Genomic DNA, 144,179 nt, shown 5'->3' on the forward strand with positions numbered 1-144,179 from the left:
CTGTGCGGCGATTGGCTGGTGGGACCACGTGAAGCCGCATGCGTCCAAGAGTACGCATCGCGGCATCACGGATGCCAGAGTGAGCTGCACAACGCGGCTCACTCTGACGTCCACATCTAAGAGCACCAGGCGTTGCGTTAGGGGCACGTTATGCGATTATACCGTCCCCTAAAACGCAACGTCTTGGTGTGTAAGTACCCTAAACTATACACCTAACACTAACTGTACCTTCTTAACATAATTTGGGCTTCGGCTATGGCAGGCACCCAAATTACACATTGAGCGCCGCTATAGGTGCAATTAACAAGGCAGTCTATGGTGGTGCCCAAGTCACCAGGTGCCAGGGGGCACCCAAATTGCCTGCTTCATCCTCAAGCACATGCACAACAACTGTTATAAAGCACCAAAACCTTCTGTTGACAGCTGCAGTGTCAGAGGTGTTAGCAGGGGAGGGGAACAGTTTGTTTGTGATAACAAATCACATATAGAGATTACCCCTGGTGCAGGTGCCCAGATACAGTCCCAACCTCTGCACCTCTTATTGCAACACTACTGCTTGGAACTCTGCCAAACAAAAGCAGTAGCATGCACCATTTTTTAAGCTGAATTTCTAAACTGTATGCAAACCTGGAAAATGTACAGTTTATTGATCACTACTACTGCATACTAACACCAGACCAAAAGGTGGTGCATGGGAAGGGTAGTTTGCAAAACTGGGAGTAAGTAGATGAAGAAAGGCAGAGGTACAGTGATGGCTAACCTTGGCACTCCAGCTTTGACAAAACTACCAATCCCAAGAAAACAAAACTGAGCCAAACAGTGATACCATATAGTGCCATGGATGATTTGTATCAAACTTCACAATTTAGAGAAAAAGCCATCCATATAGCAATGATTAATACTTATAACAACTAGAGTCCATAGAATATGAACAATTGTATTAGGGACATATGCCTTCTAAAAGCAATTAAAACATAACAAGGGTTGTGGCAAAATGACACATACAATAATGGTCATAAAGCAATATCACAATATTAGTACAGTACATAAGATGGGTACAATGGTAATCATAGATATTGGAATATGTTCAGTGTGCTTGTAAACCTCACTAATTAATCTTCCTATCATAGCACACCTTAATCACAGTAGCTGAAAGACAGCAACTATTGACAGAAGGCCAGGAAGAAAGAGAATAGATACAATGCTTACCACCAAAGACACCCAAGTGTGATATGCAGGCCAGCACTCCTTGAATCGTCTCACATGTATCGCAGACCCCCCTCTGCTTCCTCGGAGATAAAGTATTCGGGTATAGGGAGTCCCTTATATAGTCCTAATACAGCGTGAAATAGCGCTGCATGCCGCCGCGTACACTTCCTGAAAGGGCGTGGCCACGCCCCATGATGTCATCGCGCTGTGCGTTCCACATGACGCACTCGCGCGGTGACATATTATACCATGATTCCCTAAGAAGTGGGTGGAAGTGTGTTTGCCCATACTACAAGCTGAAAGCATACATTAAATGTAAACATATATTTAAATTAAATATAAAAAAGGACGAACTGTTTGAAGGGAAATAAGAGAAAAGAGAAATATGAATAGAAAAAGAGGATGGAGGAATAAGTGCGCTATACACTGAAGATAACATCAAAGAATATCCTTATCTCCGGCGTAAAGGGAGGTATGTATCTAGAGGGGGGTCTGAAGCCAGGATCACTCACCTGACGATCTTCACTTTCTTGTAATAGATCTAAGAGATCCTCTAGTGCTTGTTGGTCATGTGTGTCAAATCCCAAGTCAATCAGTTCCTGATCCTGTAAAGGCTTGGTGCCATACATTTTCTTAAGCGTTAAACGTCTGCAAAACAAGAAAATTTTGTCTTATGTATTTGAAGACGTGGTCGATTGGATGGGAATCTACTACACTATACTAGAGATATATTTCTATATTTCTCTACATGCACATTGTCACTTTAAATATAATGTATTTTCTGTACTGTACATGGACACTTTAGGCACAATTGTATTTATGTATTTTTGATATTTTTGTTTGTTTTTTGCACATAATTATTGCTTATTGCCTATGATATGTCTCGGATTAGTATGTTGGCAATATCGGATTTATTTATTGTATATACCTTTAAATTTTACTGATGCAGAGGGGTGTTATGAAATTCGACATGTAATGATGTTATCTTCAGTGTATAGCGCACTTATTCCTCCATCCTCTTTTTCTATTCATATTTCTCTTTTCTCTTATTTCCCTTCAAACAGTTCGTCCTTTTTTATATTTAATTTAAATATATGTTTACATTTAACTTATGCTTTCAGCCCGTAGTATTGGCAAACACACTTCCGCCCACTTCTTAGGGAATCATGGTATAATATGTCGCCGCGCGAGTGCGTCATGTGGAACGCACAGCGCGATGACATCATGGGGCGTTGGAATCATGGTATAATATGTCACCGCGCGAGTGCGTCATGTGGAACGCACAGCGCGATGACATCATGGGGCGTGGCCACACCCTTTCAGGAAGTGTACGCGGCGGCATACAGCGCTATTTCACGCTGTATTAGGACTATATAAGGGACTCCCTAGACCCGAATACTTTATCTCCGAGGAAGCAGAGGGGGGTCTGCGATACATGTGAGACGATTCAAGGAGTGCTGGCCTGCATATCACACTTGGGTGTCTTTGGTGGTAAGCATTGTATCTATTCTCTTTCTTCCTGGCCTTCTGTCAATAGTTGCTGTCTTTCAGCTACTGTGATTAAGGTGTGCTATGATAGGAAGATTAATTAGTGAGGTTTACAAGCACACTGAACATATTCCAATATCTATGATTACCATTGTACCCATCTTATGTACTGTACTAATATTGTGATATTGCTTTATGACCATTATTGTACAGTATGAGTCATTTTGCCACAACCCTTGTTATGTTTTAATTGCTTTTAGAAGGGATATGTCCCTAATAAAATTGTTCATATTCTATGGACTCTAGTTGTTATAAAACTACCAATCCCATCATGCCTCTGCCTCCCCGAGTTAGTCTTAGAGCTGTCAGTGTATTGTAATGCCTCATGGGACTTGTAGTTCCACCGCAGCTGGAGTGCCAAGGTTAGCCATCACTGCAGAGGTAGATGGAGAGAGCTGTGTTCACACTGAAAGCAGTGCAGAGCTGTAATGCTTTGCAGTGACTCTTATTCGCTGCTGACCAAACTTTGAAATTACTAATATGGCTCCATTTACTGCTCCTACAGTGTGATGCAGAGCCATGTAAAAATGCACTTGCACACATTTTGAAGCTGTGTATTTAATTAGCCCCATTTATTTGTACTGAATGTGGCCGTGCTGCTCTGTAGTCCTCTCTGACCAGTACCTATGCCAAGAAATTGGACTAGAGTGGAGGAGGCACCTCCAAAAAATTGCTATAACAATCACTATCATACTAAGAAAATGAGAAGCTTGCCTCCAAATGAGGACAAACCCCTATATGCGAGATAAAAGATAATTTATTGTGGTAAAACACTACAAAAACATGTTTTCTGGATTATGGAAAGTGTCCAAAAATCATTACCTTATGAATAGCAGCTTGTAAATCTGCACCTGTAGCAGCATCTCCCTTAGACAGCCTGGCTTATATAATGTTTCTGCCATGTGGAAATGGCATCTGACGTCACTTCCAGTTTTGGGCAGAAATGCATCATGGTATTGGTGAAAATCCGCTAAAAGAGTGGAATCCGCTACTGGTGTGGAAATATGCAATAGTATTAGGGGAAATCCTCTAAAGGAGTGGAAATGACTATGTATTAGAAATTAAAAGCGGACAGTTTGACAAGAAAGTGATGGTTGTGACTATAAGTGGAAAGTGCCAATTTCCTACTGTATTTTGAAAGGAAAGTGGCTGTTTTCCACTAAAAAAGTGGAAACTGAGAGGGGGGGGGATATGGTGGAAATGCATAAGGAAATCCACAGCATAAAAAGTAGTTACGGTAGCTGCTAATAGGCAGTAAGCATATCAGATGTGGATGGGTAAGCATATCACATGTGGATGGGAGTGTAAAACTACCATATTAAGTGTGGGATTATGAGATAATGTAAAATTAGGGCCTGTGTTATGTGCACGGTCAAATGGGGATTGATAAAAAATTGAGAAAAAAAAGGAAGACCAAGTGTGAATGGAGCATTACTGTAAATCTGCACAGACGCTAATAGATTGTGACCTGATTTTTTGTACGTCAACTATCTCCAAATGTAATAAAAACAGATACTAATCAATTCCTATACTACACTACAAACTCAATCTCAGTATTTTTCAGCAGAAATCTATAGAGCATCAATCAACTCGCAAGAGTGTATGCTTAACGTTGTGCATACACGGCTCGATTTTGCTGCTCGATTCTCCCGCTTGATCGTTTAGCCACTCGATTCCGCAGTCAATTCTCTTATCTTCTTCTCCTTTTTCTTATCTTTTTCCATTCACTGCTATCTGGAATCGAGCGGCGAAATGATCGGGCGGGAGATCGGACATGTCGGAAATTATCTATTGAGCCAAATGGCTCAAAATCGAGCCGTGTATGCCCAGCATAACATCAGGTAGGTACCACCTCAGCGTCAGGCAGTCTTCCCCAGTGTCCCCTTTTATATCAGTCAGAGGACACCTGTCGAACACTGTACCCACTGCATATTGATACACTGTTAGAGTGTTATGCTGTTATCTTTTGCATCATGGGATCAGATAGGTACAAAAGTTTGGGCACCCTAAACTCCACCCTCCGCAGGACCTGCACATCCCAAGGCGAATGTGAGTTCACCCATTGCACGGGCAGCACGGTGGCGTAGTGGTTAGCTCTCTCGCCTTGCAGCGCTCGGTCCCTGGTTCGAATCCCAGCCAGGGCACTATCTGCAAAGAGTTTGTATGTTCTCTCCGTGTCTGCGTGGGTTTCCTCCGGGCACTCCGGTTTCCTCCCACATCCCAAAAACATATAGATAAGTTAATTGGCTCCCCCTAAAAATTGGCCCTAGACTACAATACATACACTACATAATATAGACATATGGCAATGGTAGGGATTAGATTGTGAGCTCCTTTGAGGGACAGTTAGTGACAAGATATATATATACACTGTACAGCGCTGCGTAATATGTCGGCGCTATATAAATACTAAATAATAATAATAATAATAATTGCACAGCAAGTGTGCTGGCCAGAGGCGGGACAAGGTCCTGCAGCACCCAAGGCTGAGACACCAAACTGCGCCCCTCTATCCCTCCCACCCCAGCCGTCACACACTGATTGCTATTAGACTAAGAGGGCCACAGGGCCCACAACCTCCCCAACACCTTAATATCTAGTTATCTGGCTTGCAGTCACTGCCATGTATCCCCTTTTCTTATTTCTTTCTGCTTCAAACATAATTAGGAATGACAGCTGAATGAATTGTGTGCCCCCTCCTACACTGCGCCCCGAGGCTGGAGCCTCTCCAGCCTATGCCTCGGCCCGGCCCTGGTGCTGGCTGCCGTAATTCCCTGGCCTTCCAGTTGTCACCTCTCGTCCTCTTGCCTTGCTCGCCATGCCTGCACTTGCCAACCTGGAGCTATGCTGACATCACTGACCACAAAGCATAGAGAGCTGGATGAGCCGGCTGGATGGAACTGCCCATCCAGCTCTCTATGCTTCCTCGGCTGTCACCTGCCCACCAAGGGAGCATAGAGAGGTGGATAGAAAGTCCCATCCAGCTATCAATGCAATGGGGTAGTGCTAGAGTGACCAGATTTTTGTGGGTCCAGCCTGGGACGGGGAGGGGAGAGTTGGGCGGGGCGAGGGGGGGGGGGGGGGGCGGTGCGCCGCGGCGAAAAGTGGGGAGGACTGAGGAGCGCGCAGCGATGAAGACTGGGGGGAGGGGGCTGCGGCCGCGGTGAAAATGGGTGTGGCCATGACATTGTATGGGCGGAGCTAACGTACTGATGTAATAGCGAGGCATAAGAAAGCAGTGTTTACTCCATGATGTGGACAAACGAGACTTTGCATCATGGGTGTGCAGAAACTGTGTGATGCTAATAGTATACCGTAACTACGAAGCAGCAAACATAGCCATCTATGACCATTAAATAATAAATGCAGTAACAGTTACCCCGGACACCAGAAAATAAACGCAATAGGCAACATGTCAGCACAAAATAACCGCAATGCGGGCAACATGTCAGTATAAAATAAATGCAATGCGGGCAAACATGTCAGTATAAAATAAATGCAATGCGGGCAAACATGTCAGTACAAAATAAACGCAATGCGGGCAAACATGTCAGTACAAAATAAACGCAATGCGGGCAACATGTTAGTACAAAATAAACGCAATGCGGGCAAACATGTCAGTACAAAATAAACGCAATGTGGGCAACATGTCAGTACAAAATAAACGCAATGCGGGCAACATGTCAGTACAAAAAAAACGCAATGCGGGCAAACATTTCACCAGAAAATAAACGCAATGCGGACAAACATTTCACCAGACAATAAACGCAATGCGGACAAACATGTCAGTACAAAATAAACGCAATGCGGGCAAACATGTCAGTACAAAATAAACACAATGCGGGCAACATGTCAGTACAAAATAAACGCAATGCGGGCAAACATTTCACCAGAAAATAAACGCAATGCGGGCAAACATTTCACCAGACAATAAACGCAATGCGGGCAAACATGTCAGTACAAAATAAACGCAATGCGGGCAAACATGTCAGTACAAAATAAACGCAATGCGGGCAACATGTCAGTACAAAATAAACGCAATGCGGGCAAACATTTCACCAGAAAATAAACGCAATGCGGGCAAACATTTCACCAGAAAATAAACGCAATGCGGGCAAACATTTCACCAGAAAATTAACGCAATGCGGGCAAACATTTCACCAGAAAAGAAACGCAATGCGGGCAAACATTTCACCAGAAAAGAAACGCAATGCGGGCAAACATTTCACCAGAAAATTAACGCAATGCGGGCAAACATTTCACCAGAAAAGAAACGCAATGCGGGCAAACATTTCACCAGAAAAGAAACGCAATGCGGGCAAACATTTCACCAGAAAAAAAACGCAATGCGGGCAAACATTTCACCAGAAAAGAAACGCAAAGCGGGCAAACATTCCATCAGAAAAGAAATGCAATGTGGGCAAACATTTCACCAGAAAAGAAACGCATGGCGGGCAAACATTTCACCAGAAAAGAAACGCAATGCGGGCAAAGTTCACCTGGAAAAGACACACAATGCGGGCAAACATTTCACCTGGAAAAGAAAGCATTTACTCACCTGGCAGAAGTCTCCGGCCTCTGGCGCGCTCCTCCCGGGACCACCTTCCCCCTGCATATCTCCCGCGCTGACAGGGCTACGGCAAGATGGCGCCCGGCCCTGTACTGGAGACACAAATAGTCTCCAGTACAGGGCTTCGGCAGCCATCTTGCCGTAGCCCTGCTCGCCTGCCGGTGTCGGAACACCGGAAGACAGGTAGGCTGGAGCGGGGCTGCGGGCAATGAACTGGCACGGCGTCTATAGACGCCGCTGCCACTTCATGAGTAGAGTGGCCAGAGTCCCGAGGCCGGGACGTCCTGCTGCTGAAAGCGGGATGTTTCCCGGGACCTCATGCTGCCTGGGACAGCGGACCCCGAATCCGGGACGCGTCCCGGGCAATCCGGGACGTCTGGTCACTCTAGGCAGTGCAGCCCCAGGATAGTGAGCTTCCACTCAGCACACTGGTGCCTCTAAGCTTGCCTAGTGCTAAATGCTCACATGCGCAGAAGGCACCGACTGACTTGACTGAACCTGTTAACGGGGATGATCCCAGCTGAACAGCAGACTTCAGGAGGATTGTGAGGGACTCAGACGTGCTGATGAGGCAGGAGGAAGCCCCGGGTAAGTATCTACTCTTACTATTTATTCAGCTCTGGCACTCTTTAACTACCTGCCGACTGCCTAACGCCGATGGGCGTGGCCGCGGCGGTAGCCCCAGGACCGCATAACGCCGATTGGCGTCAAGTCCTGGGGCTCTGTTTTGCAGGAGATCGTGCGCAGGCTGCGCGCGCATCTCCTGCTCGAGGGGCAGAGCTCCGCCTTCAGTCTCAGAGCAGCGATTGCCACTCGTGAGACTGTAAAGACAGCAGGGCTGTACTGGGGACAGCCGTGTGACACGGCTGTCCCCCTGGGGGACAAGAGAGTGATCGGCTCTCATAGGCTGAAGCCTATGACAGCCGATCGCCATGATTGGCCGGCTGGGGGGAGGGAGGGATTTGAAAAAATAAATAAATAAGGAAAATAATGACAAAATAAAGATGTATATATTTTTAAAAACAATAAACAACTTGGGGACGATCAGACCCCACCAACAGAGAGGTCTGTTGGTGGGGGAAAAAGGGGGGGTGGGAATCCAGGGCTGTGGAGTCGGAGTCGTGGAGTCGGGCAATTTTGGGTGCCTGGAGTCGGAGTCGGGAAAAAATGCACCGACTCCGACTCCTAATGAATTTGTAACTGTAATTAAAATAGAAGATATGATAAAATGTTCTATTTCTCAGATAATAGTCATTAAAAGTAATGTATATATACAGTATAAATACAGTAATAGCTGTGCTTAGTCCACAAAAATGAAATAAACCAATCAAAATTAGTTACTTGTGCTGCTTCAATAAAGCAGTCCCCGTATTTTTAAGATCAGATATACATATCTGATTGTGACTGTATATATGATGTGTACACAGGAATCTCTTATATATACTAAATAACATCTATGCTGTAAGTATAAAGCCTGATGTGTAGCCGTGTCACTAATAGAGATGGTCAATGAGGTGGAAATAATTCTGCATTGATGCTGATTTATGCAAATGTATGCACTCCCTTTGCTGATGAAAACAAATAATTTGATATGTTATTAAAATTTGGTTTGGTGACTACAAATTAAAGGGTAACTGAGACGGATGAAAAGTAAAGTTTTATACATACCTGGGTCTTCCTCCAGCCCCCTTCAGGCTAATCAGTCCCTCGCTGTCCTCCACCACCCGGATCTTCTGCTATGAGTCCTGGTAATTCAGCCAGTCAGCGCTGTCCAGCCGCATGCCGCTCCCACAGCCAGGAACATTCTGCACCTGCGCAATAGTGCTGCACAGGTGTAGTATGCTCCTGGCGGCGGAGTGTGTGCATGCGCACTACGCCTGACTGGCTCAAGTACCTGGACTCATAGCAGAAGATCCAGGTGGTGGAGGAGGACAACGAGGGACTGATTATCCTGAAGGCGGCTGGAGGAAGCCCCAGTTATATATAAAACTTTAATTTAATCTGTCTCAGGTTTACTTTGTTACACAGTAGTACTATACTCTACATATGCACTCCCCACAGAACTGCAGGGAATCCACTGAGAATGCTGTGCACATTGAACACAGAGGTGTTGTCTGTTTACAATCTCCTTCTTCCCCTGCAGAGTACCTGCACATCATTCTTACATGTACCCACACTTACATTGCCTAGGGCCTGATAGATGTTCTTTGTTCCGGTTTGTACCTTTTACAAGTACTCTTACCAAGGACTAGTTTTAGTCTAAAAGGAATAAATATAGTAGTCTACATATCCTTCTCACTTCAGTTGTCTTGTAAAATTCCTAAGCGTTGGCAGTTAAGAGACGAATTTCATGTTACATACTTTTAATCAACAAAATTGTAATATGCAAATTAGAGGAGTCGGAGTCGTGGAGTCGGTGGAATCCTAAACTGAGGAGTCGGAGTCGGTGGATTTTTGGACCGACTCCACAGCCCTGGGGGAATCACTTGTGTGCTGTGTTGCGCGGCCCTGCAGCTTGGCCTTAAAGCTGCAGTGGCCATTTTAGTAAAAATGTGCCTGGTCTTTGGGGGGGGTTTACCACTGTGGTCCTCAAGTGGTTAAATGCTTTTAAAAACAACAAAACCCATGAGAATCCCCCATGAGGTGATGAACTAGTGAAGAATCTGTTGGTTCTGTCAGAGTTTAAGTGCTTACTTTTTTCGCTGGATTGGTCCTTTAAAAAAATGAATAGTTTTAGAGTTGTATTACTGTACAGTAAAAATAGCTGTGTGAATCCTGCAAGGTCAGGATTTTTTCTGGTTGTTTGAGAGTTTTAAAAGACTCTATTTCCTATTTGTGTGAATTGAAGACATACTTGTAAAGATATGACAGTGCAATGTGTCTTCATCTACTTTCTAATTAAAAAAAAGATGAGATGTGTTCATGTAATTTCACCAAATGCAATTTATCCACATTCCACAGTACGGAGTTCCAGAGAACTCCGTTATTAGCACATAATAAATAAAATAGATATAAAGCAATTGCGCCACTAAAAATCCTTGACAGTGACAAAACGTCTACATCTGCTCCTCCTTCCACCAGTGCTGCCAGACCCATTCAGCCCCGCCCATGCAGCATATTGACCACACCCCCACTACCCACTATGGTAGGGCCAAGCTGTGGCAGCTGTTTGTAGCGCCTTGATCGGTTCCGCCCATCAGCTCTTACAGAAGGACCCCAGGCTGTCCATGTTTCCCAAAATTCTTGCACCGCGCTCATCTGCAGCGGACCCGAGGACGGGTAGCCCCATCACGCAGCCCAAAGACAAGTTTGAACTTAAATAATAGTATTTCGTTATTTATCAAATTACAATAGTAATACACCTATGCAGGCACCTCACCGGACATTTGCACTGTGCAGTGGCTTGCCCTATCACTGGCTTTCCCTGTACGCAGGCGCGCAGAATGCTCAGTCGCACATGCTCTGTTTACATTGTGAGGTGCGCAGGCGCGGTGGCCCATGACAGTTTAGTAACCGGGACATAGCCGGGATAGAAAATTGTGCGGGATTAATCTGCAGCTATTGGCCGAGTCCCGGGAAATGCCGCTCACCCGGGACTGCGGGCCACTATGCGGTAGGACTAGGGGGCAGGTGGCACTGTCATCGCCCGAAAAAAGTGACTGGCTCGCCTACTGTTTCATTTAGGCTCTTGCTTGCTGTGACATCGCGAGCTGAATTTGATGATCTGTGAGAAACACTGGTCGGTAGCATGCTCGCACTAGGGCATCCTCAGAGTATTTTGTGATTGAAGAACCCAGGGCTGGAGATCCCTGAGCTGTTCCGTCAGGGTGTGGGACTACTTCTCACAATATTGCTGTAAGCTCTGACACTACTTTAGCAACTCAGGCTTGTGCCAACACATTATGGATGAGGGGGAGTGTAAAGAAATGGAGTTTTTGGAAGACTTGTCAGTGGGCATGGACACTTTTATTCATCGCATTGACTCCACGGAGGTTATATACCAACCACGACGGAAGCGTGCAAAGTTGGTGGGGAAGTACCTTATGGGTGACTTGTTGGGAGAAGGCTCTTATGGCAAGGTGAAAGAAATGCTGGACTCGGATACTCTGTGTCGCCGTGCCGTGAAAATTCTCAAGAAGAAAAAGCTGCGTAGGATCCCCAATGGAGAGGCAAATGTTAAGAAGTGAGTGTTTATGAAAAGGGTTGGTTGCTACAACAGGTAACGTGATATAAGTAACAATCGAAGAAGTTGGGAGAGCTGCAAAAAGAACCCATATGTACATGATGGAAAGCATTGCAATATGACATATTTTTTTTCAGTTCACTGTACTGAACGTAGTCACACTTCACATTTTATTATAGAAGTTGCCAGTTAAGTTTTAAATAAAATGCCTTACCTAGTTGTGCTGTCTAGACCTGTTAAAGAGTGTAATGGAATGTGTATGAGGAAATACCTTTAGGCCTCCTACACATCGTTTAGTGCAGTTGGCCATGCGATTGGAATGCAACACGTACATTTATGCCCTGTGCTGCTGGATTCCTGAAAAATGCACGCAGCAGTGCGATAGCGTATCGCACTGCTGCGCAGCGCATATGATGGGAACGGCAGAAGTGCTGTCTATGCACTTCTGCCATTCTTGCGTGTTGCACACTATACGCGCTACCGAAATGTGCACGGTAGCGTGTATAGTAGGAACAAGGCCTTATATCCCTCACAGCTATTTTAAGAAACTTCTTTAGAGAAAATAAGACATTTTGGCCTCGATTCATAAAGCATTCCCGCGTGCGGGAATGCTGAAAACGGCACACTTTACCGACCACACAGCAGAATCTTTATTCATAAAGGCTTTTTCCGCATGAAAAGCCGACTTTCGCGAGCAGAGTGATAAATCACCGCCTTGCGCGGTGATTATCATAGCAAAAGTAACAAGTAGTCAATTCATAAAGATTAGAGGTAGCGGTATGCGGACGGGTATTACTGCTACCTCTGATGTGGCGAGAAGCGTGCGGAATACATTGCAGTGAATGGGACAGACCTCCCAAGCAGCTGCAGAGAGAACACCGCACGGAGGGATTCCGCCTGCTTCTCCTGTTTCCGCATGTCTCCCGACAGCCTAACGCCTGCCTACAGCGGAATATCTCCGCACGCCTGTCACAACTTGCAACATTTTTATGAATTACCACCCTGAAGGCGGAAATACCGACAGCGTGTTTCCCCGCTCGACGTTACCTTCCCGACAGCACTTTTATGAATCGAGGCCTATGTTTTCTTTTTTGGATGTTAGCATTTTAGGACAGCATATTATCAGAATCAGAATCTTTATTATCGCCAAGCACGACTGGGTCGTGCCCGGAATTGGTCTTGGCACGTACAGGGTACTGATACAGGATATAGGTACAGATAACAGGACAAGTCAAGCAGTCAGAAAGGAACAGAACATTATACCAGATGCAGAGAAAGACTTTGGGCTCTATTCTCAATGAGTTACCGCATGAGTTAAATTAGGTAGTGATAAACACCGACCAAAATATCTCCATTTTCAAATTCACAATTTTTTTTTACCTCATGCGGTAAAAGTGAGGTAAAAGTGTGGTAATTACCTCAAATTTATCTCCAATTTGAGATTCTCAATTGAAAAGTTGGTGTTAATTAAGGATGTTTTTATCACCTACAAATGGTAGGTGATAATTATCACTTCTCTGTTTTTGGCCTTCAGGATGGAGCCTTTTGAGCTTTTTTTTGCTCGAGTTTGTCAGTTTTACATAGAAGGCAGAAAAGACGAGTGTGTCTAATCTCAAGGCGCACTTTCAGACCTAGTACAGTCTTTTAGATGATTTAATAGATGCCGAGGAGGAAATTCATCTCTGCTCTAAAAGATAAGCAACAGCATAATTACCTTTAAAGAAAAACATTTCTTTGTTACAGCTGATACAAATCCAGCAAACAATTTCCAGTGTATGTACTTCCTGCTTTCATGGAAGCAGACATAGGGTTAACATCCTGTGTTTACACATTAGCTGCTCTGCTGAGGCAGCCAGCTGGCACAGCTGAGAGCTCAAATTATAGTTGTGATTATTCACAGATGAGGGGGAATTAGACAGGCTAAATTATATACATACAGGGTGCATTTCTATATGTTTTCCTTCTGTCCTGCGCAAGAGTTGAGGTCCCACTTTAAATGTGACTGGCTTTCCTGGGCCGTCTCTGTATAATGGGTGGCAAGCATATGGGCTGCCCTACAGTGGTCAAACAAGCTTTATTTCCGTACATATTACTGACAGTTTTATCACCTGTTTTATCACCTGTTTATCACCTGTTTTATCACCTGTTTTACCGCACTTTTATCAAACATTTATCACACTTGGTACATTTTTAGTGAATACTCACTTTTTTCACTATTTTTAGTGAATTATCACTGGAGGTAATTTTTCACCCAAAAAAGAGTTACCGCACATGGTTTTGTGAATAGAGCCCAATGTAGCATAAGTTATAACACAAAGAAACACTCAAAAGCGCCCAAAAAGAGTCAGCTTGAGCTAGGGCAGTCTATCCACGTGCAGAGTGCCTCAGTGCAGACATGGTGTTGTGGTGTGGGAATAGGCAGTTACGTGGAGAGAGTTCAGAAGGTTGACAGCCGAGGGAAAGAAACTGTTTTTATTGCCTTGAGGTCTTGGTGAAGATGGACCGGAACCGGAGCCTCCGGCTCGAGGGGAGCTGACTAAAGAAGCGGTGGCCTGGGTGTGAGGGATCGCCGGTGATCTTTAATGCTCTGGAGTATAGCCTGGAGTGGTAAAGGAGGTCCATGTATTTGCAGTTGGTATAATTTACAACTCTTGTTCTGTATGCTTACACAAAATTAGTAATAGGAAGACATTTCTTAATCAGTACACTTGCAAAGACTTGTTTCTTAGCTGCGTACTAAGTTAAACTTAATTGCTGCATCTTTTATATGTAATGGAGTTCCAAGACTACGTAGTTTCCTGCAGAGTCTGGCACTGTATCATTATGTAGACTAGTAATCATGTAGTGCTTATTCTCAGACCTGTCATTGATGGTACACTGTAACGGACGCATTGTAAAGCAGAAAGTTGCGTTGAAATGTTAAATCTGTGTGACGTTCACAGTGCATATGGTACGATCTAATGGAGTGCAGTATCCAATGCAGTTTGCATGCATAAACAGTGAAGCATACTTTTACTTGACTGGATGCGACACAATGTGCTTATAATGTGCAATGCAATTTTTGTTTGGATGCGTTCCAGTTTTTACAGGGAATACAGTGCAAATCTACGTTGAACTTAGCCTTTGACAAATATGAAAGTTAAGTTAAAGGATGTCGTGGTCTGTGTGGAAAACGGTATTCTTTATAACACTACATGATATGTATATGCAGGGGCCATGAAAGCCTATTTAAAGAATAAGTGCATTACAATGAAAAATGCCTTGTCCATTGCCATGCATCAACGCCTTACTAAGGATGAGTTAAATAAATTTGACCAGTATGAAAAAGAATATTCAACAGGAATTAGAAGTTTGCATTGAGTCAACATGATGACTATAAGGTCGGCACCCTTGCACCTGGGCCAGGACACTATCTGCATTGAGTTTGTATGGTCTAACCTAGGGATGGTGAATGAGATACTACTAAATCTGAGAATATGCCAATTCAATGCCAACTTTGTGCATTTTGGAAATGGGCCAGTCACATGCAGCATTGGCTTCATTTTACTGATCTGTTTTCAAACTGCATAACATTTGCATCTACTCAGAATCATGAGCATCAATAATCTGCTGATGGTTACATGGATTTACTCTGTTCACTTCCACATTTCAAGACCATACTAATTTATTAGTTGATTCCCCTAAAATTAACCGTATACCATGGGTGTAACAATAGATGCTGCAACCCATACTATCTTCTTCTTCCCATCTCAGCCCCCCCCCCCCCCCCCCCCCCAATGCTGCTCTACTTGCACAGTGGAGCCCCTTTCATTTATCACTTCAAGCAGCAGTCGGGTCCATACTACTCTAATGGCTGGGACACGCTAGGTGCCCTTTGGCAGTGCTTGTGCTTTGCCAGTGGATCTAATGGGGTGGTCCCACAAGCAGCATTGCAGCAGCTTGGTAGCACAGAAGCTACTAAGTACTGCCATCTGGGTTGGACCAATTAATGCAGGTCAGGAACTAGTTTGTCCAATCCAAAAGCTAGCAGGACATTTTTAGGGCCCAGCTCCTTTCACAACAATTAGGCTAAATAAACAATATGCCCAATTGCGCTACAATGCGAGCATAATGCAGTGTGCACACATAGGTACACAGTGGTACAATGCGGCCTGACAGACTTTTTGTAGCATGGCTTGCTGCACTGCAATGCACCACCCTTGCGACATTCACAGTGTGGCGGATGCATTGCAGAATAATTGCATGAGGCATTGTAACGCACTGCATGCAATGCGTTACTGTAAAATGTGAGCGCAACAGTGAAAATGAAGCATACTTTTGATAAGGGCTGTTGAGTTGGTACAAATATCATCAAACTCGGACTCCTCAGTTTATGAAAGCTCTGACTCCAGGGCTCATATGCAATTTACTTTTTCACCTGAGTTTTCTCCTAGGAGATAATTATTCAACTTCTTTTTAAAATAACTTTTCAGCATTTTGTAATCTAAAAAGTACCAAAAGTAAAGAAAAAGTATTATCACAATTATTTTCAGTATTTTCTTGTTTGGTGGCGTAAAAGGGATTTTATGACGAGGTGTGAAAATGTTAACTTGGAGATATCTCAGGTGAAAAGGTGAATTGCATATGGGCCCGGGTACCCAAAAGTTGCTCCGACTCCAAAGCCTTGCTTTTTATTGACTTTATGATCCACTTTATGGAGCGCAGTGTACGGTGCCACTATTCCATTGCGTTCCTGTTTCACAGGGTATGCAACGCAACTCCTACTGTGCACCTAGCTTTAGGGTCCTTCACACTAACACTGTGTTGTGTCACAATGGACAATACCAGTGCATCACAATGTAGATGCAATGATATTCTTATGGGGCTATCGCGTTGATTGCGATGCAGCAGGTTCCACAAGATAAGATTGCGTGCAGTGCGTTTACAGTGTCAATGAGGCATACATTCATTGTACTGTATGGTCACCACACCATAAATGTGCATTAGGCATGATTCACAAGCTTTTTCACCTGTTTCCCTCTGTTTTCACCTTATCTATGTTACTTTTTAAGCTCCCAAAGAGCAAAAATATAATTGAGGTAATAAAAGTAATATTGAAATGAAGTTAATCAGGATCTTACTTTGAGTGATTATTTTGCTTGTAAATGTGCTGGAAGATTATTTTTTATCAATTAGGTGATGCGTCATTTATGAGAAGTTTTGTGAAAAGAGCCCAATGTGACTTTTTGGATATGTTGAGATGCGATGTGAAGAACAATCGCATCACATTGTAATCTTTGTAGTGTGAAAAAAGCCTCAACATTACAATGTGCATATTATTTTCGAAAACATGAAGACTGCTATGGCAACATGCTTGTTAATACAAACATTATCCAGAAATGCACTTCAGGAGTTGTGAGCGTTGTGTACTTTATATTGTTACTAGTAATAAGCCCAGGTGTTAGGGCCGCACAGTCACGCTCCCGTGCGCACACATGCAAACTGCCCCCCCTGCACTCGTCCACCTGCTATCCCAAGTCTGCCCGTGTGCTGTGCATGTGCGTTAGGTGGACGCAGGGACACGTATTTTATTATATAGGATACATGCACATTGTAAGCCTTTCCTCTGTTTATAATAGAAAATCTCTATAAAGTCTAGAGTGACTTCTGTATACATTAAGGCTGAATTTGCACTGCATAACACATATGTAGTTTCAAAGCTTCACCAATGACTACTAAACGTGCACATATTCATGCTCATTATCCAGAAACTTACTGCGTGCAGCGAGTTAGAATAACCCGATCCGCGACGATGCAGAGATGTGAACAGGCCCATAGATTTGTTTGGGCAGTGAGTTTACATGCAGAATTATTCTCCAATGCAATGGCTATATGAATCAATACAACCTTAATAGTTTCTGGGGCAATGGCAGGCCTCACTGAGTGTTTATATGGAGCTGTAGGATTAGAGTAGAAAGTGCGGTTTACTTATTTGTAGGGCTTGTAGTGGCCAATAAGCACATTTGATTTTGTTTACAACTTTGATCAACCTCCCTGGCGGTACGCAGTTTCAGAGGCTGCGTCCGCGGGAGGATTTGTTTAAAATTAAAATTTGATTTAAATGCTTAAGCTAGCACTTAGCTCGCTAACTATGTCCCCCGGCGCCGCTCTGATTCCCCCCCGCCCCCCCCCCCCCCCGATCGCCGCCAGCAATATTTACCCGTCCGGAATCCCAGCGAGAGTCGCAGCTTCACCATTTAGCTTCAGTCGTCGCTATGGTGACGATCGGACATGATGTATGACGTCATGCGCAGTCCCGATCCTCCCTATAGCGGAGCCTGGAGCTGATTGGGAGGCTGAGCCATCGCGGGATCCTTGGGGGGTACATATAACGGCGGTGATCAGGGGAGAGCGGAGGGAACAACTCTTATTTGCCTTGTTTTGCTGCACTCGGTCAATACTCCTTGATTTTGCAAATATCTTCCTGAGTTTCTGTGAAACGAGAAGATGAGAATGCAAAATTTTGTACATGTGAAAGGATTGAGGACTTGTAAATATCAATGTAATACATGTTAAATGCCACAGAACTATGTAAAAGACTCATTAAAGTGATCCTATACAGCAGTGTTTCTCCACCTGGGGTCTGTGGACCCCTAAAGGTACATCAGCACCTGTCAGGGGGTCCCCTAATGGCTGCAGACAAAAATGATGGATTTCGACCCCCAGGAGAGAAGTGGCCGTGGCAAGGGGCGCCGTATCTTTCATAGCCTTGTTCCAGTGCAGACTCCTAGCCGTGATCACGTCCATGATTACCCGGCGGGTGCCTCTCATGACGTCAGTGGTGCCGCCGGAAGTAACCATTGCAGTAGGACACAGTGAGAGGAGAGTGTGGCTAGTAGGGTCCTTGCTGGAACGGGGCTATGCAAGTCTTGGCTGCACCTGTCCCTAGCTACCTATACTGGGGTACCACCTATAGATGGCTACCTATACTGGGGGCACCTATGCCTGGATACCGATACTGGGGGCACCTATGCCTGGCTAATCTATACTGGGGCACCACCTGTACCTGGCTATCATACTTGGGGGCACCTGTTCCTGGCTAACCTATACTGGGGCACCACCTGTACCTGGCTACCTATACTAGGACACCTATAGCTCGCTACGTATCCTGTTGGTACCTGTGCCTGGCTAACCTATACTGGGGAACTTACCTGTACCTGGCTACCTATACTGGGGCACCTATAGCTCGCTACCTATCATGCAGGCACCTGTACCTGGCTAATCTATACTGGGGCACCACCTGCACCTGGCTACCTCTACTTGGGGGTACCTGTACCTGGCTAACCTATACTGGGGCACCACCTATAGCTGGCTACCTATACTGGGGGCACCTATGCCTGGAGACCTATACTGCGGGCACCTGTACCTGTCTAGGACAGGGCAGGAGGACAAAAGCTGACACAGAGGGGGACATAGATGGAGACAAAAGAGGCACAGGGGGAACAGAGGTGAGACAGGGAAATAAAAGGGAACAGGGAGAACAGAGTTGACGGGAATATGAGGTGGCACAGAGGGGGACAAAAGAGGCACAAACTGAGGTGACAGAGGGGACAAAAGAGAACGGATTCAGGTTAAGAAAGGATCTACAGTCCCTATCTCATTTGTTAACTGGGGATTACCTGTATTTCACTAGTATTTGGCTCCACCCACATCTCATCATGGCCGCTTTCTTCAGTAGGGGGGGTACACTAGCTTAGGAATGATCCACAAAGGGGTACATGTGCTAAAATAGAGAACTACTGCTATAGAGGATGTTATATTATCAAACTTATAATAAAGTTTACTAGGCTGTAGCTTTGCTTTTTAAATATTCAGTGTTCCTTTTCCACAGAATCTCACAGTGACAAGAGTCCAGGTTTTTTGCAGTGCTCTTGCCCCTGGATAATCTATTCCATCCTCCTCATTAAGGTGTCCATACACTATGCAATTCCCCCCTGAGTTGATCACCATAATCAAATCTTTCTGAAATCAATGCTGAAACATGGCTGCTGGATTGTAACTTCGATCAATTTCCAGACCCCCAGATCTCTCTCCAGCTAATGCTACTCCCCTGGGGCCTGTACAGAGTATTGGCAGCAGCGGAGCTCGCTCATCACTCACCTGTCTGTCCGGCTGGCTAGCTTCCTCCTGTTTCCTTCCATCACCTCCAGATGCATGTGCTCCATGACCCAGCAGTGTAATGTGAGTATGCAAATACCGCCAGGTCACAGAGTACAGGCATCAGGAGGCACAGGAGGGACTGCACTGGTCGCACAGGTGAGTGTGCTCTGCTGCTGCCAGTACTCTACATGGGCTCCAGGAATAGTATGAAGGGATACATGGGTGGCCCGTTCTCGGTTATGGGGGAGGAGGTGGTCCTATAGTGTTTTAATAGATTTCTTGCTTAAATGTATTAAACATTGAAATGTATTAAAACTCAATTTGCAGTGCGTGACAGTAAAAGACCCTCCTTTTGATCAGATGTTGATCAGAGAGGTATCTATCTTTTTGGCATGTTGTGTATCAAACTGCCAGTGTATGGGAGGCTTTAGTGCAAAAGTCAGCTTGTGAAGTCAGCAGGGCTGTGGAGGAGTTGTCGGAGCAATTTTCAGTTGTTGGAATCAGTGGTTTCAATAAACTGTGGAGTCTGTCGGATAATTTATGCACCAACTCCACAGCCCTGGTAAGGGCCTGAGCCCACTGATGCAGTTGTATCAGCTTCTGCCCACTTTTCAGCACCTCTAACATTGATGTGTAAGTGAAATGCGGACACAACTGCACCAGTGGGCCCAGGCCCTAAGAATTAGACTAGGGAGCAGTTTTGGGTGCCTAGAGTCTGAGTCTACGGTTTCACACCCTGAAGAGTCAGTTGGGTGATTTTTGTACCAACTCCACAGCCCTGGATTTCTGTGGTAGATTGCATTGCCTGAGCATCATATACAGGTAGTTGCAAGTAGTTTTGGAGCACAGAATGGGGCTAATGATAGAATCTTCCACAGAGTAGGTTTACCTCTACCCTCCATTTGTGGCTCTGATTGGAGCCAGTTGACCAGAAGCCAAAGGAGCTCTACCCCTCTCAACTCTCAACTATCCCACCTGCCTGTTTACAAAAGGCATGGCCAGGGTTGTTCTGGGCATGTTCACTTCAGAATGGTGCTTGTCCACATGTGAAGTGCACATGGCTATAACGCTGCTGGACACAGCTGTTAAAGGGAATGTCCAAGCAAAATAAAAAAATGAGTTTCACTTACCTGGGTCTTCTACCAGCCCCATGCAGCCATGCTGTGCCCTCGTAGTCACTCACTGCTGCTCCAGTCCCCCGCTGGCAGCTTGCCGACCTCGGAGGTCGGCGGAAGCATTGCGTACATTTTTACGCATTCCCGCTAGTGCAGGAACATTAACACATACATTTTTACGCATTACTGGTTCAATGCGTAAAAATTTACGCATAGAACCACTAATGCGTAAAAATGTATGTGTTAATGTTCCTGCACTAGCGGGAATGCGTAAAAATGTACGCAATGCGGCAAGCTGCCAGCGGGGGACTGGAGCAGCAGTGAGTGACTACGAGGGCACAGCATGGCTGCATGGGGCTGGTAGAAGACCCAGGTAAGTAAAACTCATTTTTTTATTTTGCTTGGACATTCCCTTTAAAGCCAGGCAGGAGTGAAAACATCCAGTCCCAATTGCTGGAAGCCAAATTATTGTAAGGTCAATACAATTGCTGGACTGCGCTCTCCAAATCCTATAACAACACAAAATTGCACATAGCGTGACTCTGTTTATCCATATTCACACCACCCGTGTTTCAGTGATCAAAGTGCAACACACGTGCCCACACACTCCTTCTCTGAATCTGCTCACCGGATCTGTGCCACCTCAAACAATAGGTGGGTCTAGCGTTTGTATAAATTCCACAAGGCACTTTCTTTCTTAAATCTTCATCTTTTCTTTAATGTAAAACATCCTCAATAAAACACATAAAAACACAATAGTGTAATCCTGTTTAAAAGTTTTAGCCACAATGCCCGCGCACCAATGCGCACTCACATAATGCTTTCTTGGAATCTAGCACATCAAAGCCTTAACAGCAAGGTCTGCCCGGCACCTGAGTAGATAGATGAGCGGCGTCCCGACTCCCCGTCCCTCCGCGGCGAACCAGCTGCTTAAGCGGCGCTTAAAACTCCCTCTCCGAGCTCTCAGTACAATTCCGGTATGGTGACGTCAGATGCGCTGGACGTGGCTCCGGACGTCACCATACCAGAATTGTACTGAGAGCTCGGAGAGGGAGTTTCAAGCGCCGCTTAAGCAGCTGGTTCGCCGCGGAGGGACGGGGAGTCGGGACGCCGCTCATCCATCTACTCAGGTGCCGGGCAGACCTTGCTGTTAAGGCTTTGATGTGCTAGATTCCAAGAAAGCATTATGTGAGTGCGCATTGGTGCGCGGGCATTGTGGCTAAAACTTTTAAACAGGATTACACTATTGTGTTTTTATGTGTTTTATTGAGGATGTTTTACATTAAAGAAAAGATGAAGATTTAAGAAAGAAAGTGCCTTGTGGAATTTATACAAACGCTAGACCCACCTATTGTTTGAGGTGGCAAAGATCCGGTGAGCAGATTCAGAGAAGGAGTGTGTGGGCACGTGTGTTGCACTTTGATCACTGAAACACGGGTGGTGTGAATATGGATAAACAGAGTCACGCTATGTGCAATTTTGTGTTGTTATAGGAATTGGAGAGCGCAGTCCAGCAATTGTATTGATATTACCCTTTGGAAAAGTGTGACAGCGATCCCTTTGAAGCCTGTGGACAGTACATGGAAAAAACTTTACTGTGATCATACAACCTGATAAATAATTTGTTATAGTAATCATATGACCGTTGTGGACAGCGCAGCCTAGTTGTTGAATAAATTATTGTAAAGGGGGGGGGGCTGCCATATGAGTTTTGTGTTTTACCCTGGATGTGAGTTGAACAGCAGCCTATTGATTTCAATAGGCTGCGTTTCCCCATCTGAATTTACATTATACGGTTAATCGCCCCTCGTGAAGAAGGTTTCAACTCGTGCCTTATTCTAATGACACAAAAGGTGGATCAGCGCATCACTAGACCGCCTCCGAATGGCCTACGATCAGAGGTGCGCTGAGCCCCCCCAGAAACTGTTAACGCACCTTGAACCCAAACAGAAGCTCTGCATATACACCAAAAGCAAGGCTGCTAAGTGGGAGCAGCTGACCAAAAATGAATTAAATTAGTACATAGCAAAGAAATGAACAGCGCTACTTAAAAACAGATAAGTGCCTACCTGCAAGAGAGTGCAAGCCCCACTTGTGGGATAAAATACATACCTAGCATACACATAACCTGTCTACCACTGGAGGATGTTGGTTTCCTGTAACAGCTTGCATGCAACTTGTTAAGTACTCGTCCCTCCCACTGCGGAGAAGTCATCCCCCTATGGGAGGGGACCTAACACTAACTAAATCCTAACCTATGCATATGCATAGCCTGGGTGCGCTACCAAGTAAAATTGAAAATTGCGCAAAAGGTGGATCAGCGCATCACCAGGCCGCCTCCGAATGGCCTACAATCAGAGGTGCGCTAAGCCCCCCCAGGCTATTCGGAGGCGGCCTGGTGATGCACTGGTCCACCTTTTGCGCAATTTTCAATTTCCGATTTTACTTGGTAGCGCACCCAGGCTATGCATAGGTTAGGATTTAGTTAGTGTTAGGTCCCCTTAACAAGTTGCATGCAAGCTGTTACAGGAAACCAACATCCTCCAGTGGTAGACAAGTTATGTATATGCTAGGTGTGTATTTTATCCCACAAGTGGGGCTTGCACTCTCTTGCAGGTAGGCACTTATCTGTTTTTAAGTAGCGCTGTTCATTTCTTTGCTATGTATTATTCTAATAACAGTAACAGAAAAAAAAATGTAAAATCTTGTCAATAGGAACACAGAAATTTAGTAGGTTGGAATTAATACATCTGCGAGAAGAAAAGGTCCCAGTGAGGCCTGTGTAGATACCATTCCAATTCTACTTAGAACTAGACTGTGTTCCTTTTTTTTTCCCCCTCACTATAAAGAGTTAAGAATCCAGGAATCCAGGGCTCTACATGACATTTTCTCTGCAGCCTGACTATTGGGGCCTGTTTCCACTACACGCAGATTCCGGATGCAGAAAACTGACTCTAATGAATGCCTATGGGTGTGTTTCCACTAACCTTTACATAGTATGGAAAACGGATGCAGAAAAATCGCGTCTAATGGAACCAGGCCCATAGGCATTCATTGGAGTCAGTTTTTCTGCATCCAGTATCCGTGTGTAGTGGAAACAGGCCCTTTCTGTTATAACTACAGTAATTAGAGGTGATAAAACTCTGTGTGGCTGAGAAACATTCCTTAGTACAGGAAACAGATAAAAAGGTCAGTAGTTCAAGACTTGTCTGTGTGGGAGCTGAAAAACATTTAAACATACATGCTTAACTTTAATTTCAATCCTTTGTATTAAATTTTACAAAGTAGATGAACAGGTTTTATCTCATAAGAGTTTTTAGACAGATTAACCGGAGAAATCAGTCTGTAACATATAACAGTTGAAATTTCAAAAAGACACTTAATAAGTCCATTGGAACAGGCAGGTAAGTTAAATAAAATAAGCAGACCTTTTGCAATCTCAAGATAAGTATGTAAGAGGAGGGGGCGTCGATGTGAATGTAACTTGGGAGAACCTCTCCCACCCATTTGCTAAACCAGTCTTGATACACACACACACACACACACGCACGCACGCACGCACGCACGCACGCACGCACGCACACACACACACACACACACTTTTTCACATGATTTAATTTAAGGAAAAGGGGAGGGGTTCCCTAGAGTGTCCTTAAAGGGAACCAGAGAGGATGCAATATACATACCTGGGGCTTCCTCCAGCCCCATACACACGGATCGCTCCCACGCCGCAGTCCTCCTCTGCCTGGAACCGCCGCCACCGGGTCCCGTCATTGCCGCAAGTCGGCCGGCGGACGCGGCCAATTCTCCGCATCACCGGGTGCTCTCCCCATACTGATACGCATGTGGCCGCTAACTGCGCAGCCGCATGCGTACATGTATGGAGGGAGCCCCTGTGATGCGGACAATTGGCCGCGTCCGCCGGAAGTGACGGGCCCGGTACCGGCGGATCCAGGAAGCTGAGGACGGCGGCGTGGGAGCGATTCAGGCTTATGGGGCTGGAAGAAGCCCCAGGTATGTATAAAATCTTTTTCTTTTTCCACCCCCCCGTTCCTCTCTGGTTCCCTTTAAAAGTCAAAGACAATAGTGTCAGAGTATAATAGTAGAGATAAACTAAGGAAGTAGTGAAAGGAAGAGTGAAATTTAGGGAAGAGTAATGGCAAAATAAAATCATCTGACGGTGAGGATAGGTGTGGTCTGTATCCACATCAAAAGTCTATAACCCATGAGCTATGTTCTTAACCAAAGAGGTAGTCCATAAACGGGCCACAGGTTTTGTTGAATTTTGTCATATCTTTTTATCTAGCTTGAAGTTTCTCAAAAAAAGAGAATGTGGCCTAATCTAATTTTGACTGTGTCAACAGATAGTGTTTTGGTTTTCCAGGCCACAGCTATAGTCAGCTTGGGATCAGTAAAAATATAGTGACCTGAGCCTGTTTAAAAACGACGAGGTTTGTCACCGCTTATCCCACTGCGTGTGCACGCTCACCGCGGGAACGCCTCCTGCCCCCCCCCCCGTGTCCTTCCCCTAGCTCTCCTCAGTGTCTCTGCAGCCCTCCCTGCAAATGCACACTGCAAAAGAAAACACACACACACAGGGACATGGGATGCAGAGACACTTGCGTTTTATTAGGTAGGATAAGTGCATTCTGTGAAAATATAAGTTCTGAGTATGGGAGTCCTAATAGTATATGAATGGGATTCTTAGGCAAGGGTTTATTGATTAAAGGACAACTGAAGTGAGAGGTATATAAAGGGTTCCATGTTTATTTCCTATTAAACAATACCAGTTGCCTGGCAGTCCTGTGGATCCTCTGCCTTTAATGCTGGGCATACATGGTTAGATAGTTCTTATCAATCGAGCCGCTGATGGCTCGATTTATAAGATCCAACCTGGCAGATCGATACCGCGCTCGATCCCCGCGGACGGACAATAGAAAAAAACGAAGCGCTGATAAGAAGCGCCCGCGTGGACAAGCGGGAATCGATCCGCGCGCACCCACAGACAAGAGGTGACGCGCCGGCTCGATACCGGCGCATAAACGAACCATGTATGCCCAGCATTATACTTTTAGCCACAGACCCTGAACATGCAACAGATCTGACAAGATTAGCTGCATACTTGTTTCTGGTGTTATTCAGACACTACTGCAACCAAATAGATCAGAAGGGCTGTCAGGCAACTGGTATTGGTTAACAGGGAATAAATATGGTAGCCTCCATAGTCTTCTCACGTCAGTTGTCCTGTTCAGTTGGAAGACGCCCAAGTGCTAACTCTCAACCACAAGCGGTGGACTTTTCTACATCTCCACCAGATGTGGTCATAAGTGCCCAAATTATTCCATTCTGCGAAACAGTTAGACAAGGCATTTTTGTTCATTTTGGCTAGTCGTTGTGGGACTAAGTACCAGCGGAGCAGGAGTTTGTAATTAAAGTGAACCTCCGGACTAAAAATCTACTCAGCAGAACTGAAAAGGCTTGGTGTTTCTTTAACAGTTTCACCGCATCAGAACTTTGTTTTTCTTACCAAAGCATCATTTTTAGCTGCATTTTTACCTAAGCTCCACCCATCAAAGAAAAAAAGCCCGGGCTTTTTTCCCCTGATGCTGTGCAGAGCATGATGGGATTTCCTATGTTGTTGTTCACGTTGCCTAGCAACTGGGAGAGGTGCTCAGGACAGTTGGAACTGTGTCTCATGCTCCCTGTCACCTCCTTTCAACCAAAAAGATGGCTGCCATCATGAAATCAAACATTTGTCTGTTCTTTTAAAACAGGGTGGGTAAGAGATTATATAACCTATCTATTTTAATTAACATAACTAATGTAACTTAATGACCGTATGTTTGTTTAGGCTGGAGTTCCTCTTTAACTTCTGCCACAGGGGTCAGGAACCTTTTTGGCTGAGAGAGCCATAAACGTCACATATTTTAAAATGTAATTCCGTGGGAGCCATACAATATGTTTCAAACTGGGACAGTGCACATGCGCAGCAGAGGGCCATGTTGCCATGGTGATGTGTATACAGTTGATCCGCCGGTCAGTGGAAGTGTCAGACACGTCTTCAGCTTCTCTTGGGTTTCAGCAACATCAGCAATTTCCCTGAGAGCCAGACAGGATAAATACTGACTAACAGCTTGTACAATTAGCTGACTTGGGGGTTGATTCACTTTGTAGGATGAGGGGGGTGGGGGGGGGCCCCCGACACCACCGACACCACCGAAGAGTCTGTGAGGATGGGGAGGGAGCTGTGCACTGGAGGAAGCCCCAGGTAAGTAAAAATCCTTTTCATCTGTTCATCTCAGTTGCACTTTAAACAGAGCCTTCCCTAAGTAGTGGGAAGTCTGTGCATGGTCCAGAGGCTTCCCCGATCCTCTTCCAACACCTTGGCTGGTACCCCTTTGTAGTAGTTTGTGTCGGTCCAGTAGAACAAAGCCACGTGTACATGGAAGAAAAAGCTGTGCACAGAGGGCCTCATTCTAATGGGCATCCTCTGTGCGGACGCACATGCAGTAGGGCCACGTTTGTACACTGACGGGAGCACAGCCACAAGGCATATATTCAACAGCTGCTCTGGATATTTTTAGAGGGACCCAGAGCTGGAACACTTTCAAAAGGTTGTTTCTTTTGTGTTCAGCTTGCTTAATGCAAAATTGAAGTAAAAAGAAAAACTGATATGTTAAAAATTATATTTTTAGTCCTTATTCTATCCTTATCTTTCCTGATATCCAGTAGTTTTGATTTGCATTTAAAGTTTAAAAGACAACTGAAGTGGGAGGGTTATGGAGGCTGCCATATTAACTTCCTTTTAAGCAATACCAGTTGCCTGGCAGTCCTGCTGATTCTCTGCCTCTTAATACTTTTAGCCATAGACACTGAGCAAGCATGCAGCAGATCAGGGGTTTCTGACATTACTGTGAAAGAAACAGGAGCGCTCCTTAGGTGCATTAACTTTTTACTTAAACCAGACACGCTTAATTGTTACACTTACAGTGTGTGTATAGACATATGCGCTTCTCAGGCTTGCCAGCAGTCCTCTCATAACTCCTGTGCCTTGCCGGAGCAACAGGAGCGATGTTGTCAGTGGTGGGTGGGGCCAGGTTGCGCTGGAGTCGTCTGACGTCACAACGCTTTTCGGCGTTAACCACGCCTTCGTCCTGACGAAGTCGTGGTTAACGCCGAAACACATTGTGACGTCAGATGGCTCCAGTGCGACCCGGCACCGCACCCTGCTCCATGCTGACCTCGCTCCTGTTGCTCTGGCCAAGCACAGGAGTTATGAGAGGACTGCTGGCAGGCCTGAGAAGCGCATATGTCTATACACACACTGGAAGTGTAACAATTAAGCGTGTCTGTTTTAAGTAAAAAGTGAATGCACCAAAGGAGCGCTCCTGTTTCTTTCACTGTTTTGCAAAGGATTACTGGCACCACCCAGCACCTGGAGCAGCACCTGCAAATTTCTGAAATCCACCCAGTGTGAAGGCAGGCAGGATTAGTTCTATTGTCTTTCGGTTTCTGACAGTACTGTCAGATCTGACAAGATTATCTGCTTGCTTGTTTCTATTATGATTCAGACACTACTGCAGCCAAATAGACCAGTAGGCCTGCCAGGCAACTGGTACTGCTTAAAAGAAGAATAAATATGGCAGCCTCTATTTATCTCTCACTTTAGTTGTCCTTTACGGCAGAGGTCACACTTTCTAGATTTGCATGCACACCTCCCTGAGCACCATTGTAGTCAACGGCCCACTGAAAAATCATAATTTTGTTGCATTCATTTGCATTCCATTAGCACATTATTTTCCTGCGTTTTCAAAATCGGGACGGTTTTCTGCTTTTTCCCATATGACGCACGGGTTTCCATCTACAATGAATTTTGTGGCAGTACAGAAAATCATAGCTGACCACCAGAAAACCTGAAATTGCACGGGAAAACGCTGAAGTAAGTGTGATCCCGGCCTAAAAATAAAAACCTCATATCTGAGACACTAAAATATTTAATATTATTCAGCTACAAATATAGATCTATCGATTAGTATGCCAAGGCTGCGCACAAGGTTGGAGCTGTTTATGTCTGAATTCCCAATCCTGATTTGTGTTGCTTTAGGATAGAGCTGTTTTGATGGCGAGCGCTGGCTTTGGACAAAAAGGACCTCAGTTTTGTCAGCATTCAGTTTCAACCAGTTGTCATTCATCCATGCCTGGAGCTCAGCTAAGCAAGAGTTTATTTTTGGAGTAGGGTCTGTTCCACTAGGTTTCAAGGACAGGTATAGCTGTGTGTCATCGGCGTAGCAGTGGTACGTCAGGCCGTGTCGTTGGATAAGTGTACCGAGTGGCAACATGTAGATTGCAAACAGCAGAGGGGATAGGATTGATCCTTGTGGTACTCCGAATTGTAGAGGTGCAGGTTTGGACATTATAGGTCCTAGGGATACTCTCTGTGTTCTGTCAGTCAGGAATGATCTGAACCACTGGAGGACTGATCCACTGATGCCACAGTACTCCTGCAGTCTGTTAAGCAGGATTTCATGGTCAACTGTATCAAAAGCTGCTGAAAGATCAAACAGGATTAGGATGGAGCATTCCCCTCTGTCCCAGCCTGGTTTCAAGTTGCAGATAGACAGCCTTTTCAATAACTTTACCTAAGAAGGGGAGGTAGGAGACAGGTCTGTAGCTGCTCATAGCATCTGGATCCATGGAAAGTTTTTTAAGAAGGGGCTTGATGATTCCTTCTTTTAGGCCTGGTGCACACCAAAAAACGCTAGCAGATCCGCAAAATGCTAGCAGATTTTGAAACGCTTTTTGTTATTTTTCTGTAGCGTTTCAGCTAGCATTTTGCGGTTTTGTGAAGCGTTTTTGGTGTAGTAGATTTCATGTATTATTACAGTAAAGCTGTTACTGAACAGCTACTGTAACAAAAAACGCCTGGCAAACCGCTCTGAAGTGCCATTTTTCAGAGCACTTTGCGTTTTTCCTATACTTAACATTGAGGCAGAAACGCCTCCGCAATCCAAAATCTGCAGCAGCCCGGGAGTATGCGTTTCTGCAAAACGCCTCCCGCTCTGGTGTGCACCAGCCCATTGAAATACATTACCCTAGCGGATCCGCACCCGCAAGTGGATCGCAAACTGCAGCAGAACCGCTCTGGTGTGCACTAGGCCTCAGAGAGGTAGGAAACCTCCCTGCTTGCAGAGAGCAATTTACTATTTTGTGACATGCTGGACCAAGCAGGTCAGGGCATTTCAGCATATGTTTAGTTGGTCCAGGTCGCAGGTTGTCTGGCGGAGGCGACGGAGGATGTCTGAGATCTCTTCCTCACTAATACTTTTGAAGTCAGTCCAGGGTGTTAGGTTGTTTTTGCAACTATTTCCAGGGTATACATAAGTCTTAGGTGCTGTGGACTGAATGAAAGACCGAATAGAGGATACTTTGTCAGCAAAGTAGCAAGCACATTTCTCACATAGCTCCTTTGAGGGAGTTATAGTAGGCTTTAGACAGGATGGGTTACATAGTCTGTCAACTGTGCGGAATAGTTGGGCTGGTCTGTTGGCGGCCTTTGCGATCTCCTGTGATAGGTAGGAGGATTTTTCTTAGTGATCGCATTTTGGTAGCTTTCCAGGTGAGAGACAAAGGTGTGTTTATCTTTTGAATTCTGAGATTTTCGCCATTTCCTTTCTAGCCTGCGCACTTCTTTCTTTAGGTCCTTTAGTGAGGTGTCAAACCACTGTGCATGGTGAAGTCGTGTAGACCGTTTAATGCGAACTCGAGCAAGTGCGTCATAGGCAGATGACACTGCATGGTTGTACATCAGGACCATGGAGTCTGGGTTTACGCAATGATTGGCTAATGCGTCGAAGTTGAGGATATTCTGAACGTGCTGGGGTGAGACATCTTTCAGAGAACGGTATTTTATAACAGGGTATTGGTTCCGAGTGCCTATCCGAGCCAACACACCCTTACCTTACCTTTACGAATTGTTTATCACTTCTCCTGTACTAGTTCTGTCAAACCTGCACCTGTAATTACTGGATGATTTCATACCACACATAAACTTTGTGTATATTTTGCATTTGTGTTGCTGGATGTTCTCATTGAACTATGTATGTATGATCCCCATTATTGGTTTTTTTATACTCTGTACAGTGCCATGGAACATGTTGGCACTATCAGTAAAATATAATACTGAGATAGATCTTTGCTTTGCTCACCAGTTAAAGTGGTATGAAACCCAGCATTTCTTCTTTGCTCGAAAACATTATTTACAGCATATATTATACTACTACCACAATTTGTTTTTTTTAGCAGAACAGCATTCAAACAGTTAAATACAGGACTTACTTTTTCAATGAAATGCACCCTGCAGTGAGAGCCGCATCCGAATTGATGATAACATTATCTTGTGTTTACTTCATTGTAGCAAGAGAGGATTGCAAACATTCCCTGGTAGTGCAGACACTCCTTCTAACTTGTGCAGATCAGAGTCCGCTCAGGAATAATAACTGGGTACATTACAATATATAAATACTGTAGCTATCAATACAATGCAATGGCGGCTTTCAGAGCAAATAAACTGTACTTTGGGAACTTGTAATTTCTAAATTAATAATACTTGTGCACAAAAGCAAATATGATAACCGTATGGGTTATAAAACGTAGGAAAACACAATTTTATTGAAGTTTATGTCAGAGTTGAATACCACTTTAAATGTTGATATACATTTTTCTGCTTAAAGCCAACCTGAAGTAAAAGTAAATTAAAATAAACATTTTCTTGTTTTTTCATTGCTGCGGTGGTTTTCTGAAGTCTCTGGATTATTTCCTACAGTTAACACAAAAAACAACTTCTTAATTGATAGTCATCTGGAGAGGAAGTTCATATTAAATATCTTCATGTCAACTGTTACCTTGTCTTGAAATATTTTTTTGTTTTGTTGTTGTCTCACTGCACAGTTTTTTTCTTCCTTTTCTTGCAGAGAAATTCAGCTTCTGCGACGCTTAAGACACCGTAATGTGATCCAGCTAGTGGATGTTTTGTACAATGAAGAAAAGCAAAAAATATATCCTTTTAAAGCCATTCAGGCATGGAGAGTGCTCTGAAATATAAACACATTATGTGTCCATGCTTAGACTTTTCTGATCTCAAGTTGTGTCATGGTAATATGGGTTCCTTTATAGCAGATGCTGCCAGCGCTTTATTTCTATGGGGCACAGTATATCTGTACAGTCTTCTAACCTGCCTTATTAAACATCATCCCACCCATGACCAGTTAGTGATAAGCCATCTGCTAAATCCATAGGCATCTGACTGATGCCCTTTCTAGTGGAAAAGCAGATCTTTCACATGACTGTCCTTTCACACATGTTAAAGCAGACCCAAACCAAACATTTTTTTTATTCAAAATATTTAGTTGTACCACTCTGACACATACAAAGATAAATAAACACGGATTCAAGCCTATGAGCATTTCAGTGCATGCTTTTCACCCTTCTCTTTTCATAACTAGGGTTATACAGGTGGCAGCCATAAGCAATTCCTCCTTTGCCGGACACCTCCTACTCCACCAGTTTGCCGGATTCTGTCCCGGCAATATGAAAGGAAGGGAATAAATGTAAAATATTTTATCATGCAGTTGAAAAAAGGCTGCTATTTATTATAATTTAGAAAACAGATTTCATTTCTGAAATCTTGTATTTTTAATTTGGGTCTACTTTAACATCTGAAGTTTTGGTTTGCCAATGCTAGTGTAATTGGTTGCCTAGCATGCTCAGCAGACTGAAACATCGATGTACTAAATCAGATAGCTGGTAAGCATTTGTTTCTTGAGAACCCTGTCTAAAGCTAACCACACAGTGTGCTAACCCCACAGTACGCTATTAACACAAGAATTGGGTTTTTTTGTTCGTCATTTGCTTAGCATTATGATTGAAATAAATATCTTGATTAAACAATCAGTGAGGAGGTTTGATTGGCACTAGATTGCAAGGCAGTGTTGGGAGAAGCAGGTGCGGTGATTGTGCCTTCAGATGTGTAGAAGTGATACTCAGGGTAGGAGAGCAAAAGATTCCGGGCACATACACTACAATTTATGTTGGGAATGGAATGAAGGTGATGTTGCACTACTTCCTTGCAGTTGGTGCCCGGAATCTTTTGCTCACCCACCTTGATTATGATTGATTAAACCACCTGTCAAAAACAAGGCCCACGAGCCAAATCCTGCCCCCCATACCATTTTATGTGGCCCTCATGAGCTTCAAATCTGCATCATTGAAAGCCGTGAAAGAGAGGAGGAAATGAATCTATGCTTTATATATGTGTTTGTACCGGTGCTTTTTGACATTTCTATCGAGACAGCAGATGTATGTATGTATGTATGTATGTATGTATGTATGTATATATGTATGTATGTATGTATGTATGTATGTACACATTATTTTTTGGGCTTGTGCACATGTGTACCATGTTATCTTGTTTCAGTCATTTCCTGGTAGAGTGACAATATATTTAAAAGGAACCTAAACTGAGAAGGATATGTATTTTTCCTTTTAAAATACTACCAATTGCCTGACTCTCATGCTGATCCTGTGTCTCTAATACTTTTAGCCGCAGCCCCTGAAAAAGCATGCAGATCAGATTCTCTGACTGAAGTCAGACTGGATTAGCTGCATGCTTGTTTCAGGTGTGTGATTCAGCCACTACTGCAGCAAACAGATTAGCAGGACTACCAGGCAACTGGTATTGTTTAAAAGGAAACATCCATATCCCTCTCGGTTTAGGTTCCCTTTAAACTGTACCAGAGAAGAATAACAACAAAAGATTTATACATACCTGGGGCTTCCTCCAGCCCCATCCGCACAGATCGCTCCCACGCCGCCGTCCTCAGCCTTCTCCAGCTCCGGTACCGGGTCCCGTAACTTCAGTCAGTCTCGGCCACTCAGCGCAAGAGACGTGCACTCTCTATGTATCTCTTCGGCAGCCGCCGGGAGCGATCCGTGCAGATGGGGCTGGAGGAAGCCCCAGGTATGTATAAAACTTTTGTTGTTACTAGTTTCTGGCTTCCTTTAAAGTGACACTGAAGAAAAAAAAATCTTATGATATATGATTATGTGTAGTACGGATAACTAATAGAACATTCGTAGCAAAGAAAAGTCACATAGTTTTATTTTGAGTTACCGTATATAGTTGTTGTTTTTTTTAACATTGCATCATTTTCTAATATTTGCAGTTTACAAACTACACTCTGCATTTCAAACTGTGAAACAGAGCAGAGCTAATGACCTTTTGAACTTCTCTGCCGGAAAGTCTTATCTGAAGTTGTCTTTTATTGTTTCTTTGATGTATAAGTGCCCTAGAAAATAACATTGCTCTCTGCCTTAAAGAAAACCTGAACTGAAAATTAAAAGTCAAAATAAGCATACACAAGTCATACTTGCCTTTCATGTAGTCTACTCCTCAGTGTCTTTCTCCTGTCCCGCGTCCTGTTTGTTCACTGTGATCAAGGGAATTTTCCGTCCACCATTTTGAAAATGGCCATTACCCATAACAGCTTTCTGGTCAGCACACTGTTAAACTGTAACATCGCCCACTTGAGCCATAGGGAAACATGGACTTTACCTGGTACATCAGTTTTTCTCTCTATAACTGACAGCAACTGATATTTTACTGACAGCAACTGATATGACAAAATATTGTCAGAACTGGAAGGGATTATTGTCAGAAGAAAATGGTGAGCTTCTGAGAGGAACTGATGGCAAGGTAACTATGCAATGTTCATTTGAAGTTACCTCGTGTTTATTTTAAATATTTTTACTCAGTACAGGTTCTCTTTAAGCTAGCCATACATCTAGCGATTCTAATTCAATTGACAAAGCGATTGACTTTATGAAGGAATCGACTTCCGTATGGTTGAACGAAAGTCGGTCAACTAGTGACCCACACACTACAAACTATATCCTATGAGATTCACCTTCACATTCAATCTGACCAATGTTTTGTCTTCATGCTTTGAATACAAAATTAAATTCACAGTCGATCAAATAACATGTGAACAGTAGCCAATTCCTGTGCTATTAACCGATCTTGCATCCTGCTCGATCGACTAAGCTGGTCGATTCGACATGAAATCGGTCACTTTTCATTGATTGGGAATTCTGGAAGACACTCGATACTCTCTCATTTATATAAAATGGTTGAATCGAATGGTCAGTCGTACAGCCAAATTGCTAGATGTATAGCCACCTTAAATTAGTGAGAGAGCTCAGAGAAGCTCTTTTGCATAGATAACAAGTCAAGCTTCTTAATGCTTCCTGCACTGGAAATAATATGGGACTCATATCTGTGCTATTAATGTTCTATTTCTTAGCTGTACTACACATACAATGCATTATATCATAAGTTTATTTTCACTTCTGATTCCCTTTAAGAGATAGTGCCCATGCTTCCATTTTTTTCCCTCTCTCTAAATGTGTGCACCCTCCCAATCTCTCATTGTGATTTGTCATATAAGTCTACTGTATATGCACATTTGTAGCACACAATCAGAAGCATGGCGTCTATGCCCTTACCATCCAAAAGCTGTGAGCAAGCATTCTTTTTAAGCGAGACAGCTGTTAGCTGGTTGGAGCTGCCACCCGGTCTACTCCAAACCCATCATCCACTGGCTTGGGTATCCCACAATACACATGTAACATCAGTTCTAGGGTGTCCACCAGAACCCCCCCCCATTAAATTTTAAATACAGTGTGGCAGTTTCTGTGTAAAGTGATGGGTCTTATATCGAATTTGTGAAAAATGTATGAACTGTTACTTTATCACTGGTTTTACGATTGACAAAAAAAGATCCAACATTGCCGAGCAATCTTTCAATCGATGTTAGTATTGATAAAAAAAAGCATAATATATTGATTGCAAATGTTTAAAGTGTGCTTCAATATACGATCAAGTGGATGTTTTATCTGAATGAATGTCTAATCAGGCTAAAATACTGTACAGTGCTTGGCTACAATAATTATCCTTATAGACCAGGGCTGTGGAGTCGGTACAAAAATTATCCGACTGTGATGCCTCAGTTTATGAAACCATTGACTCCAGGTACCCAAAATTACTCTGACTCCTCGACTTCGACTCCTCGGTCTAATTTTTATAAAGGCTATGGAATTGGGTAAAAAATCATCCGACGCCGACTCCTCGGTTTATTGAAACCACCGACTCCAGGTAACAAAAATTACTCTGACTCCTCGACTCCGACTCCACAGCCCTGCTATAGATAGCAGATACAAACTTTCTGGCTGTAATGTTCCACCTGATCACTAATATGATTGACAGTGCTTGATTTGGAGGGAAAATTACTAACCTGACAACTGTGCGATTTCATCATTTTTGGACATTTTCTGGCATTCTCTCATCAGTAGTCAGTATGCCATAAGTCAGTCAATATTGATTGTGAATGGTAATAGATTAAAAATGGCCTGTCTATGACCAACTTAACTAGCCTCAAGTTGCCCATAGCCATTGCAGGTATCTAATCCAGCCAGGTATTGGTCAAATTGGGTGAGGGAGTCTTTTCAAAAGGCATGAGAATGACTGAAAAAAGCCAGTTTGCACAGCTATGATCTCAGCTCACATGTAGAGTGTAAGTATCCAGGCAGTTTCTTGAAACCCTGGTAAGGCATACTAAACTCCACTCCCACAGATCCCTGCCTAAATTGAGAAAGCCTAGGAGATCCAGCCATGCCACTTCCCATAAGCCACTGTAGGCACTACATAATCAACAGGAAACGCATCAACCAGTAGTGGGAGAGGATGGCACATGGCCTGCAGTTCCCACAGCCTTTCTTATTAATTTGTGCTGTGCTTAGTAGAAACCACCTTCTTTGTGCACCAGCAGGTTCCGATTTGTGAGCCGTGTCAGATTTCTGTAATCATGGCCCTTCCACCTTCCTCAGTGTGACCATGCTTTAACTCGTTGGTTCAAGGCTTATGCCCAATTTACACGATACGATTCTTTGTGTGATTCGATTACGATTCTATTTACGATCCGATTAAATCCGACGTCCGATCGGGATTCGATTCAGTTAGATTTGTCATTGCAATACAATGGCAAATCGAATTGAATCAAATCCCGATTGGACTTGTCGGATTTAATCGGATCGTAAATAGAATCGCAATCGAATCACACAAAGAATCGTATCGTGTAGATTGGGCTTAAAGCACATGCAAGTTGGATTGTCTAGGCACTCGGAGTGATTTGTGGCTATAATTCCACTATAGCACTTCAATGCGCATCTTGTGAAGTCAATTTTCTTGATGCCAAATCCTTCATTATATCCCAATTAAACTTATATGGTTACTGGTTTATTCACAAAATTGCATTTACCATATATTATCTATTATCTCTGTATTATTTTAAGTATGTATATATACACGCACACCATATTCACATATATTGTGTTTCTATCCTTTTGCATACTTTACTTACAAATACTTTTAGGTTACAGCTGTAACAGACATTTTTCTTTATTTAAAGGTTATTATGCTGTTGTGCAGCTTTTACGTCCTCTCTGATCTAAAAGATAAGCAACAGCATAATAACATTTACAGAAAAACATTTCTTTGTTACAGCTGATACATATCCTGCAATAAATCTTCATTGTGTCTTTCATAAAAGCAGACATATTGTTAAAGGACACATCCGAGCTATCAGCTGACTGCCACAGCAGAGAGCTACTTGGTAAACACAGGATGATAAAGGGAAGGTCAGAGCTATTAAACAAAAATGAAATCTACTTACTTTCCTTCTGTCCTGTACAAGATTTCAGGTCCACTTTAACTTAACTTGATAAGCATGCAACGTCTTAATAAACAAGCACTGAACGAGTCGACTGTTCTACTCCCCTTGACACTGCAGGATTAATGTGAGTGTAGGGACTGTACAATGTCACATTTCCATGAAATCCTCAAAAGTAGGCAAAAGCAACTGTGATTGGATAAGTTCCTTGTTCCTGACAAAACTGAGGTCCTGTTTGTCCAAAGCCAGTGCCCGCCATCAAAACAGCTCTATCCTAAAGCAACACCAATTAGGATTGGGAATTCAGACATAAACAGCTCCAACCTTGTGCGCAGCCTTGGCGTACTAATCGATGGGGAATTGAGTTTCAGAAACCAAATTTCATCTGTAGTCAAATCTTCCTACTTTCATCTGAAGAACATTGCAAAGATTAAACATCTGATTCCCCCAGAGGATCTCCCAACCCTAGTCCACGCCTTCATCACATCACGGCTGGACTACTGCAATGCCCTTTATGCTGGCCTCCCCAAAAAGGACATGCGTCGCCTGCAATTAGTGCAGAATGCTGCTGCCAGATTGCTAACAAACCAGCCTCGCTACTGTCACATTACAACGATCCTTCGCTCACTGCACTGGCTACCAGTAGAATGGAGAATACTCTTCAAGATTGGACTGCTGACATTCAAATCCCTGCACAATCTGGGCCCTGGATACATGAAGGACTTGCTGAAGCTGCACCACACCTCTCACAACCTCAGATCAGCAAGTTCTATAAACTTGGTCACTCCTAGAGTGCACCTCAAAAAATCTGGAGACAGAGCCTTCTGTCATGCTGCCCCTACTCTTTGGAACTCCCTACCACACCCAGTAAAGACAGCACCATCCCTGGAGCTATTCAAATCCAGACTGAAAAGCCACCTGTTTAGCCTGGCATTTTCAGATTTATAAAATTCTTCCTCTGTACCACGATGGTCGGAGCCATGCTTATGCGCTTTGAGTCCCACGGGAGAAAAGCGCTTTACAAATGTTATTTGTTGTTGTTGTTGTTGTTGTTGTGGACCTGAGCTCTTGCAAAGAACAGAATGAAAAGTGTTAATTCCACATAGAAATGCTGTAGAAATCGGCTGCACTGAGCTGTGTTTGTTTATTTAGATAAGTTGAGTGTAGTTATCTGTGGGAGTGTGTTATCTGTAGGCATGACACACAGTGCCTCATGTTAAGCCCCATACACACACTCAACAGCGGTCTTTTAAGCCGCATCTACATGCGTAGATGCGGCTCCGATCCGGAGGCTCGATTAGCCGCCGGATTGCCTCTTCCGCGTGCCCGCCACGTCCCCGCTCGCCGTGCGTGCGCCGGATTCGATTCCCCGCTCGTCCCCGCCGGCGCCGCTTATCTTCCGCTCTATTCCCTGCCATTGTCGAGCAGGGAATCGGCGGAAGCAAGATCCATCCTGTCGGATCTTATCAATCGAGCCGCATCAGCGGTTCGATTGATAAGGAGGATCGGAGCAGCATCTACGCGTGTAGATGCGGCTTTAGGCTCTCACAATTTTTCTTGTGAAACGCCTAAAATAAATCTTTTGCTGTTGTTCAAGCAACTGATAAGAAGTCAATCCAAATGGTGAATTGACTTCTTATCAGTCTTATCAGCTGATTGAACAATAGCAAGAGGTTGTTTTTTTTAGGTGTTTCACAAAAAAAGTTGTAAGAGCCTAAGGGCTGGTTCACATGGGCGTCTGCTGAGCTTTTGCTTGGCATTGCGTTCAAACGCCAGCGTTTAAACGCCAGCGTTTAAAAGCTAGCTTTTGAAAGCTTTTGAAAAGCGTTCAAGGCTAGCAGTTCTGGTCTCTGCTATTGTTTCCTCGCGTTTACTGCCTCTGAAAGCAGCATGTTGCTTTTGAGACTAGACGCAACGCTGGGATCTACTGCCAGGCTTTCATGAAAGCCTGCAAAAGCCAGCTCTAAACGCTCCCATTCACTTGCATGGGATGGCAGTAGATCCCAAAAAACGCTGCGTCTGAAACACTGCGTTAAACGCCACAAAACGCCCGTCTGAACCAGCCCTAAAAGACCGCTGTTGAGTGTGTGAATGGGGCTTAAGCTGTACAGGAAAGACAGATGCTTTAACCCTTCGTTTGGTCCCTAAAAGTTCATCCAATAAGCTTTTAGGGCTTTTATTTAAATTTCTGTACATTGTAGTAAAGATTTTTTTCCCTGATTGTTTTTATACTGTCCCTAATCTTAGAGCAGATATGAAGTTCTGAACACACACACACACACACACACACACACACACACACACACACACACACACACACACACACACACACACACACACACACACACACACACACACACACACACACACACACACACACACACACACACACACACACACACACACACACACACACACACACACACACACACACACACACACTAAAAAAATCCCCATCCACTTACCTGGGTCTTCCTCCAGCCCGTGGCAGGCAGGATGTGCCCTCGCCGCCGCTCCGGAGGCTCCCGGTGGTTTCCGGTGGCCGACCCGACCAGGCCGGCGGCCAGGTCGGGCTTCTTGTGCGCTCCAAAATGCGCCTCACGGCGGCGCACTGACGTCATCGGACGTCCTCCGGGCTGTACTGCGCAGGCTCAGTAGTTCTGAGTCGCCGGCCTGGCCAGGTCGGGCGCACCACCGGAGACCACCGGGAGCCTGCGGAGCGGGGCGCCGAGGGCACCTCCTGCCTGCCACGGGCTGGAGGAAGCCCCAGGTAAGTGGATGGGGATTTTTATTTTTTTAAGATAGTCCCTGAACCTTCCCTTTAAAGACCTTTCAGTTCGGCTTTAAGGTAGTCACATGCGGTTTCCCTGCATGTAGAATCGTACCAGATGTGACAGCTCCTGTTAAATAAATTGACTAGTTCACATTAATTCATGTCTGCATGCGGGGAAAACAACTTGCTGCTTGCAACTTAACATTGCACGCTGGGTGCGATTCCCATTGCCCACAGTCAGCTGCTGTGGATGACTTGCATGGAAAATGCAGATTGAAAATGAAACACCGTTCAACAAAAAACAGCCCTCATTTTTAATGGATGCAAGCGTGAACCAACACACACACACACACACACACACACACACACACACACACACACACACACACACACACACACACACACACACACACACACACACACACACACACACACACACACACACACACACACACACACACACACACACACACACACACACACACACACACACACACACACACACACACACACACACACACACACACACGTGTTCATTTCTCAACAAGGGAAAAACCACAATTCATTGAAAAACCTTTTTATGTGGGTGGAAGGAGAGTTTTGGTATTTTAGGACATAACAGCCTTTAGTTCATCCCTTTCACTTTATTGTGGATTCAACAACTTCCATCTCTGGAAATACAGTTCACCTCACCTTGCGCTTACCGGAATCTCTGAAGTAATCTTGATTACTGATTTTTCATTGCAGGCAATTTGTGTTGTCCAGGTTTGTGACAGGTATATGCTATAAAGAATCTCATACATCATGTTTTACATTACGCAACGGCATTGTCTTTGTAAAACAAATTCTGAGGCCTATAGGCAAAAATAAAATGCTGCCTCAAAGTATGTGGTTTGAATTGAGTATAAGCTAGATGATAAGTTACTGGTAATTCTTCCATCATCATAGAGTGAACTAGAATTCCCTTGGGCTAGCAAAGCCTGTAATTGAATAGACCATATCATTGGTTAATTGTGTTGTTGTTATACATTTTTGATCATACCAAATCGCTTATTTAAGTAGGAAATTATAGCCATAAAAAAGGTTTTACAGTTCTTACACAAAACGCTGTTTCCTTACATACTTTTGTTTCGCTCCTTAATGTTGAATTTACGTATATGGTTATGGAGTATTGTGTTTGTGGAATGCAGGAAATGCTGGACAGTGTACCGGAGAAAAGATTCCCCGTCTTTCAAGCTCATGGGTAAGTTCTGTGATTCTTTGCCGCGCAGTTTTACTGATCATAATAGTTTGATGCACTATGACCAAGATTCTTAAAATGTTGTTGTACTGCATGTATAGTCTTTATTTATGAATGGAAAGCATTCTCTTAATATGTGTTTATTGGCTTCACCTAGGAGGCAGAAGTTGGGTTAGTAAATCATAGTTTATACCATAGTTGCTTTCAGACTAGGTGCGTAGGCACTAAAGATGTACAGGGACATGGCTGAGAGGGTTAACTCACCTATGTTGTTGCTTCTTGCTGTTGCGCTGCATGCTGCTTTCCATCTTCTGACACTTCTGACTTTACAGCAGAATGTTTAGCTGTGAATACAGAAGCTTCCAGAAAGACAGAGATCAGCGGCAAGAAGTGGTGTAATCTAAACCTCTTTTTTTGTGCAAGCTGGTCTTGTATTCTTGATATATTCGTTGCTGCCTTTTTTGCCTTATATTCTTTTTTTTAATGTGTATAATTAGATGTTTGGTCTATTTACTAGTCACATTGCTGTTCTATTTACATCACTTTAACTTTTTTTAGTTATTTTTCTTTCTTGATTTTTTTTTGTAGAACTAACAATACATTTGCTTTTCTTTGTTTACAGTTATTTCTGCCAGCTAGTGGATGGTCTGGAGTATCTTCATAGTCAGGGTATTGTGCATAAAGACATCAAACCTGGGAACTTGCTGCTTACAACAGATGGGACGCTCAAAATCTCAGATCTTGGTGTTGCGGAGGTAGGTTGTGAGAGATCAGGGGGTCACTCAGAAAATTAGCCACTCCAACAGTTGGGGTTAGGCACTATGGGGTCACCTCCTTTCTCTCCACAGGCCTTACACCCGTTTGCTGAGGGTGACACGTGCAGGACCAGCCAGGGATCTCCCGCTTTCCAGCCTCCAGAAATTGCAAATGGCCTCGACACCTTCTCAGGGTTTAAAGTGGACATCTGGTCAGCAGGCGTGACCTTGTGAGTCTTTCCTTGTGCATTTCCTATGGGCCTTCCATGATGTCAATCCTTTCAAACCTGCACTTTTTTATTTTCACCCTGTGGCCTCCTAATATGGGATTATGAAAGTGTAGCTTTGTTTTAGCTGCTGAATAATATCAATTGAAATATTCAACATGGCTTCCTTTAGTACAGGGGTCTCAAACTCAATTTACCTGGGGGCAGCAGGAGGCAAAGTCAGGATGAGGCTGGGCCGCATAAGGGATTTCACAAAAAAAGTCCTCAAATGTCATTAACAGTTTTAATTATCTCTTCTGAACATGAAGTGTCCTACCTTATAGTTCGCTTCAGTGCTTCCATTACCAGTAATCCGCCGTGTCCCCGACGCAAAACGAGGCCTGCAGAGCCCCCAAATCACCCGGGTGGCAATCTGCCGGCATTTCCTGGAAGGGGCAGAGCTTTCAGCTTCAGCTTTGCCCCTCCTGACGTCAATCGCAGCAGATAGCCTCCTCTGCCCGCCCCTCTCACTCTTCCTTCACAGAGAGTGGCGGGGAGAGGCGGCGATCCGTGCGGCGATTGACGTCAGGAGGAGCATAGCTACAGCTGGAAGCTCTGCCCCTCAGCGCAGTCGTGGATGTTTGCCCGGGGGATTTGGGGGCTCTGCAGCCCTCGTTTAGCGGCGGGGATGCGGCGGATTACTTGGGAGCACTGAAGCGAACTATAAGGTAAAATAATTTGCTTCCGTGTCTCTTTTGCTGGTGAGGGCCACAAAATATTGTACCGAGGGCCGCAAATGGCCCGCGGGCTGCGAGTTTGAGACCCCTGCTTTAGTATGTTTCTTTTCAGTCACTTAAGAAATTGTCAGTGAATAAGTTTGAAGTCATTGGTGTCTGTGTCTTTCTGCACAGGTATAATATCACTACTGGGTTGTACCCCTTTGAGGGGGACAATATATACAAACTGTTTGAAAATATTGGAAAGGGAGACTACTCAGTACCTGACGAATGTGGGCCCCTGCTGTCTGACCTGCTGAGAGGTGAGATTTTACTATATAAGATTCTTTAATGAAATATAGTAGAGAAATTTAAAGCAGAACTCCAGAATCAATTCTTATATTTTTAAAGTGCTTACCTGTTATGTAGCATTGGACAACAAAGATACAAAATAGTTAAAATTACAATCTTGTGTACATAAAAAGGTGCAAACGACGACGATACAGGAGGTGATAGTTATCCTGCCTAATTCAGCCTATAGTTGAAAAGTTGAGGTAAATAGGTATGGGAAATGGGACAGTGGTGTGTGATAATGCAGGGTTAGGATGGAGAGGGAAAGGCACTTTTGAAGAGGTGGGGTTTAAGGGTCTGTTCTAAAATGGTAGTCAGTGTTTTGGGGGCATTTTGGTGCCCTTGACACTGCTTCTTGTTTCTATGCAATTAAAGAGGAAACTGCCTGACCCAGCCACATGTTGGCATTAAAGTGAACCTCCGGACTAAAAATCGACTCAGCAGCACTGAAAAGGCTTGGTGTTTCTTTAACAGTTTCACAGCATCAGAACTTTGTTTCTCTTATCCAAGCCTCATTTTAAGCTGCACAGCAGAAAACTGCCCGGGCTTTTTTCCCCTGATGCTGTGCAAAGCATGATGGGATTTCTGATGTTGTTGCTCTCGTTCTGCTGTTTTGGTGCAATTTTTTTTTTTTTACATTTTGAATTTGACATTTAAAGCCTAGCGTGTGCAGCTGGGAGGAGTTATCAGGACTCAGGACAGTTGGAACTGTCTCCTGCTCCTTGTCACCTCCTTTCAACCAAAAAGATGGCTGCCCCCATGACAAAGATGGCAGCCCCCATGAATCACAAACATTTGCCTGTTGTTTTAAAACAGGGAGGGAAAAAAATTATATTACCTATCTATTCTAATTAACATAACTAATGTAACTTAATGACAGTATGTTTGTTTAGGCTGAAGTTCCCCTTTAAGAGGGTGACAAAAGTTCAAGAATGCTGAATCAGTATATAGCATTAGTTAAGCCATTTTTGTGACATAAAGGTCCATATATCATGGTGGATAAGCTGACTTTTTTACACTTGGGCATAATGTGGGGTGTCGGCTTATCTGTGGTTGATCTATATGTCCAGGGACCTCTTATGCAGAGTGCGTGTTGGAGCATGCTGACGAATGCATAGCTACGTGTCCTCTTATGCTTGCATGATCGTGTCTCCCCTTCACCTTCTGAACTGGCCGCTATAGCTCCAGGCTCAGGCTCAATGTGGACAGTGCACTTCAGATACATTGGGGGTCGGACTATCGGTGGGTTTTGACTTTTTTTTTTTTTTAGGACGATGGGGGGGGGGGGGGGGGGGAAGTGGGCTTAAATAATGTTTATTAAGAGTTTGCAAAGAAATACAAATGGTCACATAAGATTAAGTAGTAATTGCTCCTCTACCAAGTAAAGAATAAAAAGACTGTTATTATAAATGGTTTACAGACGTGCAGTTACTAGTAATTAGTATCCGAATACATTTAGATGTGTGTTTCTTACAGCTATTTGTACAACATGTAAACACTTGAGATCTGCATTTTTAAGAAAATAAAAAGGAAAACATTTACATTTTTCTTTATTCCAGTAGATATGATGATGAAATAATTGAAGTATTAATTTAGATTTTAATTCATACATTAAGATCTAAGAAGATGAACATCTTAAAGGAAATCTGAGATGTGTGTGTTTATACTTACCTGGAGCTTCTTTTTCTTTTGCTATGCAGCCAGGAACTTTCTGTGCCTGCGCAGTAGTTATGCACAGTAATTCTGCACAGGCACATAATGCTCCCGGGTACAGGAGTGCAGCGTGTGCGGCAGGACCACACATATGCAGAAGCACACAACTGGCCAGATTACTGGAGGGTATAACTAGTAATGGAGATGATGGTGAGGGAACACACGCACCCCATGGAGCTGGAGGAAGTCCCAGGTAAGTATAGATACACACATTAATCACATCTCAAGTACACTTTAACCTTTTGGGGACCGCCGCTATGAGATCCTGCGCCGCACTTGTGGCTGTTCTAGCCTGATGCGGCGTAGGATCTACGCTGCCCACCATTTTCACTCCCCACGTGATTGTGCGCACCCGAGAGGGGAGATTAAGCTGTCATATGATCGCCTATGGCTGCTGATCATGTGATCACTATGATCGCCAGCGGATCGTAGTGATCAGTTTGACAGCTGCGGCAGTGGGGCCCCCCCCCCCCACTGCCGCAGCTGTCAAACTGATCACTACGATCCGCTGGGGGGGGGAGGTGAGAAGAGGATCCACTCACCTTCCTGCCGTTCCTGCGACGATCGGCATTCCCCACCGCTCTTGCCGGCATCTCTGCTCGTTGTGACGCAAGTCCCGGGCTGCGGCTTGATGACGTCCCGGGACTTAGCGTCAGTATGAGCGGGGACGTCCGCAACGGCTCATCGCTGGAGGTGAGTAAAGGCTGCCAGCAATACGGGGGGGGGGGGGGGGGGGGGGGCGGCACCTGGCCACGCAGGGGGGTCACAGCCCAGCAACAGGATCTGGCTGCCTGACCCCCCAAATGTGCCCCCCTCCATACAAAAGTGCCTGGTCCTTAAGGGGGGTTAGGCAGCCGATCCTGAAAGGGTTAAGATGAATGTAGCTATGGACTTCACACTCCATAGTGTCATGCATGTTGCTAATCAGGTGTTTATTTTGACTAATATTTATTTGACGAAATTATAATTAATTCAGGTGAATGTCGTGATACTTTGATCTGGTAGTAGTCAAAAGTTGTAGGAATAGACAAGACACGACACAGAAGATTTACAGTATATAGTGCTTTTTTCCTGGTTGAGTCCGTGCCAGAGCTGGCACCACTTAAAGTAAAACTGAGGTGGACGCTGATTTAAAAAAAAACAAAAAAACATGCTAACGGATCAGGGGGTGCTAGCCGGATCAGGTAGCATCAATTACTGCTGCTCCTACGTCCCTACGTCTCCTACGTCCCACAATCACCGACTTTTTGTTGGAAAAGGAAAAAAACATGGCCACGACCCCTGGAGTCACGACGCTGCAGCTCTGGCTCTGTGTGGCAGAGGCAGAGCTGCCCAATTAGATGTGGGGAAAGGGCGTTCTTAATGCTAGAGTGGGTGTTTTAAAGGACTTGCCCCTTCCCCCTGTAAGCTGCCAACAAACTGCTTGTCTCTAGCTTCTGGGGAGGGGGGGGGGCAGAGGGTGGAGTTGGGGGGACACAGAGGCATGTAATGGAGCAGGCAACATGCCTCTGTGTCCCATCTGCTATGTGTGTTTTTTTTCAGGTGTTTTCAAAACCATGGCCTATATGCAGTTACATTTTTCTCCTGTGTTTTCTCCTAGGTGATATTTTCACACCTTGTCAATAAAATGCCTTTTTAAGCCACCAGCTAGCAAGAAAGTATAAAAAAAAAAAATTGCGATAGTACTTTCAGTAACTTTTTGATACTTTTTCAAATGCAAAGAGCTGAAAATGTATTTTAAATAGAATTTAAAATGTATCTCCTAGGAGAAAAGGTAACTTGCATACGGGCCCATGAGTGTAAATTGGGGCCCAACAGTCGGTGCTTGTCTGAAAGGACAAGAAGGGAGTTTAAAGAACTTCCGATGCAAATAAAATTGCACCGATTGCCAGTGATGTGCTATATCTGGATTGATTGTGTAGGAGCATCTACAGTCTTTTCTCAGCAGAGAGATAGCATCAGCTTAATTGCAGGGTGGCTCTTTTGATTTACTAATGAACAGGAACAAACTCCTGTGTTCAGGAGGCTAGTGTTTACTTTTCATTACCTCAGATAGATGTCAATAGGCTCACCAAATGTTGAGTCTATTCAAAGCACTGCTTCCCACAGACTGGCTGGAGCCATATAGACAGAATAAGAAAGCATGGAGTTTAGGATTTTTAGCATGTTTAACCACTTAAGGACCACGGGATTTTCTGCTGATCGGTGCTGCATGGACTCTCCAGCCCGCAGCACCGATCAGGAAATAGCCAGGGCGATCAGACTTCCCCCCCCCCCCTTTTGCTGGGGGGGTCTGATCGCCGCCGACTACCCGCACTTTCCGGGGGGGGGGGCTTCTTCAAAGCCCCCCTCCGCAGCGCTTTCCGCCCTCACCGGCTTTCCTTCCCTCTCTCTTACCCTGTGAGCGGCGCAGGACGGATATCAGTCCTGCGCCTGATAGGATAGGCTTCTGCCTATCAGATGCCGGCGATCCCCGGCCAATCAGAGGCTGGGGATCGCCGATCTATGTCACGGCGCTGCTGCGCAGCAGCGCCATGGGATGTAAACAGCGGGGATTTCTTCCCCGCATGTTTACATTATGCGTGCGAGCCGCGATCGGCGGCTCGCACACTGTTCACGGAGACAGTCTCCGTGAACTAGCATGGAAAGGCCGTTTCCATGCTATACCACTAACGACCCGCCGATGCCTATGGGCGTTAGGCGGTCGTTAAGTGGTTAAGCAATACCGTTCAGGTGAGAAATGTGGAAGTTATATAATTCTGCTGGTCCGGATCTTGTGAGTATTTTGATATTAAATTGGGACCACTGGCATAACTAGAACTCGGGGGGATTCCACTGTTTTTTAACTGGGCATGCAAACATGCCCAAGTTTGGTATCATATGAACTGGCCTAGCCTGAGAAATATGAATATGTGATGGTCATGTGTGTGCGGAAAGCGGAAGCCGAGATATGACAAAAGTCATATTTGATGGGCATAGAGCACCCATCCAGGGAGCTCACCGCCCCTATCCAACCCCTGGGCTGTACTTGAGGCTCCACCCAAAGATGTGCATTGTTCAAAAGTGGTTGCGAGGGACTCCTCCCTCAGTCCTCCAAATTCCATCTATATGAGAACGGTCTGCTGCCAGCCAGAGGACACATGGTTGGCGGCCATCTTGCTGAACTTTGAATTTTGCTCTGAAGGCAGTGTTCATTTATTCAAATAAAGGAAAAACTGGAATTATATACTTCATTTGCAACTTATACATCTTTTGATTTTGAAGTTCTATTCCTTGGTTCACAAGTGCTGTATTTGTTCACCCTGTTATATTTATTACTTATCCATATAGTTTATACTCCATAAAAGTTTGATACATTATCAATCTTACCAAGGTGACATTACATTTCTCATATTGATCCCTACTCATGAGTATTGCTTCCTCCACCTCTATAGTTTTTGTTTTGTTTTTTTCCCGTGAATAAACCATTATTTTATTATCGGGGTAGCATTTTCTTTCTTAATGAGGAATTTGCTTTCAGCAAATACGTTAGCAGGGATTTCTTGATTTCAGTTTTTTTAATAATGAGAAAGCTAAGGAGCGCTATCCTTCCCTAGAAGTTGCTGGTTAATTTCTACAGATGCATTATAGAGGGCATCTTGACCAACTACATGACGGCCATATGGCCACGGTCATTCACAGACAGAAGCCCTACTGTGCAAACCTATTCTACGAGCCCTTTTTTGTATGTATGTTCGGAGAGTCTCAGCACTGGATCGGCAGGGGTGAGGAGTATGGAGGAAGCTTCTGGTTTATCCAGAGGCTTCCCTCTACTGAGGTTAGTATCTAACTAAGGCCATATTTATCCCTACAGCTACACTTTAAAGTTATAGATGCGACCACTAGTACTGCTTGGTTTGTATGCCCTTAGTCTGGGGTGGCTACATTGTGAATGCTCCATATTGAGATACTCAATCACAACTCAGTAATGTGGCAACCCTTTAGATCCTGGTTCTGAATCAAATAGCAATGGAAGGGAATGGTAATGAGACTGAAGCTTTAGGTTGAGTTTACACAGATGAAGACAAAGCAGAAATTGCTTGTTTAACCACTGCTGATTTACCAGGGATCTATCGTCTTTCAGTTTTTGGACATTGTTAGCAATATGGCAGCGTGTGTGAAACGCTGTATGCATGTGTCAGCAAGTGACAGGATATGCAGGTAGTGAGCATTTGAGTAACACTGTACAAAGCTTCTGAAATGCAGCAACTGCCTGAAGCTACCCGCAGACTACTGAAGGTAAAATAAAATGGCTGGCACTACTGTGTAGACAGCAGTGGGGTTCAGCTTTATTGCAAACCTGATACGTAATAAATCCAGTGTGCACTAGTTGCAGCATTACTCCTCTCTCTGTGCTGCAGGGGTGTGGAGTTGAGTCGGAGCAATTTTGGGTACCCGGAGTTGGAGTCGGTGATTTCATAAACTGAGGAGTCAGAGTTGTAGTAGGAAGATTTTTGTACCGACTCCACAACCCTGCTGTACTGGCTGTATATTAAAATCCAACCTTTGTGATTCCAAGTGGAACACATTTTTACCTCCACTGTATGTCTCCATCTACAGCATACCCATTTTTATTTTTTAAGATTTTTTTTATTTTTGAAACAAGATTTTTTTGCAATAACACAAACATACAAACTGAAAACACATTGTGTACGTCTGGCAGTCAAATTAGCAATAAATCAGCAGCTCACCAGTGCTGCTGGCATCTAATATCAAGGAGACACAACATAAGAACTATCAACTCCTAAATAGCCAAGCTACATATACCCATTATATAAAGAGAACTACTTCTCCACATAATCATATTACAATAGTAATGACTTTCACTTGACTGCCCCATGTGATCCCAGTCCCAGAGTAAGTTGAGGTCCAGAGGCTTAGTGGGACCATAGCAAGCCCATTCTTTAAAATATTGTTATGGGAAGATCTGGACCATTTTAGGCTGCTTGACTTAAGGTGCCCATACATTTAGCGAAAATGGGCAGATTCAACCAAGAGACAAATCTCTCTCTAATTGAATCTGATTAGAGAGAGATTTGTCGGCTGCCAATACACTACAGGCAAATTCCCAATTGGCTTCATGCTGAAACTGATCCGGAATCGGCCTTGTGCACCGCATTTGCCGCCTTGCTGTCCCCCCTAATGTGTGGTGAGACCCCCTTAGTGCCCAGTACTCAATACATTACCCGTCTGTGGTTTGTTCAACGCTGGCCCAGACACACTCCTTGCTCCATATACGCGTCCCGCATGGCTGCCGGCGTACACGTGGGCATGTGTGTGACGTCGCACACGCTGCCTGTTATTTTCGGTCACATTGTTGATCGGGCATGCACTTGGTGGCACTGATTTCCATCATATTCCGATTATAATAATCAAATCGGATGGTCGATTGGCCGCCTAGTCGCCTGATGTATGGCCACATTTATACTCTGTGAAATACTTGGCCCTGATGCATACCTGTGTTTGTTTTGAGTGTTACAGCCTTCTGAAGTATACCCTTGCCTACAGCATTCATACAGCTAGACTTTGTTCTTTTGGAATCTGAATGTAGGGAACATGAAGACGCGCCTCCTGTGTTATCAGGCTATATCTGCAAACTGTACTTCCTGTTTGCCTTTTCTGGAATGTATTGTTTTTATATTCCTTTGGAGACTCCACTAGGAAGTTGTTTGGACTGTGATCAACCACTTCAAAGGATTTGTTGCCAAGGCCATTACAATACCTAGCAAGGCTGTGTTCCCACTTGAGCCGAGAACAGACATTTTTTCTGTTCTCCGCTCTTTGCAAAATGACAGATATTGGTTCCTATTTTATATATAGGAGTCATTCACACTTGTCAGTCTGCAACGGATCCATTGAATCGGTTGCAGTAAGTGGACCGCACTTTTGTGCAGTCCGTGATAATCCTGGAAGAGCAGATGTGTTCCCCATATAGCCTATGGGGCTAACGCATCTGCCCCAGGCTCTAGCCAGACCACGGGACCATTGGAGTGTTCTTCACCCGCTGGCCACACATGATCCAGCGCAAGTGGGAACCGAGCTTAATGATACTGCAATTTCCCTGTGGATTCTGTAAAATGAATACAGGCGATCCCTGGGGTACTTCCATTAAACCTCGGTACGACCCACCACTGCAAACAGAAAGTTGCATTGTGAAACTATTTTCACTGTGTATACAGTATACAATCTTAACATTTCATGTCTTTGATCATAAATATGATTGTGTTGTACAGTGTGATACAATATTGTATAGGAACTAGTGTACAAAGATCAGTTTGGGTGTATTTACAATCAAAATGGCATTTACTATAATGTCCTTTTTCAACTGTGTATATACAATCTTAAGTTTGTCTTAGATCATAAATATACTTTTTAATTATGATCTAATAAAATTATTATATTGAACCGGGCTAAAATCCATTTGAAAGATCGACCTGTTCTGACTTCAATTTAAGAAGGAACCTATTGCGTTTAAGATGATTCCATTTAAAACACTGTTTTCACAGGACATCACTACAAGCAGAAAACAATTGTGTGCAGGGTTTTTTCATTTATCTTTTTTAAAATGTCCACGTTATTCTGCTCCTTAACAAAAATACATTATTTTGTAAATAGAATCACATTGTACTTTATAGTAATTTGACCATTATAATCTGGTTCATACCTTTTTATTGAATAGACTGAATCTCAGACCTCTTTATTGAGGGCAACTGCCTATCTCTTAATGACATTCCAGCACCCAAATGCACTTCCGTGTCACCTACTTGCCAGCATCACACAGTCCGATCCTGACAATGCTGCACATGCACGGAGTTCTTGGGAATCCAGTGTCCTCTAGTGGCAATTTATGGACATCACAGGCTGACCTATAAAGCCTACACCTACATACAGTATTACCACATAAGTGGAATTAATATTGGTAATATAAATGTTAAATACTAAGACATAGGGCAGTGGAAACCCTGATTGTCTTTGCCTCAATTTGTTTTGCACAGGAACAATTCTAGGCATCATTGAGCCGCTCTTCTCCACAACTTCAATACATAAAAACGCCAAAGTATTACAGTAGATCATGAAATCTTTATGTGAAATATTATTAGCTACCAGTGGTGTAGCAATAGGGGATGTAGAGGTAGCAACCGCACCAGGGCCCCTGGACCAAAGGGGCCCGCTAAGGGCCCTCCTTCAATTGATTTATTAGCTTCTTATTGGTGCTATGCCAGTAATGATCGCCTCTGTATGTGCTTTGATTAGTTGTAACTATAATAGACTGTTCTCCTCCCCTTCTTACACCTCTCTGACACTGCAGCTGTCCTTGGAAGGTTTTGATGCTCCATATCAATTGTTATATATTTATAGAGCTCTTGAGGGGGCCCAATGTTAAACCTGCACCAAAGTACCGTGATATGATTATAAGTGGGGAATATTTTACCTGTAATTTGAAGAGCAGTAGTGAATATACAGACACCAGATCGACTGGAAAAATATTTATTCAATTTTTTTTCCAGTTGAAGTTTGAACTGGTGTCTGTATCTTTTGGAGAGGTAAGCGATTACCTCTTGTTTACGCATTGTTTTAAAGTTTTTAACATCAATATATTTTGGGTGTCTGCTCCCCACCCTTCTGTCAGTCAGACCTTTGGAGGTAATAGTTTACAGTTTTCTGGAAAGTGTATTGAACTACAGGAGAGTGACTGTCACATATGCGGCAGGACCTGGAGCACTGTGTGGGGACGGTGAATTCCCTGCGGGCCTATACAGTGGTTGCAGGAACTGCAACCCACCTTTGTGAGTATATAATCATATATACTTTCGTCCGCTTATACCCAATAACACTGCACCATTGGGCTCCTGGTCTCTCTCTACATTTTGTTTAGGTGCTCTTGGTCCCTACAAGAGCCACCGAACCCCTTCTATCAATCTGAGAAAGCCACCAGTTGGGGATAAGCTCATGTCTCTTCCCTACCTCAAATAACATGTTTCTGGGACTTCCTCTGCTATCCTGCCCCCACATGTATTACAATACTCATGTGTACTGCAGCCACCAATATGCACATCCTCTTTCATGCGTATTGCAGGAAATTATTTTGTGATCTATCCTGCAAAGAATTGTGGGCCATTTCCTGCAAACTCTTGAGTCTGCAAGACACACATACTAAAAGTTCTTCAGACATCCACCTAACTGCTAAAAGTGACTTGGTGTGCTCCAATCCAAGAATATTTAGGCATTCAAGCTGAGTAGGGGGTCATTAAACTTTCTATATCCAGTGTCAGGAATGAACACCCACTTATTATTAGTATTATTATTATTGTCTATTTATAGAGCACTGACCTCTCCTGCAGCACTTTGACATTATGTATATACAGTCAGATCCATAAATATTGGGACATCGAAAACAATTCTAACATTTATTTAACATTTAACATTTTTGGCTCTATACAGAACCGCAATGGATTTGAAATGAAATGAACATGATCTTCTTTAACTGCGGACTGTCATCTTTAATTTGAGGGTATTTACATCCAAATCAGGTGAATGGTGTAGGAATTATAACAGTTTGCATATGTGCCTCCCACTTGTTAAGGGACCAAAACTAATGGGACAGAATAATAATCATAAATTAAATGTTCACTTTTTTTAATACTTGGTTGGAAATCCTTTGCAGTCAATTACAGCCTGAAGTCTGGAACGCATAGACATCACCAGACTCTGGGTTTCATCCCTGGTGATGCTCTGCCAGGCTTTTACTGCAACTGTCTTCAGTTCCTGCTTGTTCTTGGGTCATTTTCCCTACAGTTATGTCTTCAGCAAGTGAAATGCGTTCCAGACTTCATGCTGTATTGACTGCAAAGGATTTGCAGCCAAGTATTAAATAAAGTGAAAGTTTGATTTATGATTATTATTCTGTCCCATTACTTTTGGTCCCTTAGCATGTGGGAGGCACATATGCAAACTGTTGTAATTCTTATACCGTTCACCTGATTTGGATGTAAATAACCTCAAATTAAATCTGACCGTCAGCAGTTAAAGCACCCCATGTTCATTTCATTTCAGATCTATTGTGGTTGTGTCTAGAGCCAAAAATGTTAGAATTTTTTCACTGTCTCAATATTTATGGACCTGACACTAGTCATGCCACTAACTGTCCCTCAGAGGAGCTCACACTTTAATCCTTCCCAAATAGAAATCCATTGTATGATTTGTGGTGATCATCCAGTCAGTGGACCCCGGGAAATTTGAGATTTTTGCACCTGTGTGAGCCTTGTCTTGCATAGTAAGGACTTGTAACCCAAGCCTGGGTCATATTGGGCCAATCAATGATTCTTTGAAAGTTTGAATTGGTGGATGTGTGATCACAGTTGTGAGCTTACATCTAAATTATGATTTATTTATTTTAATTTTGAATTGTGTGGTAAGGGGTTATAACCTCTTTTGGATTGTTATTACTGTTCTCTACCCCTATCTGTGACAGTGTCACAGTGTTAAACTTCCTGACAAGACATAAACTGGGATATCTCTTGAAGGGTTACAGCTAGTAATGAGCTCTGAATGGATTCTGAATTGATTTTGACTCAATCGGAATCCAAGCGCTAAATAGTGCACCTGAGCGGGCTGGAGTGGAGGAGATTATTTACCCAGGGATCCTTCTTTAATCCGTGTCTAATTGCGTGTCACGTCAAGTGATTAACACGCTTCCTCTTTCAACCCGGAAGGAGGAAGCGTGTTTGTCAAGTGACGCAACTTGGAACGTAACGTGACACGCAATTAGACACTGATTAGAGAAGGAGGATCCCTGGGTAAATTAACTCCTCCATACCAGCCCGCTCAGGTGCACTAATTAGTGCTTGGATTCCAAATTATTTTGAATCGAAATCCATTCAGAATCCATTCGGGGCTCATCACTAGTTACAGCAACAATAAAATACTTTTATGGAATGGTGAAGAGTTAAAATTCCCAATCAGTTTTCATAATTAAGCCACAAAGCTGAATGGATGGACAAAAAGTGGAGGAAATCCCCAGTGGGGACTCAGGTGGCAATAAAATCCTACCACAGTTTCTAACTTCTTTCCACAATATGCAAAACTGAAATTAAAAAAAAAATCTTTAAATGAGTCTTTAAAGTGTACCAGAGATGATATATAGTAAAAGTTTTTTACATACCTGGTGCATCCTCCAGCCCCATGCGCACTGATCGCCGCCGTCCTCAGCCTTCTGTATCGCCGTTACCGTGTCCCGCAACTTCGGGCAGTCGTCAGATCATTGTTTTACTGAAAGTTATGATCACTGATGTTTACAGGTATTATTTATTTTTTACTATGTAACCAGTGTATTTTGGTCATAACCAATTAACTTGCAGACTATTAAGTTTTGAACTTCATCCAACAGTGCAAAACTAGTAGAGCAACAGAGTGGGGGAGGGTGCACACTACGTAATTAGAAAACAACCGCGGTTTTCCACAAATGATTCCTTGTTTTGTGTGTTAATGCACACGTCACCCATAGTCTGCTGACTGTGTGGGCTATGAGAATCGCATGCACTATATTATGCTGCAGGCAGCAAGGTGTGTTTTTTTTTTTTTTTTGTTTGCTTTTCCCCGCATGAAGGACCCACATTAGATGGAAACTAGCCCATTGATTGACATGGGATATCACATCTTGTGTGTTTCTTCATGCGGGGAAATCAAATGCGAACCCCTGCCTGACTGATTTCAATCAGATTTCTGCTGAAATGTGATTGAGATTGATTTTTTATTTGCCTCATCAAATACTTCATGAAAGTAGTCAATGGTTTGTCTAATCATGCCTCGGTCTGTCCATATTTGTTCTGTAGTGTAGTGGTTATCACGTTTGACTCACATTTGTTCACCCTGTGATGTCCATGTACAGTACTTTTGTCTTTGTGTATTGTGTGTTGCTTATACCTGTGAACCACAGTCTGGTTGTAAAGACATGCAACAGCCTACAAACACATGCTTGGTGTGTTGTATCACAAGCTGGCACATCGGTAGCCTAGTCATGTTGGGATTAAAAGAAATACAACATGTAGGTTGGATGTTATTTGCAGGGAATACAGCTTAGAACCTTACCCTGCTGTGTTATATAATAAACAATAGAAATTGTCTCTGCTATGGATGATTCTTTGTTGCATTTCAGGTTTTTTTATACAGTGTATTATGGTATAAATTAGCATTGAAAATCTTTTATTACATATGTATGATGATCAAATTTAAATATCATAAATCTACAATAAATAAACATACAAGTGTATTAATTTCTCAGATATATAGGTTTTTCTGGGACCTCTGCAATACCCATGCTGCACAGTGTGTGGCGCTGCCTCATCATATCATGCTGTACCTGAATGTTTAATATGCGATGAAGCACCCCTCCTCAGTCTGTCCAAGAGCAGCTCTGACGTCTTTTCATTCATAGCGAACTCCACAGAGGTTATTAATGTAAACCTTCATTCAGTGGTGCAGAGCTGCGTGTCTTTGTGTGGGTGGATAGAAAGGAGGAGAGCCTCGGCTTGGTTGGAGTCTCAGAGAAGCCCGTACGCATGTTGAATCTAAATAGGTTTCTGAATTGCTCATCCATTTTTTTTTCTTCTTCTGTGTGAAGTCCAGTTCTGAGAACTTGATGGGGAGATTAAAAAAAAACATGCTTCAGGAGCTTTTAAGGTGGCATTGCCATTATTATCTTTTAAAAAATAAATCAAAGCAAAACCATTAATTTATATCGGAGGACCTGCTCTTGAAAGACTACACAAAAGCAGAACATTTCTATAGAATGATTTCTGGTTTGAAAACCAGCGATTTTAATAGGCTGGAATCCCTGTTGTTGCTCTTGTCATTGATCTGGCATGCAAAAGATTCCCAAAACAATTTAAAGAAATTCTGGCAAAATGGTCAATGCTTTGGTAGCCTTAGCTGCACAGATTATTGCCTTCACCAGGCCCCCAGAAAACAAGGGACGTCACCCCAGTGCTTTAGACGTGCCTGAGAACAACATGACAGCTTTTCTTATATTTTTCTCTTACTCTGGCTAAACATCTAAAGGCAACTTATAATCTTTGTTCTCAAATATTTTGTTTTCCCCTATGGAAAAAGTTTGTGGTTGCATCTTCAATAGAAATAGTAACCTGCAGTGGAAAAAAACACATACTCTGCTCTCCAGTCAGTAAGTCTCCCAAATGTCCTCAGTCTAGGCAAATAACACAGGAAGGTGGTGTGCAAGCATGCTTAAAGCGGATCCGAGATGAAAAACGAACGATAACAAGTAACTTGTCTATATATCTTATCTAAAGTTTAGATCTAGCTGCAAACAGCTTCAACAGTTTGATTATGTATTCCTGTGATACAATGAGGGCAGCCATGTTCTGTTTGTCACATCACACACAGGCAAGCCGATCTGTATCTCCAGTCCTCAGCCTTTGAAAACTTAATTCCCCTCTCCTACTCCCTCCTCCCCTCTGCCTTTGAAAACTCTGGCTAGTATCCTCCTCCTGCCCAGACTGAGCTCCCATAAGCCCTTGCTACTAAGGCTGAGAGTGCCAAGGCTCTATGGAGACGCTGTAGGCGAGGCTTGATTAGTTTATAGGGAATTAGCGTATTAAAACAAAACAAAAAAGTATTTGTCTTCAGGAATGCCCTATAAACTATATGAAAGGAACACAATTATGCAATGAGTAAAAGTTTATCTCGGAGCCACTTTAAATAAGATCAAGGTAGACAAGTCACCTGGCCCAGATGGCATCCACTCCCGGGTATTAAAGGAGTTGAGTTCAGTTATAGATAAGCCACTGTATCTTATTTTCTGTGATTTTTTTTTTTTTTTTTTCAAGTGGGTCAGTTTCCTATAACTGGCATAGCTAATGTTTCCCCTCATTTAAGAAGGGGAAAAATAAGAACCGCTAAACTATAGACCCATAAGCTTAACATCAGTTGTTTGTAAATTGTTTGAAGGTATCCTAATGGATGCTATACTAAATTATGTAGCACAAAATAATCTCATTTCAGTTCAACAATATGGATTTACTGAAGACAGGTCCTGTCTCACAAATATGCTCTGCTATTATGAAATGGTGAATGAAAATGCAGATCTTGGGATAGCAATAGATATACTATACTTGGACTTTGTAAAGACGTTTGATACTGTTTCCCACAGCCTGGTGCAGAAGCTGAGGATACAAGGACTAGGAGAAAATGTTTGTATGTGGATAGAGAACTAGTTAAGGGACTGAAGGCAAAGAGTAGTGGTAAATGGATTTACTGTATTTTTTTCTCCCCCAAAAGTAGGGAAAAAGTCACTGCGTCTTATAGTCCAAATGCAGGGTGTTCCTGACTTGTTAACTCATACCAAGACGAACCTCCAACCTGCCGCAATGTTGGTGATGCCCTGTAATGTGTCCATGCAGAGGAGGACATAAATGGGCATAGAGGAGGGCACAAAGGGGGCAAATAATAGGACAGAGGCGGACACAGGAGGACACAAGGGGGACAGAGGAGGACACAGGAGGTACAAGGGGCCATGAGGTACAAAGGGGGCATAATCCACAAGATGCCCATTCACCAAGATTGCACCAGGTTTAGTTCATATTTTTCCCCTCTGGTTTTTGTTGTCTAAACCTAGGTGCCTCTTATGGTCAGGAGCATCTTCTAGTCCGAAAAATATGGTAATTATTTTATATAGCACATAATCTTCCGCTGCGATTTACAGAGTACATAGTCGTCTCACTAACAGGCTCATAATCTAATCCCTACCAAAGACCATAGTTTTAGGATAATTTTTAGGGGGAAGCCAATGAACTTATCTGTATGTTTTTGGGATGTGGGAGGAAACTATAGTGCCTAATGGAAATCCATGCAGATGGGGAGAACATGCAAACTTTGTGCAGGTAGTGCCCTGGCTGGCATTTAAACCGGGATAATGCTTAAAATGGGAAACTGTTAGCAGTAGGGTCCTGCAAGGTTCACTACTAGGTTCAATCCTTTTCATTCTATTTATTATTTATAGAGTATACAGAGTAATGTAACAGTCTTTGCAGACTAAACAATATTATGCAGAAGAACACTAAGCAGGATAGTGAATTATTACAACAGGATCTTGACAACACAGCCATATGGGCAGGCATGTATGGCAGATGAAATGTATTGTTGATAAATGTAAAGACATGCACCTTAGACGTACCAGCGGTAGAGCACCATACTAAATAAATGGTAACAAGTTAAGCAACCGTATAAAATAACATGCAGTTGTAGCTGATGTAAATACAATTCTGGAATGCATAAAATGGGAAATTAAATCTTGAGATGCTAGTATACTACTCTCTCTGTATAAATCACTTCTGAATATACATCTTGAGTATGGGATACAGTTTTGAGCACCACACTATAGGACATTGTGTCTGTTTTAGAGGGGCAAAGGCTGACAACTAAATCACAGGGATGGAAGGTCTCGCTTAACAAGAAAGGTTGGACAAACGGGGCTTATTTAGCTTGGAAAAAAGACAACTAAGAGGTGACCTGATTAACCAACACCTAATCTGTACATCAGAGGGCAATACAAAAACTTGGGAGATGAGCTTTTTGTCCCTTAGTCTTGTACAATGGACAAGGGGACATGATCTGCATAAGTAGGAAAAAAGTTTTTGACATCTATTTAAAAAAAAATTTCTTCACAGTAAAAGTGGCTAAGATCTGAAATATCTTACCGCAGAAGGAAGTAGTTATGGTAAATTCTATATCTGCATTTAAAGAGGGCTTGGGTGCTTTCTTTTACATTGAAGGACATCCACAGTTATAATTACTAGGTGATTCCCAGTTGATCCAGGGAATTGTCTGATTGCCATCTGGAGTCTGGAAGGAATTTTCCACCTTTTAAGGCTAATTGGCCCAAACCTATGAATGTTTTTTTCCTTCCTCTGGATCAACTGGGATATGTACGGGCAGGTTCAAGACTGATATTTTTAGTTGTTCTGGTTGAACTTGTACACATGCACAATTTTGAACTTTAATGGGCTTTGCGGCAGACCTCTCACCCTGGAGAAAAGAAGCATCAAATAGCATGGGTCCCTTTCCTGACAGTATCTATGTAGAGGGGCTTTTTTTGGAATGCCTGCACAGTTATGGCCTGGAACTGCCAGGTCATGGGTCACCATTGCATTGCCCCCTGCACCAATGCAAGAGTAGGGTGCAAAGTCATATGTGGAGAGTGGTGTACTGTGCGGGCAATTATAGGTTTGGGGAGTTGTGGGTACAGCCAAAGTAGCCTTGGGTCAGCTAGTTCTATGGCATTGGCACTGAAGGAACGGATTCATGGTGGAAGGTATTCAAGGAAAAGATCTATGGCAAGTAGGTGTGTGCTTTTATTGTTTGTGCATTGTAAGCTTGGATCTGTTTGTGCATTGTCAGCAATGCACATATAGCTTTAACTGTCAAAATGGCTTTTGCAACTTTGTTGTTTGTTTATTGCCTTATTGATTACTACTACTGGGGTGTTTGTGGTTACTGACAACAGTATCAGACCTGGATGAAGCTTGGTGACTCTGGATTCTTGGGGCTCTTGGTATCTGAATGTGATAGAATACATCATGAACTGTTTAAAAGACTCAACATGCTTGTCCATTACATATTTGATTTCTAAACAAATGTCACATGTTGTACAGTTTTGTACTTCTGTCATTTTATTAATAATTCACTCAATGGAGTAAGGTGCCCAGAGAGATTTCAGCTCAGGAGGTGTTGTAGATGTGATCAATGATGTAGATATAAAGAAGACTGGTGAGATGTCAGGTTGCCATTGTGATATTGAAAGGCAAAAGGAAAAGAGAGCTCTCCTTGGTGCATTACCCTTTATTTGCAAAATGATGCACTTAAAGTATTGCGCATACAAGATCTAAACCTTAGTTTGCAGAGGTGGAAGGTATTCCCTCAACTGAGCAGATAAGCCTAAATAAGTTTTATATTTTGTATGTGCAATACTTAAAAGGCATCATTTTGAAGAGAGCAGCCCCAGTAAATACCTGAGTCCTTTGAGATTCACCACATTAAAGGACAACTGTAGCGAGAGGTATATAGAGGCTGCCATATTTATTCCCCCTTTAGCAATACCAGTTGACTGGCAGCCCTGCTGACCTATTTGGATGCAGTAGTGTCTGAATAACACCAGAAACAAGCATACAGCTAATTGTGTCAGTTCCAACATTAACCACTTCAGGATTCGGCGTATGCTTAACTACGCCCCTGAATCCTGAAGTGGATTGCATGGAAACGGCCGCTCGTATGAGCGGCCGTTCCATGTCAGTTCACGGAGGGTGTCTCCGTGAACACCCTGCGAGCCTCTGATCGTGGCTCGCAGGGTAAATGTAAACACACGGGGAAGATCTTCCCCGGTGTTTACATGTATACGGCGCTGCTGCGCAGCAGCGCCGTGGCGGAGATCGGCGATCCCCGGCCTCTGATTGGCCGGGGACCGCCGGCACCTGATAGGCTGAAGCCTATCCTATCCGGCGCAGGACGGAATTCCGTCCTGCGCCGCTCACAGGGGGAGGTAGAGGGAGGGAAGGGGAAGGCGGCCAGGAAGCGCTGCGGAGGGGGGCTTTGAAGAGAGCCCCCCCGCAAGCGCAAGCAGCCGGCGGCGATCAGACCCCCCCAGCAGGACATCCCCCTAGTGGGGAAAAAAGGGGGGGAAGTCTGATCGGCCTGGCTGCTAGCTGATCGGTGCTGCGGGCTGGAGAGCCCACGCAGCACCGATCAGCAAAACCACCCGGTATCCGGAAGTGGTTAATGTCGGAAACACCTGATCTGCTGCACGCTTGTTCAGGGTCTATGGCTAAAAGTATTAGAGACAGAGGATCAGCAGGACAGCCAGGCAACTGGTATTGCACAAAAGGAAAAAAAAACATGGCCGCCTCCATACAGTTGTCCTTTAAAGCACAGTGTTTCCCAAACACCATCACCAATCAGACAGGCACACTCCAGCACAAATACCGTATGTGCTCTTCTATTGCTTTGGTCAGATCATAGACTGTCCTAGACAGTTTCTCAGTGGAGCAGAAAACAGACTATACAGTAGAAGTGCAATGTTAGAAGAGCCATCTGAATATCAACAAGAGGTAAGCTTCAGATCCAAACATAGAGTTTAAATTGAAAGGGGCTACTGTAAAAGAGAAAATAGTACCAGAAACAACAGAGGTACATTGGTCTTTTGGTGAGCATGTGAGGAGAAAGGTTTCCTAAGAATGTGTAGGAACCAATGAATAGTGGAGTGTTAGAGGGAGGTCTAGAGTAAGGTGGCGGGATAAATAAAAGGATCTATAAAATAGGGAACAAATTTAGGGGCAGAGATTAAACCTTGGCACAGGACCAATTCCTAGCGGGAGAAGAGTAAATGAGGAACAAATAAAACTCATTTTTCTGCAAAATTCTAATTTGTAAAGATAGACTGCTTGTTTATTTTAATGCATGGTGCATGGCAAATTACAGTTAAAGGGGCACTACAGCGAAAAACTGTAAAATTTAAAATATGTGCAAACATATACAAATAAGAAGTACATGTTTTCCAGAGTAAAATGAGCCATAAATTACTTTTCTCCTATGTTGCTGTCACTTACAGTAGGTAGTAGAAATCTGACAAGTGACAGGTTTTGGACTAGTCCATCTCTTTATAGGGGATTCTCAGGGATATATTTTCAAAAGCACTTGGTGAATGGTAGTTGCTCTGTCCAGCTGCTAAAAAAAAACTGTGTAGGGAGCAGGGAAGCTGGCCAGCATCATTGTTTAAATCCTTTTTCAGGAATGTCTTTTTAAAGAATAAAAGCCTTGCTGAGAATCCCCTGTGAAGAGATGGACTAGTCCAAAACCTGTCGCTTCTGTCAGATTTCTACTGCCTACTGTAAGTGACAGCATTATACTAGAAAAGTAATTTATGGCTTATTTTACTCTGGAAAAAAATGTACTTCTTATTTGTATATGTTTGCACATATTTTACAGTTTTTCGCTATAGTTCCCTTTTTAAGCTGATTTCTATGTACACATTTGCAGGTTGACCTACTTTGGTATATTCTGTTTCCAGGTGCTCGGATGTATTTTAAAATAGATTGTTGTCATGGTGTTCAGTTAACTGTATTTCATAATGCTGCCAGTGGGTGAACAAAGCAATTTTGTACATGTGCCATGTACTCTTCTTTCCACTTGTTGAAGTATTAGTATTTGAATACCTGTTGCAAGTTTACTGAAAGACAAGTCCACAATTGCTGCCTGACAAGTGACAATGCCCACAGTTCACCGTTCTATTGTGCTTATTGCATAATACATAAAGATGACTCTAAATGTATAGTGCAGTCAGCAACCCATGCTGAATAAATACTTCTCAGTTAGCATTTTGAACTCTGTCATGAATGCTGGCAACTTTTGTTATGAACTTGTTTGGCCCCACAACAAACAGTGAATGGTTTTTTTGGAAGTGTGTGTTATGGAGCAAGCAGTAAGATAGCGGTTTCAGAAGTCCAGGTCTTAAGCCTCATTTACACGTGTAGATGAGGCGGCGATGAGATTAGCCGCCGGATCGCCTCTTCCACGCCCCCACTCGCCGCGCGTGCGCCGGATTCGATTCCCCGCTCGTCCCCGCCGCTTATCTTCCGCTCGATTCCCTGCCATTGTCCCCTAGCGGGGAGCGAGCAGGGAATCGGTGGTGGGGAGATCCGTCCTGTCGGATCTTATCAATCGAGCCGCATCAGCGGCTCGATTGATAAGGAACATCGCGGCCGCATCTACTCGTGTAGATGCAGCTTTAACCACTTGAGGACCGTGGGCTTTACCCCCCCTTAAAGGACTTCCGAGGCCAAAAAGATGAAAATTACACAATACCTTTTATATATCTGAATCCACAGAGGACGTCCAGCGCGTCCTCCGCACCGTACCGCCGTCATTGCTGCCTTTTTCTTTCCCCCCTGGCTCGGCCCGACCCCACTGAACGGATCGCATAGGCTTCCACTACTAAGATGGCCGCCGCCTTGAGCCGCGGCTGCGCAGTACGCTTTGCCCTTAGTGCGACTGCACAGCCTTCAGCCCGCCTCCCGCAGCGTACGGACATACGCTTGGGCAGCATTACGGAATCCGTACGCTGCGGGAGGCGGGCTGAAGGCTGCGCAGTCGCACTAAGGGCAAAGCGTACTGCGCAGCCGCGGCTCAAGGCGGCGGCCATCTTAGTAGTGGAAGCCTATGCGACCCGTTCAGTGGGGTCGGGCCGAGCCAGGGGGGAAAGAGAAAGGCAGCAATGACGGCGGTACGGTGCGGAGGACGCGCTGGACGTCCTCCGTGGATTCAGATATATAAAAGGTATTGTGTAATTTTCATCTTTTTGGCCTCGGAAGTCCTTTAAGGACCAGACTCTTTTTTTCCATTCAGACCACTGCAGCTTTTACGGTTTATTGCTCGCTCATACAACCTACCACCTAAATGAATTTTACCTCCTTTTCTTGTCACTAATAAAGCTTTCTTTTGGTGCTATTTCATTGCTGCTGCGATTTTTACTTTTTATTATATTCATCAAAAAAGACATGAATTTTGTCAAAAAAAATGATTTTTTTAACTTTCTGTGCTGACATTTTTCAAATAAAGTAAAATTTATGTATACATGCAGCACAAAAAATGTGGACAAACATGTTTTAATTAAAAAAAACCCATTCAGCCTATATTGATTGGTTTGGGTAAAAGTTATAGCATTTACAAACTATGGTGCAAAAAGTGTATTTTTCCATTTTGAAGCATCTGTGACTTTTCTGACCACCTGTCATGTTTCATGAGGGGCTAGAATTCCAGGATAGTATAAATACCCCCCAAATGACCCCATTTTGGAAAGAAGACATCCCAAAGTATTCACTGAGAGGCATGGTGAGTTCATAGAAGATTTTATTTTTTGTCAAAAGTTAGCGGAAAATGACACTTTGTGACAAAAAGGAAAAAAAAAAAGTTTCCATTTCTGCTAACTTGCAACAAAAAAAAAAATAATCTGCCACGGACTCACTATGCTCCCCTCTGAATACCTGGAAGTGTCTACTTTCCAAAATGGGGTAATTTGTGGGGTGTGTTTACTGTCCTTGCATTTTGGGGGGTGCCTAATTGTAAGCACCCCTGTAAAGCCTAGAGGTGCTCATTGGACTTTGGGCCCCTTAGCGCAGTTAAGCTGCAAAAAAGTGCCACACATGTGGTATTGCCATACTCAGGAGAAGTAGTATAATGTGTTTTGGGGTGTATTTTTACACATACCCATGCTGGGTGGGAGAAATATCTCTGTAAATGACAATTGTTTGATTTTTTTTTACACACAATTGTCCATTTACAGAGATATTTCTCCCACTCTGCATGGGTATGTGTAGGATTTCACAGGTCATTTTTGTTTCAAGACTACTCCTCACGGTTTAGGGCCCCTAAAATGCCAGGGCAGTACTAATGACCCCATTTTAGAAAGAAGACACCCCAAGGTATTCTGTACGGAGTATGGTGAGTTCATAGAAGATTTTATTTTTTGTCACAAGTTAGCGGAAATTGATTTTAATTGTTTTTTTTTTCACAAAGTGTCATTTTCCGCTAACTTGTGACAAAAAATAAAATCTTCTATGAACTCACCATACTCCTAACGGAATACCTTTGGGTGTCTTCTTTCTAGAATGGGGTCATTTGTGGGGTTCCTATACTGCCCTGGCATTTTAGGGGCCCTAAACCGTGAGGAGTAGTCTTGAAACCAAATGTCGCAAAATTGCCTGTGAAATCCTAAAGGTACTCACTTACACGCACTTAGGGTGTAAAAAAGTGCCACACATGTGGTACCGCCGTACTCAGGAGAAGTAGTATAATGTGTTTTGGTGTGTATTTTTACACATACCCATGCTGGGTGGGAGAAATATGTCTGTAAATGACAATTGTTTGTTGTTTTTTTTTACACACAATTGTTCATTTACAGAGAGATTTCTCCCACCCAGCATGGGTATGTGTAAAAATACACCCCAAAACACATTATACTACTCCTGAGTACAGCGATACCACATGTGTGACACTTTTTGCAGCCTAGGTGCGCTAAGGGGCCCAATGTCCTATTCACAGGTCATTTTGAGGCATTTGTTTTCTAGACTACTCCTCATGGTTTAGGGCCCCTAAAATGCCAGGACATTATAGGAACCCCACAAGTGACCCCATTTTAGAAAAGACACCCCAAGGTATTCCGTTAGGTGTATGGCGAGTTCATAGAAGATTTTATTTTTTGTCACAAGTTAGTGAAAAATGACACTTTGTGAAAAAAAAAACAATAAAAATCAATTTCCGCTAACTTTTGACAAAAAATAAAATCTTCTATGAACTCGTCATACACCTAACAGAATACCTTGGGGTGTCTTTTTTCTAAAATGGGGTCACTTGTGGGGTTCCTATACCGCCCTGGCATTTTACGGGCCCAAAACCGTGAGTAGTCTGGAAACCAAATTTCTCAAAATGACTGTTCAGGGGTATAAGCATCTGCAAATTTTGATGACAGGTGGTCTATGAGGGGGCGAATTTTGTGGAACCGGTCATAAGCAGGGTGGCCTTTTAGATGACAGGTTGTATTGGGCCTGATCTGATGGATAGGAGTGCTAGGGGGGTGACAGGAGGTGATTGATGGGTGTCTCAGGGGGTGGTTAGAGGGGAAAATAGATGCAATCAATGCACTGGGGAGGTGATCGGAAGGGGGTCTGAGGGGGACCTGAGGGTTTGGCCGAGTGATCAGGAGCCTACACGGGGCAAATTAGGGCCTGATCTGATGGGTAGGTGTGCTAGGGGGTGACAGGAGGTGATTGATTGGTGTCTCAAGGTGTGATTAGAGGGGGGAATAGATGCAAGCAATGCACTTGCGAGGTGATCAGGGCTGGGGTCTGAGGGCGTTCTGAGGGTGTGGGCGGGTGATTGAATGCCCTATTGGCAGATAGGGGTCTAATCTGATGGGTAGCAGTGACAGGGGGTGATTGATGGGTAATTAGTGGGTGTTTAGGATAGAGAACAGATGTAAACACTGCACTTGGGAGGTGATCTGACGTCGGATCTGCGGGCGATCTATTGGTGTGGGTGGGTGATCAGATTGCCTGCAAGGGGCAGGTTAGGGGCTGATTGATGGGTGGCAGTGACAGGGAGTGATTGATGGGTGATTGACAGGTGATTGATAGGTGAACAGGGGGATAGATGCATACAGTACACAGGGGGGGGGGGGGGGGGTCTGGGTCTGGGGAGAATCTGAGGGGTGGGGGGGGTGATCAGGAGGGAGCAGGGGGCAGTTTAAGGCATAAACAAAAATAGCGTTTACAGATAGTGACAGATGTGATTGATGGGTGATTAGGGGGGTGATTGGGTGCAAACAGTGGTCTGGGGGGTGTGCTTGGGTGCAGACTAGGGTGGCTGCAGCCTGCCCTGGTGGTCCCTCGGACACTGGGACCACCAGGGCAGGAGGCAGCCTGTATAATACACTTTGTATACATTACAAAGTGTATTATACACTTTGTATGCGGCGATCCGGGTGCTAGCAACCCGCCGGCGCTTCCGAACGGCCGGCGGGTTACAGCGCGAGGTGGGCGGAGCCAGTCCCCGGCAGAGGATCGCGTCACGAATGACGCGATTGCTCCGCCCATGCCCGTACAAGGACCGCCGCCAATTGTACATGCGGCGGTCCTTGCGGGAACCACTTCCCGGCCGCCATTTGTACATGCGGCGGTCGGGAAGTGGTTAAGCCTCATCTACATGGTACAATTTTCCATCAGATCGACCAGTGATCTGATAAGAAATTGCATCGTGTGTAGACATATAAATTGTTTCTGATCAATTTTGCGATAGATTTTGCATTAAGTACCCAAAATCTATTGCAAAATCTACCGCAATCCGATTGGACCGGTTGGAAATTATCTAATGGACCCATTGATCTGATGGAAAATTGTACAGTGTATATGAGGCTGAACGAGAAAGAAATAAGTCACTATTGCTCAGAAATAAAACCTTGTAGTAAAATGTTTTTCACTTCAAAGCTGAGCAGCACAACTGTTGTCCTAGCCATTGCAGCAGAACTGAAGCCTGCCACATACTTTCAATTATGATCGGCCAGAGGGGCGCATGAGCAGCGCCGGCGAGACCACATGTGATTTCTTGCCGCTCTGCTCCTCGGCAGCCTTCTACCGCGAATAGCAGCGATATACAGCACTACCACAGCCCACGTAACCCGGGGTCTCTCTTCTGAGCATGTCGGGAAGAGGCAGGGAAAAAAACAGACCGAAGATATCCACACCTACTAGCAAGCTTCTCCCTAAGGCCCCTCTCCGCCCTACTGAAACCAAAGTGGCCGACGGAACAAGCCATGCTGCACGGAGCGGCTCCTCCACTCCAGACCATCAGCTGGAACCGTCTCCGGACTACAACCCGGACCTAGACCTGACTCCACAACTGCCTCCTATGCACAAGAATCTCCTCACGCATATACAGCGGGTCTTTAGACTAGAACTGAAGGAGGCAGTGAGAAATATCACTGACCAAATCAAAGACCTGGGCCATCGCGTGGACATTATTGAAAAGCAGGTGGACGATATATTCTAAGCTCCCAACACCTTCAAGACACCATTTGCTGCCTCTGAAGAAGCAGGTTATCCTGCGAAACAGCTGTCAGGTTTATGCATATATGTCTTGAAGGTGTTGGGAGCTTAGAATAAAGGTGACTTCGTTATGCACACTGGTGCCCGGAAGTTTCTTCTCTTCTCCTTAATCTGATACAATTGCTCACTGGAGGCACAGTGGCTCCCAACCTGTCAGAACTTCATCTTGTGCCGATTTTTCCTTGCCTTGTGAATTATACAGGAAAAAAATGGGTATTTGTGGGTAAACTGTACTGTTTGATGGGTAAAATCGCTGGAAAAACTGTGTTGATTGTGAACAGGTCAGCGCTTCCAGAGTGATTTACCAGCACTCCTATACTTTCATATTAAAACGCCAATCGCTCAGAAAATGGTGTAGACAACACGTTTGCGTTTCAGCAAATCACTTAGATGAGAACACTTCCATATACTCTGCATTGTACAAGCATTTTGCAAAACGTTAGCAATTTTCAGCCATGCTGAAATCACTTGTAAAGCGCACAAGTGCGAATGGGCCCTAACTGCTATGCTTATTCATTAAAGCGAACATCTTGATGATCCAGAACCAGGCAACGCAGTCAGCCACTGGCTATCTTTAGTTTAGCTCGTTTGAAAACATTTTTAAAACAGGATTTTTACCTGCAGAAACCTCATTTGCGAAAAAAGGGAGATCGATCAAATAAACAAATCCAACAGTGCATGTGATCACTGAGGTGAATATGCAGTGAAGTTACAAAGTGATATTATGGAAGATGCTGTCATGTACAGCAACAATCCTATTCTCCTCTCAGAATTCAATGGCAGATTTGACATTAACACAGTGACGCTTCATTGTGATTTGCTTCCTCAACAATTGTACACTGTTGGTATGATTGGTTGATCTAAATGTAGATATACACTGGGCAACAATCAACCAACATGCACTTTAACTGACCACTAACTGTGCACCTAAACAAATGTTGATTGGGGAGTATTGCTCATTTTACCACTTGACACTTTTGATCAGATTTCAAGAAAAGTGTGTTTCAAAACTGATTGAAATGCGCTCACCTCTTGCTTTGTATCATTACACAGCATGGTGGCTGTTGATCCTCTACCAGTCCTGCCTGCATTTGTTTGATAAAAGAACAACTTTTCCAGATTTCAGTCAAAAGTGATGGAGGGATACTCTAGCCTGTATATATATTTTTTATTTATTTATTTTGATTCAAGGTTATTATCCAGTTCAATGTCTATTTGTCTCAATAGTGTATGACTACATTTTAAAAACCCTTCAGGTCAGCCTTCCAATTAGTAACCAGTATGAAGCCTTGTACACACACTAGATGTTTCTTGGTGTGTGTACAGTGGACCCCGATTCCCTCTATGCATTGGTAATGTGATCTGCCTGACAGATTGTCTTGGCCAACAACATTGTTCTTTGACTCACCTGACCACTCCATCGTGCACGGTGTCTTCTACCGGCCCTCCTTCCCCCTCCATAGCAACAGCACACCTCATTAGCCTGGAGGCCAGCAACACATTTGTACATCAGTGAGTCCCTATACATTCTGGTGACAGGAATTGAAGGTGTGTGTGCACCTTAAAGAAAACCTGAACTGAAAATGAAACATCAAAATAAATATACGCATGTCATACTTGCCTCCCAGGTAGTCTACTTCTCAATTTCTTTCTCCTCTCCCGCGTCCTGTTTGTCCACTGTGATCAAGGGAACTCTCTGTCCTCCATTTTGAAATTGGCCATTACCCCATAACAGCTTTCTGGTCAGCACACTGTAAAACTGTAACATTGCCCACGTGAGCCATAGGGAAACATGGACATTAACTGGCACATCAGTTGTCCTCTCAGCTATAAATGACAGCAACTGATATATTTCAGTTCTGACAAAATGTTGTCAGAACTGGAAGGGATCACTGTAAGAAGAAAATGGTGAGCTTCTGAGTGGAACTAATGGCAAGGTAACTATGTAATGCTCATTTGAAGTTACCGCATGTGTTTATTTTAAATAATTTTACTTAGTACAGGTTCCCTTTAAGCTACATACACACGGGGCACAATTGTCCCCCATTGCATGGCTACAAGAGACCAGGGAGCGAAAGCTCCCTGGCGGCGACAGCTATCTACACGTCTCTCCAGAAAGGCAGAGACGCGGCGGAAGCTGTCTGTGAATGGAGCATCCCCCAGCCGGATTCTCCATTCACTTGCATTGGGTCTCCTGTCGCTAGTCCGCATACACACGCGGACTAGCGACAGTTGCGGCGACAGCTGTTGCCGGCGATTGAGCAAGTCAATCGCCTGGCGACAGCTCAGAGTAGTGATGTTTCGGGCGCACGCGTCATACAAACGTACCCCGTGTGTATGAGCCATTAAGTTTTTCCGGCACCAAGAGTTGCATTCATGCATAATCCAGTGCTACTGGAACTCTTAACCAGGACATTGGAATAGTGAATTCAGTAAGGTGTAGGGTGCCACTGTGGCTTGCCTAAATCCATGCTACCCCCACCACGGTTATGGCTTTCTGCTGTTGGTGCAGTGAGACACATTAGGACACAGTTCTTGTTAAGTAACAATGGGCTCTATTCACAGGGCAGTTCGGTTAAATAATTTTGTTCGGTAAAATACCTCATTCGGTATTTTACACTTTTTTTCCAGATTCACTTGAGGCAGAAGTTCAGTAATTTTTCAAACAAATATGCCTCAATTCACTAAGCCCTGCTCTGTAAGTGTCACCAGCATGTAGCAGGTCAGCAGACAGGCAGGGAGCTGCATGTATGACTCAGAGGTTTTCTCTGCAGTGTATCCTGTCATCCGTATAGATGTGCTACAGCCACCAGGGGGAACTCTTCTGTATGCCAGACTACAGATTTTCACATCTAAAGGGATGCAGAAAAGCCCTCAAAAATGTCACCTTCCTCTGCTCTGTGAGGGCTGGTGCACACCAAAACCCGCTAGCAGATCCGCAAAATGCTAGCAGATTTTTAAACGCTTTTTTTTATTTTTATGAGGCGTTTTGCTAGCGTTTTGCGGATTGCTGCTGCGGTTTTCAGTATAGTAGATTTCATATATTGTTACAGTAAAGCTGTTACTGAACAGCTTCTGTAACAAAAACGCCTGCAAAACCGCTCTGAAGTGCCGTTTTTCAGAGCGGTTTGCGTTTTTCCTATACTTAACATTGAGGCAGAAACGCATCCGAAATCCAAAAAATGCCTCACCCAGGCATTTTTCGTTTCTGCAAAACGCCTGCCGCTCTGGTGTGCACCACCCCATTGAGATACATTGACCAAGCAGATCCGCAGCCGCAAGTGGATCTGAAAACGCCCAAAAAGCCGCTCGGTGTGCACCAGCCCTTACAGTGAAAGACCCACCTAATACCCCATCACATAAAATCGGAGTGAGAAGCAGGGCTCTGTGGCTCTCCCTGATAGCTACCTGGTTCTCTCCAAAGGCTGTCTGTCAAATCTACCACACAGAGACAACATGGAGAAGAGTGAGTTATCAGCTTCTATGAGCTGTAGAAAATTACCGAACACTTTTGCCCGGTAGTCCAAATTCGGAAATCTTTGTGAATTGCAACTTCTTGAAGCAATTACCGCCCAAGTCTGTAATTTACCTTACTAGTCGGTGATACTCCTTTTCTGTGTGGATATAAGTTTAGTGTATTGTAATTTGGGAAGGTGATCGGTAAAATCAAATGTTTTCAGCATTACCAAATGTGGTAATGCTTGGTGAAAAGAGCCCAATGTGTTGGCTGTCTCCCTCTCTAGCCACTTCAGTATTTTTATTTATTTCAATTCTTAATGTTTGCTTTAAAATATCATTTAAACCCTAAATATCTCCACAACCCACTCTGTGATTGGCCGCCTCACTAAATATAAGATTAAGAGAATTAATCACAGAAAGGACACCTTGATCACTGCTTTGGTGCCATGGACAATCTACTATCATGTACATACTGTATATACTGAAATATAAACCAAAATAATGGCCTCTAATCAATTATCGAATTAGATTTGGGTCAATGCAGAGGGCATAAGGCAAAATAACGCCCACTCCCTTCTGGTCCCACAGCCATTGGTGTCCCCATGTAAAAATATACACTGCATTGTGGTGTCATTTCTTTCCCTATATCTCCCTCCATGTAACTAATCTCATCACCAATAGTTCCCTCTACTTATGTAGATTACCATTACCTACCTTGTCTCCTCTATCATCAGAGTATGCTTCTTGGTCCACTTCTGCTGCAGACAGCCTCCCACCTCACTCATTCATCATTGCCAGTATGAATGTTCCAGGGGTTGATTCTCTGCATTTTATTTTTTTGTGTCTGCAATTGCATTTTGTGATTCTTTTTTTCCCCCTGGATTACCTTAGATGAAAAAAAAAACATGTTTGCAGTTGACCATCGAAAGAATCAATTTTCTTTGAACTATACAGTTTATTCTGAGTGGTCCACCCAAATCCCCAAAACGTTAACTTCGGTTCATTGGCTTCCAGTACATTTGCCTTATACAGTGATAAAGTGCTAAAGTGTTTTCTGCCCAGACAGCCAATTGGAGCCAAGAACCTAGCGTGTCTATAGCTGCCCCAATTGGTCGCTGAGAGATTGGGAATAAAGGTTCATCTAGCCCAAATGGTATTTCTCCCCCCCCCCCCCCCTCTTCCTACCCCTTCCGTTTGAAACTGCTCCATTGTGCACCACACTGTTGTCCCTCTGTACCCTCAATAACAACAACTGGTCTGTATGTCGAGTCCCATTCCTTGTAACATTTGTGCATTTGTACGCGCCTTTAGATAGTGAGCCCTACTGAGGGACCGTGGGTGATGTTTTATGTAAGCTGTAAAGTGCTGTATATTTTGCTATTCAATAAATGCAAAAAAAAATAATTACCATTGCTCTTTCTTCAGGTACTTTCTTGATGCAGATGGTATTTGATCCTATCATGCATTTATTTTCTCCTTGTCTTTTACTCCCACATAGGAATGTTGGAATACGACCCAATCAGGAGGTTTTCAATACAGCAAATTCGTCGTCACAAGTGAGTTAGATTTGAAGCTGGCATTTAAATATGACATTGTAGTGGAAATAGATTATCTGCATCCATAGACTGAATTGTATTTGCTGCAGAAGGGTGATATAAACTTGTGTTCACATCTTTTAACTGAAAATTATGCTGTTAGTCCCTTTCATACCATTTTATGTTGCCCCTCACAACCTGTGGTAGCTCCAGCTTCAAATTTTGGGGGGTGGGCACAAAGTGGGCGCAATGGCTGGCTTGTGAGGCCCCTTTGTAATCTGTTACAGTATGTAAAGTGTATTCAACAGATATTTCATGTCCTACACCATGCAACCTCGTACACTTTTACACAGGAGGTTGGGGTAGTTGTTGGTTGGAATACATTGGCCACAGCTGCTGCTAACCCAGAGCTTAGCCTTTACATGAACAGAACGTGGGTTGGCAGTGCAGTGCCCCAGCTGGTTCCCGTGTAGCCCTGCCACTGCTCACAGCATGGTTAATGTCTTTAACTTCATTATCATGCATACTTTAAAGCCAATGGTTACCAATCTAAAAATAAAAAAGTCAGATACTCACCTAAGGAGAGGGATGGCTCGGTCCTAATGAGCCTTCCCTCTCCTCTCCCGGTGCCCTCGGTGCTGCGCTGGCTCCCCCGTTCGCGTCCGCAGCTGCAGGGACTTCGGAGGTCTTCGGGAGCACTCGGGCTTCCGAAGACGGGCCGCTCCATACTACGTATGCGCGAGTGCGTCATAGAGGGCGCTCGCGCATGCGTAGTATGGAACGGCCCATCTTCGGGAGCCCGAGTGCTCCCGAAGGCTTCTGAAAGCTCCCTTCGGCTGCGGAAGTAGCAGTATTTGACCGAACTGGTCGAATACTGCTATGGGGGATCCTGCGCGGGACCGGGCATCGGGAGAGGAGAGGGAAGGCTCATTAGGACCGAGCCTTCCCTCTCCTTAGGTGAGTATCTGACTTTTTTATTTTTAGATTGGTAGCTGCAGCGCTGCGTAATATGTTGGCGCTTTATAAATACAATAAATAAATAAATAAAAATAAACATTCACTTTAACTTTCTGCCTGTTTTTTTTTTTTTTTTCTTTACTAGCCTGTCTGTACGCTATTACAGTATCTTAACCACTTTGAATCCACACCTTGTTTCCCCCTTACAGACCAGAGCAGTTTTGACATTTTAGCCATGTCCCTATTTAGACAGCAATAACTTTATCTTTACTTATGAAACCTAAATGAAATTATATCTTTTTTTCAAGACAAACTAGGCTTTCATTGTATGGAATTTTTTTCCCTCGAACAATTTTGTTTTCTATGCATTTTAATGGGAAAAAACATCTTCTCAGTTTTACTAATTCCAGTTTAAAAATAAAAAGTGCTACTGTACTTAAATTATATTCCTGTCACGATTCATGGGGAGGATGTGGGAGTTTGAAATAATGCTACAGTGTGTATTTTTCACTATAAACTGAGAAAATGAAAGTATTTTTAATAAAAAAAAATAATCTTATTGGCTCAGGGAACATATATTCCCTTTCACCAATTAGTGTTGCAGCAGACAGTGCACAGTAGCAAGCCCAATCATGCACAGCTGTGCTTCAGCTACAATACTTACAGTATATCTATGTCCTCCTGGCTTAGATTGTCCCAGAAGATGCAGATATACTGTAGTGGTGGATGAAGTGGGTAATGAAAGTACCATAAGTCAGTGTTCCCAACCCTGTGCTCATGGCCCACCAACAGTGCATATTTTGTGGAAATTCACACAAGTAGATAATCAGCTCTGCTGAGACACTAATTACCTCACTTGTGAATGTTTGTGGTTTTCTGCAAAACGTGTACAGTTGATGGGCCTTGAGTACAGGGTTGGTGGACTCTGCCATAAGTCATATAAGCTTATATGAGAAAGTAGAGGCTATCGGCATGATTATTCAGAATGGTACAGTACACTGATTTGGTTGAAAGGGGAACATTGTGTCAGAGAATGCTGAAGGTTACATCTCCATTTATAGTATCTTGAGAAGCATAGAAGAGTATTTACATTCACATTTCTGGTGAACATAGGCATCATCTGGAGGGTTGATGGTTATTTTTTTATGATCGTAGCCAGATTGTCAGATGCATTAGGGAACTGGAATGTTTAACCTTACCGTACAGTCTCATAGGCCTGGAACCCACTAGCAGCATTTAAGTAGTGTTTCCCGATTGCTAGCAATAGGCAAAGTGGTCTGGCAGTGGATTCCTAAAAGTGTGGTTTCACGGCTGCGCTTGAACTCCTCGATTGGGCTGCAGATTTTTGGGAGTGATCCCAGAGTGATTGAACTGAAGGGAGCTTGGGTTCATGCGGTGATCGCATCGGGAATCACGATAAAATGGCAGGCTTACACAATTTTGGATTGCAAATGCCTTCGATTTCTGAAATCCTGGAAGTCCAGTGGATCCCAGATTAGGCTCAGTTAACAACTTGATAGAGCGTCAGCATGAAAACGAACATGTGTGATCAGCACTATAGAAAACATGAGTGGGTCTGTTCTGCATGTCCACTGGTCCACTGCTGTCTGCTGTGGGATATAGTCCTGCAGTGGACCTAATGGGAACCAAGTGTAAGGGCTGATTCATACTACAAGAGATTTTTAAGCACTTGTGATTTTGAAAAGCTCTTGCTAATGCAATGCTATGGGGGATTTTTACAAAATCACATCACTCCAGTGTGAACACTCACATAGTATAGCATTAGCTAGAACTTTTAAATTCACAAAGCGCTCAGAAAAGCTCCTGTAGTGTGAACAAGCCCTAAAGGTTCTGTTCACACTGTTGAATGCACAGAGTTTGTGATGCATGACCTCACCGACTATTCATTTCACTTAATTGGACACTGCACAAAACTTAAGGCAGATTCGACCAAGAGACAAATATCTCTCTAATCAAATCTGATAAGAGGGAGATCTGTCAGCTGCCCATACATCACAGGCAGATTCCTAATCAATTTCAGCTTGAAATCTCTTGGGAATCGGCCTTGTGACGCGGCATATAACCGCATCACCGCCCCTACGCTGTCCCCTCTAATGATAATGTCCCCCCCGGTACCCAGGTGCAATGTATACATTACCTTTCTTCCGACTCTGCTAGTCCCCACAGGCTCCGGGCGCACTCCACTCGCCATACACATGCGCCAGATGGTTGCCTAGTAACGTGGTCGCGTGTATGACATCTGACGTCATACCCGTGCACCTTTCTAAGAAACCATGTGGGGCGCAAGTGTATGCACAGCGGAATGCGCCTGGAGTCTGTGGGGACAAGCAGAGCGGAAGGGGTGGAAAGGTAATGTACCTGGGGGGGCACACATCTATCATTAGGGGGGACAGCGCCGGGGAAACGTCAATTGTAGCAAAATTGCACGCCGTTCCTGCCACGCACCCGATCGAGCATGTCGTCCCAACATCTTGCAGCATGCGAGATCGACTATGCGACCAATTTCGAGTTCGAAATTGGTCACATTGTCAGTCGGGCATGTACTTGGCTGCACCGATTTTCGTCCAATTTTATTATAATAATCGAATCGGATGGTCGATAGGCCGCCAAGTCGCCTGATGTATGGCCACCTTTAATCATCAGTTGTGATTTGGAATCAAAGTGCAACATACTGAACTACAGTACAATCTTGTTATAGTAAACCTCTGGATATAGTAAACTCAGTCCTCGGGTCCCAGCAAATGCGTCGGTATCAATATACAATGTATGACCAATTCTGGTGTAGTAAACTTCTGATATAGTAAATTACTTTACCTGGTCCCTTGGAGTTCACTATAAAGGGATTCTACTGTAGTAAGAACAAAAGCATTGTTATCTGTGCATTGTGTGTTTACCCTGCATACCACAGACTGGTGCATTGGACAATACTGCATCACACATATAGGGCCTGTTCTTACTATCGCTGAAGCGATAGTACTTTTTAAAGCACTAGCGCTATTCTAACCCTATGGCAGTGATTTCACTCCTGCGATTGGCGCTGATTGCGGGGGATTATCGATTAGCGCCAATCCCAAAATGTGTTACCTGCAGCATTTTGCAGCGATTCTGCGGCGATTGCAGTACAGTGCTTAGTAACGCGCTGATCGCGATCGCTCTGAATCGCGGAAGTGTACAGTGATTTTATTGCGCTAATCGTGGTAAAATCACTTGCGCAAAGGGCAACAGTTTTGCGCTTTTGAGTGTGAATGGGCCCACAGTGAAAAGAATGTCTATTGTTACAGCATACTTGCTGTGATATGTACAGATTATCTTCTAACACTAGTGCACCTCCCTGATAACTGTACTGTAGTGGGTTTATTAATGAGCACCTAGATTTTTATGCCCAGGTGACTTTAATTCTTTTCAATCAATGTCTGAGTAATATGCTAATATTGTATAAATACAGGAAATAAAAGGTCCTCTCTCCAGCCACCTATCCAAGCGTTTTGAGAGTTCATTCATGGCTTTGGTAATGAACTGTAAGGAAACCTATAGTGAGAAATATATATATATATATAGGCATCCATCTATAAGGGCTTGTCATCCATGCAGAGCAGTGCGATTAACCACTTATTTATGCATTCCCTATTAGAAAAATAGCGATCATTATCTGCTGCCTCTAATACATTCTGAGTTCAGAACCAGTATGCACAGCAGGTTATTGGACTCACTTGTTATCCCCTAGCTGCATGCTTGTTTCTCAGACACTGCTGAAGCCAAAAGATCAGCCTGACACCTTGCATTTTATAAAAGGGAATTCTCCTCTCTACTTCAGTTCCTGTGCATTCACATTATGAGTTAAATATATACTGCATTCTCATGTACTTGGTTTTGCTCTCTCCATCTCCTTTTTCCTGCATCTCTACCTACACCTCTACGTGCTGAAACTTTCACCCTCCCTCAATTATTCTCCCCCCTTTGTGCTTAGAAGACACTGTGTGACTCATCTGCTGAGCGCAGAAAGATGTGCAGAGTAACAGCAGCATCCCCCCTCCTTTACATCCTCAGCTGGTTGCCACAGCAACTGGGTCACCCCTCTCTGCGCTACACTCCATCAGAGGGAAGAGAACCAGAAATAAGAAATGGGAATTTTTGTCCATCTCTCAGGAGCAGGGCATTCCAATATTTCACAGCTACTGCTGTTGTCAACATCATTTCTTTGTGGCTATATGTATAGATATACATCACCATGCTTGCAGTTAGAAAGATGCAGTCAGCTTGTAAAGAGCAGAGCAGTGGTATAAGTGTATATCTGAAACAATACATGGTGTGAATAGGCCTCCCCGGCTGCATGTTCATATTAGTCTTGTTGCTCAAACACTGCTGAAGCCAAAAGAGCATAAAAATAGCTAGGCAAGGGGAAATCTCATGATCCACATTCACTCTCTATTTGACAGATATTAAAAACTATTTTGGTCAGTAAAAAAGTACACTGCATGTATGCAAAAAAAAAAAAAAAAAAATTAGAAAAAGCAGTGATACAGCTGAATTAAAAGTATAATGCAACACCTGTGGGCCATTGAGAAGGTAAAGTAGTTGGCAAGTGATCCTCATGTACAGAGCGTGGCTAGCTAGCCTGCCCCAATCCTTTTTTGCAATTGTACCCATTAATGCAATGTCCGAAGCCTAGTGAATTTTTCATATTTTAATTGCAGCTGGTTCCGACAGAAGCATCCACAAATGGACCCTCCTGTGCCCATTCCCCCTAGCTCAGAAACCAAGGACCGCTGGAGGAGTCTGACAGTTGTGCCTTACCTGGAGGATCTGCACGGGTATAGTGAAGATGAGGACCTCTGTGACTTGGAGGATGAAATCATCTACACACAAGACTTCACAGTTCCAGGTAAAGCAGGTTCTACTGAGACTTCACAGGGCAAGGAACTTAGAAATACAGGCAAGGCTGAGGGCTGCAGCTTTCCAACAAAATGGAACTTGCTGTTTTCTTTTATCTACCTCGAGGAGCTAATCAGTAATGTACACTGGCATTAGAGGCTGTTCTTAAAACTTATGTGAAGGAAAATATAATATAAAGTACAGCTTTAATCTCTCACATGTTTTCATATTCCATGTTCATAATGTGTTTAAAGGGGAAATCCAACTTATAACATGTTTGAAACATAAAATTATAGCATAACTCCGCTTTTTACCGAGTATGGTTTTAGACAAATTAAACTGCAAGGAGATAAAACATGGCACACCTGGGACCCATTTGTATCATCAGCTGTCTTGGATCTGTGCAGTGCAGGCCCCTGGCATGAACCTTTCCCTGATTTATTGCTGGTTTGGGAGATACTAAAGGATCCGAAAGATGTTTCTGCTACTGAAGTCTCAGGAATAAAGGCACAAGAGATAATGTTTGAACTGCTGTCCAACCAGCAAGAGGCATGCTGTAAAGCCTAGAAGTGAACCCTGGTACTGGAACGAAATTATGCAAAACTGTATCTTGTGAGATACAGAACGTAATATTTTAGCCATTATGAAGCTGTATATTAACCTGCTGAGCGGTCTGGACGAGCTCAGCTCGTCCAACACCGCCAGAGGCTGCCGCTCAGGCCCTGCTGGGCCGATTTCCACCAAATAAAAAGCAGCACACGCAGCCGGCACTTTGCCAGCCGCGTGTGCTGCCTGATCACCGCTGCAGCGCGGCGATCCGCCGCGTGCAGCGGCGAAAGAGGGTCCCCCCAGCCGCCCGAGCCCAGCGTAGCCGGAACAAACAGTTCCGGCCAGCGCTAAGGGCTGGATCGGAGGCGGCTGACGTCAGGACGTCGGCTGACATCCATGACGTCACTCCGCTCGTCGCCATGGCGACGAGGGAAGCGAAACACGGGGGGCCGCTCATTGCGGCCTTCCGTGTTATTTCTTGCCGCCGGAGGCGATCGGAAGATCGCCTCCGGAGCGCCCTCTAGTGGGCTTTCATGCAGCCAACTTTCAGTTGGCTGCATGAAATATTTTTTTTTTTATTTAAAAAAAACCCTCCCGCAGCCACCCTGGCGATTTAATCAGAACGCCAGGGTGGTTAAATGAACCTAAGCACATACAAAGTCACAAATGATTCAGATGTTATAGATCAATGGTTCTCAAACTACGGCCAGCGGGCTGAATGCGGCCCCCCAACGCTTTTTCACTGGCCCCTCAAACACACAAAATGTATAACGGAGTTGTGACCCACTGCACCTTTAAATATCGGCGGCCCGCATATAGAATAGCAGTGTTGGCACCACCCATCCACATAAAGTAGAAGCCAGCGAGCAGTAACTTGTTGGGTTCCAATCCAATTCTGCATCAGGTGACAACTGGACTGCAGGCTGTCACCTGGGTATGCTTCAATGTCTGGTGCACAGATGCTCTTCGGGCGCCACATGGCTGAACGGCTGCTGCTGGGAGTTCTCCTCCGAGGATGATTGGGGGAATCAATGCCTAGATTCAATGTAATGTCTTTTAACATAATTTTATGTATGTTCTGGCCCCCCAACAGCCTGAAGTATGTTGACTCGACCCTTGACCGTTTGGGAACCCCTTTTATGTAGATCTTTGTGCCTACAATACTGAAATGGGTAGAAAGCCTATTCAACAATTTCCTCCATCAACCCAAAAACTGGAAGATTGACATTAAGATAAACTGTCTTTCGTGTATTTATAACTTTAGTAGGGACATTGCGTTATGAGCTCCTTTGTAGACAGGAACTGAAGTGGATGGTGCTGTGTACTCTGTAAACCAATATGCCAGTGCTGTATAAACACAGGAACAATAATGGCCTTGGTTAGGAGCTGGTGTATGAAAGGAAACTGTATTGAGCGGGTTATGGAGTTTGCCATCTTTATTCCCTTTTAAAAAATGTTACTTATCTGGCTGTCATTATGATGTATTTCTGGGGTACCCAGAACCAATATGCTCAGCAGGCTATCTGATTCATGTCTGATCTCCTTGCTGAATGCTTCTTCTGGGAATGTTGTTCAGAAACTGTGGAAGCCAAAAGATCAGTACAACAGCTAGCCACTTGGCATATATAAAAGGAAGATAAATTATCAACATCCATATCCACTCTCCCTTAAACAGAACTTGGCCTTTGTATACCTTACTCTTCTGAAATCCAATTCACAGTACAAAAAGATTTCCACTTTCATAAGCAGTGTTTTGTTTTTTTTCCTCCTTCACAGGGCAGGTGCCTGAAGATGACATGTTTGCACAAACACAGGGCAGTGCCCTTACCAAACAGCTATGTATGAATGGCACAGAAAATCAACTGAAGACTGAGAGAAGAGTCAGTTCTGCATCCCAGCGCAAAGCTAGCACATCAGGGGGCAAAATACGCAAACTATCCGCCTGCAAGCAACAGTGACCTGGAAGTACTCTCTGCAAGGTATTTTATAAGGACCTTGGGACACACCTATGCAAAATAAACATGATTCTAATTTTGTTTCTATTCTCTGCATTTATATATGCTTGAGTTAGAGAAGGAGACACTTGAATATCCCTACTGACTAGACAGTGATAGTGTACTATTGTTAAATTAAATCTTTGTTGTAAATGACTTCTCACAAAAGGTTAGCCTGTGTGTAACCCAAATTTGAGAACCATTTCTAGTAACACAAGGCGAGAGCAAGTCCTAAAAATTTGGTGCAAGAAAACTAGAAAAGTGAATGGGAGACTCAAAATAAACTTAAGTTCAATTACAAAACGGTAAAACAAAAAATCACAGTACAGCAGAATACCTCATACAATTTTAAAAACATGGTGGAGAGCACCTCTGATGATACATTAACCATACACACATCATGCACAACAACTCTCAGGATTCCTGACTAAACTCTCACAAACTACGGGTAAATGAGCTGGACAAAAGAAAAACTGATGAAACTTTGGCTTTCCCCAGAAATGCTAGTGATATTGCACGTGATGACTGAGCTGGGCTTTCAGCCTCTGCATGTCCAGTACTTAGATGGATTGTGTCCTTTTCATCCATACTGATCGAAACACAAAGCTACGAATTTCTGTGAGTTTGCGTTGTGAGCCCCCCTTGTGTAAGGAGAAGCATTCAACAGGGTGCATGATCCATAGCAACCTGTGGTCTGAGGCAGCAGGATCCTCTGTAGTGGAAGCTACTCCACCAGGGGCCAAGGTGCACTATTGTGCCACCTCCTCCCTTATTTTTCATTGTGGTTTTTTTTTTGGGGGGGGGGGGGGCTTCAGGATATTTTAGTTGCTGCACATGTATGCTTATTCCCAGGTTTTAGGTTAAACCAGATGAAACACTGGTAGAAGCTTTTTGTTTTATTAAAGCTAGCAGCAAGTTTTTGGCATCCATGCATTTCTAAATTGATGTCTTAAGAGCTGAATGCCAATGCATATGTTGTGTAAAACACTTTTAAGGCCGAAATGGCCACCACCATAAAATATTTTTTTTAAATGTTTAAGGGAGGCGAGAACTTCCACAGCCCTTTTCTCAATCCCTAACATACTTGTGATATAGGCTTGGGATAAAGGAAGAGTCATATCCTCGCCACTCTTAAAGCACTCCTGCACAGCACACAATAAAAAGTTTTCATTCCACATATAAATGCTGTAGACATCCCCTGGACTGAGCTATCTGTCTGTTTAACTAATCGAGAGTGTAATTGGCCTGATCAGTAGCTGTAAATGAGAGCGACCCTTGGCTCTGCCTGTATAGGAAAAGACTGAGGCTAAACCCTTTCTGTGCTCCCTGCAAAGTCAATTCAGTTAAAACTTCGGGTGTTTTTAGGAAATTCCATAAATTATGATATTTGGTCCCTAAAGGTTATTATGCTGTGCCTGATCTTTTAGAGCAGAGAGGATGTTCTGAGTTTAGATCTTAGGCAGCCGCTGGAGAGATACGTAGAGAGCGCACTTCTCTTGCACAGACTGGCCGAAGTTACTAGACCCCATACCGGCGATGCTGAAGGCTGAGGATGGGTGTGTTTGAGCGATCCATGCACATGGGGCTGTAGGAAGCCCCAGGTATGTATAAAACTTTTATTTTGGATCGTCTCTGGTACACTGTAAAGTTTTGGGAGAGGTCCTCATTCACCTGAAAAGCAGAACGTTCATGCGCAGATCAATTCAAATTTTTCAATATCTGGACAGTCTGCTTCTCTTTACAGAATCAAAAGGAGTGCTGAGTAGTCATCTGAAACAGATGGCCTAAACAGTCATTATATTTGGCTCGTGGGGGTAATTTTAAATGGCTGACTTATCTCTTTATCCTCCCCCAGCCCCAGTATATGCAGAGTAGTGGCGCGTTGTTAGTTGTGATTCTCGCCTCCTCAGGGCTCCAATGATGTTCATCCATCCTCAACTGGGGCTGAGGGAGCACAGAACAGGGGGCGTACCGCTAGACCACCTAATTTGCTATATGGGGGAGAGATCTCTATACCACCAGTAAAGCCAAATGGTCGTTAGTAGACACCAGAAAACTGAGGGAGGACGGACCACTAGACGCCAGGGAACTATATAGGGGAGGGATGCCTGTTAGAAACCAGGGAAGTGCATTATGGAGGGAGGGGGTCATTAGAAATCAAGGTTGACACATGACTTGGTCCTAGTTTTCAATTTTGGCCCACTGTGTATTTCAGTTTGATACCCTTGCACTATGGCTTTCTAGATCTTCCAGAGCTCAATCTGTCCCAGCTGAACATTTGCTACTGTTTGCTCTGCATCTAAAGGTAAACATGTTAAACCATAACTACCTTATTTTATGGTAGTTATGAAGGTATTGGGTCTTATGCCATCTGCAGCATAGCATCGTAGCTGCATCCGGGACTTAGCTCACGAGTCCTTTACAGTCTTTGCTTCTTAACGCTAGGGAAAAAGATACACAATCCTTGGAAGATTGTGTTGAAAGCAGAACTCTGATTAAGAATAACCTTTGATTGGTGAGTAGAATAAGAGTATTTATAAAAAGGAAACCTACCTGTGAAGAAATTCAGTAAGTTGTGTCCTAAAAATGCACACTTGCAGCATGGGATGGGGACACTGGTAAATCATGTACTCTTTTGGGCAATGTTGACGTCTGTAGAGAGGAGTTTCTCCTTGATGAGTAAACAGTTAGTCTGACTTTGTTAGTGGCAGCCATTCGGGTATTAGGTTACCACTTGTAGGTCTATTCAAAAAAACACAGCTGTGACCTACATGAACAACCAAGCATGGGTGAGATAGCTGGGCCTCTAGAGGAATGTGACAGAGCATATGTCCTAGTTGGAGATAAGTATCTTTCATTAAAAGGTGCATCTTTCATTAAAAGAAATGGCTTTGGAATGTGAGGGTGAGCAGGATGGTGTTCAATTTAGATTAAAATACATCAATTTTCCTTCAGATCACAAGGCACTTGGAAGTCTTATTTGTACATCATATGGCTACCATGCAGACACAAATCTTTCAACCTCTTTCTTTCTCATTTCCAAGGGAAACCCCATAGCAATACATGTTCTGGCCCAGCCCTGGCAGTTTCCCACAGTGTGTGCTTTAGCCCTCTCGGCCATATCCCACTAGGGAAGGGAATACCTTAAAGGATACATGAGAAAGAAAGGAATGCAGCTTTACTTACCTGAGGCTTCTTCTCGACCCTAGAAATCGGTGTCCCTTGCTTCAGTTCCGCTGTCGTCCAGTCCTCTGCTGTCCCCTCCATAGCTGGTGGTGGGAGCGTGTACCTGCGCAGAATGCTCCCAGTGCATGCACAGAAGGCGCAAGGTCAACTACCGCTATGGAGGAGAAAGCAGAAGACTGGATGATCGCAGAACTGCGGCAAGGGACACAGACTTCTAGAGGCTAGAAGAAGCCCCGGGTAAGTAAAGCTGCTTCTTATCCCTCATATATCCTTTAATAATTGTCCTTTTGTCCTGCCCCAGTGTAACTGAAAAGTAGATGGTATGCATCCTAAACTATCTGATGAGCAAAGACCCTTGAACTCTTACAAGACTACCCCTGCTGACTCATGGGGGAACTAGAATTTTAAGATTTAGTCATATTGAACCTGGCAGCCTAGACCCCGAGTACGCTTTTGAGGCAGTACAGTATACAGTAGTCTCTTTCCTCGCTAGCCACAAAATACACATGGAGAATTTACTCCATGTACTAGAAGAGTCTCCAATTGTGGTTGGAAAGATCTCCCTTCCTGATCTTTTCATTTCCTGCTACATAGTTCCTCTAGGGTGGAGTGGAGGAAGGCAGAGCATTTAGCACCCTTTAGGTGAAGGTGGTGACCCGTTCAGTTTCAGGTATGCCTTAAAGAGACTCCGTAACAAAAATTGCATCCTGTTTTTTATCATCCTACCAGTTCCAAAAGCTATTCTAATGTGTTCTGGCTTACTGCAGCACGTTCTACTATCACCATCTCTGTAATAAATCAACTTATCTCTCTCTTGTCAGACTTGTCAGCCTGTGTCTGGAAGGCTGCCAAGTTCTTCAGTGTTGTGGTTCTGTGATGCATCTCCCCCCTCCAGGCCCCTCTCTGCACACTGCCTGTGTATTATTTAGATTAGTGCAGCTTCTCTCTGCTCTATTATCTTTTACAAGCTGGATAAATCCTCCTCTGAGCTGGCTGGGCTTTCACATACTGAGGAATTACATACAGGCAGAGCTGTCTGCACTCTGCAGGAAGAAACAGCCTGATACTTCAGTGGAAGATAGCTGCAGGGGGAAAGAAACACACAAATGATCTCTTGAGATTCAAAAGGAAGGGTGTATACAGCCTGCTTGTGTATGAATGTATTTTCTATGTGTGGACATACTGTACAGCAACCTACTTCCTGTTTTGGTGGCCATTTTGTTTGTTTATAAACAAACTTTTTAAAACTGTTTTTAACCACTTTTAATGCGGCGAGGAGCGGCGAAATTGTGACAGAGGGTAATAGGAGATGTCCCCTAACGCACTGGTATGTTTACTTTTGTGCGATTTTAACAATACAGATTCTCTTTAATGCAGTGGCCTGCTAGTATTCAGATTCTTTAAATCTCTTGCTATGACTTAGCATAGAAATAAACTAATGCTTTCCATGAGACCTGTCCTTGAGTTTTACAAGCCTGTTAGGCCCCATTTACACTTAAATAAACACTGAAGTGAGTCTAAACTCCCTTTTTTAACTTGTAGTTATGTTCATCACTATAACCCCTGCTAAAGCGCCGCTATCCCGCGGCAAAACGAGGGGTTAATACCCCCCAAATTCCCCCCCCCCCCCCTGCAAAATCCATGACTTTTAGTCGTGGATTTTGCTGCTCATGGAGGCAGAGCTGTGAGCCGCAGCTCTGCCTCCATGCGCGTCAATCTGCCAGCGGATCTCCGCCTCTCCCTGCCCCTCTCTGTGAAGGCAGATTGAGAGGGGCGGGGAGAGGCAGCGATCAGCCAGGATTGACGCGGTGAGAGGCAGACCTACAGCCATTAGCTCTGCCTCAAGCAGGAAGCGCTCCCCGGTCACTGGAGAGGGGATTTGGGGGTATTAACCCCTCGTTTTGCCGCGGGATAGCGGTGTTTTAGCAGGGGTTATAGTGATGAGCATAACTACAAGTTAAAAAAAAGGGAATTTAAAATCACTTCAGAGTCTCTTTAATCAGTTGCTCTCTGTTATAACTGAAAGGACAACTGATTTTCATAGTTATGCCCATGTTTTCCTATGGCAACTTTTACACTTAAAGAAAACCTGTACTGAAAATTAAAAGTCAAAATAAGCATACACAAGTCATACTTACCTTCCATGTAGTCTACTCCTCAGTGTCTTTCTCCTGTCCTGCATCCTGTTTGTTCACTGTGATCAAGGGAATTTTCCGTCCTCCATTTTGAAAATGGCCATTACCCATAACAGCTTTCTGGTCAGCGCACAGTTAAACTGTAACATCGCCCACTTGAGCCATAGGGAAACATGGACATTACCTGGTACATCAGTTTTCCTCTCAGCTATAACTGACAGCAACTGATATTTTACTGACAGCAACTGATATTTCAGATCTGACAAAATATTGTCAGAACTGGAAGGGATAATTATCAGAAGAAAATGGTGAGCTTCTGAGAGGAACTGATGGCAAGGTAACTATGCAATGTTCATTTGAAGTTACCTCGTGTTTATTTTAAATATTTTTACTCAGTACAGGTTCTCTTTAACGCTTTTTAACTGAAATCTTTTTCATAATGCATTGCTATGGAGAAGAAAAAAATGCATACCAACTGATTAAGTGTAAACGGGGCCTTAGGAATCTTGTTTCTAAACTCGACATTTGCTGAGAGAAAAGCCAGTCCCCTTAGTACAGCACAATACATTTTAAGGTGTGTGTGTGTGTGTGTGTGTGTGTGTGTGTGTGTGTGTGTGTGTGTGTGTGTGTGTGTGTGTGTGTGTGTGTGTGTACATCAAAACTGTGTTAATGAGCACAGTTATCAACAGAGATTCTGACGTGGGAGTGTCCAAGTTTGCCTCTAGTCAATGGATTAGTCTATATGAGGAAACAAAAAAGCTCCTACTGTGTGCAGCTCATTAATTATGCAGCAAGATGGGAAATATCTTTGATGTTTGTACTCCACAAAGAAAGTAAAGGTTCTGGGCTTGCAGATAAGTGATTTCGGTTTTTGAAATTCTGCAAATGGAAAATAATTCTTAAAATTAAATTTCAAAAATTATTTTCAGTTTAAGTGATCTATCGCTTTAGAGACTTCCCTCTTACACCGCTTACATTAAAAACGGTTCCACTGATAGCAGTTACAATACTCAGAAGGATTATTTATTTTCAGGCTTTGATTTGTGGACCTTAATTGCGCCCTAAGACATGAATTACAGAATTGACCTAAACAAACTTTAACAGATCACAGGTTATTACTCTGCCATTATTTGTGGCTCAGGTCAAGAATTAAGATTTTACTGTTGCTGGATGTGGTCTTCTGGACAGGGCTATGGAGTCTTAGTCGGGGCAATTTTGGGCCGGAGTTGGAGTCGTGGTTTTATAAACGTCGGAGTCGGGTGATCTTTGTACAAAATTCTCTCCTCTCTGCTCTAAAAGATGCACAGCAGCATATTAAAGGGGCACTATGGCGAAAAAATTTAAAATATTTGTAAACATACAAATAAGAAGTATGTTTTTTCCAGAGTAAATTGAGCCATAAATTACTTTTTTCCTATGTTGCTGTCACTTACAGTAGGTAGTAGAAATCTGAGAGAAATGACAGGTTTTGGACTAGTCCATCTCTTCATGGGGATTCTCATGGATTTATTTATTTTCAAAAGCACTTAGTGCATGGCAGTTGCTCTGTCCAACTGCCAAAAAACTGTGCGCAAGCAGGGAAGCTGGCCATCATCATTGTTTAAATCCTTTTTGGGGAATATCTTTATAAAGAATAAAAGCCTTGCTGATGATCCCCTATGAAGAGATGGACTAGTCCATTCTGTCAGTTTTCTACTACCTACTGTAAGTGACAGCAACGTAGGAGAAAAGTAATTTATGGCTCATTTTACTCTGGAAATAATGTACTTCTTATTTGTCTGTTTGCACATATTTTAAAGTTTTCGCCATAGTGCCCCTTTAACCTTTAAACAAAAAACATTTCTTTGTTACAGCTGATACAAATCCTAAAATAAATTGCACAGTTTTTACTTCCTGATTCATGGAAGCAGACATATTGTTTACAGCCTGTGCTTTCCAATAGCCTTGTCTGCTTATCTGCCATAGGCAGTCATGTGACACAGTGGAGGGATCAAATTACAACTAGAGATTATACACAAATGAGGGGGAATTACACAGGCTAAACTCTTTAAATGCATACAGGGTGCATTTCTGTCATGTTTTTCTTGTGTCCTGTGCAAGGGTTCGGGTCCACTTTAAACATCCCAAGGACACATCTATAAATATGCCACTTTTTTGAGTAGCCATATGATGATCTGGCATTATAGGATAAATCTCTTGACAGCCCAAGACCAAACCTTTAGAACAAAAGTACTAGAGATGTTTTGCTTATCACCTCACAAAACCTGTTCTAGATGATTACTGGGAATATCAAGGGTTAGTTACCTTGTAACTCAATTTTCAGTGATCTTCCAGGGCAGATATTGTCTGCTGTTATTTGGCATTAGATTACATTGGTATATTTAAACACAGTTGGGATGGCTAAAAGGGGGCCCACATTGATTTTTTTACTTAACTACAGGCTATTCTGCTTATATTAAAGTTGTGGATGAGGCATTCAACACAGTCCATACAACCTCCAATGAACAAACCTCTCAGTATCCTTTTTAGTGTCATCTTTGAGTCCCCAGGGAGAAAAGCGCTATATAAATATTATTGTTATTGTTATCTGTTAAGACCTACAAGTGGCGATTTCTCACCACTCAGTAGTTTAACATTTGATAATCTCAGTGGAGATGCCTTAGTAGAAAAATAGCTGGTATTTCAATGGGTCACCTAGCATAAGTGGAATTCTGGGTGAGCGCTATCGCCTCCCAGAAACAGTAGAGGAGCTGTGATCAGAGCTGCAACGTATAGAGGCACCTGGGAGTGGAGCAGGCTGAAATGATCTACATTATGGTAAATAGTAGTGAAGAGAAGCAAGACATACATGGCAGTACTGTGCTAGGCAGCACTAGCCCTAACTTTACTGCCCGTGTTTACTTTTGGCCTTTAGTTAGGCTTTAACCCAGAGCTTATATATAGTAGTCGAGTATGGCACCTTATTTTCTGCTCCAGAGAAAAGATTAATGATGTGCGGGAGGTTCTGATCATGTGCCTGAAGACAGAAACTGCATGTGGGCGGCAGGGGGAATGGAGAGGCATCAGCAGAGATAATGAGCTCTGAATAAAGGTGTCTTCATTCACATCCTGTAGTGAATGAGTCATAGCCTTTGCCAATGACAGCAGGTCCTCTGTGATGTTGATTCTTCCCCAACTCTCCGTGCATTCATTTCTCTTTTATATGATTTTTCCTTGTTTTTGTAGCTTAGTTATTGCTCCATAAAGTGTATCTTTCATTTTCTCCTTTGTCCCACAATCTTGTTTTCTACATATTTTTAAATTATAAACCATACCATTCATATGCATTTTCCTAATCTGCCAATACTTGCTACGGCTAATTAATGTCTGATCTGACATTCTAGAACACATACGGTAAATGTAAAATGAGATCTAATGACTTTGGATAGTATTTTCATCTTCCATTACTGCCAGCACATAGCCATCTCCTCAGCAACTGTTCAAATGATTGATCAGTTGCATCTGGAATGATCGATTAAATGATCATTTGATGTCACGGAGAAGTGTATGCATTTTTGTAGTTTATACTGTAGCTTCAGATGTGCTTGTCCCTTAAAAACCACGCCCGGACACAGATCTGAAAATTGCATCTAATAGCTTAGCAATCACTGTGCTCATGTTTGTGTGCGTTAGTTTTTTGTGAAATAGGCTTTTGCAGTTAGGGCCCATTTCCATTGTCCTAGTGACTACCTTGTCTCATCGTATCACTTCCGGATTGGGAGATGTAGAAGTGTATGGAGGGGAAGGTGGGCGGATGCGGCTGTGCGCAAGATTCTTGGATCGATATGCATGCAATAAAAACTGTTCCATTGCCGTGCATTGGTTTCAGGACACCCGCAGTGGGCCTGTTTGGTTTCAGGATGCCCCCATATGGGCCCGTTTCAATTACATGCGGCCGCATCGCACCGCGGGTGTCCTTAAAGAGACTCCGTAACAAAAATTGCATCCTGTTTTTTATCATCCTACAAGTTCCAAAAGCTATTCTAATGTGTTCTGGCTTACTGCAGCACTTTGTACTATCACAGTCTCTGTAATAAATCAACTTATCTCTCTCTTGTCAGACTTGTCAGCCTGTGTCTGGAAGGCTGCCAAGTTCTTCAGTGTTGTGGTTCTGCTATGCACTCCTCCCTCAGGGGGGAAAGAAACACACAAATGATCTCTTGAGATTCAAAAGGAAGGCTGTATACAGCCTGCTTGTGTATGGATGTATTTTCTATGTGTGGACATGCTGTACATCAACCTACTTCCTGTTTTGGTGGCCATTTTGTTTGTTTATAAACAAACTTTTTAAAACTGTTTTAAACCACTTTTAATGCGGCGGGGAGCGGTGAAATTGTGACAGAGGGGAATAGGAGATGTCCCCTAACACACTGGTATGTTTACTTTTGTGTGATTTTAACAATACAGATTCTCTTTAAACCAATGCATGGCAATGGAACAATTTCCATTGCGTTCGGAGCAGTGATTCTTGCACAGCCGCATCTGCCCCGCCGTCCCCTTCATACACTTCCGCATCTACCAATGCTGAAGTGATGCGATGTGGCCAGGTAGCTGCTCTCGCATCACTACATAGTGGAAATGGGCACTTACAGATGCTATAGTATTTATTTATCTTTTTTACACCAGCCAATCAAAAAGCTCCTACACAAAACTAAGCTCTGTTCTGTTTTCTTAGTACATGAGAGATTGTTGGTTCCCTTGAGGCAGGGAACACACTTGTCTTTCAGTTTTCTGTGCGCGTTTTCTGCACAAAAAGTGTGTTTCTATGCGGGAAAACATTTCACAGGAGCTGATGTAATTGATATTGAAAACTGACAAAATGTGCAGAATGTCAGGGTTTTTTTTGCACGTAAAAAACATATTAAAGGGAACCTAAACTGAGAAGGATATGGATTTTTCCTTTTAAAATAATACCAGTTGCCTGAATCGCCTGCTGATCCTGTGTCTCTAATACTTTTAGCCACAGCCCCTGAACAAGCATGCAGATCAGGTGCTCTGACTGAAGTCAGACTGGATTAGCTGCATGCTTGTTCCAGGGTGTGATTCAGCCACTATTGCAGTCACAGAGATCAGCTGGACTGCCAGGCAACTGGTATTGTTTAACAGGAAATATCCATATCCCTCTCAGTTAAGGTTCCCTTTAAGTGTGAACAAGCCCATTGATTAAAGAGACACTGAAGCGAAAAAAATATATATGATCTAATGAATTGGTTGTGTACTATGAATAATTACTAGAAGATTAGCAGCAAAGAAAATATTCTCATATTTTTATTTTCAGGTATATAGTGTTTTTTCTAACATTGCATCATTCTCTAATATGTGCAGATTACACAACACTCAGCATTCAAAATGATTCTTTCAGAGCAGTCTGTGAACTAATGACCTCTCCTCTGCCAGAGGAAAAGTAAATAGTTAACTAACAGTTGAGGTAATAAAAGTCAGAAAACAGCCCTCTCCACGACTTTGAAAGTCGTAGAGATAATGGCTTTTTTTGTATAGAGATAACTGGAGTTTCTTAACTCTTCCTGTACTGGAAACAATTAGACTGTATCTGATCTTAATGTTTTATTTCTTAGCTGTACTACACATACAAATCATAATATATCATAATATCATCGTTTTTTTTTTCCGCTTCAGTGTCTCTTTAACATGCGTTCTTTCTGTGCAGAAAACGCGCACGAAAAAAGTCAAGTGTGTTCCCTGCCTGAAACTATTTTCCTGCAACTCATTTCACATTGAACATTAGCATTGAAAATAAAACAAATATAGTTGGTTGCTATGGGCAATAAGCACAAATATTTCCCACAGATGAGACTCTGCTGCAGTTTTATCGGTCTCACAGGAAAAGCTGTTCTGTGTTAGTTGGAGACTGGTACCACTAGTCCAGACACCAATATGGCACGATTAGAGATGAATATTGGCCAATGGAGCAGCTTTGGCACAATTTATGACTCTGGTTTGAGCTTCATTCTATATTCATAAGAAAAAAGGCAAATTCGAAGAAAAATAACCTTCAAGTTAGACATGAAGCAGCCATAGGTAGGTATCCTTTCAGCAGCTTTGTTCTAAACAGGAAAGGCTGGTAGGAGTGCAATTATTACAGGACAAGGCCCAATTGCCCACACGTGCAACAACACAAGACCACAGGGAATGTTTCTTTTGATCTTTCAAAGCAAATTAAAAGCAAGTAGTGAAAGGTATTTAATATGAATTACAATAGGTACTATAACATGGGGGGTATTCAAGTGCATTATGGCGCTTAGCACAGTGCTCTGCTGATGTCCATGGAGAAAGGAAGGCATAGTGAGTGAAAACAACTAGTTTATCTGTGGTAGGTAAAACAGCAGTCATCTGTTGCCCTGGGTAACTTTGATCTAATTTATCTGGGGGCAGTATTTTATTGTGTGACATACATTTGTCTGACTTGTTTACGTATGCTATTAATAGCACTGAAATACTCATTTTTTTTTTCTTCCTTTTTTTCCATGGTGACCCAGTCCTGCAGGTTCTTCCCAGTCTCCACTCAAGAGATTCTGCTCCACAGAAGCTATAGCCGAACTGCTGCAGAAAAGGGAATTGCCCAAGAATTGTTCTCATGCCCCATTCCCTCTGGACCTCTAGGACTTGCACAGCGTTCAGCATCTGTTGCACTTTATTACTTGAACTTGATTCTGGCTCCACTTCATTTTGTCTGGCTGTATTCTACATGTATTATAACCAAGAGGTGGAGGCCCCATCATCAGCCCTATCTGAGCCCTTGTACACAATGAAATGCAAAATGGGAAGGGAAATGGAGTACTGAACTCCTACCGAGCCCAGCTGTCGTGTGTGCACTTGGAGAAAAGGAGCCATGTGTTGACTACCACAGGTTGTTTATTTTCTCCTTAGTGATTAAACGTTTATTTGGTTTCCACTAGATTTTGTTTCTGACCATTGACTTTTCTATGTATTGACAGGGCAGTGCTTTGGCAGATTTTAAAGTAAAAGAATGTAAAATGACGAAAAAATGTATACCAAAACAATAGTAAATTTCCTTAGTATGTTTACTTCCCCCTTCACATACACACAGTGTACACTCGGATTCTGCCAATTACAATATGCTGTCTCATTTAAATAAGGGAAATTGCACAGCAGTAAGTGGGGAGACAATAAGAAGTTCCTGCCTTAGTCATGTGCTACATTGGATAACTAGAGCACTAAGGCTCCATCACCCTGGAATAAAGCATCTTTAATAAATAAATACATTAAATAAATAAATAAAATGATAAATAAACAGCCTACACAAACCCTGCACCGAAAACATCCCTTGTGCCTGAAAGTCCAGTTTATAAGGAGATCTGCAGCAAACACATTGAAATCCAATGGATCCACACTTCCCTGATGCAGGGTTGCTAAGGGCCTTTAGGAAGAAACTTTATATTGCTTGAAATATAATTGTACAGGTATCTTTGAATAATGCAGTGTGTATGCCCATGCTATTTGTGTGTAATGTGCATGTGTTGCCTGTATTTACAGTCATGCATGTGTTCATATGGCACGTTAAAGTGGCAGTGGGTAAATTACATTTCTGTGCCACAGACTATATATCTTTTGGCACTGTGCTATAGAGGAACAACTGATTGCACGTCTGCTCAGTCACTGAACCCCTTAAGTTTGTCTGACATAACCAGTAGGGGTATCCTATTATTCCTACACAGGACTGTGATCAGGTGAGATGTGTGCCACTGTACAGAGCCTCTCCGGGCTGCGTGCTGTCCTCTGTACAATTGGATACAGTATTTCCCCAAGCCCTGTTCCTATCTTATCCAGCAGCTCTGTTGTTTGTGGACCATAACCATAGTCTTGGTCTGGGTCCTCTGCTGGGGGTCTGGGTTCTTCAGGGGCAGGTCCATGCTCATATGGTTCCTCCTCAATTGCCTGAATTTTGTCTTCAGGTGTAAGTGAAGCTGGGCTAAGAGGACAGCCATCTGCTCCTTCCTCATCTGTAGTACTTGCAATTCGTGGTAACGTACTATGGTAGCGTGTGTCAGGAAGGTAACTAGTGCTGTCTCCCCTTCGTAAAGGGGAGACGCGATGTCTCTCCAAGGCAGGAGGAAAACGAATGCCTGGATCACTGTACTGCTTTGTTCTCTGCCACTGTTTACGCAAATGTGCCCTGGAACGATGCTTCATGCGCAGGGGAGAATCATCATACTGTGGGTCATGCCGAAGAAACTCATTAAACAGTGCATCTGTCTTTTCATCAATACTGAAGTCTCGTCTTGTAGCCTCTCGTGGACTGACTGCTTGAGTGTGGTGAGGAAACCAGGATTCTTCCTCACCACCTGAAGCACCCTGTTCATTTAAACGCCCCTCTAGACTTTCAAACACTGTCCCTTTACGTCCAGCATGGGTGAAAAAGAGTCGTTTCTCTGAAGCAGTTTTGTCCCTGTGAGGACTACATGTTTCTTCTGGTGGTCGGCAGGGGGCTTCAATGGAGGCATAGCCACTATCCATCTGAAGAAGTTTACGGGATCCAGTCTCTGCCTCGGGCCCCTTCCCTGGTTTGCTATCGGGCAGGTCTTGAGAAGGTAGGCTAGGAAGTCCACTTAAAGAGCTCACACTTTCTGCATCACTACGAACAGAGTCTCGATCATTATTACTACTGCTTTGATCAGAGGCACAGAGCTCTAAAGATGCACGTAAACTCCAAATGTCACACTGGGGAGGCAGCTGGCCCTGTTCTGTGCTCCCCACATCAGCCAATGATCCATCTTCCCCGTGGTCTAACCTGCAAAGATATATTTATGTATAAGTAATAAAAGAAATAATTGAAAATAAGTTATTGGCCAACTGTTGTAAAAAAACAAAAAAAAAATGATTGACCCAATAGGAACGTGATGTATAGAAGAACAAGGTAAGTTGGCATTTTTAAGATGTGGAATGGACAACAGAAGAATACCTGCCGAGAGTGTGTGAGGGGGTTCCATGTTGTGAAATGAATGATCCTTGACCAGAAGCAAACGTAGGCTCTTGTGTGTGAGCTATGTACTGTATGATGTCATCACGTTCAGCACTTTCACTGGCTGCTCGCTGTCGCTGAAATTGATGACGTTTTGGTGAACCTTGAAAAAAAAAAAAGGGGAAAGCATGTAAAAAAAAAAAATTTTTTTACTACTACTTTATTTTCATAATTTTACAGGTCTGAAAATGTTGGTGTTTATGTCAAACTTTTAGAAATAATCCTTTTTGTTATCCAGCTAGATTACAGTTCGCATGTAATAAGTTCAAGGGAACCTGAAGCCAGATTTTTTTTTTAATTGATTTGCAATTGAGGTATGTGCCTTTTTAAGGCTGACATACCTTGTGGCCATTTGTTCCTGCAGCCTCTGCCAGTCCCCAAAGCCTCCTAATAAAATTCTCGACTTAGAAGTTGAGGCTTGACAGACAGTAAGAAGCTCTGCTTTTCTGTCCACTCTGCTTTCCCCTGCGTCTCTCCCCTTTCTCCGCCCCTCCATGCGCGTTCTCATCACCAAGGTGGACGCGGTTCTAGGAGCGAGGATTGGGGGTGATGTTGCTGGCAGGGGACTGGACATTGGAGCATAGTGTACGAGGGCAGGGTGAAGCCTTGTCCTGGGGGGAGGGGGCTGAACACTGTAGCATCGTGTATGGGGGGGGGGGGAGCCTAGCACTGGTGGGGCAGAGCCTAGCACTAGCAGGGGGCTGAACACTGGTCTGGCGTGCACAAGAGGACAAACTGGGCATGCTCAGTGCTGTAGTCCTCTCATGCATGGCTTCAGGAGAAAGTGCCAGTGATCTGTGCCTGCAGCAATGCCCCAGAATTAGTTCCGGGGTCACGGCCATCTTCGCCATCTTCCTTGCAAGTCGGCAGATTTTAACATGAAAAAAAAGATTGTGCGGCGGGGAGCTGTGAAAACTGTGCCAAATACATCAGTGAGGACACATACATACGGTAATGTGTATTTTTTATATAAATTTTGATATTTCAGGTTCCCTTTAAGCTAGCCTTCCTTTTTGAAGGTTGACATTTTGGTATATCGCTGTAAATGGCATTTATAATCCAAAATTTAAGCTTATGTAGTTTTGAATAATATTTCAAGAGTTAAGTATACTTTTCTAATAGTTTGACAAAGCCACCAAGATTCACCAAAAGACCATCGGTGTTGGCATTCCCCAATCCAGTGTCCTCACCCACAGTTATCTGGGGCCTAGCATTGACAGAAGTCATGGTAATGTTTATTCTTGGTTATCTGCTATGATTTCCTGAATAAATATTGGCACTCAATTTATCACTCTTAAACAGTAAATGAGGTCACTTAAAGACAGCAGATGCACAGTAAGAAAATACTCCAACCCTGCATGAGCTAGGCTCCCAATACCTGCGCATTACTGGAGGGGAGGAGGAAGGTCTTGGTGTGTACTTGGAGTACAATTCTCTTTTTAAAATTATTTGGATGGATTTAACAGAGCTAAAATGTTTGTGATGTGAGATTAATTTATATTGAAAGTATTTTTTTTTCCTGCATACAGCTTGTCTTAAAATTCATACATATGTTACAATGGGGTGAAATATCTACCCTTCTTCCAAGGCATGGCAATGTGCACGTACGTATTTATGAATGTCATTAATGAATGCAGTCTCTGCAGCAGCTTGTGTTTTACTGGCCTTGTAAAAAGTTTTGTTTACCCAGAAATGAAGTTTTATGTAGGTGATGGCATCACTAATTACCCAGCCAGATTCTTTACGTCTCTTCATCTCAAGGCCTTCTAGGCAACTTGAATCCCCATTCCAACCCACAGTTTGTTTTCATGTCAGTGGAAGAGGCAATATGAAGGTGAAGACCCAACTGCTGCAAGCAAAGGAGCCAAACTCCATTGTCAAGAAGAGTAAATGCAAGTTTTGGCTTTTGCCACTATATTGTTTGAACCCTATGGTTAATTCAGACCTTAAAAGTACAAACAGGCAAAAACGGCGCAGGAAATTTGGGTGCACAGGTGCCACCATAGGCGCTCAGCCAGTAATTTGTGCGCCATCGAAAGACTGAGCCTAAATTACTATAAAAACAGCGTAATTTGGCCACCAGCAATAGCTGGCAGCCGAGTTACATCTTACCTCAGAGTCCACGGTGGCCTAGAGGGGGAATCGAAATTTACTCCGCCGGGACTTTTACAGGATCAGAGTGAGCCGTTTTTCGGCTTTACCCTGCACCCAAATTCACCAGCGCCTTAATTACATGTACACAAAAGTACACCCATAAGGCTCAAGAGACTGAGTATGATGGGAAACTTTATTAATCCTAGACAACTGCATGTACTTGTTTCTATTGTTTTTGAAGGGGAAAGGGGTGCACTGTTGCACCAAATTTAGACATCTAAGTATTTTTTTTCCTCCCATCACCGTATATATACAAAGTCCCCTCAATTGTAGTTTAGGTAACAGGCTGCATGAGTAGCTTGGTCAATCCTCCCCTCACCTCTGGTGTCTAAGCTGCTTGCTCTCTGCACACTGCCCAGTTTCCATTTCTTGATTTTTAGGTAGGGACTTGCTCCTTCCAAGCTTGCATGACGCCGTAGACGGCTGAAGAAATGAAGCACTGCACCATGACTTCGGGTGGTACCCACATCAGTGCTGGCACCACCCGGAGGGAGATGACTGCTGTGGTCAAACTGGAGAAGGAAGGAATGGATGGTGTGAAAGCGGTGCACCCATGATATCATTATGCTATTTTTTTGACTGTTTCTCAAGATAAGTACACTATTTTTGTTCCTGTTAATACATACCCTGCTGTTGTCAGAAATTTGTCTAGGAGAGGGGGGGCTGTGTTTTGGAGTTTCCATAAAACTTGTATCTGCCACAGAGTTGTATGCATCACCAGGAAGAGCAGATGTCAAACTGAGAGAAAGTCTGCTGAGGGGAGCTGGTTGATTTCGTGGGGGCTAAGAAGAGAAATGAAAAAGCATACCTTAATTAATCTATAAAATGTAAAAAAAAAAAAAAACACACACAAAAAGGAAGGAAGGGAAGGTTACAAGTTACTGAATTAAAGGGGCTGGATAAAAAATTATTTGGCCACATTTCACCTGATAAATTGAGATGTTGGACTTGCTAGGAGAGGTGTGATGTGTTTCGAAAGCTCCTCCACTGCTGCTACTTTCCCCACCTTCACTCTCATGTATAGTTAATATATGTAAAGCAGTTGCCGGTAAGGAGGGAAGAGGAGTAAGAGTCAACCGTGCATTCTTCAGATAGTGAAAATCTCCCTCTGTCAAAGTGTACCTGTAGAAAAATCAGACACAAAACTATGTAAGTGGATCCAAACTCTTGCACAGTAGACAATGAAGTCTTTACTCCATATACAGTTGCTGAAGAAATTCACTGCTATGTTCTGTTTGTTTAAGCAGATCAACTGTCTAATTAGTTCTTATAAGCAAGGGTGAATAGACTGCAGGAGTGCTCTCTATATAGTAAACACTGATGCTTAACCCTTTCAGTGCCTTCTGCAAAAGTGAAACCAAATAAAATTTCAGGTTTTTTTTTTTTAGGCTTTCCATAAATTGTAATTTCCTCAGAGAAAGACCTAGTTCTCGTACTGATTAGTGGCAAAAAGGCGACAAGGCCATCAATCCATCTACTCATGGGGGATTCTCAAACTTTCTTTTAATTGCTTTAGAAAGTACTCACTGCTCACATGCCACAATTCCGGCAACTGGACTGCCATTCAAGGAATGCTTTTGAAAATAAAGAAATCTTAAGAATCCCCCATGAGGAGATGGACTAGTCCAAACATGTCAGTAAGAGGTTCAAAGCAGGTAGAATATACCTACTGTGTGTAACTACATGGGAAGTAAAAAAAAAAAAAAAAGCTATAGTGCATTTACTCTGGGACCCACATGCAGGTGTACATAAGAATTGTAAATTTTACAGTTTTTTTTCGCCAAAATTCTGGTTCACACTGCAAAAGCTTTTTAAGCGCTGGTGCTTTGAAATGCTCTTGCTAGTGCAATGCTATAGAGGATCTTTACAAAATCACATTACTCCAACTAGAACACACACATAGCATTACATTAGCATGAACTTTTAAAATCCCCAAGTGCTTAGAAAAAGCTCTTGCAGTGTGAACTAGCCCTAATACTTAAAGGCCTACAAACACCATGCACACTGGTTATTTGTGACCCCTTCAGCCATTGGACTGGCACTTTTCATTTGGTGACATGTGCCTACATTCTGTGACTGTGCATGGCTTACATGTCAGATGACCTCATCCTTTAATAGTGCTTCTGCCTAAAGTACTTCTTTGATGTAAGGTTCAGAAAAGCCCAAGTGTGAGTGTCTGTCAGTCATCTTTCATTTTCTATTTTGAAGATGTATCTCCTCTACAGTAACTATCCCATAACTCGAAAAATGATTCTAAACATCCTTTCCCGTCACCTTCTTCCTCTGTCTCGTTCTCTTTTTTCTTGCGCACATAAGGCTCCTTCATTGAATGAAACTCGACGACCACTGGATGCAGTGCATAAAAATCTTTCCGATTCTGTATCTGGTAGACCTGATGCTGACAGCGATTCTGCATCTTCCACCCGGATGGTGATATCTGTGGATCAGTTGTCCGATATTAGGTTATTTATGTATGCCATGGGCCCCTTCCCTGCCCATTGTAAGTTTCCTTACCATGTGTAGGCTGTGATTCATCTACATAGGAAGTGTTAGTTTTCTCTGCATCATCACTGGGCCTGAAAGGAAACAAAACCGTTGCAGTATACAAGACAAGAATTTTACACCAACATGGATTTTGGGAACTTAAAAGAATATGGTTTTCATTAAGTATGTACCTTGACAGCCTGAGACGTGAGTCACAGCAGCGTTTGCAAAGGATCAAAACCCCGATAAGTAGAAGCAGTGTTCCTCCAATAAAGATGGACAACAAAACCAAGAGTAAGACGTACCCATCATGGCTGGGTGCACCTGGAGCAGCCTGCAGGTTTATATGGATAGAAATAATTAGTATGTTAATTGTAAGCTCACTGCCTTCTATGCCTTACAAACATTTATTCTTATACATAACTTTATTTTTAAGCATTGATTCTGCATGAAACTTTGGCCTTGCTCACATGGGTGTGAAGGGGCAGCTAAAGAACCTCCTGACTAGTGGTGGTCAGTGAGTGGCTTTTAATTCTGGCTTGCATGCAAATTGTATGCAACTTGGAACCGGGAAATCAGATTGTGTATTTAGAGATACCACCTTCTTGCCATACTGTACTGTGTATTATACATATACATATAGTCAGGTCAGTAACTGCTCCTAAGAGAATCTGAAGCAAAATTGTTCTTATTTTATCCATTAGTCATGTTAAGGATATAAATACCTTTTACTCCTGCTCTATTCCAGTTTTAAATGAGCCCCCCCCCCCAGATAATGATCTTTAATCTCTCTATGACCCGCCGGGTCATTGGTGTTAATCTCCACCCATTCCCTCCCCCTTTTAATGTATGCCGCCCTCCAATGCTCCCTCCTGAGGCTGTGAGAATATATAACAGTGGTTCTCAAACTAAGGCCCGGGGACTGAATGCGGCCCCCTGAGGCTTTTTTTACTGGCCCCCAAACACAATATGTATTACTTATAGATGTGGTCCACTGCATTTTTAAATATTGGCAGATATTATATATAGAATAGAAGTGATGGCACTACCCTTCCACACGGTAGCCAGAAAGCAGTCATTCATTGGCTTCCAATCCAATTCCACATCAGGTGATGCTGCTGTCCAACTGGATGGCAGGTTGTCACCTGGGTATGCTCACTGGCTGTTGCGCAAAGACTTCTTCAGCCACTGCGTGAATGAATGGCTGCTGTTGGGAATTCTCTAGAGGTAATGTAATGTAAGGCAGTGTGTGTAGGGGTGGATAATTTGCAATTCATGCGATTACTGGGAATGGGGGGGGGGGCTTTTGAAAATATGTATTTTGAACACTGATTGCTTTGCGTGTGGGGCATTGTGTTTCAGGCTGCTAGGAAACATGGTTACCAAGTGGAGGGGATGACTTGTAACAAGTATAACATGTATTTTGGTCAGTGCTGTGCAGGAATGTTATACATACTTTGTAAAGGAGAAATGGAGGGTTGTGCTGTATAGGTTGCTACAGTGATCGTGTGTGTGTGTATGGGTGAGATTGTGCTGCAGGCTTTTGCAGGCCATTGGGTGACATTAAGGCTCACATATGACCCTAAGTTAGGGTCACGATATCTGCACTTGCTGAATTGGGGGGGCATACTTTCTGCACGTGCTGTTGGGGGTCATACTATCTGCCTTTGCTGTGTTGGGGGCTTACTATCTGCACATGCTGTGCTCTGGTTAAATGGCAGACATGACATGTTAATAGGCGTGGCCTACAACACCTAGGTTTAATGTAATGTTTTTCAACTTCCTTTTATGTATACTCTGACCCCCCCAGCAGTCTGAAGAATGTTGACCCCTGCTCTATAGCATAGAACAGCTCTGCCTCTTCCTGCTCTCTTCCTAGTAGCATATTCTGAGACCCGGTGGGTCATAGAGAGATTAAAGTTGATTATCTGGACAGGGGGGCTTGTTTTAAAGCTGGAATAGTGCAGGAGACGAGGTATTTAAATCCTTAACATGATTTATAGATAAAAGAAATAAAATCACTTCAGATTCTCTTTATGGAGCTCAAAATCTAATGCCTACCATAGTCATATGTCCCCATCATGGATTAAGGCCAATTTTATTGGGAAAGTAGGGAAACCATACAAAAACTCAACAAAGACAGTGTCATTGCCCAAATTTAAACTTGAGACCCGTCTGCTACAAAGACTACTATCCACTAGGTCAGTGTTTCTCAAACTTCTCCTCGTGACTCCCCAACGATGCATGTTTTGCAGGCAGCCTCACCTATGCACAGGTGGGGTAATTAGTGTATCCGCTACATGGAATCCTCCTAGCTGAGACACTAATTACCCCACCTGTGCATAGGTGAGGCTGCCTGCGAAACATGCTCCATTGGAGAGTCATGAGGACAGATATGAGAAACTCTGCACTAGGTCACTGTGCTGACCAAATACACATCCTGCCAATTTTGACTGGTTTAATCGCAAACTGTATACAATCCACATAACAACTGTAAGCAAGCTGGAATTCCTACCATCTTATTGATCTCTACTCGTGACATGGGAAGCCAAATGGTGCACAGAACTTAATGGCTTAGTACACTCTAGCTCAGGCCTGGGCAAACCTTTCCGGCCGCATTCCTCTAACATTCTTCCAGCAGTAATCTCTATGGCTAAGGCGGTGGCATGTACTGTTGGCAGGTCAAATGACGCCACTGTGGCCATGGAGATCGCCGATGTATAGTGTGATTGGGTGGGTTAAACTTCTCATTACTCATCACACACAACTTAGCAGGGAGGGAGAAGAGGGATTCTAAACACCAATGGCCCAGATAGGGCCTGTGGGCCGCAGTTTGGCCAGCCCTGCAACTAGCTCTTCATCCTTCACCATCCATTACCTGCAATGTCTTGGCCATATAATAGGCTGCAGGTGGTTTGCCTTTTTACACTCATACAAAAGGCTCTTATTGATGTGCATTCGAAAACTATACAGAATAATTGTCTTCTGAAATCGGCACCTGTGCAAACAAGGCCTAAAGATATGATTAAAGGTAGCCATAAAAGGGCCAATTACAGCCCAATACGCCAAGCTCAATTTCTCTATACTTGGAATGTGATCAATTCCTACACCATATGGCACACTCAATCTTGGCAGACTCCTGCAGAAATCTATGGAGAACTGGTAGAACTGCAAGCATTGTAGTACTTCTGGATGCAGTGCCACACTATGCACTGGGCTGGTTCTTTCATAAAGCAATGGTGAAACACTTGCATCAGGCGCAGAGAGTACAGGGACGGCATTTTGTACTGTGTGTTTACACTTCCAGCATGCAGTCAGAGTAGGAGAAGCGTGAGGAGAGCAAGCGAGGTGAAGAGGTCATCATTGGGGAAAAGCAGTTTGTTTGTCACAGACTCGCAGCCAGCCAGTGTGTTGTTGTGTTGAGCTGCAGCATGTCCTGTCTCAAGTCTTTGTATATGCTCCCTTACTGACTGAGAACATTAAATGATGCATAGTAAATTGTCTGGTGCTGTGCGATCATTACAAACTGGAGGGGGGAGGCGCATCTTTACAAGTTTGCCTTTTGCCAGCAAAAAGTCTAGGACCGTCCTAGACTATGCAGACTACAGTCTCCTACCTGCTTGCACAGGAATTTTCCAAAATGTCCATCACACTTTCCACAAGCTGGCCAAATTTGATCAAATGTGAATTGATTGGATGTGTTGGGGTAACAGAGGACTGGCAGATTCAATCAAGGTGATCAAAACCGCTTAAGAAAAAAAAAATTAATGCAAGAATGGCCAGCCTGTCTGGTTCTCCAATGGGGATGTAAATATTTCAATATCCACATATTAGCAGAATTCCTATTTATTTTGCAGCTTCATTTATTGAGGACTTTAAGATAAATCCTCTTATTCATTTTCTCTCATAGCTATCCATGATAACAATCTGCTATTTTAATAAATGCAATAATTTAGCATATACAGAGAAATCTCAGATCTAGAAGTAACAAAAGCTTTTCCTTGAGGTGAAAACAAGGTGCAAAAGCTGATAGCCTTTCTGCATTGTTTGAGAATTGTCTTTAATAAAAAGAAAGTAATTGCCTTGTGCTGTGACTGTCACAGCACAGTTTGTTGACACAGCACTGTTATCCTGGGAAAGATGCTTCCCTCAACTCTGTGTTGGCTGGCAGCTTGCTTGCTTGGCACTGCTACTGCTTCACACACTCTGATGTAATATCTGCTGTCTTGTAAAAGTACTGTCTCTGCTTCGGTCACAGACTCCCAAATTGAGTCAGGCATTTACAACTGCATATTATAGAACTCAGTTCATTTTTCTGCATGCATTCTTCTTGGTCCCATGTGTCTTGGGCCAATCAGTGGAACCCATTCCAAATAACCAATCCCGCATAGGTCTATTGGGGGGATTTTCCCATCTACAAGAGCAATGTATATGCTTCAATACAGTCAGTCCCCTACTCAAACTAGTTCTGTTCCGAGAGGCCGTTCACACAAGTCATTTTCGTCTGTAAGCCGAGCATTGTTTTATGTCCACTCTTGTTTCCATTGTGATGGCCTAGCATTTCTTAGTACTACCACCTGCATGAACACTTGTAGGCTTAACACCCAACCTATTGAAATGATTACAACAGCAAAAAATTAGTCTCCTGCTTCCGCCACTCAGTGGCAATACGGTGTAAGCCAAAGGTTGATTGCTGTGCCTTTGTGATCTGCAGTATTAGCCTTGGGTTCCCTAGGTTAATACTGCAGACCCCAAAGGCAAAGCAATCAACATGAGGAAGCAGCTTCTGCCGTGAAAGGTGTTGTCTCCTAAAGTGCTTTAAGTTTGACTTTTTGAATTACTAAACACGTGAGAGGTCCTCATATAAGGTATAACCTATTATTTTACCTAGCCATGTTGTAATTTTTACATTTTGGTTATTCATAGCTTTTTCTGAGCTCCTCCTACCTTGCTTTTACCTGGATCTAGTGACCCCTGTACAGGGGTACTCACTCTACTAGGAGAGACGATTATTTCTGGAGCTGGGACCAACAAACAACTTCACAAGGCCGAGTGGGGACGGTACTTCCCCACCTGCTTTCATACATCCTTGCATCCCTTGCAACCCAGCTTTGTAAGTATAACCTTCTACCTGTTTATACTTGACCAGAAAAATCTACGATAATGCGCCAGATTGGGCTCCCGGGGTCCCTGTGTTTATTCTCTCCTCTCCACCAGTTATCACGTTTCATATTTGGTTGTAGTTTTGTAAGGATATGTGCACAACAATAAAAAGAATTTGAGAGCTAAACCATATACTACAAGTTTTATTCAACTACTTGCTGAAATATTGCTAATTTGCAGATAAAATATACAAATGTTCTAACTTTCACAATACAGTGGCTCACAGAAAGATATTTTAGGATACTTGCCCTTTCCCAAGTGCACCTATTCCCTGTGAACCATTGTACTTTGTAAGTTATGACAATGTTTACTGCATCTGGGGATCATCTACATTTCAGCAATAAGTGGAATACATTACCAAAGCACCAGGGCCACCAAGATAACTTGACTTTTATAAGTTCAGTGATCTGTTAAGGTCCTACGATTTAGAACAATACCTGTCCAATTAAATACCCACAAGTCAGGAAAAGACATGTACAACTATACTTATTGCCCTGCTCCTTTCATCTAAACCAGTGGTTCCCAACCTTTTATGAGGTATCGCCCCTTAGGGGAAGACGACTCTCCCCTGTCGCCCCCCCTTCTCTTAGTACGGTATACTCTTACGCCAGGTGGTGGTGCCAGTGGAGGGGGTAGCGCTGTGACCTTGCCAGCTAAAAATAGCCGGTGACTCAACTACTTTGCGCCTATTCCCTTACCGGTGTAATGTCAGCAATTGCAGCCCCGCACGTTGTGCAGCCCCGCATGCGCAGTAGGAGCCTGCGTCCCATTAAATTGTGCAGCCACGTAAAACGTCCTAAATATCTCCGCTTCCGCACCACGTACACTCCCGAAATTTTCAGGGGAGGGAGGGGACCCTCAGATCTAGCTCTGTGCCGAATTGCAGCCCCCGAGCCCCGCTGGTTCCCGGGACTGATTGCAGAAAACCTATCTCGGGAACTAGCGGGGCTCGGGGGCTGCAATTCGACACAGAGCTAGATCTGGGGGTCCCCTCCCTCCCCTGAAAATTTCTGGAGTGTACGTGGTGTGGAAGCGGAGATATTTCAGGTAAGTTCCCACTGAGCATGCGCGATACTCAGTGAGGAAGGCTGCTTCCGGGCTGCAATATCTGACATTACACCGGCGCGTGACCAACGAGCCCTGAGGAATTACGCAACTCTATCATGCACACTTGCATATTTTATAGAGATCATATTTTTTGCCCATAATTTTCTTAAAAACGAGTGACACTGCGACACTTTATTTTTTCTGCCTTTTCATACTGATCGCCCCCCTGTCGCCCCCCACAAATTTACCGCCCCCCTTAGAACCCAAATCGCCCACCTGGGGGCGATCGCCCCCAGGTTGGGAACCACTGATCTAAACATTTCATTTCACCACTCAGTATGGCTAAATGAGTTTTGTCAAGTTATTAAAAAAAAAAAATCTCCATGCTCACACTGGCATGTTCCCAGATGTGTGTGTAACGTACACAAAATTTTCACAAGCATGTATGCTCCTGGCGGCAGCATTTTGGGTGCAGGGAGAAGCTAAGAGAGAGACCGCTCTCCCTGCGAAAGGTAATCTAGGGGAATATAACAAATACATCCTCCTACTGATTACCGAGCCTACTCCTGTAGTGGTGTAATTTGGGGTTCAGCTATTGCTGGCACCCGAATAACTGTTATTCTCTCTGCGCCACTATAGCCGTAATTAACACTACGGTGTATGGCGGTGCCCAAGTCAGGTTGCTGGGTGGCACAAAGCAGGCCCCGAAGCGACCTGAGTTTTTACAACCCGCACCACAAGGAATCATAGTACTTTATTTTGGCAGCCAGATTTCCAATTATGCAGATTGCCCAAACCGAATCTGCATTTCTTATATGCCACAGTTACCTCACCTGGTGCAGGTCTCTGGACTGTAAGCTGCTCTGTGGACAGGGGTGAGGGAAACTTGAGTGGCAGTATGTTGTAGGAACTAACCTAAGAAGTTTGGGCAGGAGACTCCAGACATCAAGGGACAACAATCTGACTGTACAGATTGCTACAGAGGAAGGCAGCAACACCAGGGATACCTGTACAGTACACCAGGGCTGTGGTGTCGGAGCAATTTTGGGTACTCTGAGTTTGAGTCGGAGGTTTCATAAACTGAAGAGTCGGGAGTTGGATGATTTTTGTACCAAATCCACAGCTCTGCTAAGTATTGGACTAAGGAGATGGAGGCGAGGCGTTTGAGTCATTTTGGATACCTGGAGTCAGAATTGGTGGTTCTATAAACTGAGGAGTTGGAGTCGGATGATATTTGTACTGATTTCACAGCCCTGGAGTACACACTTAAGATTTCCAGTCAAAGCTATCATTTCAGCCAAGAAAAATCTAAAGTATGTACGTAGATTAACTAAAAGCTTTTTGTTGTTTGTAATCTATACTATGGGCTCTGTTCACAAAGCATTACCGCATTCGGTAATGCTCAAAACAGCTGATTTTTACCGATCACCTTCCCAAGTTACAATTCGCTAAACCTGTTACCGCACAGAAAATCACAGTTCCCGACTTGTGCAGTAATTACCTCATGAAATGTGAAGAAATGTCAATTTACAAAAATTTCCGCACTTCCTGCCAAAAGTGTTCAGTAATTTTCTCCAGCCCACAGCAGCCGGTAACTGCCAGCCAGCCAATAGGGAGAGCCACACAGCCTGCTTCTCACTGTGATTGGATGCGAAAGGGATGCTGGTGGGTCTTTCACTGTATCAAAACAGAACAAGCTACCAATTCTGCAGGCATCCCTGCATACCTTTAGATGTGCATAATTGTATTGTAGCACATAGAAGAGCTCCCCCTGGTAGCTGCAGCACATTTAAAGGGATGACCATATGCACAGTCTGGAAAACCTCTGAGTCACACAAACAGCTCCCTCCCTGCCTGCCTGCCTGCTGCCCTGCTAAAAGGCTGGTAAGTGACACTTACCGACCAGGGCTTAGTGAATTGAGGCATGTTTGTTCAGTAAATTACCGAACTTCTGCCTCATGGGGGAAAACGTTTGTGAATTTGAAAAAAAAAAAGTGTAAAATACCACAGGAGGTATTTTACCGTCTAAAATGATTTTACCGAACTGCTTATTGTTGTGAATAGAGCCCTATATATTTGTTTTATAAAACACATACATATTCTACAGGACTGGACATAAGACGTCAATAATCATCTGGAACAGAGGTTTTTACTATCATAGTAAGAAAACGAAATCTCCTTGTTAGAAAATTATAGATTTCTTCACAGAAACAGAAAACGAAAGTGTAATGTGTTGCTACTAATTCTCTCCGGCTTTATGGATCACACAAATTTACAATATTCAGATGCCTACTTTCAATATTGGACATGAAGTAGAACATAAAAATACCAACTGAAGTTGTACTAAACTGAATTCACACATTTCATGGCAATCTGTGACTCATTAACTATTGATTACCCGTGTTGTTTTAAATCAATATATTCCCCCAACATAAATGTATCCTACAGTCAGTAGAGCTGCATTTGTAATGTATTGCATAGTTTCTCACCGTGGAGCTGTCAGTTATATTTTCCCATGAGGGTGACCCATTGCTCATGATCTGACACCTGCAGAAACAAAAGGTGAGCTGTGTCATTAAGACAGATAGGTCCATAGAAGCAAACATCAAGTCTATGTTCTAAATATCCCACCACCATAATAACATAATTCACAAAAGGAAAACAGCATTGATGGACTGATTTACAAAACAAACTATGGACTATCAATGGGATTTAGGAGTCAGAATTAAAGATGTGAATAACATAGGGCAAGGAGGATAGCAGTTAAATAACTTATGCTATCTGTATATACCAGAAACAGCTGGGAAGATGTGTAATTAACTTTTTTAAAAATATGTTTTCAAATTCAGATACAGATGAAAAATATTCAAGCACAACTGCACGTAACAAGTACCGGTAATTACTGTAAAGAGATCCATTTAAAGAAGATTAAAACATAATATACACATAACTGCATTATGCATTAACTGGATGGCATTGTAACTGAACTGATAATTATGTGAAATCTGCATCTGGACCATTTATAATGTACACTTCTTAAATTATGCAAAAACCGACTATAATGTATAATAATAATGTAAGTTCTGCAAAAGAGTCTACAAAGTGTAATGAATGGGCAGCACCACTGGTGCCATGGATTGCTTAGCAGGGAAGTAAATCCTGGCCACATATTTAAACCTACAGTGAAGGCAAAGCAAAGGACCGATGCCCCACCTACCTGCTCTTTATTTTGACCACACCGTGCCATGATTATGAGCAGGTAGCTATAGAAGAATAGGGCACTCGGTGCACAGAAGCATCCACATTCGGCCTTGGTATCCGGCAGCATCCACATAGCTGCTAGCACATAAGATGATGTGCTGTGCGGGGATGAGCAGCCGTTTGATCGGATGCTAGGCAGAAAAGGCAGCTCTTGCACAGAGGAAATGCGGATTTCTATAGGTGGCACTGAGATCGCCAACACCCTGCACCCAAATGGTACCCAGGGAGCGCCCGCAGGATGCTTGGCCAATTCCCAGGCACTGATAACTCCGGTCCCCTGAGGTCCTGGCAATACCCACCTCTAACCTTCCGGACCGTGTGTAGAGCCTGCAGCTAGCCCCGATGTCCGCCTCCCGTGCGTGGCCTTCTGCCCAATCCTCACCTCCGGCTCCAGCTCCGAGCTGCGGCTCAGTCACCGGCCTCAGGATTTATGAATGAAGCTCGGAGAAGAAGCCCCTCCCACCCCGGACACGTGACGCTTGCCAGGCTGCAGGCAGGGGAGGTGGTGGTGGTGGAAGAGAGTGGAGAAAGGAGCGCGGAGCCGATTCCCCCAATTACTGGAGGAGAGGAGAGGCGCCGCCAACTTCCACTCCATCATTATGAGGTTGCATGATGTTATGTGGTGTGATGGGCTTATTATATACACATACTGCCCATCTAGAGGGGGGACAGGAGTGCAGAGATCCACATGATTATCTAGGCGGGCTATGTGAGCACAGTACACATACATACAAGTTCTCTCACGGATGGAGATATGCGAGTAGCAGCTGCTGCTGCTGCATGCACGACTTGCTATACAGGCTCTGTGAGGGAGAGAGCCCTGTGCGCTGTACGATGGTGGGAGGACGCTGACATGGGGGGTGACTCATCGCTGCGATTATTTATAGGCTATGGCAAAGAAGGAGAAATGAGATGAGGGGATCTGGGGAGAGATGAGTGGGAGAAGAATGATGGAAAAAGATGAGCTCTGAGCTGCTGAGAGAAGCATGCCAAGGAAACGCATCGGATTGCTTTTGAGAGCCTCTTCCAACGCCAGTGATGCTGATTATCAAGCTGGCCAGTGACAAAAAGGCTAATAGTACACAGCAGTAATACACACTGACACATTTGCATCTGGACCATTACAAGCATCACATTAACCTGTAACAAGCATTGTAAGGTCATGTATTGTAGAGAATAGAAGTGCATGTTGAGAACGTAATAACTAATTACCTGCAGAGAGGTACAACTACATTTAGGAGTACTAGAGAAGGAATGAATAGTGTATGGAAGCATGGTACCAGGGTTACAAAGGGTGCATGCTGGGAACCACAGAATTGTTATACAATATTATGTAACTACAGAGGTATGTATGTTCTCTGAATCATGAATATTATATTGTACGTACATTCAAGGGCGTAACTACAGCAACAGCAGACCGTACAGCTGCTAGGGACCCCAGCATTGTCTGGCTGGCTACATAATGATCTGTATATGGTGAACAAGTTTTTCTAAAAATCAGTGCAGCATTATATTACACATTTATAGCATATTCAGTTTGTAATTTCGACTATGGCAAGTATACAGTATGCTTGTTCTTACTAGTGGGAGTACCGTTTCAGTGGTACTTAAAGAGGAACTTCAGCCTAAACAAACATACTGTCATTAAGTTACATTAGTTAGGTTATTTAAATAGATAGGTAATATAATCTCTTACCAACACTGTTTTAAAAGAACAGGCAAATGTTTGATTTCATAAGAGCAGCCATCTTTTTGGTTGAAAGGAGGTGACAGGGAGCATGAGACACAGTTCCAACTGTTCTGTATCCTGTAGTGTTGTCCGGATCATGAACGATTCGGATCTTCGATCCGAATCTATTTTGTGAGTCGAATCATCCGAATCATCAAAATGAGTGATTCGGATCGCAAAAGGGGCGGGCCATGAGCGACACGCCCCCCCCCCCCCCCCCCTCTCAGCGGGCAGCGGGGTCCTGGAAGCAGAGCTGAGATGGATCGCTCTGTTGGATGGGAGGCAGCCTTGCAGGGAGACAGGTAGATGAGAGAGAGGGGACATGGATGCCACTGCCAGATATGTGTACAGCAGACATACTGGCTATAACGTGCTGCTGATTATAGGCTGTCTGTTCCGTAGTTGTGCACAGTGAACACATTGGAAGCTTTTGGCTCAGCTCAGCACAGCTCAGTAACTTTGCAGGCACTGTGATTGCTGTGCAATATGATCCTCCTGCACTTGGCTCTAAACAGCTGTACTTCACTTCTGGGAATGCTTTGGGGAATGCTTTCTTTCACTGTGCGACGTTTGCATATAAAGTATACAGATAAACATATAGGTGAAATATATATAAAGCATAATGATTGCAGCATGTGGGTATTGTGTGCAAGCAAACATTTCTGCTCTCTGCTCGTCCCTCCTCCCTTCTCTGTCCACTCCCTGCCCTCTGTCCATCTTCTCCCCTTCTCTGTGTGTCCACCCCCCTCCCCTTCTCCTGTCCACAGCAGGGAAAGACCTGTCCTGCTATTCATTTCACCCCCCTGAATGCTTCGGTAGTAAAATGATCCGAGATTCGGATCAAAGATCCGGATCTTTTCAATGATCCGATTCGAATCATCCGGATCATTGAAAAGATCCGAACTTCCCATCTTTAGTATCCTGAGCACCTCTCCCAGTTGCCAGGCAACGTGAACAACAACATAGGAAATCCCATCATGCTCTGCACAGCATCAGGGAAAAAAAGCCTGGGCTTTTTTTCTTTGATGGGTGGAGCTTAGGTAAAAATGCAGCTAAAAATGATGCTTTGGTAAGAAAAACAAAGTTCTGATGCTGTGAAACTGTTAAAGAAACACCAAGCCTTTTCAGTTCTGCTGAGTAGATTTTTAGTCCGGAGGTTCACTTTAAAATAACTTTACCTTTTTCAGATACAAGAATACAGTTCTTGAAGCCAGAACAATTCTAATTTTCCTTACTTTGCCTTTCTTATGTCAAAACATTCTCTCATTGTTATACGAATATGTTTATGAATTTGAAAAAAAAATATTTTTTCAACATTTTCCCTACCTTATCCAATCAGACTTAAATAGCAACAACGTTTTCTTATCTTTTCTTAATGCTTAGTATACACTAGCTAGGTATAGTAATTGACCAACATGTATTTTAAAGGATTCACGAGGTGAAAAAAAAAACGTGGTTTTACTCACCTGAGGCTTCTTCCAGTCCCTAGAAGTCATTTGGGTCTCTTGGAGCAGCTCAGGTCCTCCCCAGGGTTCTGCTGGCAGCCTGTAAAAATCGCCAACCCCGATGAGTCAGCGCCTTCTGCGCATGTGTGGGTGTACGCCCGCCCTACACAAGTTCGCACCCACATCACGCATGCACAGAAGGCACCGACCCGGCCATCGGGTGTCAGTGATCCTTACAGGCTGCCAGCGGGACCCTGGGCAGGACCAGAGCTGTGCCAAGGAACCCAAATGACTTCTAGGGGCTGGAAGAAGCACCAGGTAAGTAAAACTACATTTCTTTTTTCGCCTTGTGAGTCCTTGAAGATTGCCATACCTGGTTAGATTGCCATATATTGCCATATATATGGGTCATACATTCATATGACCCATATGCAATTCACTTTTTCTCCTGAGTTTTCTCCTTGCAGCCAGCAAAAAAAAACCTCAAAAATAATTTTGACGGTTCATTTTTACCCACCTTTTGGTAAGTTTTCAATAGCAAAATGCAGGAAAGTTATTTTAAAGGGATACTGTAAGGGGGTCGGGGCAAAATGAGCTGAACTTACCCGGGGCTTCTAATGGTCCCCCGCAGACATCATGTGCCCGCGCAGCCGCTCACCGATGCTCCGGCCCCGCCTCCGGTTCACTTCTGGAATTTCTGACTTTAAAGTCAGAAAACCACTGCGCCTGCGTTGCCGTGTCCTCGATCCCGCTAATGTCATCAAGAGCGCACAGCGCAGGCCCAGTATGGTCTGTGTCTGCGCAGTACTCTCCTGGTGACATCAGCGGGAGCGAGGACACGGCAACGCAGGCGCAGTGGTTTTCTGACTTTAAAGTCAGAAATTCCAGAAGTGAACCGGAGGCGGGGCCGGAGCATTGGGGAGTGGCTGCGCCAACACAGGATGTCTGCGGGGGACCATTAGAAGCCCCGGGTAAGTTCAGCTCATTTTCCCCCGACCCCCCTACAGTATCCCTTTAAACGTGGAACCATAAACACTGTAAAAAATAAGACTTTCACTTACCTGGGGCTTCTGCCAGCTCCCTGCAGCCAACCTGTGCCTTCGCCGAACTGGACCGATTCTCGGTTCCCCCACTGCGGCTCTCATTTTTTCCTGTAATGGAGGTCGACTTGTAAGTCTATACTAATACACAGAAGTGAGACCTCTAGTGGCTGCATGCACATCTAAAGGGATACAGGTGGCATTTTACTTTACAAAACTCACACAAGAATGGCACATGCAGGGAGAAGAATTTCAGCTGGCTGCCTGACCTATGCTACAGCTGGAGAGACATACTGAAGAATAGAGCTTAGTGAATTGAAGCAACTTTTTTCGGTAAGCTCACAGCCGTCTCAACCACCAGGCAGGTATAAATTCTTGCCTAGAGCGGCAGGAGGAGGCAGTAGCGCTGCTGCACTGAGTAGTGAGAGAAGAAATGCCTCTCAGCTCACTCAGGTATTAGTTTACAGCAGCAGCAGCTAACAGCAGCACCTGACTCGACTCATAACTGATTCACTGACTTATTAATTCAGTTCCTTCAGCTCAATGATTCAAAGAACCACAGTAATGAATGAGTCAGTGAGAGAAGGCACTCTTCCCAGCTCACTCAGGGATCCATCGGAGTACAGCATCAGCTCCTGAGTCCTGACTCTTCACTGTTAACTGATTCACTGATTCATTCAGTTCCTCTCTCTCTGCTACTGGTAACTGCGTGGATGTAGAGACTGAGTGTAGCAGCCAGGCATGGACTGCCCCCCAGGCCGCCTTTTATTCAGTGATTTAGGGCTGGTTAGTGTCTGGTGTATTCAGGTTTGTTGTTGTAAGGCAATGTCAAACACTAGGCTTGCTGATAAAAGTGCAATTAGAGGGCAGGCAAGCTGGTAAATATACACGGCATGATGCAGAGTAGGGTCCATGGGAAAAAAATCTGTCTGGTCTCTCCACATTGTTAAAATGACTGCATGTGCAGATAAGGTGTTAAACAGGTTGAAAAGTTTTGTCAGTCCCTAGACTCCAGGAGGGCTGCTTTCTGACTTGTGTGAGAGACTGGACAGCAGTCCTATTACCGGCAACTAGCTTCTGTGTAATGTGGGACTGCAATACAGATTAGCTCTCTGCTCCATCTCCGGCTATTCTCAGTCTCACTCCTCCTCTCTCTGGGCTAGTGCATGACAAAATCGCAATAGCAATCGCTAGCAATTTGCGAATGCGACTTTGTGAAGCGATTTTTGAAAGAATCGCTCCAATAAATGCTACCTGCAGCATGTTTGCGATTTTAAAAAAAATCACAACACTGCTGTGGGAACACCCTGATAGGGTAACATCAGCCCAGCACTTTTCAAATCGCTGTAAATTTGAAAAGCGATCTGAAGCACTCTTGGTGTGCACCAGCCTCCTTCACTCACCTTTGTTTCCCTCTTTCCCTAGTGCTGGGTGTCTGTGTCTTCTTGTCATACAGGAAAGCTAAATAAAAGTGCAATCCTGGTGAGGCAAATATCTTCTTCCCTCTCTTTCAGCTTTTCTCTCCTAATTTTTTCTCTGCATAAGGGCTCAGACACACTATAAGGTAGTGAAAACAGGGGTTAGTAGAGATGGTGGTGAAGGGGAGGACATAGGTAGGTAGGTGTGTGTGTGTGTGGGGGGGGGGGGGGTGTATGTGTGTGAATTACAGTGGCCATACTTCTGTTGACTCGACAGCCGATCGACCAACCGTTTTGATATTAGCGAATCGGATAAAAAATTTCGGGTGGAAATTGGTTTAATGTATCAATCGGAGATGTTGGGATTGGGAAATCTTAGACCAATGTGGTTGTCAGGTGCGATAATCATGGCGTTGCGATAACCACGAATTATAGACAAGACGGAAACCCCGGCCGTTGTCCCTCAAAATGTATTGTGCCCCCCTGATGCCTGTACTTTACCTGTCACACTGTTCACAGAGTGTCCTTGCTGTATTTCCGCATTGGCACTCCACGTGATTACTGGCATATACGACATGGGGTGAATGTGTGACATAATTTGGGCTGAGGCTGCCATGATAACGGGCCTTTAGTCTGTGTTTCCCCCCAGGCCAAAAGGTCCCAGTCCTCCCCTGGTAGCAGCATAGTGTGTGTGTGTATAGTGTATGTCTACTGTGTGCTGTGTATAGTGTGCTGTGTGTGTGCGTGTGTATAGTGTGTGTGTATAGTGTGCTGTGTGTGTGCGTGTGTATAGTGTGTGTGTATAGTGTAGTGTGTGTGTGCGTGTGTACTGTGCTTGTCTATAGTGCGTGTGTGTTGTGTGCGGTGTGTGTGCGTATAGTGTGTGTGGTGTGTGTGTACTGTGTGTGAGTGCATGCCGCAATAAGTATATTTTATGGTGAAACGCTCTGCTGCATTACAACTATTTTCTGGTGAACCCATGCCGCAATAAGTGTATTTTCCGATTTTCTGGTGAAACGCTGCTGCATTATGATTTTCGGGGGTCTAGGGGGTGGTGTTCACCACGGAGGTGGGGGGTATGGGGCTGGGGGGCAATCACGGAGGGGGGGGACCACAGGGTTTCTCGCCTGGAGTGACAAAATGGCTAGAGACGCCCCTGGGTAAGCTACCGAACTTTTAATGCATGTGAGGAAATCTTAGTGAAAAAAAAATGTAAAATGCCGAATGCGGTATGTTACGACCTAATTTTTCCCAAACAGCCCTGCATGAATTGACCCCTATGAGATAAATATTTGATGTGAGAAATTATCAATATTTTACACTGATCGATAATAACCGTTTTATCACCTACCGGCACTCCATGTCATCAGAAATCTGCTTGATGGAGCACAAGGCTATGCAACTGTCACCTTACTCTGGGCAGTCCAGTTTCTTCCCACATCCCAAAAATTAAGTTAATTGGCTTCTTCCTAAATTGGCCCTTGACTACGATGAATACATGACTATGTTAGGCATTAGATTGTGAGCCCTTCTGAGGGACAGTTAATGACAGGACTATATATACTCTGTAAAGTGCTGCGGAAGATGTCGACGCTATATGGGTACTAAAAATAATAATAATATATTGGAGCAATAGATTTCTGGCAGATTCAATCAAAGTGATAGAATCTGCCAAAAATCAATCAGAAAAATCAATTTCTGTATGGCCAGCCTTTAAGCAAACCTGTAAGTTTTTAATACTAAAAAGTTATATACTTAGATCCTCCAGAGGCTTCCCCCTTGCAGCTCGCAGCCACGCTTCCGTACGATAACAAGCAAGTCCACACTGTGCCTGTGCAGAAGCATGAACCCACTCTGGCGGAAAAAGCTGAACCCAATCCTTGCTACTTGTCGATGGTTTTCCATTGGAGGACACAGTGTGTGAACGGTGGAGGAGGATGGCGAAGCCTCTGGATCATCCAGAGGCTTTGCTTTGTTGAAGTGAGTACCCGTTTGGGACACTTTTTTTCCCTACAAGGACACTTTAAGTTGCATACACATGCACAATTACTTGATCCCTGAGAAGACAGTTCACAGCTAAGTTCTGTACAGACGCATCATTAGCCTAAAGGCTAGCGGTGCATTCTGTTGATACAGAGTGGGAAGGCGGGATAATGGCAGAGTGCTCAACAAAGTTGCTTTGAGCAAGTGTGGTGAGTAGGGGGACAATGCGCTCGGCTGAGATGATCCAGCACTCCTGATCTTTCGACGTTGCATCAGTGCTTTAGTACGACGGTACACAAGTCAGATTCTCGGCAGAGACAGCCCCGACCAGTATCCTCAGCCAAAAACACTCTAGTGTGTGTATGAGGCTTTAGACCCATTAGTAAGAATGTGAGGAACATTTTTACTTGTCATTTTTTTTATTTGCTCTGCAATTAGCCTGGGCCAAGCTGGAATTTTGCACAGATTTAACCATTAATCAGATGGAGATGGTTAATGATTGATTACCTGACAGTTTAATTAATCAAGCTGTCAGATAATCAATAATCGGCTTTTTGAATCTGATTAGCCCTGTTCACAGGTCTGGTTCATTCCCTGCTGATTTGAGTTCCCATAGAGCAAAACATATCATCTAAAGTCTGGACTGTTGTCTGGTCATGAGCACTAACAAGATTTTCCTTTGGGAGATCAACACACAGTTATGAGCTGCTCAAAGTTAAAGAGGAACTCCAGTGAAAATAATGTAGTAAAAAAGTGCTTAATTTTACAATAATTATGTATAAATGATTTAGTCAGTGTTTGCTTATTGTAAAATCTTTCCTCTCCCTGATTTACATTCAGACATTTATCACATGGTGACATTTTTACTGCTGGAAAGTGATGTCACTGGAAGCAGATGCTGCTTGCTTTTTTTGGCAGTTGGAAACAGCTGTTATTTCCCACAATGCAACAAAGCTCCCACAGTGTGATGTCAGGACCTCAGAGCTGTGAGGTGATGACATCACACTGTGGCAGGGGTTTCACCACAAAATCAGCCATACAGAGCCCTGATGATCTGTTTGAGAAAAGGAATAGATTTGTCATGGGAAAGGGGGTATCAGCTACTGATTGAGATGAAGTTCAATTCTTGGTTACGGTTTCTCTTTAAATAGCATACTGCACTGTGTCAAAAAGGCACTCAGACAAAAAGTAATGGCACTAAGGAGATAGAACACAGTTGTGGATGGGAAAGAAACGACCGAGTTTGAGAAATACAGAGTGGGACTTGTATAGGAAAGGTAGGTGGAGTGCACACAGTGTATGGTGGACCAAATATATGAGTGAGTTGAGCTGTGGGACAGACCATTAAGGGAGAGCACAAAATATGCAGCGGGTAGGACATGTAAGCAGAAAGGTATGGAGTGATTAGTGCACACAGTATGAGGTGGGCAGGATGGAAATGGGTGCTCACAGTGAGTTGTGGATAGAACAGGTAAATTGGTTGGAGCTTGTGAAGAAAGTATGGCATAGGTAAGAAACGTAAGCAGGGCAATGCAGGATCAGGGGTACAGAATGTAGGATAGATGGAACAGGTGTACAAGGCAAGAGCACACAGTAAAGGGTATGAAAGACTAGTGGATGGGGTGGGGGTGGGGGCAGGAGCAAAAAGTAAAGAGTTGGCAGGAAAGATAAATGAGATAAGAAAGCACCCAGACACTTTTTTTTAGCAGACTTCAGTATGCTCACTGTTACTTTCCCCAAAATCATTGATCCTAAACATGATTCTTGCACAGACTTATCTGACTGAGTAATAATTGACACAGAAAAGGAACCCATGTGTATTCTAGACTCATAACTTCTTGAGGTGATGTCCAGTATTTTGTCCACTTGAAGAGCTGCAGCCAAAAGACCATTCCCATGTTCCCCTCAGTAATATTTAAGTTATTCATATAGTAAAATGTTTTAACCAGTATTTTTCAAACCATTGATGATCCTGCTGTGGGAGGGAGGGTATTGTCACAGATCAATTCAGTACATCTGTACCTTGCAACATTTACAAGCTTCTGACAACCCCTGAGCTTGTCACTGCCAATGAGCCTTTTTTCTGTCTGTTTTTCCGTTTCAGAAATTTGTGTAACTTCAAAGTGCAATACAATTTTAACTGCACCCTGAACTTACTATTGCCTCCAAAATACTCCAGTCTATTTAAGGCATATTGTATCTGAAAGGTGTCTCTCCAAATAAGTCATCCAGAGGCCAATATCAAGCTCTATTATTACCAGTCTTGCTCGTTTCCAAGGTACCCTACAAATGCTGATTCTGTCTGCAACCAACCCTAATCGTAATCTGTCCTGTTCACATCTTGCCTGTCCTGTAATGTTCCCACCAGCCTTGTTAGTTGTTTCATTAGAGCCACAGCTGGGTAGGGGGATGTCTGAGTTAACCTCTACACACACACACAAATACACCCCAGATCAGCTATTACTTGGCCTTGCAGTCCTCTTGCTTGTTCCGGGTTCCATGCAAATGTACATTCCTGGCCACAGTCTTGTGACTGGTGATGGGGTGTGTGCATGCTTGACATGAGCCACAGCTGTAATATTACAACCAAGAGGACCTAAGATGCTTATGTCTGATAACTTGTGAGGTGATCAATACCAGTTCAGGGTTTTTAATAGCTCATGCGTCTTCTACTTTTCTTAGAACAAGTAATGTTTGCTGAATAATGTGTCAAGGTTGACACCATTATATCTCTACCTCAGGAACCCCAAAACTGAGCTTTTTGACTTGAGTGTCTGAAGGAAGTCATAGATGATGTACATGCTCTCTTTTATAGCTCTCACTGATCTTTATGCTGACTTCTGTCACAGATACAACAGAAATGGCTTTGTGCAATCTTTAGCAAGGACTGTGTCCTTTAAAAGAGAAACAAAAGTTTGCTTTCTTAAAACAGAAAGAATTTGCGATAATTCAGGTTGGAGTGAGCTTGAGATGTCTCCCAGGGCATCACTGCTGAATATATGCAAATTAACCATTGTTACCCTTAGAAGCTAAACACACCTCCAGAACCGGTGGAATGCAATGATGTGTCAGCTTGTTAATTTGTACAGAGCCATAATAATCCAACATGCATACAGACTGTTTCGGATTGTTTCTTTGACTTCTGCCATTTGAGTATAGACACTCAATGGAATGATGTGAGCTTACACATCAGTTTTACACTGGTCTCTTAGAACACATAAAGGAGGAATTAGGATGCATTGTCCTAAGCTTGAATACCCCACACTCTAAAGACTTTATAGATCTTGGTACCAGTGTATGTCAAGAGCTGGATATATCATCCTACAGGTCACATTATGTGCCACCACCAGTCACATTTTGTTTCCCTGGACACGCCACCCTACACCACCCTTGACATTCCTGAACTGAAGCATTTGGGACTTGCGAGACCAGAATTAATCACTGAAGAACACCAGCATTGATGACAGTCAAACACGTCCGTTCTGTAAAACCTCCTGACACTTTCTATGAAATTATCTCATAAGATCCACCAGTAAGATCCATTCTGACCAATTCCTTTCTTCATGGCTTTCGTTACTCATATTTTCCATAAAGGTGATCATTAACGGTATAATAAAATATCTTGTACTGTTAATGGGCACCTTTAGGCAGTTCCAAAAAAGGACCACTGAAGTCACAACCTTACAGTGGGCCTGAACTCTTGCACAGGACAGAAGGAAAACAGAAGAAAAAGAAGAGAAATGCACCTGTATGTATTTAGAGAGTTTGGCCTGTCTAATTACCCCTCATTTATGACTAATTACAACTGTAATTTGTTCTGTCAGCTGTGTCAGCTCAAACATCTCTGTTGCCTCAGCAGAGCAGCTAATTTGTAAACACAGGATGTTAATCCTTTGCTTCCATGAAAGCAAGAAGTAGACACACTGCAGGGTTCCTATTTAATATATTAGTTTTGTAACAAATATTTGTTGGTTGCTATGGACAACAACATCACACCTTTATTCGGCACCATATCACAGAACCTGTGATAACTTGACATTCGTCACAGCAGTAGCACAGGAGACAGAACTGATAGGCATCTTCAAACTTTAAGAAGTTTATTTGGCAAAATAGATATACAGGCGCGTGCCTTCTGTTATCTTCTTACATGTTCATTACCTCAGTGAAGCAGTCAAGCTGTAATAGATCATCTTAAGCGTTTCATGGCACTTGAGTTATTCCTTGTGAAGAACTCAGGATTTCTCTTAACCCTCCTGGCGGTAACCCCGAGCTACACTCGGGGTAGCCACTGCAGAAGATTTCTCTACCCCGGGAGGAATTTTTTGAATAAAAGTTGTTTTAGCCTTTGTAGCTAGCACTTCGCTAGCTACCATTGTCCCCCAAGTTCCTCCGCTCTTTATTGATCGCCACCGATCGCCGCTGTTATACGTACCCCCCCCCCCCCTGGATCCCGCGATGGCGCAGCCTCTCCAATCAGCTCCAGACTTAGCTATGGGGAGGATCGGGAATGCGCATGACTTCAGACGATGACTGAAGCTCATTGGGGAAGCTGCGGCTCTCACGGGATCGTGGCTAGGTAACGTATAGCGGCGGCGATCGGGGGGATCAGAAGGGTGTGGGGGGACTAGGGGGACAATGTTAGCTAGCCTAGTACTAAATACAAAGGATAAAACAACTTTAATTCAAAAAATCCCTCCCGCGGACGCAGCCTCAGAAACTGCGTACTGCCAGGAGGGTTAAAAACATCTATGCTACATTGCACTAAAGGGGCCCACACACTTACCGATTTTCCCGCCAATATACAGCCGATTCGATCACTGTAATCAAATCGGCTGTGAAATCTTTGCGCAAACGCTGACTGAACGATCGATTTCTGTCTGATATCGATCGTTCCTGTCGTTCCTGTCCGTGTGTAAAATTTCGCTCAATCGCTGTCGGGTCAGGAGTGTGTTGATACCGGCATTCAAATGCCCGACGCTAGTAGCAATACAGTACCTGATCCGGCCGGCGCAAGTCCCCACTGTCACCGCTTCTTCTTCTCCGCGCTGGGCTCCGAGTCCGGCAGGCTTCACTTCTTCCTGTCTCGACAGGAAGTTTAAACAGTAGAGCGCCCTCTACTGTTTAAACTTCCCCGGACAGGAAGTACAGTGAAGCTGGTGCCCAGAGCGGAGAAGAAGATAGCAGAGACCGGGGGACTCGTGCCGGCCGAATCAGGTAATGCATGCGGGGGCCCGGGGGGCAGCGGCAGCAGCTTCACAGATGGTAAATCGATTTCATGCTGAAATCGATTCACAATCTGTTTGCAGTAAAGGCAGCCATACGATCCCTCTCTGATCAGATTCAATCAGAGAGGGATCTATCTGGTGGTCGATCTGATGGCAAATCGACCAGTGTATGGCCACCTTAAAGGGAAGGTCCAAGCAAAATAAAAAAATGAGTTTCACTTACCTGGGGCTTCTACCAGTCCCGTGCAGCCATCCTGTGCCCTCGTAGTCACTCACTGCTGCTCCAGTCCCCCGCTGGCCTCTTGCCGACCTCGGAGGTCGGCGGGCCGCATTGCGTACATTTTTACGCATTCCCGATAGTGCAGGAACATTAACACATACATTTTTACGTGTTAGTAGTTCAATGCGTACATTTTTACGCATTGAACCACTAACGCGTAAAAATGTATGTGTTAATGTTCCTGCACTAGCGGGAATGCATAAAAATGTACGCAATGCGGCCCGCCGACCTCCGAGGTCGGCAAGCTGCCAGTGGGGGACTGAAGTAGCAGTGAGTTACTACGAGGGCACAGGATGGCTGCATGAGGCTGGTAGAAGCCCCAGGTAAGTAAAACTCATTTTTTTATTTTGCTTGGACCTTCCCTTTAAGACAGAATTTAGGCCTATGTACAAAATACAGACAGATGACAGGAAATTATAAGCTAGAAGAGACTAGAAGTAGTCTAAAAGTATAAGTCAGGAAGTAGAAGCTCCTTTCCCCGAGACCGTCCGTTCCTTATAAACAGCCAGTCAAGGATTAACACTGGAGTCCACCCCTAGGAGGTGGAGTCCACTGTCCCTCACCTACTAGGCCCTTAATTGGCAGGTCTGAGCCTGTGATGTAATAACCAGACTGTGCATGCACTGGAAAATCACATTTTCCAGTAACCTGTCCCCTTATTCCATAGGCAAACACAGGGGGGGGGTACAGCTGCCCAGAATCCCCCCTCAAACCAGTGCCGGTGCAATGTCTGAGGACAGGCACAAGTTGAGACACCAGAATATCTGCAGGCATCCTGCAGCTCACAGCACTGCCCCCTTTCTTTCCCTGCTACAGCTGACTTTGGATGGAGTAGCAGTGTGTGTACAGAGCATGGCGCAGCAGTGTGTGTACAGAGCATGAAGCAGCTCTGGGGAACTTAACAGAGTCAGGTATCAGGACAGCCCTGTGCTCTACTGTGTGAATGCTTCACTTTCCCCTTCATTAGCAATGTCAGCTGTCCTCATTATTATCTGTATCCAAACTGCTCCTGATCGATCCCTTTGTCGATCGTGAGCAGATCGGACATTTAGGAAATAATTGTCAGATCCTGTCAGTCGGACGGGAAATTGCATTATGTGTATCCAGCATGATGTCCTACCATATTATTATATTGTATTGTGCGTGACTGAGGGAGACCTTTTAGGAAATCCCCCCTTTGAAAATCCTGGGTTTGCCCCTGTTATTCTAAGGAACGTATTATTTACTGTACACTGGCCGTTGTTTACCTTGTTGCACCCTGGATGTCGGTACATTTTGAGCTAATAAGTTCTCTGGCCTTCTACAAGAAAAACATTTTGCCTCTCCAGGAAGAAAAGCCCTGCGTGTCAGGGCAGCATGATCTGCGACCTGCAAAGTCTTAAAACTTTGCAGGTCATTTTCTAGGTAATAAATCACTCCTGTGGCGATGCGGCGATTTAACTCTGACATTAAAGCTGAAGAGGATTGTTACACAAAATGAGGTAAAAAAAAAAAAGAGACTTCAGAGTCTTTTTAAGTTGAATTACTGAAATTGACTTTTGCATGATATTAATTTTTTTTGAGTTTCACCTATAATTGCTAGTACATACAGTAACCAGGGACATAACTAGAAATCACTGGGATTTTGGATGAGCCCCCCCCCCCCCCAGGGCCGTTTTGGGGGGCAGGAGGGGTCGCAGCATGAGGGGGGAGCATTGGCCACACATCGGCTGGGAGGGAGCACACTCCCTCACCTAGGGCTCTCCCCTCAGCGCTCACCCTCCAGCATCAATTAGTGGCAGCAGGCGGCGGGCAGGAACACATACCTCCATCCACCGTGGAGGTCCGATCTCTAAGTGCCCTACGCTACTTCCTGTTTAAACAGGAAGTAGCATCAGACACTTAGAGAGCGGCACCTCCGGCGCGTGGAACGCATGAAACTATGTGTTCCTTCCTGCCCGCCGCCTGCTGTCACTGATTGATGCTGGAGAAGGAGTGTTGAGGAGAAAGCCCAAAGTGAGGGAGGTGGGGGAGTGTCCCCCCTCCCCGCCAATGTGTGGCCAATGCTTTCCCCTCATGCTGCGACCCCTCCTGCCCCCCCTAAACGGCGGGCGGGCCCCCCATGGCTGCAAGTAACCCTGACACTTATGTGCCTTTTGGAAAGAAATTATTCCCCTGTATGTACTTGTGACAATTCTGCCTCACCAGTACTGGTTATTTACTATGTATGAACTTGGAAAATACAGATGTTATAACTTATGCCTATCATGAATACCTTGATGTGTTTAGCAAGAAGCTAGATGAATCCCTTCTGCCACATTAAATATATGGCTGCTCAATTAAACTTTTGCCAGCAGCCAAAATTCAGGCAAATCTATTCACTAGTTGACCACTTTCAGAGATGACATTAATGAAAACTCACAGAAAGGGTTTACTTGGCTCTTTATTAACATTGTCCATATATATAGTCATTATGAAGAACAGTCATGCCCTTTTTCATCAGAGACTGAGATTTATCAACACTTTCACTAACTTAGACCTTCATGCGGCCTACAACCTTGAAAGGGGGGGGGGGGGGATAATTCAGTAAGCACCTGTTCCATTAACCCCAAGATCTGTCTTAAGTGACCTGAAAGCCTGGTGAACTATGAGCATTCGATATTTGTACCCAAAGATTGTCAAGTCTCAGTGCTCCAGTCTTGTCATGATCTTCATTTAGCCTGTTAATTCAGTACTGCTAATAATCTTTATTTACTTAAGCAAAGTTTATGCAAACACTTTATTGTCACGTGTAAACACCTTGAACAGTGGGGATCAAGGAAACAGTGTAAGCATATAAATGGAGCTCAGGTGTTTCAGAGAAACTTTGAAATTTGCATGCAACAGTAAGCTGGGATGTTACAGAGGTCTTTACAAACTGTGATGTCAGAATGTGAGGTAATTAGATTATTTTTGGATTTTAATATTCGATAGCCCCAGGTTATGTTTTTTTTCTATAAAAAAAAAATCAGCGATGAAGATTCAGAACTTGTACTTCTCAGGAGCTAGCACATACTAGGGGTGCCCTGACTTCTGATCAGAACATGTGTGCTCCCGCAACCAACGCTTGGACCTTTATGCTGGTAAAGTTTGATTTCTGCTTTATTCCCTTTTTATTTTGATAAGCAAATTGTCTTGTTGTGTGTCTTTGTGCGTTTTACTTTTTTTTTTGTAAATATTCTTGTATATATTGCCTTATACATTGTTTATCCTTTTTGGAATATTAAATATGTATTTAATAAGTAGTATTACAAGTTCAGGGCCTGATTGTATGCTATTATTATTCATTGGTACCGTATGAGATTACCAACTGGGAGGGAGAAGGTCGCCCCAAAAAATAGGTGGTGGTGGATGAATGGTATATCTATATTATGTGACTAAAATAGCAAAAAATATAAATACGGTAATAAAAATGGCTTACCTCAAAGGAAGGCGCAAAGCCAATTTCAAACAAAACGTTTTATTATTCATCAGACACTATCAATGATAGCGCGTTTTGCGGAACACAGTCCGCTTCCTCATATCAAATACAAAGCAGTGTCTTTATACTGTAGACAGTAAGTTCGGAGCGCCTAAAAGCACTTCGAATTTACTGTTTGTGCACTGTGTGTGTGGCATTCTCGTACTTTGGCCTAAAGCCCGTGGCTGACCCAAAATCCGTAAAATGCCAGCCTGAGTGTGAACAGCTCGACAGCAGAGTATGAATGGTTATTGTGTCTAGCCAATATCGTCCTGGACGACTGCTAGTGGTGACTGAGTCTTGCAGAGTGCTGTTGAGGGGCGACGGCTTTGTGTTAGCTGGAATAAGGCTGTTCCCCCTCTCGATCTGGCCCTTTCGAACACCCGTCAGGAACTGTCTATGCAGGCTTGCCGTGGGGCTGTTTCTTTACATGTATGTGTATATACAGTATATATATATATACATATACAGTAGCGAGAAAAAGTATGTGAAGCCTTTGGAATTATATGAATTTCTGCACAAATTGGTCATAAAATGTGATCTGATCTTCATCTAAGTCACAACAATAGACAATCACAGTCTGCCTGAACTAATACCACACAAATAAATAAATGTTTCCATGTTTTTATTGAACACACCATGTAAACATTCACAGTGCAGGTGGAAAAGGTATGTGAACCCCTAGATTAATGGCATATCCAAGAGCTAATTGGAGTGAGGTGTCAGCCAGCTGGAGTCCAATCAATGAGCTGAGATTGAAGGTGTTGGTTACAGCTGCCCTGTCCTATAAAACACACACCAGTTTTGGGTTTGCTTTTCCCAAGAAACATTGCCTGATCTCAACCTATTTGAGATGCTGTGGCATGACCTCAAGAAAGGGATTTACACCAGACATCCCAAGAATATTGCTGAACTGAAATAGTTCTGTCTGAGGAATGATAAAAAATTACTCCTGACCGTTGTGCACATCTGATCTGCATCTACAGGAAACGTTTGGTTGAAGTTATTGCTGCCAAAGAAGGTTCAACCAATTATTAAATCCAAGGTAGCGCATACCTTTTCCATGTGCACTGTGAATGTTTACATGGTGTGTTGAATAAAATCATGGAAACATTTAATTATTTGTGTGGTATTAGTTTAAAGGGAACCTTAACTGCTGCGGAAAAATAAATTCACTTACCTGGGGGCTTTCCCAAGCCTCCTGCAGCCGTCCTGTGCCCGCGCCGGTCCTTCGGTGCCCTCCGGTCTCCCTCCGCCGCTGAGTTTCGATTTCGGACGACTGCCAGTCGTCCTGGGGCCTCTTCCGCATTCCTTGTCGTAAACTGCAGTAAAGCGCGTCCGCATGACGCCAAACGCGTCATCGCATAACGTCAAACGCGTCATGCGGACGCGCTTTACTGCAGTTTACGACCAGGAATGCGGAAGAGGCCCCAGGACGACTGGCAGTCGTCCGAAATCGAAACTTAGCGGCGGAGGGAGACCGGAGGGCACCGAAGGACCGGCGCGGGCACAGGACGGCTGCAGGAGGCTTGGGAAAGCCCCCAGGTAAGTGAATTTATTTTTCCGCAGCAGTTAAGGTTCCCTTTAAGCAGACTGTGACTGTCTATTGTTGTGACTCAGATGCAGCTCAGATCACATTTTATGACCAATTTGTGCAGAAATCCATATAATTCCACAGGGTTTGAATACTTTTTATTGCTATTGTCTGTGTGTGTGTGTATATATATATATATATATAACTACAAACAATATACTCTAATTAAAAATACAAAGTGATTATGCACTGGTGGTACTGTACCCCCAATATCAACAAAGACATTGGTACTTTAACTCCATCCATTTGTTGGCAACGTGCACAGCAAATCTTCACCTACGTATACATATGGTGGGCTTGCCAACCAGTAAACTGGTTTTGAAAGAGTATTGAAGCTCTGTGCCACCTGTACCTCGACTGTGTCTCTCTGCCTCCACTGTGCCCCTCTGTGCTACCTCTGCCACCCCTGTCCCCTTTTGTGCCTCCTTTTGTCCTATTGATGACTGTAATGTGCTAATTTCGCATAACATTTTGCAATTGTGATTAAACATAAATACGATTTTGAAATTAAATTGATTTCACATAATCCATGCAAACTCCCAGAAGGTCCCAATGCTGGATCACAGGTTTGCTTTAAAATATATAAAATGAGTATGCAAAACTTGTAACTCGCTATATAGTATCGTGTACCGCAGCAAAATGTCATTTTACCTACCGTAGTTTAAACATTTTTCAAAACAATTCTTTGATTTTTTTAAAATCAATTTTCTCAAAAACCACAAGTTCTTTTTGGGAAAAAATTGTTTTGACTTCTTTCCTATTTTTGGGCCATTTGTATCGGCGGGTGGTTTGTAAGTCGGGGGCTACTTGTATCTGAAAAGCATGATGGCTGCAACATAATGGCTAACATAATAACTACTGCTAATCATAGGCAATAAAATCTGATGGTTCAAACTTTATATAATCTTAACACTTCAGTGTATTACAAGGGCCAACCTGAACAATATATCCAATTTACATCCAGTCCTTATGGTAGGTAGTTGTTGGTAAGATTGTACAAATAGATTGTAGTCTACGTAGTTACATAGTTATTTGGGTTAAAAAAAGTCATACGTCCATCGAGTTCAACCAGAGAACAAAGTACAACACCAGCCTGCTCCCTCACATATCCCTGTTGATCCAGAGGAAGGCGAAAAACCCTTACAAGGCATGGTCCAATTAACCCCAAAAGGGGAAAAAATTATTCCCAACTTCAGATGGCAATCAGATAAAATCCCTGGATCAACACCACTAGGCATTACCTAGTATTTATATAGCCATGGATGTCTTTCAACGCAAGGAAAGCATCTAAGCCCCCTTTAAATGCAGATATAGAATTTGCCATAACAAATTGTGGCAATGCAATCCACATCTTAATCACTCTTGATTTTACTTTACTTACTTTTCCTCCATGCGCAGCTCATGTCCTCTAGTCCTTGGTGAAGGCCTAGGGACAAAAAGCTCATCTGCCAAACTTTTATATTGCCCTGTGATGTATTTATACCTGTTAATTAGATCTCCTCTAAGGCGTCTTTTCTCCAGACTAAATAAACCCAGTTTATCTAACCTTATCCAGCCTTAGCCCACTATGGGAACTAAATATCTTACCTTTATTTGACAAATCGTCAACTTCTCATGTCCTCCTCAGCAATTTGCAGCTGCCTGCTCCCTTTCTTCTCCTCCCCAGCCAGCTAATCTAAATCCATGGTAGGATATTGATCAAAAGGAAGTAATGGCTTCTTCAGACAAAGCAATTACTAAAGGGTAGTGTGCTGACTGAGTGTGAGTAGGCTGCTACCATGAGAATCCTTTAGGCTCAGTTCCCACTTCAGCAGATGCAAAATGGACACAGTAACAGTGCTGCATCCATTTTGCATCTACTCTGTGCCTTCTGCTCAGTGTCTGCCTGTCCAAATCAATCGCCGCTCAAGTGTCCTGCCGCCGATCGCTGCTTCTCGGTCCCTCTGTACTCAGCCAGAAGGCTGGCAGGTGCATGGGCTCTTCATAGGAAGCAATAGACCAATTCTCCTTAGCAACAGAGAGAAATTGAATTGCTCCACCATGAACCAATGAGAATTCTCCCTGTTTCTGAGGATCTCCATTTGTCTTTTGCAGCCCAATGGAGATCCCCATGTTGTGCGGGGTTGTGTACATGAACCGAGCAGCAGCGGGACACGTGGGCTGTAGCCCGCTGTAGTCCTGCTGTAGCCCGGGGCGGATACAGTAACCCCATAGGCTATATGGGAAATGCCTCCGCCTGGCGCGGGATTATCGCAGACTGTACAGAAGTGGAGAATGACAAGTGTGAACGGCTTCTATTTATAAAATAGCCGTTCACTGTCAGTTTTATGATGAGGAGAAAACAGAAAAAAAAAATGTTGGGGTCGAGACCGGGTGCCCAAGCCTAATGCTGCCCGCTCCTTTGCAAGGGCGCGATAGCATGTCCCGGTCAGCACAAAACTCAGTTGTCTAAAAACAAATAAACTCTGTACCTCGGTCAGGACCCAATTTCAATGGCTTCTCACCCCCTGATCACTGTGAGCCAATCACAGTGATCAGGAAGTGTAAAATGAAAAAAAAAGGGCTCTGATTCTTAAGGGGCCAGAACTGCGCAGTCCGCAAGCAGTTAATCTATGAAATGCCTAAAAAAGTAAACCTAAATAGGGGTTTTAAATATCCAGGAGAAATATTTGTGCTCACTTAGCACCAAACCATGTGGATCAAATGACAGATATATGCAAACCATGCATAAAGTATCTAATTCCAGCTAATGTGTGCAAGGGTCTTACTAATTCCCCTTAGATATTTGCCTAAAGTATAAACGCTGCAGTCAATAAATCACGTGTGGTGTTGTTTTTTAATATCTGTAAGTTGCTAGAAGTCCTTGGGGTTCTTCTCTATCTGCTGTTTGAAGTGGCTTCTCTGTTAACTGCACTTTAGTTAGCTTACTTGAAGTACTGCTTTGAGAAAAATCTTATGGCCCATACTCACGGGCAACTTTTTGGGGCTGTCGCTAGCACACGGGAGCGTGTGCGCGACAGTTCGGCGACAGCTCGTCGCCACGTCCCTCCGCGTACACACGGTTCGACGGAAGCTGTCACCGACGTTCCTCCTCCCCCCGCCGGAAGCTCCATGTTCTTTATGGAGGTTGCTGTCGCTAGTCCGCATACTCACGCGGACTAGCGACAGTTGCAGCGGAGTTGCGACGGCAACTGTCGCCAGGCGATTGACTGCGCCAATCGCCTGGCGACAGCAGCGACAAGCGACGGTTTGGGGTGCGCGCCCGTGGAACGCCTCATACTCACGGGCGACTTGTCGCCGCAACACGCGCGCGCCGCGTGTTGCGGCGACAATTGTAGCCCGTGAGTATGGGCCATTATTCAAGATCTTCCACTCAACTCCTGGCCTGCCTTAATTTATAGACTCAGCCTGGCACAGTGATGGCCTAATGTTAACCAGCTGCAGTGGGAATTTTAAACAAGTCCCTTGGGGGCTCAATCAAGAGGCGGTTCAAAACAGGGTACCTGAGAACAAGCTTAGAGACTTCTAGCAAATTACAGACTACCCAGCAAGCTCATGGTGAACCAGAACTCATTGGAGTGTGTAAGGGGCTACAAAGGACCAAAAAGCTCTCTCACTAAAATGTACAATTAACAAGCTGACACATCATTGCATTCCAGCAGTTGCGGAGGTGTGGCTAGCTTACAGGGACAACAAGGGGTAATTTGCATATTCAGCAGTGAGGCTTCCTGGGAGACATCATATGCTCACTCCAACCTGAATTATCACAAATTCCTTCTGTTTTAAAGGATACCACAACAGAAAAAATGAAAGGAGCGGTGGCTAGGACAGGGAAAATTAGATACTTACCGCCTTTCTTGTTCCCCGCCGTCAGCCGCATAATTTCGGCAGAAGCAAGTCCACTCCACTGGCTCCTCCTTTTGTGGAGCGCAAGACGTTATGAAGGAGGAGCCAGGGGAGTGAACTTGCTTCTGCCAAAATAATGCGCCAGCAGAAGCGGTAAAGAACGGACATACTGCACATGTGCGGCGCAGTATGTCCGGGTTAAAGGTCGGGGGAGTCATGCGGACACCGGCATCTATTGAAGATAAAGAAGACCGGCGGCTGACGGCGGGGAACAAGAAAGGTGGTATGTATCTAATTTTCCATCCCTAGCCACCGCACCTTTCATTTTTTCAGTTGTGGTATCCATTAAGAAGGCAAACTTTTGTTTTTATAGCAATTTACAAATACTAAAATATTGCAACATCCTTGTGGTTTACTCTTAGGGCAAATTAGAAAGAGTATGTGTGCCTTTTATCGCTTGTGGGATTTGTGCTTGTGTTATCTGTGTGTGATCTGTATGTGTGCTTATGTGATTTGTATGTGCACTTGTGTGATCTTCCTGTGTGTGATTTGTGCTCCTCTGCAGGTCACAATGCTATTTGCAGGTATGGTGCCGCTGAGTCTGTAGTTTGGCTATTGTATGTTGCGATGGGGGTTACTTTTGGCATTAAGGGTTCAGCGACAGCGGGCAGCAACTTGGCACTAATGCTTTGTTATCGATAATGGGCGCTTGGCTATAGTGCTGGGCGCCAAGGGTTACTTTGGGCACCAGGGTTTTTGGTTAAGCAAGCGCTGGGTGCTCGGCTACACTGTAAAGAGGAGGTTAGTGTTAGGTGTCAGTGGGTGGCGGTAGTGTTATACCTGGTACACACCGTGCAATTTTGACGGTTCACAGATCCCCCATGGGACCCTACTTGTGTCTATATGTGTTTATACCTGTGGTGGTTGCTCATATTGTCCTTACATACACGTTGGAAGGAGGATAATCCTCCGTGGTGGCAGGGGATATGATTTGCAACATTACATCAACTGCCAGACTATTCAGACTATTTCACAGAGCAGGCTAGTGAACTTTTGAACTTTCCTCTGCAGAAAAACTAAATACAGTGACAGACAGTTGAGATCATAAGCTTCAGAAGACAGAGCTCTCTGTGACTTTGAAAGTCGGAGAGATCAGTGGCTCTTTTGCATAGATAAGAACTGAAGTTTAACTCCTCCTGTACTGGAAACAATATTAGACTCATATATCTGCTGCTAACGTTTTATTTCTTAGCTGTACTACACACACAAATCATTATATCATAAGTTTATTTTCACTTCAGATTCCCTTAAATTGCTGTGTCCCCGTGTGGCCTTTTCTATTGATAAAACCAACAGACCTCCCAGTAGACATATTTTGGAACACACAACAACTGAGCATATCAAATATATAAATCACTTATCTGGGGCAATACAAAAGCACACCATTGCCGAGAGAAAGGGTCCAAAAGTGAAGTAAATAATCACAAATATCTTTATGTTATGAAAAAATGAAATACATTTTATTTAAACAGATACTACAACAAACAAAAAGATAAAAACACATACATTTTTTTTCTGTGGAATGAATATAATCAGCGTCCCTAAACATCATTATGTTTAATATTATTGTTTTTCTTGAATACAATTTATATATTACTAGATGACCTAAGCCCGTTTAAAAACGGGCTCTAGGCCTTTTCATGCTGTCACCGCCGCCAGTCAGTCAGTGCGCATGCGTCTGCCACGTGCACCCGTCAGCCCAGCTCCCTGTGCCTGTCCTCCTGTCCCATCGAATGTCCGTCCTGCACATGCACAGTAGCGCAATACACACACACAGGGACAGGATGACGCAGGGACACCTGCAGTTTTATTATATAGGACTAGCTGATGACCCGGCGTTGCCCGGGTATGTATTTGGCTGGTGTTGGCTCCATCCACTTTTCCTAACCCTGAGGGCCCGTTTCCACTTGTGCAGTGGGAATCGCCATGGAAAAATTTGCATGCGGATGCGAATTTCGCATGCGGTTGTATGCGAATTTTCATGTGAATTCGCATACAATTTTGCATGGATGACTATGTATGCGAATTTAACCATGGCAGTGCCTGTGTGCTTTTCCATTGTTTCTATGCGAAATTGTATGCGAATTCGCATACCAAAACCGCATGCAAATTTCCTATTAAATACATTGTATGCAAATCGCATAGCGGTATGCGAATTCTGATGGCTCTGCCATGCATATTTTTTCTGCACAGAAAAATGCTCAGAAATCCTGACAAGTGGAAACAGTCCCACCCACTTGTATTGTCTATTTGAATCTGCATGCAGATTCGCTCTAGTGGAAACGGGCCCTGACACACAAACACTCAATGACCAAGTTTGAGAGCTTTGGGGTCTTTGGCATCAATAATTTGTATATTCCCATAGAAACAACAAATCAGATAGGCTGTTTGTGGCTCTGCCCCTCTCCAGCATTTGAACCCCAGTCAACCAATGACCAACTGTAGCAGGTTTGAGGCATCTGCTATTAAAGGGGCCCATACACTCAGCCAATTTTCTGGCCGATCGATTGATCAAAATCGATCGATCGATTGCAAATCGGTTGGCCAATCGACCAATCGATGGCCGATTTCGATCGATTTCGATGGATTTCCATCGAACTGGCAGGGTGGAAAATCTAGGTCGATCTGATGAGATTGCTTATCATTTTGCATTGGCCCTAATGGAAATCTGATGGCAAAAAAATGCCATCAGATCGAATTTCAATAGAATTCAAACTGAAATCTATTGGAATTCTATTCTAGTAAAAAATGTTCTAAAAACACATCAGATAAGAAATCCATCTGATGATCTACAGTGGGTTGCAAAAGTATTGAGCCCCCTTGAAGTTTTCCACATTTTGTCACATTACTGCCACAAACATGCATCAATTTTATTGGAATTCCACATGAAAGACCAATACAAAGTGGTGTACATGTGAGAAGTAGATCAAAAATCATACATCATTCCAAACATTTTTTACAAATAAATAACTGAAAAGTGGGGTGTGCGTAATTATTCGCCCCCGTGAGTCAATACTTTGTAGAACCACCTTTTGCTGCAATTACAGCTGCCAGTCTTTTAGGGTATACATCAAAGGTCAGCGCAGGTTTAGAAAGTCATTATATGTAGGGAATGGTAGATTCTTCACCACAATATATCAAATGCTCAGAGGTAGGTATCCGCCAAACATCAAAACTAGAAAAGGCTTACCAGCTCCCAACAACCCACATTATAAGGTTGTAAAATGGCTCAGGTCACAGATAACGTCCAGGGAACATCAGATGTCGTGAAGATCCAGTGGACATTCGTATGGAGGTAAAGTTTCAGGAATTCACATAGGAAAACAAAAACGGCAATATCTAAGCGTAACCCGTTTATTTAGATAACATTTCTTTAAAAGGCAGTAGATATAAAAACAATAACTCACATACGGGGCCCATAAACATGGAACCCCGGAAGATTAGCGCGCATGTAATGGTCAATCGTAGATCAATAGACAATGGTGCCGCCTGTTACCTTCCCGACCGGTTTCACAGTCTTGCGTCATTAGGCGAGAAAAAAGTCTTTTAGGGTATGTCTGTACCAGCTTTGCACATCTAGAGACTGAAACCCTTTCCCATTCTTCTTTGCAAAACAGCTCCAGCTCAGTCAGATTAGATGGACAACGTTTGTGAACAGCAGTTTTCAGATCTTGCCACATATTCTCGATTGGATTTAGATCTGGACTTTGACTGGGCCATTCTAACACATAGATATGTTTTGTTTTAAACCATTCCATTGTTGCCCTGGCTTTATGTTTAGGGTCATTGTCCTGCTGGAAGGTGAACCTCCACCCCAGTCTAAAGTCTTTTGCAGTCTCCAAGAGGTTTTCTTCCAAGTTTGCCCTGTATTTGGCTCCATCCATCTTTCCATCAACTCTGACCAGCTTCCCTGTCCCTGCTGAAGAGATGCACCCCCCCAGCATGATGCTGCCACCGCCATATTTGATAGTGGGGATGGTGTGTTCAGAGTGATGTGCAGTGTTAGTTTTCTGCCACACATATCGTTTTGCATTTTGGCGAAAAAGTTCCATTTTAGTCTCATCTGACCAGAGCACCTTCTTCCACATGGTTGCTGTGTCCCCCACATGGCTTGTGGCAAACTGCAAACGGGACTTGTCATGCTTTCTGTTAACAATGCCTTTCCTCTTGCCACTCTTCTATAAAGGCCAACTTTGTACAGTGCATGACTAATAGTTGTCCTATGGACAGAGTCTCCCACCTGAGCTGTAAATCTCTGCAGCTCGTCCAGAGTCACCATGGGCCTCTTGACTGCATTTCTGATCATTGCTCTCCTTGTTCGGCCTGTGAGTTTAGGTGGATGGCCTTGTCTTGGTAGGTTTACAGTTGTGCCATACTCCTTCCATTTCTGAATGATCGCTTGAACAGTGCTCCTTGGGATGTTCAAGGCTTTGGAAATCTTTTTGTAGCCTAAGCCTGCTTTAAATTTCTCAATAACTTGATCCCCGACCTGTCTTGGACCTGTCTTGTGTGTTCTTTGGACTTCACGGTGTTGTTGCTCCCAATATACTCTTAGACAACCTCTGAGGCCCTCACAGAGCAGCTGTATTTGTACTGACATTAGATTACACACAGGTGAACTCTATTTAGTCATTAGCACTCATCAGGCAATGTCTATAGGCAACTGACTGCACTCAGATCAAAGGGGGACGAATAATTATGCACACACCACTTTGCAGTTATTTATTTGTAAAAAATGTTTGGAATCATGTATGATTTTCGTTCCACTTCTCATGTGTACACCACTTTGTGTTGGTCTTTCATGTGGAATTCCAATAAAATTGATTCATGTTTGTGGCAGTAATATGACAAAATGTGGAATACTTCAATGGGGCCGAATACTTTTGCAACCCACTGTATCTGCTGCTAATCTGACGAGTGTATGGGCACCTTTACAGTGTAAATCAACAAATGCATTTTGATTGGCTATTATAGGCTCCACCCACTTTCCTGAATATTAAGCAGTCACCCAGTGATCATCTCGGCAAAGTTTGAGAACCCTGCAATTAACAGTGTAAAAATGGCTGCAGTTTATATTTTCCCAGTAAAATTTGTTTTTGGTTCTGCCCACTTTTTTTGTAACCTTGACACACAGTCACTCAATGACCAATTTTGTGAGCTTTGGGGACCTTGACATCAATCATTTGTATTTTCCAAGTGAAATCAAACAAATCTGATTGGCTATGGTTCCGCCTCCTTTTCTGAATTTGAAACCAGTGACAGTGACCAACTATACCAGGTTTAAAGCTTGTGCCATTAACAGTGCAAGAATGGTAGCAATTTCAATATTTCCTTGAAAAACAACAGGTGAATTTTGATTAGCTTTTTTAGGCTTAATCCCAGTCACCCAGTAACCAACTGTGCAAAGTTTGAGAACCCTGCCATTAACAGTGTGAAGAAGGGCTGCAGTTTACATTTTCCCAGGGAAATATGTTGGGAAATATGTTGTTGACTCCACCCACTTTTTTTAATCTTGACACACAATGACCACATTTTGAGCTTTCAGGTTCCTGGCATCAAAATGGTGTGAATGGAAGCATTTTATCCATTAAAGAAATCTGATTGGCTGTTTGTGGCTCCACACCTTTAGTGAATTTGAACCCATGTCACTTAACCTCCTTGGCCGCGCAGGAGGTTTTCTCCGGCCCTGCTGGGCCGATTAGTTTAATTTTTTTTTTTGCTGCATGCAGCTAGCAATTTGCTAGCTGCGTCAGCACACCAATCGCCGCCGCCCCGCACTCGATTGCCGCTATCCGTCGCACTGCGCGGCCCCCTCCGCCCCCAGAACCAGGTGCGCTGCCTGGCAAATCAGTGCCAGGCAGCTCTGAGGGGTGGTTCGGGACTCCCAATGACGTCCCGACGTCGGTGACGTCATCCCGCCCCGTCGCCATGGCGACGGGGGAAGCCCTCCAGGAAATCACGTTCTTTGAACGGGATTTCCTGATCGGGGATCGCCGAAGGCGATCGAAGCGGGCGGGGGGATGCCGCTGAGCAGCGGCTATCATGTAGCGAGCCCTGGGCTCGCTACATGATATAAGAAAAAAAAAATAAAAAACTGCTGCGCTCCCTCCTTGCGGAATTTTTCATACCGCCAGGGGGGTTAATGACCGACTGTAGCAGATTTGATGCTTCTGCCATTAACAGTGTAAGAATGGCAGCAGTTTCAATATTCCCCTTGAAAATCAATAGATTAATTTTGATTGGTTTTTGTAGGCTCCATCCATATTTCTGAATATCAATCCCAGTCACCCAGTGGCCAACTGTGTCAAGTTTGAGAACCTGGCATTAACAGTATGAGAATGGCTGCAGTTTATATTTTCCCATGTAAAAAGTTTGTTGTTTTGGCTCCGCCCACTATTTCTAACCCTGACATACAGTCACTCAATGACCAAGTTTATGAGCTTTGGGGTCCTTGGCATCAATAAATTGCAATTGCCCACTGAAATTAAACAAATCTGATTGGCTGTTTGTGGCCCGCCCCCCTTTTCAGAATTTAAACCCTAGTCTCCCAGTGACTGACAGTACCAGATTTGAGGCCTCTGCCATTAAGAGTGTATGAAGGGCAGCAATGTAAATATTCCCTTTGAAAATCAATAGGTGAGTTTGGATTGCCTGTTGTAGGCTCCACCCACTTTCCTGAGTATTAATACCAGTCATCCAGTGACCAACTGTGTCGAGATTGAGAACCCTGCCAATAACAGAATGACTGAAATCAATCTAACAAATCTGATTGGCTGTTTATGGCTCCACCCCCTTTAGTGAATTTGGACCCCAGTCACCCAATGATTGTTCTAGGTTTGAGGCCTCTGCCATTAACAGTGTAAGAATGGTAGCAATATAAATATTCTCCTTGAAAATCAATAGATTAATTTTGATTGGTTTTTGTAGGCTCCATCCACATTTCTGAATATCAATCCCAGTCACCCAGTGACCAACTGTGTCAAGTTTGAGAACCCTGCATTAACAGTGTAAGAATGGCTATAATTTCCCATGTAAAAAGTATGTTGTTTTTGGCTCCGCCCACTATTTCTAACCTTGATTATTTAGTCACTCAATGACCAAGTTTATGAGCTTTGGCTTCCTTGGCATCAATAAGTTACAATTTCCCACTGAAATTAAACACATCTGATTGGCTGTTTGTAGCCCGCCCCCTTTTCAGAATTTAAATCCCAGTCTCCCAGTGACGGACTGTACCAGATTTGAAGCCTCTGCCATTAAGAGTGTATGAAGGGCAGCAATGTAAAAAACACCCTGGAAAATACATCAATCCCAGTCACCCAGTGACCAACTGTGCCAAGTTTGAGAACACTGCCATTAACAGTGTAAGAATGGTTACAGGTTATATTTTCCCATGTAAAAAATGTAGTTGTTGGCGCGCCCACTTTTTCTAACCTTGACATGCAGTCACTCAATGACCAAGTTTATGAGCTTTGGGGTCCTTGGTATAAATTTGTATATTCCCATTGAAATTAAACAAATCTGATTGGCTCTTTGTGGCTCCGCCCCCTTTTTGAATTTGAGCCCCAGTTACTCAGTGACCAACTGTACTAGGTCCTGCTATTAACAGTGTAAGAATGGCAGCAATTTAAATACTCAAAGATGGATTAGAAAGGTCTGCACACCTGGTGCTTGAAAAGCACAAAGATATTCATGAATTGAGCAACGTGGGTGCTGGGCTAGTAAACCGGACCTTAGTCCTACAAAAGCCTCAAAATATAATAAAATACCCGCACACCAAGCTTATGAATAAGCAATATAATGTATTATGAAAAGGAAGTCACAAATCACATATCACATGCGTAGTAACAATCAACAAACATGGTGGACTAACAACAAAAGCTAAAAATGTACATTGGATAATACAACAATGAGTAACATTAAGTAACATTAACAGGTTCACATAGATAGTTTGGCTACGTAAATGAAAGTCCATACACTCTGCCCGAGCATGAGTGTTTTATGCAAAAGTGAGCAACTAGACATAGCCAAAAATGCAATGTATGCGGACAAATGAACCTCTAAGCGGATATTTCCAGAGTCCCTGACAGCGCTGTTTCGGAATACCTTTTTCAAAGGGTACTGGAGGATCCTTTCGTGCTGCTGCAAAGTTTGAAGTGAACACGGACCTTTAAATGCACTATTTCCCATGCCGGACACCGGGGCCGGCCCCTGGCGCGCCCGACGTCACACGGCATCGTTGCCATGGCGCCGTCGCGTCACTTCCGGCGGAGAGACATCCAGTAACATGCCGCCAGCCAAGTGGGGAAGGAAACCAACCCCAACATGGCGGCTAAGCATGCGCACACTGGGTGCCAACCGTCGGGAAGAAAAGATAACATTAAAAGAGGCGGAACAATAGGCGGAGGAATCTAGCAGAGGTGTCCAATCACGGTGTCCGGCAACGGGAATGCAGCAGAGTAGGTCTAGAACAATAAACACAAAAAACAAAACATTAACAGCCAGCAAGTATAGGATCATAAGGCACCTAAAGTGCCAGAAAAATATAAAACTAGAAATGAGATCCTAAATATAGCAGGGAGAAATAACGTCCAATCACATCGTAGCAGACCGAGACATGGAGAGCAGAGCAGCGCGCAATACAGCAATACAGGCCATCCTGCTGGAAATATCTCCAGCAGGTCCTTAAAGGGAAACAGCACGGGTCATATCAGAGGACTGAGGTGGGTTATTAGATGGTGGGCGAGCGCAGTCAGGAGTGATGGTGCACACAACGGACGCCACTGTATGGAGCAAAACTATAATAGCCAGTAGAAAAATAGAGCCAATGTGGCGACAACCATGTGCGCACCCGCACCCCATCGGCGGACGACCACCACCTCCACCAATGATGTAATTAGCGAATAAAGGGCACCAGACTAACATCCTCATTCATCCCAAATGGTGTTTTACTTTTGAGTTTATAGATCCAAAAGAGCTCCCTTTGGAGCAATTTAAGCTCAATATCCCCACCCCTAGCCGATGGCGTCACCAGTTCAACTACTCTAAATCTAAGTTGGGAGACATTATGTCCTGCCTCCCAAAAATGCTTGGCTACTGGAGAGTCTGCATTGCAGCAGCGAATATTACTGCGATGTTCACTAATACGTGTTCTAATGTCTCGGTGGTCTGGCCTACATATATCTTCCCACACGGACAGATGAGACAATAAACAACACATTTAGAGGAACAATTGGCAAATGCGTTCAGCAAAATTGGTCTACCGCTTTGTGGGTGGGGAAAGGAATTTCCCCGACTCACAAACCCACAATGGCCACATGGGTACATCCCCTGTGGTTTGGGAAGCGACGAAAGCCAATTACCTTCAGTTGCAGATGGTTGTTTATTGCTCCTGGCGTGTACGAGCAGATCACGAAGACTTCTTGAACGACGGAACGCACACACTGGTGGTTCTTGGAACACGTGAGCGGTCGTTGGATCGCTACTGAGTATATGCCAATGTTTCCTAATAATACGTTGAGCCTGTAGAGAAAGAGGAGAATAGGTTAGCACCATGGGAATTCGATTTTGGTTCCTACGAACTTGGTTAGATAATAAGTCAGAACGATCCTGCGCGGCTGCGCGGGAAAGAGATTCATTAAGGTGCTTAATATCATATCCCCTTTTGACAAAATTGTCAAGCATTACCCGGGCTTCACTATAAAATGCCTCATCTGTCGAGGAAATGCGCCTCAAGCGAAGAAATTGACCATAGGGGATTCCTTTTTTAAGACGCTGTGGATGGTAGCTCCTAGAGGAGAGATAAGTATTCCTATCTGTAGGCTTGCGATATGGAGATGTCTCAATTCTCCCTTCTCGCATCTGAACCAATACATCCAAAAAATGGACCTCAGTACAACTGTACTCAAGAGTAAATGAAATTGTGGGGAAACTACCATCCAAATCGTCCTTGAACTGAAGCAAGGACGATTCGGACCCTGACCAAATAAAGAAGATGTCATCGATGTACCTCAGCCAGCACAATGTCTGGCCGAGGTACATCGGATGGTTATAAACGAATGTCTCCTCAAAGAACTCCATAAAAAGATTCGCATATTCCGGAGCCACATTACTCCCCATGGCTGTACCTTGCAGCTGCTGATAGTACACTCCCTCAAAACAGAAATAGTTCCGCTCCAAAACTAAACTTAGTAATGATAGTAAAAACCCAGAAAGAGTGTTAGGAAGGGACATTTTCTCAAAATTGGATTTAATTACCTCAATCCCTGCCGTATGTGGAATGGAAGTATATAGACTGGTAACGTCCATCGTGCATAGGAACACTGGGGAATGGAAGAGCCCAAAATTAGAGATCTTAGCAAGGAAATCTGTAGTGTCAAGAAGAAATGAGCGCATGCATGACACCCTGGGCCGGAGTACCTGGTCCAAGAGAATAGCCAGTGGTTGGAAAACCGAGTTAGTGCCCGCCACGATAGGTCTCCCGGGGGGGTTCACCAATGATTTATGGATTTTAGGTAAAATATAAAAGAGTGGAATCAGTGGAAAAGAAGTGTGCAGGAAAACAGATAGTTGTTTGGAAATAAGGCCAACCTCAAATGCCCTGTCGACCAATGAGTCAATTTCGTCTTTAATTATGGAGGTTGGATCACCTGGAAGTTTAAAATATACGTTAGTATCCTGAAGTTGTCTTAGGACCTCATGTCGATACGAGGTGGCATTCATGATGACTATGGCACCACCCTTGTCAGCCGGCTTAATGACCAGCTCAGTATTCTGGGTCAAAGTATTGAGGGCCTGTTGTTCTAAGGCCGTAAGATTGCAATGTACCGGGCGGACAGGCCGGCCGACAAGGGACAGATCTCTCTGAACCAAGTCAACAAATGTCTCCACAGCATGCGCTGTATTCGGAGGAACCCACTTACTTTTAGCTCTACATTTTGAGAGGTCAACTTCTGGGGGGAAGAGGTTGATGGGGGGACCTGATGAAGCCACCATGTTGGAAGGTTTGCTAAAGAAAGCCTTGATACGTAGTGATCTGAAAAAATTAAAGTCAAACCCAGGGGAGGAACTTATAGTTAATCTTTCATCACATATTCTCACAACTACTGAGAAGCAGGTACTAAGCCGTGGGTTGGGCTTCGTTCCCACACATCAGGGCTCTACTTTAGAACTTGACTGTGATTTGTTTAATTTTTTCAGATCACTACGTATCAAGGCTTTCTTTAGCAA

At 43.7% G+C, this 144,179-nt stretch overlaps 2 protein-coding genes across 3 annotated transcripts; one reads left to right on the top strand and one right to left on the bottom strand.

Annotated features, from left to right (window-relative positions):
- Positions 1-10,761: 10,761 nt before the first annotated feature.
- Positions 10,762-94,661, top strand: STK11 (serine/threonine kinase 11). The gene is made up of 10 exons (XM_068233988.1): positions 10,762-11,510; positions 31,735-31,818; positions 41,472-41,561; positions 42,181-42,313; positions 42,407-42,543; positions 43,431-43,558; positions 73,956-74,013; positions 79,665-79,852; positions 82,168-82,370; positions 94,243-94,661. Exons 1-9 carry the CDS (start codon positions 11,230-11,232, stop codon positions 82,347-82,349), a joined length of 1,281 nt encoding a protein of 426 aa, XP_068090089.1. The 5' UTR covers positions 10,762-11,229; the 3' UTR covers positions 82,350-82,370; positions 94,243-94,661.
- Positions 94,662-94,770: 109 nt separating this feature from the next.
- CBARP (CACN subunit beta associated regulatory protein) lies at positions 94,771-115,159 on the bottom strand. Of its 2 annotated transcripts, none has more exons than XM_068233986.1 (10): positions 115,091-115,159; positions 110,084-110,141; positions 101,576-101,718; positions 101,415-101,476; positions 101,175-101,337; positions 99,827-100,022; positions 99,527-99,682; positions 99,220-99,412; positions 96,687-96,849; positions 94,771-96,515 (listed from the first exon to the last, which is right to left on the bottom strand). In XM_068233986.1, exons 2-10 carry the CDS (start codon positions 110,129-110,131, stop codon positions 95,435-95,437), a joined length of 2,205 nt encoding a protein of 734 aa, XP_068090087.1. In that variant the 5' UTR covers positions 110,132-110,141; positions 115,091-115,159; the 3' UTR covers positions 94,771-95,434. The 2 variants fall into 2 exon arrangements, with proteins under 2 accessions (XP_068090087.1, XP_068090086.1); XM_068233985.1 differs by lacking the exon at positions 115,091-115,159 and adding an exon at positions 111,155-111,315.
- Between the last annotated feature and the right edge of the window lie 29,020 nt (positions 115,160-144,179).

The sequence above is a fragment of the Hyperolius riggenbachi genome, chromosome 1, assembly GCF_040937935.1.
Source record: "Hyperolius riggenbachi isolate aHypRig1 chromosome 1, aHypRig1.pri, whole genome shotgun sequence".
NCBI classification, from domain to species: domain Eukaryota; kingdom Metazoa; phylum Chordata; class Amphibia; order Anura; family Hyperoliidae; genus Hyperolius; species Hyperolius riggenbachi.

Excerpts from the sequence above, each read along its gene's own strand:
- CBARP (XM_068233986.1), bottom strand. The coding sequence starts at position 110,131 with ATGAGCAATGGGTCACCCTCATGGGAAAATATAACTGACAGCTCCACG. Across the intron at positions 101,477-101,575 it reads TCACGTCTCAGGCTGTCAAG|GCCCAGTGATGATGCAGAGA; the intron begins GTACATACTTAA and ends GTTTCCTTTCAG. Across the intron at positions 100,023-101,174 it reads GAACGAGACAGAGGAAGAAG|GTACACTTTGACAGAGGGAG; the intron begins GTGACGGGAAAG and ends ATTTTTCTACAG.
- STK11 (XM_068233988.1), top strand. The coding sequence starts at position 11,230 with ATGGATGAGGGGGAGTGTAAAGAAATGGAGTTTTTGGAAGACTTGTCA. Across the intron at positions 31,819-41,471 it reads AATGAAGAAAAGCAAAAAAT|GTATATGGTTATGGAGTATT; the intron begins ATATCCTTTTAA and ends TGTTGAATTTAC. Across the intron at positions 42,544-43,430 it reads TGGTCAGCAGGCGTGACCTT|GTATAATATCACTACTGGGT; the intron begins GTGAGTCTTTCC and ends CTTTCTGCACAG.